This window comes from Haliotis rubra, unplaced genomic scaffold (genome assembly GCF_003918875.1).
Source record: "Haliotis rubra isolate DU_JTF1 unplaced genomic scaffold, ASM391887v1 Scf5, whole genome shotgun sequence".
Lineage (NCBI taxonomy): Eukaryota > Metazoa > Mollusca > Gastropoda > Lepetellida > Haliotidae > Haliotis > Haliotis rubra.
The window spans coordinates 2,786,934-2,931,112 of record NW_025767190.1 but is presented as its reverse complement, the minus strand read 5'-3'; the positions used below and the strand labels follow the sequence as shown (position 1 = coordinate 2,931,112).

Below are 144,179 nucleotides of genomic sequence, written 5' to 3'. Positions count from 1 at the left end.
CTCTCCTTCTTCCTGTCACTGTATTGTTGTCACTATTACTACTGTTGTTGTTGTTCCTCTCCTTCTTCCTGTCACTGTCGCTGTCACTACTACTGTTGTTGTTGTTCCTCTCCTTCTTCCTGTCACTATAGCTGTCACTATTACTACTGTTGTTGTTGTTCCTCTCCTTCTTCCTGTCACTATGGCTGTCACTATTACTACTGTTGTTGTTGTTCCTCCCTTCTTCCTGTCACTATGGCTGTCACTATTACTACTGTTGTTGTTGTTTTTCTCTCCTTCTTCCTGTCACTGTGGCTGTCACTATTACTACTGTTGTTGTTGTTCCCTCCTCCTTCTTCCTGTCACTATGGCTGTCACTATTACTACTGATGTTGTTGTTCCTCTCCTTCTTCCTGTCACTATTACTACTGTTGTTGTTGTCTCCTTCTTCCTGTCCACTATTACTACTAGTGTTGTTTCTTTCCCTGTCACTATGGCTGTCACTATTACTACTGTTGTTGTTGTTCCCTCCTTCTTCCTGTCACTATGGCTGTCACTATTACTACTGTTGTTGTTGTTCCTCCTCCTTCTTCCTGTCACTGTGGCTGTCACTATTACTACTGTTGTTGTTGTTCCTCTCCAATCTTCCTGTCACTGTGGCTGTCACTATTACTACTGTTGTTGTTGTTCCTCTCCTTCTTCCTGTCACTGTGGCTGTCACTATTACTACTGATGTTGTTGTTCCTCTACTTCTTCCTGTCACTATTACTACTGTTGTTGTTGTTCCTCCCCTTCTTCCTGTCACTGTGGCTGTCACTACTACTACTGTTGTTGTTACAGTCGGGGTTGATTGCTGGTAACACCATCCAGTACACCTTGATGGGCCTGCAGGAGGAGCAGGATTATGTCATCTATGTGACAGCTATTGGGCAGCATGGGTCCAGTCAGCCATCAGAAAGACTGGTGACCATGACCATCACTGGTGAGCTTTGAGTCAATACACTCAGGAAGGATGGAGTCCACTATTCTTCCAGTCTCTCCTATGTTAACTTTAAATGATACTGTCAAGGATCATATCTTTGTGTTGTATTTCTTTATTCCTGTTTTGACTTTAAGAATTATCACAGTGTGTGAAGCCCATTGATGCTTAGAGAATCTCACCCATTTGTCTTTCAATATCAAATATATCAACAGTGTTCACACCAGTTAAAGACTTCAAGCCTTGTGAATGATTTCAAAGTTTTAGTGTCAGGTGTTGATATTTTTTATATCAAGAGACACAAGGATGACATTCTGTTCATCATATATTATGCTAATATTTGTATAGCGCCAATATCCAGCTCAGCTGCTCGAAGACCCATTATTCCAACTTTTCCAGTTAGTAAACAGTAATAATCTTTGCCTGGAGAATAAAAGATAAATCTAACCAGCTTTAGTAACAGAGGGATGATGTCATTTGTTTTTGTCATCATAATGACCAGTCACATTACAATAGTCTTATTGAGGTGTATTTCTATTGTGACTTACCAGTGAGAGACAAATCATATGACACCAAATATGCTCAGCTCATCGGGAACTGATATCATTCGTTACATTCCCTGTTGACAGGTAGAAACAATGCCAACCAGTCTGCTGATATTGATGGTAAGTAAAGTGAAGTGATTTTTTAGTATTTCAGGCATTCAGCAATTATAGTCATTATACAAAGAGTACATGCCAAGGTTTATTGTATTCAAGGCATCCAGTCATTATACAAAGAGTACATGCCAAGGTTTATTGTATTCAAGGCATCCAGTCATTATACAAAGAGTACATGCCAAGGTTTATTGTATTCAAGGCATCCAGTCATTATACAAAGAATACATGCATCAGTCATTATACAAAGAGTTTATTTATTGTATTCAAGGCATCCCGTCATTATACAAAGAGTACATGCCAAGGTTTATTGTATTCAAGGCATCCAGTCATTATACAAAGAAGTACATGCCAAGGTTTATTGTATTTGTATTCAAGGCATCCAGTCATTATACAAAGAGTACATGCCAAGGTTTATTGTATTCAAGGCATCCAGTCATTATACAAAGAGTACATGCCAAGGTTTATTGTATTCAAGGCATCCAGCCATTATACAAAGAGTACATGCCAAGGTTTATTGTATTCAAGGCATATAGCCATTATACAAGAGTACATGCCAAGGTTTATTGTATTCAAGGCATATAGCGATTATACAAGAGTGCATGCCAAGGTTTATTGTATTCAAGGCATCCAGTCATTATACAAGAGTGCATGCCAAGGTTTATTGTATTCAAGGCATCCAGTCATTATACAAAGAGTACATGCCAAGGTTTATTGTATTCAAGGCATCCAGTCATTATACAAGAGTACATGCCAAGGTTTATTGTATTCAAGGCATATAGCCATTATACAAAGAGTACAGCCAAGGTTTATATTCAAGGCATCCAGATTATACAAAGAGTACATGCCAAGGTTTATTGTATTCAAGGCATCCATTCATTTATTGTATTCAAGGCATCCAGTCATTATACAAAGAGTACATGCCAAGGTTTATTGTATTCAAGGCATATAGCCATTATACAAAGAGTACATGCCAAGGTTTATTGTATTCAAGGCATCCAGTCATTATACAAGAGTTCATGCCAAGGTTTATTGTATTCAAGGCAGCTGGCCATGTACAAAAGTTACAGTTTCCCAGACCATATATATACCATGTATGGGTTACATACATGGGTTTATTAAGCAAGACATATAACATTATCTGTCTTGAAAACTTTGGGTCATTGCGGTGGCCTAGTGGTTAAAGCATTCGCTCATTATGCCAAAGATGCGGTGTTCAATTCACCTGATGAGTACAATATGTGAAGCCCATGTCTAGAGTCCCCTGCCATGATATAGTCGGAATATTGCTAAAAGTGGCATAACCATACTCTCACACTCTTGAAAATTCTACTCAGTAGGATGTACAAGCCATAATACCAGTTTATTGCATCAGACTGATCACTGGATGGCCACATCTGGACAAATGAATAAAAATGGCAGCCTTGTTACAGGGTAGTTATCAGCAGGCATATTCCATAATCTTGACAAGTTTAGGATTGCTATGGGTGACCTGACATGGAGAATTGTAATTGTAATAAAACCCAGTTCGTACTCACAGAAACACACCTAATTCTGTCTGTATCACTGACACAGTGAATTTACTGTTATAAATAACATTCCTACAGCAAAACTAATTCAGATAATGTGACCATTGGACCAGGTGGTTTGAAATCAGTTGACATCCGTGAAGTTGTTATTGATGGGGAAATGTTTGTTCCAGCTTGTTGCCAGAGACGTGGTGTCTCGCCATACTGTCAGGTCAAACTCTGTCAATCCTCCTCCTGGAGAAGACTGAATCCAGACTCAGTCTCCAGCTGTTACTCTCAGCTTGATGACATCTTCCAATGTCTGGCAGGTAGGTCTGATCACATAACACATGCTGATATCTCTGCTGGAATTGGCTGTTATATTTATCCAGTGGATGGAAGCTTTTTATAATAATGGATTTCTATGGTGCCTGGTATCCAACTTGAAACTGTTCAACGGCACATCACAAAGCTTTGTGCACAAGGTCAATGAAAATTAAAAACCATCCTTACCCTTTCTTAAATTTCACAAGACAAAATGAGTATTTCATTGTTACATTGTTTGTGTTTCAGGAGGGCGTAACCACACCCTATGCTGTATGAACAATAACGTCCCAGAAACATGTCTTGGACTCTGTAGTGGGTCAACCCCACCCCTCAGCTGGAATCACACCCAATGTGTCCTCTCTATGCCCATCATAAATGCCTGTGTACTTCAAGGATTCAGTAAGTACTCCCACCTTCGTATCCACCCCTCAACCCAACCTTCAGCCCCACCCCTCACCAGCACTCCTCTCCCCCACCACTCACATGGGTTCACACCCAGTGTGTCTTCTCTATGCACATGATAGGCTGTCTGTGTTCAGCAGGGATACAGTAAGTACCCCCACCCCTCTCCCCTATGCCTATCCCTCACCCCTACCCACCACCACCACCCCTAACCTGTTTTGTCCTCCATATGCACATAGATGCTAATGTTTGGCTAAACTGTAGTACAATCGACAACGACCGAAGGGATGGTGTAAAAGCAGCTAGGGTCCATGCAGGTAGCAAAAGCATGGTCCCATGGTCCCTAGTATGGTGATCTACCTTCAGTTGTTGGTGACCCATAGCCCATTTTTGTATTGTACTGTTAAAAATAGAAATAGTGTTTTATGGTTATATGCTAGTTATAAGTATATATGTGTAATAGACTAGTTATTTTACTGCCCTTTGCAGACAGGTAAGTATATAAGTTTGTTTTTAATTCATTTATACATGTACAAATTTACAACATTCATAGTGACAATATGGTTGAAATACTGCCGACGTGACTTTAAATTTTAACTCGCTCATTCACATCATAGTGCATGTGTACAGCAGAGATACAGTAAATTCTTTTCCCCACCCTCAACTGGAACCACACCCTTTGTGTCCTTCACATGCACATCTTAGACATCAGGGCTACATTGGGTTCGATTCCTGTCCTCTGTCATGTGACATTACTGATGAAGCCAAACTTTGTTCATATCAGTAAGGTGTGTCAACAAAATCAGATGTTTTGAGCAAAGACAGACTATTATTTTTATCCTCCATGAAAGGACAAGTACTATCCATGAGATGAGTTACTAACTGTCAGAAATATCGCATCTTAAATGTCAGGGCTGCCGATAAATATGTAAGTCTGACCCAGACAAACCACAGGTTGCTATTATGAACATCAATCCTTGCAAGGTAAGGCAAGCATGGAGAAATGACTTCAAAAGAAAGTATCAATCATTCCATGTGCCTCGCTGCAGGTAACTTACCTGGTGCTCCTCACACTGTGGCCTTGAAGTCTGTGACAACTTCAGACGCTGAACTGGAGTGGTCTGCCCCTACTGGGTCAGCTGCTGTTAAGGGTTACCTGGTCCAGACAAAAGAAATAGGAGTAGAAGCTGACTTTGGTCATACGGTAAGAAATCATCTATGTCATGGAGAGCAGTTATTTGTGTATAAAGTTCATAAGTTCTTGTACTTACCTCCAAATTCTTAAAGGAGCATACAAACGCCCACAAAATATTCCATATGAGTAAAAGCATTCTAATAGACACTTTTCAATAATATAAAATTGAACAAAAAGCTTGAAAAATCTCAATAAACACGTAAAATATGCACTCGTATTTCCGCTTATTATGGAAACACCCGAACAGTTAATGAGCAGTAGTGGGTATCATGTGACATGACGTCATATGTGCCTATTGCTGATGGCTTCCTCTTTGATTTTACCTGACAACTTGACTGTGAGTGCCCATGGATTCTGAAGCCATAGTAGATGTTCCTGATGTCATTTTTTTACATGGATTTTAGACCATATCAATACCAGCCGATTTTAGATCTTGCAAGAGAAACTTCCAGTGAAAATAAAGAAGAATCAAGCAAAACGGATACACCACTTGATGTCAAAACAATTTCTAAACTAGGCAATATAATTTGTCAGCAGTGTATTATACATTTGCAACCAGCACACCCACCCCTATAATAAATTGCCAATCCCTAAGAAAATATTTTCTTTTAAATGTGTTTGCAGTTCCTTTTGTGTTAAACGGGTTACTGCAGGGAATCTCGGATTTCTTTTTTAAAGAAGGTGCATATTGATTGTCCCAGAAAATGTGTTGAAAAATGATTATGCTTCAGACTTGAGAAAACAGAATTTGGATTAAAATAGATTATGGAATGCATAAGTGGATTAAAATTTAACTAAATATCAGATGGGTGTATACAGACTTTGCTTTTTCGATGCCCATTTCTTGTGTTCTGTGATATAATATTTCTTCAATATTGCAAAACTATTTAAGCCCATTTCTTCTGTTCTTTGATATAATGTTTCTTCAATATTGAAAAAAACAGCATAAAACCATACACATTAACTTTCAGATGGAGGTCTCACAAAGGGTAGTGCAATTAATCAACCTTAAAGCAAACACAGAATACGCAGCACGGGTCATTGCTGTCGGCGAAACTTACAGCAGCCTCCCATCAGAGACTGTAGTTTTCACCACTTACTCAGGTAAGATCAGGAAATAGACTCTTACATCAGTTTGTTGACATATTTTGATTGACAAATTTGTAATCTTTTTGTATTTATACTAATAGATTTTTAGAAATGTTTCAGGACACTGATAAAAACTTAAGTACTATTGTTCGAAAGAGATTGCTTGTGTGGTATTTTGTCTTAAAGTTATCCTAAGTACTTCATGTGCTCATTCACTTCATGTTTTTGTCTTTCAGTTGCCCCAACACCTGATACAAGCATTGCTACAATACACAATTTTTCTGGTAACAACATCTTCTGGTTCTTTAACTCGACCTAACTATCAAATCTAACATGCACAAAATTTAAACCAGTCATTGTAATTTTGCATGTTAAACAGTATGTTTTAGTCTAAACATATTGTCACTACTAACAGATAAAATCTGTCCTTCTGTAAATGATTAATACAGAATATGTAAACTGTTTGTTGTTACTATAGCAATATGAAACTTTTTCCACATGACACTAATGTTAAAATGTGTCCGCTAGATGTGTACATTCATGTATTTAGGAAATATGAAATAGGAGCTATCAAGCATCTTTTCAGAAAAACACTCCTCATTAAATCATATCTTTAAACAATGTGAATTCTCACCATATCAGCTTGCTGCATCGACAGCAACGTCCAGTCCACCTGCCAGCCTGCTTGCACCTATGACACCAGATCAGTCCTTGACTTCTATAGGCAAACTGACAAAGCTCTGGCTTGCATTGGGTCTCTGAAGACAATTCTCACCTGTGCCTCAGGTAGGTTAAATACTTACACTACAATGTTGTGAGAGATAGAAGTAGGAGAGGTTGCAATACTTAAACTGGAACATATATATTGTCATGTCACCTCATAGTCACCTGTGTGTGAGTGGCATATTAATGTTAAACATGGTGGTTTAATGATTGTTTAATCCTCGCGATAATTCTTTGCAGTAGTGCAATCTTGCAGTTAAAGAGTGAGCTCATTATGTCAAAGAGTTCTATTCTCAACAATTCTGCAGCCAATTCTTGGTGACCCAACTGTGAAACAGCTAGAATAAGACTCACTCACATGCATTTTCTGCTGCATGTCTCTAATTACACATTAGTTTGTGAACCTTTAACTTTTCATTCCCGATCCATGTAAAAGTGACATGAAAGTGTCTATTCTTTATCATTTCAAAGTTTAGTGAGCTATAGACCTGTAAGTATTTTTCTGCCTTGTATTTGTTTGAGGATTGTTCATAAAGATTGTGTTTGCTTGCTCCAGATGGTCGGGACCACCGGAGCTGTTGTAGACAGCGTTATGTGCCTGAGGGGTGTCAAATGTTCTGTAACTTCACCGACTCCTCACCGTCTTTGGATGTCAGCCACGTGACATGTCTGGCTGAGATGGAAGACATCATCCAGTGTTACACCGAGGGAGTGTGTGAGTCACTGTTTAAACTGAATGGAATGCTGGGATGCCAGTTTCTTGTTAACCATCCTTGTTGGCACCAGCCCGAACACAGCTTAAGCTATATGAAATCCCTGAAGAACTACTCAGGGCAAAACTGGAGTTTTAAGTAAAATGCTTTTAAAAGACTTAAAAACAGAAACCAACTAATGTAGCTGGAATATTGCTGCACTGATCAACTCAAATATACTTTGTTCAAAACAGGACAAGGATTACAGTAAGAATTTATTTACTTACCCAGAGTATCACAACCCTCACACCTGTCACAACAATCACACTCTGTGCACACACATGCATGCACGCACGCGCACACACACACAGACCTCTACATGATTGTCGTCAGCAACCCATGCTTGTCGTAAGAGGTGGCTAACAGGATCGGGTGATCAGGCTTACTGACTTGGTTGACACAATCTTATCATCGTATCCCAATTGCGTAGATCGATGCTCAGGATGTTGATCACTGGATTGTCTGGTCCAGACTCGATTCTTTACTGTCCACCGCCACACAGCTGGAATATTGCTGAGCATAGCATTAAACAACCAACCATCTGACTGACCACTGTACTACTTCAGTCCATCGACTAACCACCTCTTCAGTCCATCGACTAACCACCTCTTCAGTCCAGTGTTAGAATATCGCTCTTATCCTTATCATTTAGATGTAGTGGACCACATGACTATCTGATCTAAGACAACTGGCCTTGTTTTTTGTCGTGACTGTGTATCATCTGATGTTACAGTATACCTTCCCAAGCATCCTGTGAATGTGGAAGTTGTCAACAAGACTCAACATACGGTGATTGTGGCATGGGAGAGGGCTGCGACTGGACCCAGTGTTGACTACTACACTGTCGCCTACACACCTGACCTCCTCACGTGGACCAGGGTAAGTGCTGACTCACTCAAGTGTCTTCATGTTAGTGGTTGGGGTGTCCTCTGTTCATGGAGCTCTTTCCATGTAGCTCTATCCATGTTAATGTTCTGGTGTCGCTAGGTCCTTCTGCTCATGTTAAAGTACCAAATTCTGTTTTGTTAATCAGAGTCATACCATTCCAATAACCACCTCTTATTGGAATATCTTGTCTTATGGGGGAGGTAGGGTAGCCTAATGGTTAAAGTGTTCACATGTCATGCCGAAGACCTGGGATCAATTCCCCACATGGGTACAATGTGTGAAACCAATTTCTGGTGTCCCCTGCCATGATATTGCTGAAAGCGGCATAAAACCACACTCACACACTCACTCTTATGTTATGGCTTCGGGGCGGCGGAGTAGCCTAGTGGTTAAAGCGTTGGCTTGTCACGCCGAATCCCCGGGTTGGATTCCCCACATGGGCACAATGTGTGAAGCCCATTTCTGGTGTCCCCCGCCGTGATATTGCTGGAATATTGCTAAAAGCGGCGTAAAACTAAACTCAGTCAGTCAATCAGTCTTATGGCTTCATCACCACATCTCACATTGTCAATGTCAGTAAGCATTTTTTAAATGTTTTTATGTCTGATTACAGGCTTCAAATTCAGAGTTGTGATTACTTAAAGATTCAAAGTATATGACATTACATTTTGGACAGAAAAATGATAAAGATTGACAAAGAGTATGTATTTCAAATTCTGAGTTCAAAAGTGCTTGAAATTTGGCTGTTTTGTATATCTGACTGCAATGTTATTCTTTGGTGTCACAATGAGAAAAGTATCACCATTATCTGCAGATGGCTATCGTCTGGCTGGAATGTTGATGAGTGCACTGTTGTACAAAATACAAACATACTAGCTCATGGACCAAAGCCATAAGCTGCTAATCCCAATTAGGGTTCAGGGTCAATTTTGAGAGTATTCATGTCTCTCAAGCATATGTGTCATTCTTTCTGCATACGGTAAAAACATTCACTTTCAGGAAAATGTTACATCGACTTCATATATCCTGCAAAACCTTGACCCTGGCACCATGTACACAATAGAGATTATCTCCGTCAACAGCAATGGCACCAGCCCCCCCAGCAACAGGGTCAGCGTTTACACTGACACAGGAGGTAAAATATTATGGGTTGATCATTGTAAGTTCCAATGGTGACACTGTTCATTGTGGAAACATTTTTGGTTCAATTCTTCCTTCAGAGGCAGATCCACAGTTTTGTATGTGATGCGTAATTCCTGAGTATTTAACACACAATTTCTTGAAATCCTATAAAAAATGTTGTTGATCAGAGTCATAACTGATGCAGTTCAGTCAATGAATAAATTTAGGTTGGTCAAGAGTTGTATGAAATATAGTCACTGTTACATTGTTTATATACTGAAACAAATAAAGGATCACAGGAAAATTCAAGCGTTCCATTGATATTTGCCAGTTTTCATCACCAGCTTTAAATAGCTCTGGGGTGGTGGGGAAGCCTAATGGTTAAAGCATTGGCTCGTCACGCCGAAGACCCGGGTTCGAATCCCCACATGCGTACAATGTGTGAAGCCCATTTCTGGTGTCCCCTGCTGTGATGTTGCTGGAATATTGCTAAAAGCGGCATAAAACCAGACTCAGTCAGTCAGTTGAATAGCGCTGTGGTGCTGAAAACTGGAAAATAATAAAGGAACGCTTGAATTTTCCTGTGATCCTTTATTTATTTCTCTCAGTATAATATGACTACAATTTTTAAGTCATCCTTTAAATTTGAATCTGTAGGTACTCTAGGCTCATATGAACTAATCTGTAATTTCTGAAATGACGTTTTTCCAAATTTTGATTGTGTGTCACAGTGCCTTGATGATAGGGCCGTCGCTCATAATGTCAATCACTGGATGTTTCTGGTCTAAATAATTTACAGGGGCGGTGGGGTAGCCTAGTGGTTAAAGCGTTCACTCGTCACAACGAAGACACAGGTTCAATTCCCCACATGGGAACAATGTGTGAAGCCCATTTCTGGTGTCCCCAACCGGGATATTGCTGGAATATTGCTAAAAGCGGCATAAAACCAAACTCACTTACTCACTCAATAATTTACAGTCTGCCATCATATAACAGGAATATTGCTTAAGGGAGGTTTTAACAACAAACACACTGAAAGCTCTTGTGTATTGAAATAAGCAATTTAAGACTCTGTAAGACCTAGGGAGCAAAGTGAGTCAACCTTATGCTTGTGTTGAAGTAGATGGTTTGTAACTAGATTTGTGAGGATGCAGCAGTATTACTATGGATATGTCTGACCATTGATGTAACCTTAGCCTGTCTGTTTTGTAGCAGTCCTCCCTCCCCTGGTCATTAATGGCACGGTTGTTGATGGAAGAGTCATCTGGAAAGATAAAATAGGTAACGTGTATATTTCATCAAATATTCAAAATCTCTGTCAGCAAACTTACAAAGACATGTGGACCAACATATGTACCTAGCTATCCAACCTGGAGGTGATTCAGGGTGGAACTGGTCCCCAGTAACCCATGCTAATAAACTGAATCAATTGGGGTGTCACGTTCAGTGTCACATTATGTGGTGTCAGTGTGCCATGAATGTATGGTTCAGTGTTCAATCTGGGAATAATGTAGAGGCAAATATGTGTTGCAATCTGGGAATAATGCAGTGGCATGATTGTGTTGCAATCTAGGGAAAGTAAAGTGGCATGTATGTGTTACATTCTAGAAATAGTGAAGTGAGATATATGTGTTATCACTTTGGAATAATGTAGCGGCTTGTATGTGTTGCATTCTAGAAATAGTGAAGTGGAATATATGTGTTATCACCTAGGAATAATGTAGTGGCACGTGTTTCAGTCAAGGAATCATGAAATGGCATATGTGTTAACACCTATGAATAATGTAGTGGCATGTATGTGTTGCATTCTAGAAATAGGGAAGTGGGATATATGTGTGTTAACACCTATGAATAATGTAGTGGCATGTATGTGTTGCATTCTAGAAATAGTGAAGTGGGATATATGTGTTAACCCCTAGGAATAATGTAGTGGCATGTATGTGTTACATTCTAGAAATAGTGAAGTGAGATGTATGTGTTATCACCTAGGAATAATGTAGTGGCATGTATGTGTAACCGTCAAGGAATAGTGAAGTGGGATATATGTGTTAACACCAAGGAATAATGTAGTGGCACGTATGTGCTATGGTCAAGGAATTGTGAAGGAGCATCTGTGTGTTAACCCTTAGGAATAATGTAGTGTCAAATGTGTAACAGTCAAGGAATAGTGAAGTGGGATATATGTGTTAACACCTAGGAATAATGTAGTGGCACATGTGTTTCAGTCAAGGAATCATGAAATGGCATATGTGTTGACACCAAGGAAGAATGTAGTGGCATGTATGTTACCATAAAGCAATCCTCCTTTCATGTATGTTACCATAAAGCAATCCTCCTTTTATGTATGTTACCATAAAGCAATCCTCCTTGTATGTATGTTACCATAAAGCAATCCTCCTTTTATGTATGTTACCATAAAGCAATCCTCCTTTTATGCATGTTACCATAAAGCAATCCTCCTTTTATGCATGTTACCATAAAGCAATCCTCCTTTTATGCATGTTACCATAAAGCAATCCTCCTTTCATGTATGTTACCATAAAGCAATCCTCCTTTTATGCATGTTACCATAAAGCAATCCTCCTTTTATGCATGTTACCATAAAGCAATCCTCCTTTCATGTATGTTACCATAAAGCAATCCTCCTTTCATGTTGTTACATAAAGCAATCCTCCTTTCATGTATGTTACCATAAAGCAATCCTCCTTTATGCATGTTACCATAAAGCAATCCTCCTTTTATGCATGTTACCATAAAGCAATCCTCCTTTCATGTATGTTACCATAAAGCAATCCTCCTTTCATGTATGTTACCATAAAGCAATCCTCCTTTCATGTATGTTACCATAAAGCAATCCTCCTTTTATGCATGTTACCATAAAGCAATCCTCCTTTCATGTATGTTACCATAAAGCAATCCTCCTTTGTCTTTTCAGACTGTTGTTTGGGGAACAACATATCAGCGCCATGCCTGGGTCTCTGTACCGGCACAGCCCGTGACACACATGAAATGTGTTTAGACGATGTCGCTGTCATACTTGCATGTGCCTCAGGTATGTAGAGATTTCATATGCCACAGGTATGTAGAAATTGCATCAGGTATGTAGAGATTTCACATGCCACAGGTATGTAGAAATTGCATCAGGTATGTAGAGTGCCTCAGGTATGTAGGGATTTCATATGCCACAGGTATGAAGAAATTGCATGTGCATCTGATATTTTCTCTGTATAATTCAGACACTTGTCTCCTGTCACCGGTGGGTAGCCATGTTCCATTTGGGACCCATCCAACCTGTGTAGCCGACCTACCTGCCCCATCCCCTACTTGTTTCTTTTAATCAATGTATTCTGTACATATTTTATTTCATGTTCTGACTGTAAAACACTGATTAGTCACACTATGCATGATCGTCTACACTTACTCTGACTTGGTAGGGGAGTAATATTTTATGTTTGTTTCTTGTTTAACATCACACTGAGCAATATTCCAGCTATATGGTTGTGGTCTGAAAATAATCAAATCTGGACCAGTCAATCCAGGGATCAACATCATGAGCATCGATCTATAGCATTTGGGATATGATGACGTATCAACCAAGTCACCTGATCCTGTTTTCATTATCAGTATAAGTGTTCCAGATGGCAGGGATCATCGGCCATGTTGTCAACAGATTGGGGTTCCAGCTGCTTGTCTGTCCTTCTGTCAAGGTCATATAACCGGGAAGAACTTTGTGACTGCTGCATGCATTGCTTGGACCAGTCACATTACAGGCTGTACCTTGGATGGAGCAAGTAAGAAATATACCATATGGGCATGAAAGTTTTGTTTGTGCAAAATGTAGAATTGAAATTCTCCATAACATGTAATCAGAGGTTACAGGGGGCCCAGCGGTCTATGGTTTGTAAGGTTCAAATGGTTTCATCCCTCCCTGTATAGCATTCTGTCACTAATTCCATGGATGTATTTGTGGTCATACCCATAAAGTGGACTTTTTTACTCACCGTACTGATGGTTAAAAATATTCAAAGTGATCTTTCCATGGGCATGCCAGAAACCAGTGATTGTGAGTTGATTGTAGTTTTTTTAGCACCAGTATCTTGGGTTTCACCAAGGCAGTAGTAGTCTGAAACCTGAATCACCTTGAACTTTCCTGCTACATTAGGCTGACATGCCACGATGTACCTGCAGTATTCTTCACAGTGTACCCAGTTAAACCAAACTCACCCATTCAAAGTGATCTTAAATGCGAACTCCTTAAGTTAGATGTAAATTTATTTCCCCTGATTGTATTCAACTTTAACAAGTTTCATAAAAAGTTAAACCTGTCAGGGGTTTATTATTTTTCCTTATCCTGACTCATGCTAATTATGCTTGTCTCCTTCCTCTTGCGAATGATAGTGTAACACTTGAAATCCCTTGAAGTTCCCTTTAAAAAACGGACGTAAAATCACTCACCCAAGAGTAGCGTCCCTTTCCTCCCTTTGGCGCCCACATGGTCACATGATCGGCCATATTTGTCACTCTCTCCTTCTTCGCCCTTGAGGACGGTTGTGAGAGCACCTGGGTCCCTATACGGCACATATCCTTTTATGTTTTCGGACCTTACATCAAAATTATTGCTGTTTAGGTTTTTAGGATTATATTCTACATTACGGTTTGAAATTTGTTCTAAATTTTCCATTGTTTGACATGTGTTTTCTTCATGTTTACAATTGATGAAAACTTGTATTCGTTGTAGGTACCAAGTGTTTTCGGCTGACCCTCATTTATTATGTCCTAATTGCACTGTTTCATGTTCTTTCAGCTCTCACTGTAAGTATTGTGTAAAATTAAATTCGGTTGAATTTAATAATTACCTTTTTTCCATCCATAGACGTGCTAAGGACTGGGTACGTAGGTATTCACAAGTCATGTCTAAATCAAGTGATTGCGCTGATAACCATGTGTCAACCACTGCTGCAGATATTCATAATTCTAGTCAATTGCTGAACGTTTCTCAGGAGCAGGTCGATGTACCAGGGGTGAACGCCGGAGGCCATAAGAGATCATCATCTACTGAGCTGACCTCATCGCAGATGAAGAAGGCCAAATCTTCATCTTTGCAGAAGAAGAACGCTATTACCATGAAGACTTCAGCGAAGTCTAAGATCAGCTCTACACAGAAGACGAGGTCTTTCTCAGCCAAAAGGGTTTCTCCGGAAGAAGCAGATGTTTATGATGATCCACCCATCCTCATACCTGAAGTCACCATCGTCAGTCAGAAGACGAAGCCTGCTTCTACAGCTACATCGACATTGGTATCAGCGCAGACATTGACAGAAGACCTACTATCAACACAGACATCGGATACCAGAGATAGCAGCAGCATCAACTCTTCACAAGTGCAGCGAGCCTTAGATGAAGTCTCTTCAGTATCAGATGCATCATCCCTGCAGCAGTCTCTTCAGACAACGCAGAACTTCAACCTGGGACTGTTCATGCAACAGTTTACAGACCAGATGATGTCGATGATGGAACGTCGCTACGCTCAAGAGAAGCCTGCGATGAAGACCGCTACAACGTCTACTAGCCTGCGTGAAGGCTCTACAGTCTCCCCACCACATCTGGATGAAGATGGAAGCCTGCACGAATGCTCTTGGACACGACAATCTTCCCCAGAGAGTGCTGCTAAGAAGTCTCCACGCAGGAAGGAATCAAGGCATTCTCCCGAACCCTACAGATGTCGCAGATATGAATCGTCATTTTCATGGGACTCTGACGCCCATCAAGAGCCTGCCCGAAGGCACTCCTACAGAGGGGAAGCTACGTCTAGGAATCCACCTTTGCGAAGGTCTAGAGAATTATCTCAAGCCTCGAGGAAGGATTCAAGATCACATCGGGATCGATCGCCTGCATGAAGCTCATCTTATAGATCATCCTATAGAGACTCAAGTCGTCGTGCATCCTTAGAACGAGAGATGTCTAAATCAGAGGATGAAGGTGAAGGCGTCTTCTCCGATACGGAAATTAACTACTAGATCGCCAATGGCTTGGACTTATCATCACCTTCTAAGGACACAGATGAGGCGTTTACCTACAAGATGTCCAAAGATGATTTCGACACACACACCTTTCCACCAATCAACCCGATCTCTCAAGTACCAGACAACCTCAATGCAGCTTTTGATAAAGCCACCAAGTGGCAGAGTCAGCACATCCCGACATTCAACACCAGGAAACCCTTCCTGAAGGCTCCAGAGGTTGGTGATGACTATAAGATTATCACCGATTCCCATCCAAGAACTTACAAGATTGAGGATAAGAAGTTAGCGCAGCTGGATACAACCACCAGACGTACTTTCTTCGGATTAGCCAGATGAGGGCTATCAACGAAATACTCATCTCGAAGTTCAAGAATTTCTTGGCCGAAGAAGACCGGATGATATACTCCGCTCTACTTATGCAGAAGAGAGACCATCAATTTATGTCGGAGCACCTAGCATCCACCTCAACGGGCTTGACTCTCCTGAGAAGACATGGGTTATTGTCAGCATGCACTTGGAGTGAACGCTTCACCAAGTCTGTATACAGAGCCCCATGGTCAGCATCTTACATCTTCAGGGGAGGAATTGAAGAAGTCGCCAGAGAAGTCTCTCACGACTCTAGGGAAGTTATGATGATTAAATCCATCGACACTTTGGCTAACGTGATTCGTCTGACGTCCCAACGCTACTCCAACAAATCTAAGTTTGCAGGAGTCGAGAGAGCCAGAGAAAAGAAGTATTCCAGTATGAAAGGAGGAAGAGGCTCCTTTCATCGCCCAACCGGAGCTCCAAGAAGTAACCCCAGAAGAGGCCGAGCACCCAGGGGTGCAAGAGGAAGCAAGCATTGAAGGCCAGGTTCGGAACGACTGGAGTCTTCCACCCCCAGCCAATTATGGTACTGGGAGAATTGGGGGATACTACAGGACGACTACGTATCCCAGATACTGCACAGAGGGCACAAGATACAGTTGGAAGCCACTCCGCCACTCACAAGCAACCCGATGGCCTTCAACTACGCAGCCGACCAGATAGAAAAACTGGACAATGCTATCAAGACCCTACTCGACAAAGAGGCAGTAGAAGAGATAGATCAAGATCTCATCACGCCTGGGTTCTACTCCCCAATTTTCCTGGTACCGAAGAAGAATTCCGAGGAGAAATTTCGGCTCATCTACAACATGAGGAAGTTCAACCGGGAGTATCTACGCAGACCAGCAAAATTCAAGATGATACATCTTCCTCAGCTCCGACATCTCGTTCGTCCAGCAGACTGCCTCGCCAGCATAGATCTGCAAGATGCGTACCTCCACATCCCGATACATCCAGACTCAAGGAAATACCTACGTTTCCTTTACAACGGACAGCACTTCCACTGGAAGGTTCTACCGTTTGGAATATCGTCGGCCCCCTGGTTGTTTACTCAAGTGACCAAGCCCATCGTCACATACCTACATCGTCGAGGTCTACGCAGTGCTTTCTACCTGGACGACAGGATTCAAGCTCATCAAGATCCCAGTCAACTCAGACTGCAACTAGACTTCACCATCAGGCTGCTCACTCAACTAGGATGGCTAGTGAATCTCCTCAGGTCAGAACTGGAGCCGAAACAAGATCTGCAATTCCTAGGAATTCGACTCATCACACCAGTGAATCGTATAGCCGTTCCAGAGGATCGTTGGGTCAAAATACAACAGATGATATCTCAAGCATTGCTCTCTCCGTTGACACTACGTGCTTGGCAAAGCATGCTCAGTCTACTCACCTCAGCTCAAGACATGACTCGCAGAGGGAGATTACAGTTGCGCCCACTAAAAGTATTTGTGAACGCCCACCTATAGTCCGTCAACTGAACTTTTGGCACCCTGTTTTTCACAATTTACCTTTTAACATCAAAATGTTTTCGGCATACGCTCTATATATCTATATATATGACCTATCTAAGGTATAAATTTCATAATCTTATGTCAGTTATTAAAGCTTCTGCTTAAGAAGCCATCTTAAAAAAATATGAAAAATAGAAGTAGTTATACAAGGGAGTAAAATGATACGATGGAACAGCGAACAACATGGTGTGACACACGTGCATCTTGTTTACATTGTTACGCCTGCAAGCAAATCTACAGGGACTCTATAATCATCACAAATCCATTTTAAACAAGTAGATTTATTGAAGTCTTTAAATACTGTTTGCTCAATCTCCAAATTTGAGCAACAGCTTGCATATGGTATGCTTTGATACATTGATGTCATGGTCTTCTTTTGAACAATATTTTCTTCAGTTTGCTTGACGATATGGACTCACTGGATCGATTTAACCGATGCATGACGTTCCTCACAACCCTTCTATCGATTTCATCAAGCTATCTTTTCTTTGCATGTTTTGAGACGGTCCCTGATTTAACTGCCATGTCATCGTCATTCTCTGAAATAGTGTCATGGGAGATAACTCTTTGCTATGTTCTTTTGCAGATCTTGGTGGTTTTTTTGGAGAAACACTCAATTGAAAGGGGTTTTTTTCGCTTTGCCTTGCGCTTGAAAAAGTTGTAAACTCTTTTGATGGATGACAGCAAATAAGCTGAAACTGAACGAAGAAAAAACAGAGGTGATGCTGATTGGCACTAAGCAACAGTTGTCCAGAGTAGAAGAACAATCCATTCTGATAGCGGACACGGAAATAGTTCTCAGTGACCACCTTAAAGATCTGGGAGTATTTCTGGACTCACACCTCTCCATGGAGAAACAGGTTACCCACATCAGTAGAACCTGTTATTATCATCTCCGATCCATCAGCAACATTCGACACTTAATAACCGCAGAAGCTGCAAAGGTACTTGCCCATGGTCTAATAACATCAAGACTAGACTACTGCAACAGTTTGCTTCAGGGCATCAGTGGTAAACTGCTATCTAAGCTACAGGTGCTGCAAAATTCTGCTGCACGGGTCATCACAAGAACACCAAGACACGTGCACATGACACCAGTGCTCAGAGACCTCCACTGGTTGCCAGTAAAAGCTAGAATAGAGTTCAAGCTTCTCTGTATCACATATCGATGCCTCCATAACACCAGCCCTGACTATCTATCTGAACTCTTGACTCCACATACTCCAGCACGTAAACTCCGATCAAGTGACCAAAATCTCCTCCAAGTTCCTAAATATCGACTGAAGACATTTGGCTCCAGATCCTTCTCCAGCACTGCCCCTATCCTCTGGAACTCACTTCCATCAGAGTTGAAACTGTGTCCAACTTTTGAGAAATTCAAATCAAGACTAAAGACCCATATGTTCTCCAAGTATCATAGTGACATTTAACTCCACTCAACACTCCCTGACTTTTATCTTTATACATTCCCATTGTAGCACCTTGAGCAGGCATATCTGTCTGGATTGCGCGCATTATAAATGCACATTTATTATTATTATTGATGATTTACCGGTCATCTTTGTACAACATCGTTTTTACCACAACCTGTGTGTTGACAATCTTTGACATCACTTGAGCGTGCTAATGTAAATACCCGTGCATGTACATATCACGCTGACACACACTTTACAATGTTGTTGGCTTTTCCATCACGTGCGTTAACCCCTCGTAAAACTCTCCACAGTTTTACAATTATTATATGACAGGTTTAAAGGCAAAATCTTTAATAATCATTTTAGAATTACTAAAATCGATATCTTGTTAGGTCACAGTATACAATTACCATATGAACAGAGTAGCATTTTAAAATATTCAAGAGTTTTATGTAAATTGTGAAAAACAGGGTGCCAAAACTTAAGTTGACGGACTATAGACAGCCTAGATAAGTTAATACTACCATATGAAACCATATCACCTATTGTGGACTCGGAAGTCGAACGTTTGCGGAGGGAACTTTTTGTCAGAGCCGGTTTTGCAACACTCATCTCTACGTGGATGCCTACAAGGATGGATTGCGCACTTCAACAACAAAGTGGCCGCAGGGAAGTGGTCGAGTCAGGATCAGAATTCACACATCAATCTGTTGGAGTTGAATGCAGTAATCAATGCTTTACAACATTGGTCCAGCGTACTTAAGAACACACGACTCATGGTACACACGGACAACTCCACAGTGGCGTTTTACATCAACAAACAAGGGTCAACAAGATCAACAAGTCTGCTACAACTCAGCTTTCTCCTGTTCAGCATAGTTGACGACCTGAACATCTACATGAAGGCATGCCACATGCCCTATCTCGTCCACTACTACCATCCCCGACGGAATGGATGTTGCATCCAGAAGCATTCCAGTTCATCAGACAGACTTTAGGATCCCCACTAATAGACCTGTTTGCAACAAAGTTCAACAAACAGCTACCAACGTTCGTCTCACCGATTCCAGATCCTCAGGCATGGGCAACAGATGCTCTAAGCATCTCATGGGAAGGATTAAACGCTTACGCGTTTCCGCCTCCTGCACTACTACCACAAGTACTACAGAAAATCAAGCAGACGACTATGTTGCAACTGATTTTGGTCGCGAGGGTATGGTTTCCTGTCCTCATACAAGAACTCGGAAGTCCAACCCTGAAACTACCAGAGTGGTTGAACCTACTCGTCCATCTACACACCAAGCAAGCTCATGGGAACCCGACACTGTTCCAGCTACACGCGTGGAGCGTATTAATGCTTGCTTGAAGACTAGAGGGTACACTAGCTCTACGCAGATCAACTCGCAACTTGTATGACGACAAGTGGCAGAGATTTGAACAATATGCAAAGACGAAAGGCTTTACAGCGGTGAAAGCAACACATCCTCTAGTGGCGGAATACTTACCGGTATGTCATCTACGACAGATGAGACACTTAAAAGGTTCAACACTCTCAACGTACTTAGCTGCCCTCAGTACAGTTATCACCATGAAAACGGGTATCAATCTGACCAAAGTACCAGAGATTCTGGCACTACTATGCTCGTTCAAGTTGGAAGACCAACAAAAGAAATTTAAGGCTCCTGCCTGGGATCTCAACATAGTTTTACAACATCTCACCAGTGATGCCTACAAGCCTCTAGAACGGACATCCTTTGAACTACTAATTCAGAACACGCTGTTCCTGATCGCCCTAGCATCAGCGGCATGGATGGCAGAAATACATGCTCTGGACTTTGAACGATCACGATTTGAATCAAGACATCGTGACATCGTGACATCGTACATCTGGGACTGAGATGGGATTTTATCGCCAAGAACCAACTCCCTGGTCAGCCTGACAGACAGTTCCACATCCCAGCACTATCTACAGTCCTTGGGCCACAGGATACGCAGGATCTATCCTTATGCCCAGTCAGAGTACTTAAAGTCTACTTACAAAGAACTAAAACAAGGAGACGAAAATTCAAGTGCCTATTCATCTCCTTATCCACTGAGACACCCACGGAAGTCTCTAGGACAACGATATCGATATGGATGAGAGCCGTTATACTAAGGGCCTATAAAGCAGCAGGTCTTGAGACTCCACAAGCCTCCAATCCACATGAAGTCAGAGCCCTGGCGTCATATGCTCTGCATGGAAACTGCTCGATTACAACTATAGTGGAGGGCTGCTTTTGGAGATCGAACACAGTGTTTGCCAACCACTACCTCAGAGACATTGCCACTGAAGACGTCTCAGGCATTCTCCAGTTTGGGCCACTTGTTGTAGCACAACAACTAACGGTTCCACAAAGGCGCTGAGAAAATCTCGCCCTTTGTATCACGTGACTTGTGAAAACCAACCCTTAGGGAGAGCAAATGGTTAAAGTCCTTGCACACGTCCAGGACAGACTAGCATGAGTGATAGACCCTGTACTTGTATAGGACATACTCGTACATGAAGAAGGGTCGCATCTCCACTTGATGCGTGCATTAAGAGATGGAGTTACAATAGATAACTAATGGAATATTAGTATATCTAAAATCCACACGAAAATGTCAGGAGAAGTTTCGGAAGAAATCTGACAAGTTGTGGTCCCGCCAGACTCATCAGGGATAGGTTGAAAGAATCTTCAACAGTGCCGTCATAAGTTCCCAACGGGGGGTAATACAGGAGGTAAATCTACAACCAGGGAATCCAGAACGTGGCTTGACCCACCACCGTTTTCGACGGATTCTGCAAGCATAATTAGCATGAGTCAGGACAAGGAAAAATATGTAATTTTCTGATTATAATTGATATTTTATACTTATCCTGACTCATGAGGTTAGCCCTCCCAAACCTCTCTCTTATGGCACTCTGGATTTCCCTGTAAATCCGGGTGTCGGGCTTCCATACGGAGAGAGTGACAAATATGGCCGATCATGTGACCATGTGGGCGCCAAAGGGAGGAAAGGGACGCTACTCTTGGGTGAGTGATTTTACGTCCGCTTTTTTAAAGGGAACTTCAAGGGATTTCAAGTGTTCCACTATCATTCGCAAGAGGAAGGAGACAAGCATAATTAGCATGAGTCAGGATAAGTATAAAATATCAATTTTAGTCAGAAAATTACATAATTTTCCTTATCCTGACTCATACTATTTGAGTCTCTGTCTTTAAACACGAGACATCATGAAAACGTTCTGTCTTATGTTCCCCAAGACAGGAAAAAACCTCACCCAAATGCATCCCTCCACTATGCATGCACACCGGCTCCCCACGTGACCAGCCTTGGCCTTGTCTCTCTCCCAGATTGTTGCGCTACAACAAGAGGATTTCATTGATTAATGCTAGCAACATCTTCTGTAGAGAAATCTCTCAGATGATGGTTGGCAAAGGCAGTATCAGACTTCCAGAAACATCCTTCCCTAATGGATGTGATGGAGCAGTTGCCATTTAGAGTAAAATAATATCTTTACTCTAACAAATACAGTTTTAAGCATTGACACATAAATTAACAGATGTGGTGCCATCGGAACCCCGAAACATGACAGCTGAGCATGTTTCTAGTGGAGTGATAAAGATAACATGGAAACCTTCAGCAGAGAACTGTGACAACAACAGCTGCACCTACAGCGTCCACTACTGGGAAACGATAGCCTACATCAGGGGTGGACCTGAATCCCAAAGCGAAGAGGTTGGTATGATCATATGACACCACATCTCATTCCTCAACCTCCAACACATGTCTATCAACCCTCTTTCTAACCCACCTAGTTGCGAACATATTCACCCACCCATCTCCAAGTTCACTGATTCACCTGCCTGACCAAACCATTCACTCTCACTCACTCACTCACTCACTCACTCACTCACTCACTTGTCCATCTCCAAATTCACCTCACTCACTCAATTGTCCATCTCCAAATTCACCTCACTCACTCAATTGTCCATCTCCAATCTCACTCACACCCGTGAAGGTCCAGGTTAGAATATTGATCTTCAGTAACCCATGCTTGTCGTAAGAGATCGGGTGGTCAGGCTCACTGACTTGCTTGACACATGTCATCAGTTCCCAATTGCACAGATCAATGCTCATGTTGATCACTGGATTGTCTGGTCAAGACTCGATTATTTACAGACCGCCGCCATATATCTGGAATATTGCTGAGTGCGGCGTAAACCTAAACTCACTCACTCACTCAATCTCACTCACCTTCTTACTCACTCACATGTCCACATCCAAACTCACTCACTCACTCACCATCCCACATCTCTTTTACTCACCCATCTGGACTCACCTTGGACCGCCTCTTGTCTACTAGTGCTTCTTCCTCAAGGGCAGATTGGTGGTTTGTATGCTCAAATGGTGCTTATATTTCCCTGGCCATCACTCCACATTACAGGGATTTAAACACTAGTTGCCTCAAAGTGAGCATGCTTGAATAGGGTATACATGTATATATGTAGCAAGGTATCTCTGCTGGCTAGCAATAATTAAGACCTGTACAAACATGCATGCACGTACACATAAATGAATGAATGAACTGTTTATGTGCAATAATCCCCTTCTCAACGTATTGCACCTCACCTCACCTCACCCACAGTCTCACCTTGCCATACCTCATCTCACCTCACTTCACCCACATAGTCTTACCTCACCATACCTCACCTCATCTCACCTCACCCACATAGTCTCACCTCACCATACTTAACCACACCACACCCACATAGTCTCACCTCACCATACCCATCCACTTCACCCACAGTCTCACCTTGCCATACCTCAACTCACCTCATTTCACCCACATAGTCTTAGCTCACCATACCTCACCGCACCTCACCTACATGGTCTCACCTTACCATACCCACCTGACCTCACCCGTCCTCCTTATCACCTACCCAAATGAATATATATATATTTGAACAGGGTAAATGCTGTCCTTGTAACCTTGTGTGAAGTTATTTAGTTTATCACCATCTGATCTTGTCATTTAAGTGTTCATGCATGTATGAAATTGAAGTGTATTATGGCAGTTGATAAGAATTTGCGTCTACGATCTGATATCTTATCCATACATGATTAATGTAATTAGAAAAGTTAAACCCTTTTCTATTCAAAACCTTTTCAAGATGTGTGATTTCTCCATAGGAATCTGTAGTAAAGTTTGAATTTGAAATTATACTAAATAAAAAGCAATGCCTAGATATATGCCTAGACTCTTAATGCAAGAAAAACATCTGTCCAAAATGATATTCTCTATTCCAACCCAGAATGTCCAGAGCCCTTACAACCTGGCGGGCCTACAGAGTAACAAATACTACCGAGTGTCTGTATCAGCACGGAACCAGTATGGTGGCAGTCGGATGGCGCCTGCTCAGACCCTTTTTATGAATGACTTTGGTAATTGTTGCTTTTCTTACACTGATACATTGAGCACATGGCATCTGAACTCTGTAAGTAGCCGTGTATACTATGTTTGTATAACCGCAGAAGATCAATCAATAATTAGCAGTCGAGCTCTCAGTGGAGTTCCTCAGTTTCCTATGATTGTTGTAAATGGATTGGGCAGTGGGGTGGTCTTGTGGTTAAATCATGCTGAAGACCCATGTTCGATTCCCCACATGGGTTTGCTGTCTTAAGTCCATCTCTGCCGTCCCCTTCTGTGATATTGTCTTGGTTCACTGTCTTAAGCCCATCTCTGACGTCCCCTGCTGTGATATTGTCTTGGTTCACTGTCTTAAGCCCATCTCTGATGTCCCCTTCTGTGATATTGTCTTGGTTCACTGTCTTAAGCCCATCTCTGACGTCCCCTGCTGTGATATTGTCTTGGTTCACTGTCTTAAGCCCATGTTTGATTGCTGGGCCTAGATTTTCGAAGCTGTCTTAGCGCTAAGATAGTTGTAAGTTAATGTTAATGTATGGTACTTACGACTATCTTAGCACTAAGAGAGCTTCGAAAATCAAGGCCCTGGAATGTTACTAAGACCTCACTCAGTCATCCTGAAGGAATCAGGTCAGCTTGGTAATCAAGGATGAAATTGTTTCAACTGCAGGAGGCTCACTATTTTAACAGTAAAATGTGGAAGTATCTGATCAAAGCAGTTGATGTGTAATTCTCTGAAAGGTCAACAGCCATGATTTGTTATTACGTTTCAAAAATATCAAAGATGGAGCTGTAGGTTGAAGAAAAATATGTTCAAATTCTTTTCATTTTATTTTATGATCGAGCCTTTCATGATTAACATGACTGAAAGGTTTTCCCTACTCCCTTAACTTTTCAGGAATACAAGACGTGAGCATCAACTTCAGTCCTGAAGGAGTTATAGACCTTGGTAGTCCTGTGAAGATGTTCTGTGATGTCATCGCCAACCCTACGCCCAACATCACCTGGACAAAAGACAGAAAGGTGGTCGGAACTGGAAGGAGGCTGGCTATAATGTCCGTTAAGGAAGCCGACAGTGGCTCGTATACATGTACCGCATCAAATGGGGGTGATTCAAAATCAGTCACAGTTCACTTGCCTGTCAGATGTAAGTTGGAAACAATAAACAGCTTTCTAGTTTCATTTATGTAATTGTGAAAGTAGTTGAAAGATATTTTCCTTTTTAATGTCTATGTTGTTTCTTTCCAGTTAAGCCCAAGGTTGTTGAAAATCGAGATGATACTAAGAATCCAAAAGAGGGTCTAACTGGAGTGATAGCTTGTTGGTTTTCCGGCTTCCCTGATGTCGTCAGCATAAAATGGAAGAAAGACAACAAGACCTTCACAGCTTCTTTACCCAAGGTGAAGGCCTATAATGAAGTCAGAATTCACACAGGAATAACAGTTGCACAGTTACGGATCAACAATGTTGTCGGCGGTGACTATGCTGATTACATCTGCTCAGCAAGTAATAAGTATGGGACTGCCACTGGTGCTGTGAAACTCATCGGTATGTAAGCATCAACATGATCAATTATAAAATGTATTGCTACGCATTCACAGTAAGATCATTGTATGACCCCTTTGGCTTGTCTTCATCATTAACCATTAATAACAACAACAAAAAGCCCAAACAAATATACTTAAGTTATGACTGTATAACAGGAAGTTCTAATAAGGCATGTCATCTTCAGTCCGCTAGTAACAGAAAATGTAATCTGAGCCTGCTTACAACCGCCTCCGTGGTGTAGTGGTTAGAGCGTCAGCCCGGAGAGTGGAAGGTCGTGGGTTCGAACCCCGACCACGTCATACCAAAAGACGTTAAAATATGGTACTTGTTGGTCCCTGCCTGGTGCTTGGCATTAATGGGTACAACAAGGACTGGTCGGCTCGCAGTCAGTATAATGTGTCTGAGTGGGGTATTCAGGCTTCACTGCGGCGTGGTATCTCAGTGGGCTAGCACTATAAAAAGTTTGGGCTAGTACAAGCAGCCGCACATACACATACACATGCATGCACGTCGTCATATGAGCGAAATATTCTCAAGCACGACGTAAACCCAATTTCACCTCACCTCACCTGAGCCTGCTTAATGCCTAAAACTATACATTTTCAAGTTTGGGAAAGGTTTACAAAGATGAGATGGAAACCACCATTAATTAAATTGTTGATGGCATTTGTAAACCAAATTAGTTCTGTTTATACTAATTTCAGTGTCACAAAAGTAAGTCAACAAGAGTAATTAAAAGATGACAAGTTCCCCCAGACCCCAGACCCCACATCTGACAGTTACTCAAAGTCAAACTTCCATTTCTGTCCAATTTGTCCATCTGTATGCAAGAGTAGTTATTGAGCTATCAAAACAATAACATGGAATTGGGATTCATAACTTTGTACATCTGCCAGATACACACCAATATAAAAGTCAAAGAAAAAAATACACATTATAAAATTCCCTTGCAGCAAAAGGCAGCAGTTGACAACCTGGGTTTTGTGTGTGCAAAGTTTCAAGAAAGAATACCTAGTACTCTGTCGAGATATGGTCCTGACAAACTCAACACTATGAACAAAGTCAAACTTGTTGCTATGGAAACAGGAAACAAATTAATTTCTTTAAATTCCTAAATAACAAAAGTCACAACTTCAGCCCTTGGTTAACACATGTACCTGGTTTGGATAAAAAATATCTCATGGTTTTTGATTGGTGCTCTGGAAATGAAATCATTTTACCACCCCTTTTGATACCAAGTCCAAATTGTTTGTGGAAATCGAGAAAAATAAACAAACCAAAAATCCTCAAATAGCAAAAGGCACCACTTCGGGGTCTATTTGATATATATATGCCAAGTTTTGTTGAAAAATATTGAACAGCTGTTTAGTTATGCTCCGGACAGACAGACAAGGTGTTGACTGTGTCCCCCCACTTTACATGTGTATATGCAAGCAAGGTAATAATTGACAGCTGTGACAAAATAAACATTGCTACCAGCTTTGTAACCAAACCACAATGTAATGGCCACTTTGTTTTCAGATCCGTATGCTCAAATCCAGATTCACCCAGCCGCCAGAGTGACCAATGTCACAGGTCAGTACACAACCAACTACATTAGTTCTCATTTGTCCAACTACAATGAATTAGGGTCAATTATATGCTTGCATAAAGTTGATTATATTTTGTAAATAAATGTGTCCCATCAGATAGCTGACTCTTGTCAGTGCAGGGCTTGTCACGGTCATCAACAGGCCTGTTTCTAACGAAAGCTCATTAAGGCAGTTAAGTGTTGGTGTCTCCCAAAAATTAGCAATTAGTGCATTGACAGATGCCATCAGTTCAGCATGTTTTGGTACATGTCGCTTGTGTATGCCATGAAATAAGCGAGAAAATTGGTAAGTTGGCAGTGCAAATTCTGAGCAGAGATTTGAGCTTGGAATAAAACAATCATGAATTTTCAAGCTTCGAAAGACCCCATCTCCCACAGCACCACTTTGATTCTTTTTTCAGAAGAAGTCCTCCTTGGGGTACATATAAGCATTAAAATGTCCATTTTAAATCCTACGACAGTTGTAACTATATTTTTAATAAAATATTTACAAAACAAAAAACTCGTTTTGTCTTGTGAGACCACCCCTACAGGGCCCCACCGGACCAACACAGCCAAGAGCAGGTAACTCTCGCCGTCTACCTCGTACCTCACTTTTCATGCTGTCGTTCTGTTGAATAGACGTGCGTGGTGTTCGTTTCGAGTTTGCTCTCCTACCGATACGATGAGTGTAAAAGAGTCTCAATCTGTATGTATGGTTCCTTTCTCTATGCACGGGCGTTAGATGGACGTCATATGTGGATATTTTCATTCATCTTTTGTTGTAACTTTGCGTGGGTTCTCTGTTTTCCAGCCATGTGGCAGGCAAAATGGCGGACCGCGCGATCGTGGTTTCCTTGCTATATGTTATTGGTAGCTTGTAGTAGGGAGTTCATATATTATGTTTGCATATTATATGGTAGGCTTGCCTAAATTCTCTTTCTTTTCAGCGAATTTGTGGTAAGTCGTTGTTGAGTAATTTTGATAGTGTTCGTTTCAGTATCACTCAACTTTACTCTATCACTAGTACACGCAGGGGTGGCTAGCTTTTTTCTGCTTTGCATTGTATGTTTAGTATTTAAATGGCTGTAGCTTGTAGCATTTTATATATAGCCCGCGCGGATTATTCTTGCTATTACTTGTGTTTATGTGTTTGCTGCTTCACAGTTCCTGCTAGTAACACTGGCGTGGTTCTGTTTGTTGCAGTTTAAGCCCTGTGCGTTGTGCCATGCACACTACCGCCACAGGATGGTTATAAAGTGTGCCTCCGTTTGTTTAGCGAGGACGCCACGACGATCAAGGATGCTCATAATAAACGCCTTTGCGGCCAATATTCCTGTTACATTATGTTGTATTATGATACATATTTCATACGTTTACACACAACGTGGCTCATAGGCCGAGGTTGTGGTTTTTGTCTGGGTTTCTGCGCCTCACGCGCATTCTTTCCGACACGCAGATTTTATGTTTTTCACTAATCTGCTTCAGGCGGGGGATAATATTTGATAAAAGGTTTCTAAGGAAATCCCTTTATCGTTTCCCCCGCAAACAATGTTGCTAATTTAAATATGACTTCACTATTGCAGCAACATATTCTTCAACATAATGTCAATTCGATGATTGATAGCGCGATGTCCGGGCTCCGTAAGGAGCTCAGCTCGCAAAGTGTTGATCTCGAAGGTAAGTTCACCAGGTGTCGTCTGTGGTGAAATTCCCGGCCCGATTGACACGGTGCTGTCTGGGTTCCGCAAGGAGCTCAGCACGCCTGTCGTCGGGGGTGGATCGGACGCATCTGGGGGGGTTGGCTGCGGCCTGAGCTTTGGCTCGGAGAACGCACCTCCTCCCAGGCAGCTTGATCCTGGCTTCGGCTCAGGTGATGGTGTGCCTTCGGCACCTTGTGGCGACCCTAGCTCAGGTCGGGCTCAGGTTCGCGTCACGGGCGCCTGGCCCGGCGATGCAGGTTTCGGCCCTGCAGGTTTTGCCCTGGTGCCCTGACTGGCGGTCGCCATTAGGCGCCCGATGCAGGTTTCAGCTTCGGGACACCTCATCGCCATGCCAAGTGGTCAGTCGGGGTTGCCCGGGAAACCTGTATATCGGCAGGTTCCTCTCGGCGCCCCCGTCTGGGTTCCACTGAGCTGCCGATCACCTCGGCGCTCCTAGGTCTACCTGTGTCCACCAGGGGCAACCTGCATTGCCAGGCTACTCCCTTGTGTCTCGGGACTGCAGATCGGACTAGCACCGACCTGGGCTTCGCCCCGCACGGAGCAGATCCCCAGCTGTTAGCTCAGGTCTCGCCTGATGTCTATCGATGCCCTGGCCAAGAGGCCGTTGAGTGTGACGAGCTGCCGATCATCACCTCGACGCCGAGGTCTACCGTGTACACCAGGCGAGCCCTGCATTGTCAGGCCACTCCCATGTGTTTGGGGATCGGGTTCGAACTTGAACCGCCGACCGATATATATATATATATATACATGTGTATGTATGGGTATTTATATACAGCGCTATAGGCTATGTTTGACTATACGCTCAGTGCGCTTTTGGAGAGTACTTGGGGAAACCTGATTTATCAGGCTACTCCTACGTGTCTCCGGATCGGGGTTCGGTCTAGAACAGCTGAGCTTCGGCTCTGCGGATTCTCTGAACCCCGTGGGTAGCGCCGACCCAGGCTTCGGCACTGGTAGGGCGCAGATTCCCGACTCCGGTAGTTCAGGTCTCGGCGCCGGTAGTTCAGGTCCTAGACCTAGATGCCATCGAGTGTGCCGGGTGTGACTGTCACCTCGCCGCTCCGAGGTCTGTCTGAGTGCTTGTGAAACCTTGATTGTCAGGCTTCTCACATGTGCCTCGGAATCGGGGTTCAGGCTCGTACAGTGGACAAGTCGATTTGAGCTTCGGCCCATTTCGCTACTTTGAACTTACCACTAAGTAGGTTCGTCCCTGAGGGCAAGTGCGAGATAGAATCGCGGCTGTGTTGCCTCAGGTGTTGTCCATGTCGACTACCCGAACCGTTGGAGTTCGCCTCCCGGAGGGAAGCTTGCTTCCAGCACGGCATCCGGGACAAGGCCTCACACTCTCCCTTAAGTCTGCTCAACGCTGTATGCTCCACTCGGCGCATCTCTCAGCGCTGCTGAGGGAGCTGGTGGAAAGGGGAGAGAGCACCGGTGGAATTTTTTTTTTTCGTCGGCGACTCTGGGCAGCATCTGACGGGGGCAACTCTCATCTGGCTAGGGACTGCATTGTAGCTGTGCCAGTCAAATGATGAGGGCGGTTATGGGCATACACGCCCGGGACAGTTTCGAGGAATACGGAAGTCTGTTGAGCTTCTCGTTACTTCCTCAGGTGCCCAGGCATCAGCAAACGTTAAGTTGCTGACTGCTGGGGTTACTATATTCTGCCGCAAACACCGGCGGAGCGACACACTCCTGTGTCGGCTTCCCGGGAGACGGCGACAATACTCCGTGCCCAGATCCAGTCTTTGCTGGGCTAGGCAACCAGTGTGGTGGTTTCCAATGGTCAGGAATATGTGGGGTTTGACTCCACTTATTTCATAGTTGCCATTACGAACGGAATGTTCAGACCCATTCTCATCTGAGAGCAAGTTTATAGAGGTACTGTCCTTCAAGATGGAGACACCGCTCGGTGATCTCATCTGCCGAGACATAGGATTGGCGACGCCAATCGACCTCGAGGTCGCGTACCTCCTTGTTCCATTGCACCCTGATTTCAAGATTTACCTTCCGGTTTCTTGTTTGACGGGACGTGCTACCAGTTTCGTGTGCTCTCCTTAGGCTACATTACGGTGCCAAGGGTGTTCACCAAATTGAGGTTTATTACAGCTCAGATAGCCAGATCGCAGTGCCGGTGTTGTCACCCGTGCACATAGGCGACTGACTCATCGTGGTTTCAGATAACTGTTGAGTCTCGGGACCTCACGATCAGTTACTTAAGAACTGGGCGGAATTGTCAACCTCCACGCAGTCAGATGGACAGGACGCCAGGCGTCTCTCCGAGGGTCCCCACCCTGGAGACACCGCCGCTCTCAGTCCAGCCAGATACATCCCTACCGGGTTAGGCGATGTTCTGGGTGACCTGCAGCCTCTTGAGACGAAGTCACAACCTGCACATCAATGTGCTGGAATTGACAGCAGTCAGGTTGGTGTTGATCCGCGCACACCGGGATTGAATTACCTCTTCGCCAGACATTCTCACTTCATCGGGCGCCACACCGAATCCTCAGATTCACTGGGTGGCTTGGTCTCTGTCGGGTATAACACACGAATTCCTGCAACCGTTGCAGACACAATTCTGCCTGGGATTCGACACCCGCTCAGTGTGTTGATAGGTGGGCGCTGCTGTGCAGATAGGGGATTTCATAATCCCTATTCTGCGGACTTAGTTCGGATATTGGAGTTACTATAACCTCGCTTTTGGTTGAGAGCCTTATGACGTCCACCATTGCCGGGTACTCCATGGCTATTTCCACGCTTTCACACCTCGCTCGATGGTGCTCTGCCTAGGCAGCATCCTCTCTTACATCGCGCGTCGTGGCTGGCATGAACAGGGTTCGACCGCCAGTCGGCGACCCAGCCCACCTTAAAATTGCCACTTATTCACAATTGGCTGTCTGGCCCTAATTTTTCAAGTATATCGTCTCTCTCACTTCACTTGTTGACGTGGAAGACGACTTTACTTGTTGTGGTGAACTCTGGTAGAAGGGTCGGGTACATCCATGCGATTCCCACTGACCCGACACTGACAGTATTTTATACTGATCATGTCCCCAGATTCGACTCCCGGATACCTACCACTCTCAGTCGCGATATTGCTTTCCACGTGACTGCTCATATCGCACTTCCACCCTTACCCAGCCTTCCGCACCGGGGACCAATCTTCGATTGCTCACCCGTGCCTGTCACTTAACGAACGAACAAAAGGGATCCGTACGGGTACCCATGTGTGTGCTGTTTGGTGGCGGGAAGACTGGGAGTCTGCTAGCAAGCGCGACTTTATCTCGTTGGCTTGTTTCGTAATTGTATGGTTACAATGATACGGTTTACCTCCGAGAGGGGTTGAAGGCAGACTGGGTAGGGCAGATGCCGCTTTGTTGACAATACACAGTGGCACTGCTCAATGAAGAGATCGGTTCTGTCGCTCTTTGGAGCCAGCAGAACGCCTTCATTCGCCATTACCAACTTGACACGCATTCTAAGGATCGTGCTCGGTTCGGTCTTTCGGTTCTCTCCAGTGGAGAGTGACCTGCCACCCTGACCAAGTTAGTAACTGGTCATTGGTATCGGTTCTGTGTTCAATGTCGATATATTTCATATCACTACATCGATTAGCCTACCATCCTTTCGGGTTGGGTCGGGTTTGGGTGTACATATCGTCCCTTACGCCCCTTCAAGAGGGCGGGTCCGCTTTTGAACGCTTTAACCAGTCATATGCTATTAACCCGTCTTGCGACAGAATTGGGTGCGAACCCCACGGGGCACTGTTTGGTATGCCTCTCTTCGAGCCGCATGTCACGCGTGACCAGGTTAGTGTAATAGTGAGCCAACATATGTTCGGCTACGCCGCTATTCAGGGGATTTTATGCGCCACAGTTTTCCCTCTTCCGGAGCCTTCGGTATTTGGGAGCTTGTGTTAATCAGCTTTGTGGGATGGTGGCCTACACTTACCCTCCTCGCCGAGAGTGTTTGGTGTTTTCACCGCACAATGCATGGCGTTTGTACTTCGTTCGATTTCCTCAGAAAGTTTTAGCGAGGCTAATAATTTCTCTGGGTTTTATCGAGGTCCCGGCAAGCCCTCTTCCAAACAGGGGCTGCATTCGAGCATTAGTTTGCAGTACTTATTAGCTCGACTCCTGGGTTATTGGCTTTGTAGCGTTTACATTTTTTACGCTTTCCCTACCCTTATACCTCTCGCCACGATTGTCTGGCTGGGGCTATATTAGGGTTGGGAGTTGTTTCGGCATGTCCCCATACATTCCTTCCATTGTAATGGTTGGGGGCGGGGTTTTATGTCATTGATATTGAGCCAATTGACATATAAGCTTGGGCTCTCTAGTTCCCGCCCCCGTCTGATTGACATCAGCGGTCAGGTGGCTCGGTGTTTTCTATTTCCGTGTCGGTTGTAGATTTCACTCCACCACGGGTTTAGTTGTTGCCAGACAGAATGCCACTCCGTCTCAAATATCTTTGGGAGTCTGTCATATGCTTATATGTACCCCAAGGAGGACTTCTTCTGAAAAAGAATTATACAAACCTGTAGAGGTTATGAATTCTTTGAAGAAAGTCCTCCTTGGGGTACGGCCACCCGCCTCCCCTCATTCTGTCTGACACGTTCAGCATGAAAAGTGAGGTACGAGGTAGACGGCGAGAGTTACCTGCTCTTGGCTGTGTTGGTCCGGTGGGGCCCTGTAGGGGTGGTCTCACAAGACAAAACGAGTTTTTTGTTTTGTAAATATTTTATTAAAAATATAGTTACAACTGTCGTAGGATTTAAAATGGACATTTTAATGCTTATATGTACCCCAAGGAGGACTTTCTTCAAAGAATTCATAACCTCTACAGGTTTGTATAAATTTTTGTGATGTATGTTTCAACTTGTAGTGAAAACTGTTGGCTTGAAATGCATTTTAAGTTTTAAGGTGGTATATACAGTCAAAATTGTATTCGCTCTGAGTCGAACTTGATGTGTTGACCTTGTTACAACCCTTTCCTTTTACATATTGTTAAGGCCTTGTTAGTAACTTTTATGCCATTTTTTTAGGGGACACAGATGTGACATAAACCTTCTAGATATTTCATTTACACAACTTAGCTACGTCATTTGGCAAAGTTGTATCTGCTGAAGTTAGAACGCAACTCCAATCCCACCCTGTGTGTATTAGCTAATTGTTTTGACTCAAATGACATGCCAATATTGGTAGTAAGAATTAACATTGTGAGAATGATGTCAATGATTCCTGTGGTTACATTGTTATTATTTTTCCTTATCCTGACTCATGCTTATTGCTTGTCTCCTTCCTTTTGCGAACGTTAGTGGAACACTTGTATCTTCTATTGAAGCTCCCTTCAATAAAAACAGACGTAAAATCACTACTCACCAAGAGTTATCCCTCTGGCCGTTTTGGCGGGAAAAGTGGCGCCACCGCTCCGACATGCTTCACTCTCTCCTTCTTCGCCCTAGTGGACGGTTGGGAGAGCGCCTGTGTCTTCTATACGGCACTATATCCTTTTATTTATTAGTTATTACCCTATACATTACCTTTATAGGGGTTTAGGGAGTATCCTTCAACAATATGGTTTGAAATTTATTCGTATTTTTCACTGTTTATTCACGGGTTTGTCCGGGTTTGTTCAGTTGTTTACATTTCATGAAAACCTGTTTTCGTTGTAGGTTTAGGTTCTCTGCTGCAGACCCGCATTCATTGTGCCCTAGCTGCACAACACCTTGTACTTCCAGCTCTCGCTGCAACCAGACGACTTTTTCAAGTCATGGATAAGCCGGCTGAGTCCCTCTCGTGTCAACTGCTGTCAGACGACCCTCTTCTTTCCAGTGATCCGCCGGAGATGTCCTCGGAAGATGGGCGTGGGACGTTGTCCGCCACCTCGAAGAAGAGGGCTGCCCTTTCGGACATCCCTTCATCGCAGACGAAGAAGAAGAAGCTGTCCTCTACGCAGAGACGGCCACACACACCTAAGACGGCAAGCAGCTCTACGGGGACGTCTGTGCAGACAACTAGGACTTTCTCGGCCGAGATTGTCCCGATGGAAGAAAGAGGTCTCTATGATGAGCAGCCGCTCAGCATCCCGGAGATACATCGCCCCAAGAAGAAGCAGGCCTCAGCAACGGTAACTTCAGCTCAGTTATCTATGCAGTCCGAGGTATCTACACTGACGGCAGATGAGCGATCCCTGGACCATATCGCTACCAACGCAGAGAGGGGAGCTCATCTATCACCGCAAACATTCGACCCAGGGGCCTTCATGCAGCAGTTCTCACAGCTGATAATGGAGATGATGGAGAGGCGCTTCACGCAGGAAAGAGATCAACCAGCCCTGGACACCACCCGCAGAGAGATCCCGGACCTGCACAAAGGACCCATCGCCGATGACACATCGGAGAGGCCTTCCATTGACGACGCAGATGAACAGCCTTCGCGAAGGTCTTCGGAGACAACCTCAAGGACGTCATCAACATCACACAGATCGTCAAGGGATTCGCCGAGGCATTCACGAACCAAGAGGCGCTCGCCTCCACGCAGGTCTCCATGCAGATCGCCCTACAGACGCAGCTCTACAGGCTCATCTCCACGCAGATCGCCACGCAGGTCTCCGCGCAGGTCTCCACACAAGTCTCCACGCAGGTCTCCGCGCAGGTCTCCACACACATCCCCAGCGGAGGAGGATCAACGATCCCAGATCAGCGCCCCTGAAACAGAGGACGATGGCGGTATTATCTTCTCGGACGCAGAGATAAGATATTGGATGGCCAACGGACTGGAGTTAGCGTAACCCTCTAAGGAAGAGAATGCAGCACTCGCGTACCTGATGAAGGACGATGATGTCGACACGATCACTCTTCCGCCAATTGATCCCATCTCGGAAGTTCCAGAGAACTTGGACGAAGCCTTCCGGAAGGCAACGAGATCCCAAGCACTGAATATACCACAGTTCAACGGTAAGAAGTTCTCCCTACACAATATGGACCCCTTCATGAAGGCACAAGAGATCGATGACAACTACAAGGTCATCAACGCCGCCCGGACCAAGTCTTATAAGATTGACGACAAAAAGCTGGCGCAGATAGAGACGATGTCCAGAAGGATGTTCTTCAGCCTGAACAGATCCAGGGCAGTGAATGAGACGCTCATCGCCAAGTTCAGGGACTCTACCGCAGAGGAGGACCTGATGATCTACTCTGCTCTACTCATGCAGAAGAAGGACCAGCAGTTTATGACGGACCATCTGTCATCCATCTCAGCAGCGTTGACGTTGGCGAGACGACAAGGACTACTGGCATCGTGCACCTGGAGCGAACGTTCACGAAGTCGCTGTACAGAGCCCCATGGTCGACATCATCCACCTTCGCAGGGGAGATTGACAATGTCGCCAAAGAAGTTGCCAAAGACTCCAGAGAGGTCCTCATGATAAAGTCCATTGATACACTGGCCACTGTCATCAGGCAGACGTCCCAGCGCTACTCGGGCAAGTCGAAGTTCGCAGGCATCCAAGAGACAAGAAAATGAGCACCTTCAGAGGAGGGAAGGACTCTTTTTGTCGCCCAGCCGGCAACTATAGAGGACGACCCGGGTGAGGCAGGGCACCCAGAGGCGCCAAGAATCAGAGACGATGAAGGAGGGGTTTGGAACGACTGGAGTCTTCCACCCCCGGCCGTTCCTGTACAACCTTCACAAGTGGGTGGACGTCTACGAAACTACTGGGAGAACTGGGGAATTCTTCAAGATCCATTTGTATCCAGCATCCTAAGAGACGGATATCGCAACTACAAGCAACTCCGCCGTTGACAGACGAACCTCACAAGTTCAACTTCACGACCCATCAGACAGAGAGGCTACGAGAAGCGGTCACATCTCCACTAGAGAAGGAAGCCATAGAACTCGTGGACCAGGACGAGCTTTCACCAGGGTTCTACTCCCCAGTTTTCCTAGTGCCAAAGAAAAACTCCAAAGAAAAGTTTCCGACTCATCTACAACATTAGGGCCTTCAACAGAGATTATCTACGCAGACCACCAAAGTTCAGCATGATACATCTCCCACAACTCCTACACCTTGTCCGTCCGATGGACTACATGGCCAGCATAGATCTACAGGACGCCTACCTGCATATTCCTGTACATCCGGACTCAAGGAAGTACCTGAGGTTTATACTGGACGGACGACACTACCAATGGAAGGTCCTGCCATTTGGAATATCATCGGCCCCCTGGTTGTTTACAAGGGTGACGAAGCCCATAGTCACATACCTACATCATCGAGGTCTACGCAGTGCCTTCTACCTAGACGACGGGATTCAAGTACATCAAGATCCCAAGCATCTCAGACTACAACTGGACTTCACCATCAGACTGCTTACACAACTGGGGTGGCTAGTGAATCTCCTCAAGTCGGACCTAGAACCTACACAGGACCTGCGGTTCCTAGGAATCCAGTTCATCACAACACAGAACCGCATAGTGGTACCAGAGGACCGATGGCTCAAGATACAACAGACGATCTCGCAAGCTCTACTCTCTCCATGGCCACTACGACAATGGCAGAGTCTGTTGGGTCTCCTAACGTAGGCCTAACGCAAGACATGACAGCCAGAGGGAGACTACAACTACGCCCACTACAGGTCTTCGTCAATGTTCATCTAGACGACCCGGAACCTTTCGGACTCCCGGAAGCGCTACGCCCATATCTACTATGGTGGACCCAGAGATCGAATGTTTGAGGAGGCACCTACTCAGCAGAGCCGGAGTGCAAGACGCATCTTTACGTGGACGCATCGCTCCAAGGTTGGGGAGCACGTCTCGACAACGAAGTGTCAGCTGGGACGTGGACCAACGAGGAGAAAGATCTGCACATCAACATGCTGGAAATGAAAGCAGTACTAAACACCATACTCCACTGGACAAACATTCTGGAGAATGCTCATCTGATGGTGCATACGGACAACTCCACAGTGGCGTTCTACATAAACAGGCAAGGATCAACAAGGTCTGCGAACCTCCTGGACCTCTGCTTTCAACTGTTCAGCATAACAGACAACCTGAACATCCACATAAGAGCATGCCACATTCCAGGAGCCAAGAATGTGATAGCAGACACACTATCCCGTCCAACGCAGCCATCCCCAACAGAATGGATGCTACATCCAGAGATCTTCAAGCAGATCATACAAGAGATGGGAGCGCCACTAATAGACCTCTTCGCCACAAGATTCAACAATCAACTGATAACTCGTCTCACCAAAGCATGGGCAACGGATGCTCTAAGCATCTCCTGGGAAGGACTAAACGCTTACACGTTTCCACCACCAGCTCTAATACCGAGGGTGTTGCAGACAATCAGCCAGACGAAGGACCTACAACTGATTTTGGTCGCGCCTTACTGGCCAGCGAGAATATGGTTCCCCATTCTCATACAAGAATTAGGACAACCTCAACTGCAACTACCAGAGTGGACGAATCTACTAGTACATCCTCACACAAAGCAGGCGCACGGCAACCCAGAGGTGTTCCGGCTACGCGTGTGGACTGTATCAAGGCGTGCTTGAACAAGAGAGGATATTCCGCCAGGGCAGCGAAAGCAGTCACACTAGCTCTACGCAAGTCTACACGCACCTTGTATGACGACAAGTAGTGAAGCTTCGAGACATACGCTGCGAGGACCGGCTTTACAGCCATAAAGGCGACACACCCTCAAGTGGCGGGCTACCTTTGTCACCTACGACAAACGAAGCGGTTAAAAGGGTCAACCCTCTCAACATACCTAGCGGCATTGAGCTCAGTCATCACCATGAGGACAGGTGCAAAACTGACGAAAGTACCAGAGTTACTGGCCTTACTACACTCTTTTAAATTGGAGGACCAACAACAGAGATTTAAAGCTCCGGCGTGGGACCTCAAAGTAGTTCTACGACATCTCACCAGTGACGTCTACGAACCATTAGAGAGGACATCCTTCGAGTTCTTGATGCAGAAGACGCTGTTCCTGATCGCCTTAGCAACAGCAGCAAGGATGTCGGAAATACATGCTCTGGACTTCGAGAGAACACGATTTGATGAAAATCAAAACACCGTGCATATGGGACTGCGATGGGACTTGATCGCAAAGAATCAACTGCCAGGTCAACCGGACAGACAATTCCACGTCCCACCGCTATCATCAGTCCTTGGATCACAGGATACGCAGGACCTATCCTTGTGCCCAGTAAGAGCATTGAAAGTCTACCTACAAAGATCAAGGACCAGGAGACGGAAATTCAAGCGTCTTTTCGTCCCGATATCAACAGCGACACAGACGGAGGTCTCCCGCACTACGATATCAATCTGGATCAGAACTGTCATACTATGGGCCTACAAAGCAGCAGGACTGGATCCTCCACGAGCCAAACCACACGAAGTTAGAGCTCTGGCGTCAACACTCGCTCTACATGGGAATTGCTCTATCAGGACGATAATGGAGGGCTGCTTTTGGAAATCAGACATGGTGTTTGCCAACCATTACCTGAGGGACATCGCCACCGAGGACGTCTCCGGCATTCACCATTTCGGCCCCCTGGTTGTTGCACAACAGTTGACAGTCTCTGAAAGGCGCTGAGACGAAGTCTAGCCCTTTTATCACGTGACTTGAAAAAGCCTACACTCGGAAGAGTTCAGCTTTAGAGTCTATATGCACGTCTAAGGACAGACTAGCATAAGTGATATGACGCAGTACTTGTAAGGATACTCGTACAGAAAAGGGTCGCTTCTCCACTTGATGCTTGCATCAAGAAATGGAGTCGCAAAATCCACATAAGATGTTAACAGAAGCCAGGACCAAAAGTTAACAATTGTGGTCCCCCCGTCAGAGACAGCTGGAAATACCGGGTTACAGCAGCAGCAGAGACTAGCAGTAAAATAGCAGTGCCAACAAGAAGTTCCCATAGGGGGGTATATAAGACATAAATCACTAAATGAAATCCAGAAGTAGCTTGACCCACCACCAAATCCGACGGATTCTACAAGCAATAAGCATGAGTCAGGATAAGGAAAAATATGTAATTTTCTGAATAAAATTGATATTTTATACTTATCCTGACTCATGAGGTAAGCCCTCCCAACCTCCCCGCTAGACACTTTGGATTTCCCTGCAAATTAAAGTGTCGGGCTCATAATTTGGAGAGAGTGAAGCATGTGGGAGCGGTCAAGAGGGATAACTCTTGGTGAGTAGTTATTTTACGTCTGTTTTTATTGAAGGGAGCTTCAATAGAAGATACAAGTGTTCCACTAACGTTCGCAAAAGGAAGGAGACAAGCAATAAGCATGAGTCAGGATAAGTATAAAATATCAATTTTATTCAGAAAATTACATTTTTGTAAGGAACTAGCAGTTACTACCTTTGCAATATTCTTATAAATGCTTACCGTGGTTACAATGATATTTATTCCTCGCAGCTTGCTGTATACAAAAGAAAATTGACCCAGACTGCATGGTGGCCTGTTCCTTCGACATCGACATTGCAGCCATCATCAACAGACCAGATCTGTTTAAATGTGTGAACTTTCTCCCAACTTTTACCCAGTGTGCAGCAGGTAAGTCCACACGTGTCCCTTCCTCATGCTGGTAGGGGCTCTAGGGCGATGGGGTAGCCTGGTGGTTAAAGTGTCCGCTTGTCACACTGAAGACCCAGGTTTGATTCCCCACATGGGTACAATGTGTGAAGCCCATTTCTGATGTTCCCTGCCTCGATATTGCTGGAATATTGCTAAAAGTGCTGTTAAACGATACTCACTCACTGGTAGGAGCTCCTGTAAATCTGGAGAGTGATAGTACCCATATGATATCTGCTTGTAGGGGCAGTGGGGTAACTTAGTGGTTGAAGTATTCACTTGTCTCGCTGAAGACCCAGGTTCGATTTTCCACATGGGTACAAGTTGTGAAGCCCATTTCTGGTGTCCTCCGTCTATGATATTGCTGGAATAGTGATAAAAGCAGCATTAGACTAAATTCACTCACTCAATCACTCCACATGGGCACAATTTGTGAAGCCCATTTCTGTTGTCCCACGCCGTGATATTGCTGGAATATTGCTAAAAGCGGGGTAAAACCATACTCACTCACTCACTCAATCACTATGCTTGTAACAGCATCCAAATTTAGTGGGACGGAATTGTACTTTCAAAGCTGCTACTAAGCGCTAAGTGCAACCGTATAGGTCCGTACATCCGCTTTTCAGGTACCCATTTTGAACAGCGTGGTGGACTGAGTGCAATGTGGACGAATTGCCTTGCCCAGGGACACAACACAGTATGAGACCCAGGTCACAAGTTTTGGTGTCTCCACTGGGATTCGAACCCGGGCCTTTGGCGTGAGAGGCCAGCAAGCTAACCACTACACCACCGTGCTCCACCATAATTATTACATATCTACCACCAACATTACTGCGGACTCACTAATACAGTTGATACACTGTAATCCAAGTCAAATCCAAATCATTGCAGTGTTCAGCCTCTCTGTCACTATCTGAATCACTATCTTGACAGTGCCTATTTATTGTCTTGTGTTTCAGATGGAAGTGATCATAGTCAGTGCTGTAAGAATGAGGGCGTGGCACCATACTGTCTACCTTTTTGTTCTGGAAATACACCAGGGACTGGGAACGCTTTGACAGATCCTAAGATGCTGCAGTGTATTGACCACTCCGACAAGATAATTGGCTGTATGGAAGAAAACAAAAGTGAGTGGATAATGGGTTTCCTACAAATGAAAATAGGGTGAGAATTTCAAAACATGTGCTTTGGCTTTTATCCAGTCCATCCTGTTGGGTGTAAGGTAGCTTTCTGTGATTAATTGTATCTGGATATGGGGCAAATGGGTAACATAATTCTCTCCACTGAGCTTTCAGACAGGTTGGCGACTTTGTAGGTTACACTACACCCAATCAGAATCAGTAGTTTAACAAGCACTTTCATAATCCCTCAGTGAAGACTAAATCTTATGACATTTTGTATAAGATTTTTGTTTTGTTTTTCAAATATACATCCATCCAGTAATTAATATTTAGTTCAGTCTTTTTTTACATGATGACTTGTACTGTATGTGACTACAGGTATTTTCAAGCTTTAGACACTTTTTGCGAAACTGGGGTTGGTCTGGTTTAGGTGGTCTTATTTTATATTATTATTGCTTCTTTAAAGCCGGACAATGCACACATTTATATGTATTAGCTGCTGATAACTTTGCTTAATATATATATATATAAATGTTACTATAGACGTTAATTAGAAAATATTGGGTTTTGTGTAACCTGTAAAGTGGCTGGTGCAGCTAGGTTAGACAACTCTGTGTAGTGGCTGGTGCAGCTAGGTTAGACAACTCTGTAGTGACTGGGACAGCTAGGTTAGACAACTCTGTAGTGACTTGGGCAGCTAGGTTAGACAACTCTGTGTAGTGACTAGTACAGCTAGGTTAGACAACTCTGTAGTGACTAGGACAGCTAGAACAGACAACTCTGTAGTGACTATGACAGCTAGGTTAGACAACTCTGTAGTGACTGGGACAGCTAGGTTAGACAACTCTGTGTAGCGACTAGTACAGCTAGGTTAGACAACTCTGTAGTGACTAGGACAGCTAGGTCAGACAACTCTGTAGTGACTAGGACAGCTAGGTTAGACAACTCTGTAGTGACTGGGACAGCTAGATTAGACAACTCTGTAGTGACTGGGACAGCTAGGTTAGACAACTCTGTAGTGACTAGGACAGCTAGGTTAGACAACTCTGTAGTGACTTGGACAGCTAGGTTAGACAACTCTGTAGTGACTAGGGCAGCTAGGTTAGACAACTCTGTAGTGACTAGGACAGCTAGGTTTGACAACTCTGTAGTGACTAGGACAGCCACGTTAGACAACTCTGTAGTGACTTGTACAGCTAGGTTAGACAACTCTGTAGTGACTAGGACAGCTAGGTTTGACAACTCTGTTGTGACTAGAACAGCTAGGTTAGACAACTCTGTAGTGACTAGGACAGCTAGTTTAGACAACTCTGTAGCGACTAGGACAGCTAGTTTAGTCAACTCTGTAGTGACTCGGACAGCAAGATTAGACAACTCTGTAGTGACTGGGACAGCTAGGTTAGACAACTCTGTAGTGACTAGGACAGCTAGGTTAGACAACTCTATAGTGACTAGGACAGCTAGGTTAGACAACTCTGTAGTGACTAGGACAGCTAGGTTAGACAACTCTGTAGTGACTTGGACAGCTAGGTTAGACAACTCTGTAGTGACTAGGACAGCTAGTTTAGACAACTCTGTAGTGACTAGGACAGCTAGTTTAAACAACACTGTAGCGACTAGGACAGCTAGTTTAGACAACTCTGTAGTGACTAGGACAGCTAGTTTGGACACTCTGTAGCGACTAGGACAGCTAGTTTAGACAACTCTGTAGTGACTAGGACAGCTAGGTTTGACAACTCTGTAGTGACTAGGACAGCTAGTTTAGACAACTCTGTAGTGACTAGGACAGCTAGTTTAAACAACTCTGTAGCGACTAGGACAGCTAGGTTTGACAACTCTGTAGTGACTGGTGCAGCTAGGTTAGACAACTCTGTAGTGACTAGGACAGTTAGGTTTGACAACTCTGTAGTGACTGGTGGAGATAGGATAGACAACTCTGTAGTGACTAGGACAGTTAGGTTTGACAACTCTGTGAATTACTTGGACAGCTAGGTTAGACAACTCTGTAGCGACTAGGACAGCTAGTTTAGACAACTCTGTAGCGACTAGGACAGCTAGTTTAGACAACTCTGTAGTGACTAGGACAGCTAGGTTAGACAAATCTGTAGTGACTAGGACAGCTAGTTTAGACAACTCTGTGTAGTGACTGGTGCAGATAGGTTAAACAACTCTGCAGTGGTAACAATATATGGATAAACAAATTCTTGATTACAGTGAGAGCAACATTTCGGTGTAGTTTCTAACTGTGATCAAGTTTCTAACTACACCGAAATGTTGCTCTCACTGTCTCTCACTAGCCCTGTCACTGCTCCAACTTCTAAATGCCTCTCAAAGACATTAGATGTAATGGCTGGGGCAGACAAGTATAGGTGAGATAATTCTGTGTAGTGACAGGGCTAGTGTCCCAAAAGACACAGGATGTTTAGTTTTTAGAGGCCCATAAGTCTCTGTGAGGTAATAGACTTGATTGGTGTGTCAAATGTGTGATTGTGTGTTTAAATTTAGACAGCATTATCATGATCATATTAACTGCCCAGATATTCCTTAAATATTGCTGAAAGCAAACTAAAGCAATACTGACTCTCTCATTCACTCACTATTTGCTTTATTTACTCTTCATAAAAGTAATACAGTGTGGTAATATCATTGATATCAGAAGGATGGTATGTGCGAAACATGAAATCATTACATTAGAAATGGAGAATGACTAGTTACGTCTGATTACTGACTGAATATGCAGCAGGTAGTTCTGGAGTTTCCATTGTCCCCAGATAACATCCCAGACGCACCAGTGATGTTTGCTAAGATCAAGGACAAACAGATCCTCGTCACCTGGGACAGACCTAGCAAGAATGGCCAGAAAGTGAAGCAGTACCTGGTATATGTACAGGAAGGGAGAGCGTCAAGAAGGAGCATCACACCGTGGTGAGAAATCATTATACACCTGTCCCCACACACTCACCCCCCAACATATGCATGACATGTATGGAGTTCAGTGATTTCAAGATATAGATAGTCCTAGATTCAGTAGAAAGTGGCACTAGAAAACACAGTACTAGACTCGTGAAGGGGGGAGTGGAAAACACGGAGTTCAGTCTCCTAGATAGGTAGTACTGGACTTTTGTGGAAGTGGCACAAGAAGGGTTCTGTCAGCTTTTAGATAGAGGTTACTGATAGTACCAGTGGGGAAATAAATCTGTTAAATATAAAATGCCTTAACTGTCCTCAGAAACAAATTCTGTTTGGTGTAACGGGCAAAACAGCTCTAAAAAACTATGAATTGATCACAGAAAATCAGTGATGACACCAGGTGTCTAAGAAACTTGTGGATGTGTTTAACTCTGTGTGTTTTCTTCCAGTCCAAGAACTTCTTCTCTTACACTGTGGTGAACATCAAGGCCAACATCAACTACGCAGTATGGGTAGTAGCCTCCAACGACTTCGGTACAAGCCAACCATCGCAGATCAGAAACATACACGTGGGCGGTATGTTGTCACTGGGACCATACTCTTTTGGGTTTAAGTAGTTTAGTGGCCAAGTAGTTAAAGTGGTTGCTTGTCTTGCTAGTGGCAGGGGTTTGATTTCCCATGTGGGTACATATGTGCTTCCCACATCTAGTGTCAATCACTGTGATACAGCGGGAATATTGTTAAAAACGGATAAAACACTTCTCACTCACTCACTGACTAGTTTTATGGGTCAAGATGCAAGTTATTAAACATTTCAGTGATGAAGCAAAATAAATTCAATTTAACATTATAACAATATTATACAAATCAAAGTTGTTGTTTTTTTAAAGTTTGGAAGAATAGTAGGAAATATATTATACTAAAAGCATTCAAGAACATATAGATGACATTACAGAGCAAGTTCAGCAGCAAGACCAGAAAACTGCTGACATTGTCTTATGCTAAAAAAATGAAGCCAGTTTGTTTGTTTTTTCTGGTATCCATCTTACAAAATTAGTGCTACTGCTATGAGAGATGGTTCGTTACTAGTTCGATGTCTCCTTTATATTTGATGTATTGACATAGTTCCCTGTATGTCCAGGTTTTATCACCTTAATAATAATAATAATAATATGCCTTTTTATATAGCGCCAAACTCTACACTAGGTATGCTCATAGCGCTAACAGTCAAGTCACAGCACATTGGAAAGTTAAGAATGATAATTGTAAAGCATATGAATTCACTGGTTGGGGAACAAATAAGCCGCATCTGAGCAGATTCTAGCATCTGGATAAGTGCTGTAGATGATGATGATGATGATGATGATTTCTTTATAGCTCTGTCACCCAATCCTCCATATGATCTTGAAGCTGTCGACGTCTCTTCAGGCATCAGTCTGATGTGGAAGAGTGCAACTGATGGCCCACAACCGTCAGGATTTGTTATTTTCTACAAGAAAGTTCAAGATACGCGTTACATTCAGGTAAACAACACTCGTGTATGAGGGACAGATCATTTGATTATGGAGTGGTTGAAATTGGTCTCAGGACAGTATCTTGCTGACACTGCACCCATCTTACCCAGACACCCACATCCAAATTCTATGTAAGATCTGTTATTTGAAAAAGTAGAACTGTCATTTTTTTATGGCTTCACAAATTTTGGAGATTCCCTCTAAGCTAGGCCATTGACTCCTTCATGTCACAATAGAACAGTGCTTGTCCAACTCAGTAATCTTATCAGAGAGAGCATGCTGATTTCCTATGTCCCTCATCACACAGATGCCAGTGTCGGTTTCCTCCAGGAAATACAAGCATGTTGGTTGATGCATCATCCTTCCACAAGGGGCGGTGGGGTAGCCTAGTGGTTAAAGCTTTGGCTCGTCATGCCGAAGACCCGAGTTTAATTCCCCACATGGGCACAATGCGTGATATTGCAATATTACTAAAAGCAACATAAAACGATACCTACTCACATCAACATACTGTGCTGTGTTCAGTTTTCTAACCAATAAGATTTGAGCACCACAAACCATCTTCTCTTACATAGGGAATGGGCAACCAAGTGGTCCTCAATGCCACAAATTGTGGAACAATGTTGCATCCCTTGGCCATGATAGGATCCACTAAACCTTGGTTTGATTCCCAGATTATAGATGACAACAAGTGTTAATCATATCACTTTTCTTTCTTCTCTGTTGTGTTCACACTGTTTACAGACTGATTTCCAGTTGACTTAAAGTTCAACTGGGGAATCAACAAAGTATAATATGATATATAATCACTGATAATAGCAATAAAGACACAAGCCACGCTTTTAAAGTATAGACCAAGGCAGGGAATCCAGGTGGAAACTGATCTTCAGCCAACTGTTGATCTCAAGATGACTGAGGCAAGAGTGTGTTCCCTTTAATACATATTAAAGTGTCCACAAGTTTCTGTCCTTCAACTTTCTGTTAAAAGCTGGGTTAGGATATGGCCAATTGTTCTGGCTGCTCTAGAAACTCCTGACCAATCTTTACTAAATAGTCTTAATATTCTTTAATCTGACCTCTTCTGAATTGTAACAGAAACTTGTTAAAAAATTACAACACTTTTCTGCAATACTTTGTACTTGCTTATAACAGTACACTGTGAGAACCCGTGAAGATCTGGGATAGAATTGACCTTCAGTAACCCGTGCTTGTCATAAGAGGCGACTAACGGGACCGGATGATCAGGCCCGCCGGCTTGGTTGGCACATGTCATCGTATCCCAGTTATGCAGATCGATGTTCATGCTGTTGATCACTGGATTGTCTGGTCCAAACTTGATTATTTACAGACCGCCACCATTTGGCTGGAATATTGCTGAGTGTGGCATAAAGCTAAATTCACTCACTCACAGTGTGAGAAGTCATGTTTTAGTGTCAACTGCCTGATGGTGCTCGATGATACTCAATCAGTTTCTTTCCAACAGATACGTACGAAACTCCATAGTTTCCCTTTCAAGCAGCTAGAACCCAACACAGACTACGAAGCATACGTGCAAGCACGGAATCAAGCTGGTTTTAGTGATCAATCAAATGTTGTGCAGTTTAACATTGGAGGTAAGATAGAAGACACTCTCGATTAGATTTTATGTGAAGACTGACCTGCATAGATCTGAAGCTATCTGTCTGATATTCAGTATGCACAGAACAAGCAGACGTCAAGTGAAGAATGCAAGCAACATTGCAAACGCAGTTATGTATTCTGAAAGGCATCACATCTACTGTGATTACTAATGAAATCATAATTTCACATTTACCCACAAGTGCTTGTGAAAGTTGTTGGTTTTTTTTACATTTGAAGTTGGATCAACCTATAGAGGTTTTTGATTGCAATATACATGTATCTTCAGTTAGGACTATTGAACTTTGCCCTCCCTGAAAGTTGTAATTCCTTTAGCAATCACTAAAATATTTATGTTCAAAATGTAATGTAATTTAGTATGTGTGTAATCATTGGTATTATTTCTGACTTTGACCTTTTTTTATACTTTTTGCACTTTGCTGTCATATAGAAAAACCTGTTCATGACCATTATTCAGCCATTTTGTTTGTTAAATGGAGTGAAATGTGTGCAATCTGCAGTAGGTTGTGGGCCAACAAATATGATCAGTGTTTTGGAATGTTTAACAAATTTGACCTTGACTTGAACTTCGACTATATGCAAAACAACTTTTGAGGGTTCGGTCTTCGTGGACATTTTGAACTGTTGACTACATGTCCATGTAAACTACAGTACCCTTGCCGTTATTATCACATTCATAATGAATATTCATTTCAGATCCAGATCCATTCTATAACATAGGTAATTTGCTTCTCAGACCCAATTTCGTGTTTAGTTGTTATTTCAGTTACTTTAAGTTTCTTTTACATTCTTACTTTGGTGTGAGTTTTGAGAATCTGTCATCAGATTGGTACTTGTACTTAGCCACATCCTAGTTTTGTATGTGATTTAAAAAATTCATTGCATTTATTCAGAAATAATTTTGTAGAAAAAGGTTTTCAATTCAATAATTCTGGGTCCAAATGCTATGATTGTGCTGGGACTGTTCACATCCAGGTCCCAGAAACAACAAGTTGCCTTTCTTTATATGACAGGATGTGCTAATGTTGCCAACTAATGTCAGTTTCATTACCTGAATGCCATGCATGTGTTGGCATCTCAAACACAACTGGGGTGACCATTTGGTTGAAGTGTTTCCTTGTCACTCAAAATGCTAGGTTTGATTCCCAACAACAGTGGAATGTTCGAGGCCTCTTTCTGGGGCTGTAAAATCCAGCACCCTCTCTCACTAATGTAAAAACTTTTCAGCATGCAAATTCTTGTTCCTTTCATGTTTTAATATCTGAGTTTGCATGGTAAAATTATTAAAGTTTTGTCCCAAATGATTCTTTTAACTCCCTGTTTTATTGATCTTGGTTGGACAGAAGTAAAACTTCCGTTGTGTGTTTTGTTCTTTGTTTATTAAATGTAAGAACTAGTTGGTGGTCATTCGGGCAGTGGAATAGCATTTGTCACCTCTTTGGAAGGACTTCATATGTTCCCAGCCAATTATTCATTTACTCACTAGACTTATGCCACCAATTCAGAAGACATTTGGAACAACTGTATCCTGGCAGATAATCTCACATATCATTTTGTGAGTATGTGTACAGTCTCATAATTGTCAGTTTGGATATAAGACAGACAGGGAGTTAAAAGATTTCTCTTTATCATCCAAAACTGTGTTCCACAGGAGATATTGCTTGTGTGAGATCATACTGTTTTGACAGTAGATTTTGTACAATGCCCTGACAATTCTATGTATGACATCATGAACTTGATGATATCACAATACTATGACATCGCTGCACAGCAATTCTAATGGCAATACTGTGTTCAGAGATGCACATTTTTCATTGAAAACTAATTAAGAGTGATTTTTGATGATAAATAGAATCTCACCCTCGTGTCTACTGATATCAATTATATCAACACTCGTTGATAAAAGTAAAAATATCCTCGGCAAGCCTCGGATATTTGTATCTTTATCAACTCGTGTTGATATAATTCATATCAGTAGACACTTGGGTGAGATTCTCTATGTATACAGTAGGGGTATCTAACAAAGGTCATATTGGGCTACTGAGGAAAGAGTAGCCTTGTCTAAACATTCTAGGGAGAATCTAAGCCAGTGAAAACTATTTCCTTTGAACTTGTTACAAAACTAGTGACAGCTGTAGAGTCACTCACTCACTCATCGCACTGGACCATTGCAGTAGGTGGAGGAAGGTTTGATTTGTACATGCAGTATCTACTTTAGCTGGCACTGATAATAAACAGGTAGGGTGTGACGTAATGCTGACGATGTTTGTTTACAGGTAAGGCCTCTCCACTACCAAGTGTTTCTGGTCCTTCAGGGAAGCAAATTGGATTGGGTGTTGGCCTCACCATTCTCATCATCGCTATCATCATTGTTGTTCTACTCATCATTTATTTGAAGTGAGTAATTGATTAAGATAATTCATTCTTCTCACTTCGTTAAGTTCCTTACCACTGTTGTATTGGGACAAATCACACTGACATATAGATATTTGCAACAAGGGATTATGGAAACACTCTGACCACTAGAGATAGGGGACAGACCCCTAGAAATATAAGATAGGTTCTAACCATTGGAACTAAAGTACATGTATAGGTTCTGAATCAGAGAAACATTATTCATTCTGACCAACTAAAGTAAACTATAGAATGTGATTTGTAGAATATTTTTGTGCACCTTCATTTGCTTTTGGGGCTGCTCATTCTATAAGTTTTCATGATAGTGTCTTTGTCTTGGACTGTAAGCAGACAAAATGTCCTTTTATTTATGTTTCAGGTGGCGCCGCCGCAACAAGAACAATCAAGCAGGAGAGGCTGTGACGTTTGAGAATCCTTCGTATGGACGTAGTCAGATACAGGTGAGAATACCAGTCTCTCTTCAGTGACCCGTGAAGATCCTGGTTAGAATTTGTCTTCACCAACCCATGCTTGTTGCAAAGCAACTAACAGGATTGGGTGGTCAGGCTCGCTGATACATGACATCGCATCCCAATTGCGTAGATCGATGTTCATGCTGTTGATCACTGGATTGTCTGGTCCAGACTTGATTATTTACAGACCGCCACCATATAGCTGGAATATTGCTGACTGCAGCACTAAACAACCAACCAACTATTAACAGACATTCAAATATACCCAGAGGTTATGTAAAATGTTATTAACTCTTTCCAAAATATAACATAATAGGTGTTGGGGATACATTGTCAATTATTATTACGATTGACACATAAAGATGAAAACCAGTTCATAAAATACATAAAAAACCTCCCTTCTAAATAACAATTTACAAAACTTACGAGATAAAAGGTATACCCAGGGAGGTGGGTGGGTGTCCGTACGCACCGGCTGCAGACGTGGGACTGACTTGGTCCCAGAGATAGATGAGTGTGCATGCATGCTTGCGTGGTAGAGTGCTGTCTATAGGTAGAGCACCTGTGTGTCCATGGCCCGTAGGAGTTAAACTTATTAATTATTACTATAATTGTTAATATAAATTATTACCCCAAATACTTCTATTAGGAAACCTCAAGTATAAAGAAACCATGAAGTTTTGAGACTAAAAATATCTTCCTGGCATAATTTATGTTTTTCTCAAATATTTTTCCTTGTAGATATCTGGTCTGCCTGCTGAGGTGATGCAGCCATCCAACCAGTTTTCCTACGGCCGTCTGGACGAAGACTACACCAGACCAGAGAAAAATGTTCAATTGGAGAACCCGTATTCGAGTCTAAACCAAAATGTCCGCGCCCAGAGGTGAATGGCAACAATCCAGCCACCCTCCCTGTTACAACTGACGAAATACAAATACAGACACCAAGCAAAACAGAGTCAACATCATGAAGACATCGGACTTGCTCTGCATGAATGTTGATTGATAGTGTAGTGAGAACTGACATCTTCCAAACATTTGACTGAACTGGATTATGACAGTGGCAACAAAATGTTTTGAATGTCAGAGAAAACTTGTAAATTTCTATTGATATTTTTAGCACAAAATTATTTCTATCTATTGTTCATGAAGTTGAACATCTGTATGTAGAATGTTCAAATTTGCATTGATGAAATATTCTCCTCGTTGCAGAATAACAAATTGAACAAAGTGCTAATATATTTAAATGTAGGCATTAGTCAAATGGCATTATTGCTGTATATTTTGTATTATAAAGAAAACTTGTGTTTGTTTACAATCATATACTCATCTACATCCACATTTTTGTAGTTAGTTTTATATTTTCACCTAGATGATAACCCGACTAGATGACAATGTCTTGCATGACATAAGATGGTTATTGTGTGGTAGAGATGGTTTTTAAAATGGTATGTGCCCCTCTGCATGAATTAAAACATAAGTATTTAAGAGGGAACTATTTTAACATCAGTGTTTCATAGCATGTTAGGTTTGTGTATGATCATGGACTGATCTTCATCCATTGAGAGGGGTGTGGGTGGGGGTAGCCTAGTGATTAATACATGGGTGACCCCACTGTGATATTCAAAAAGCGGCATAAAACCATACATACCCGTACTTTGAGCTGATAAGTTTGACCAAAATAAGTTACTTACTACATTAAATTCAAGTTACCTCTACAGATATTTCACCTACTAAACACTGTGCCAAATGAAACAGAATAGAAAAGAATGCTACCTCTCGACCAAATTCTTTTGTCATGAGAAGCAGGAAAATCTTAACTTATCAACAACTTGCTGGATATTTTTAATGAATTTTTCTTATTGTAGATATGTCTCTGTCATGAGGAATTGTGTATGTTTTTTCCAGCTGACATGTCCTGGTCCATGGTGTACACACTGGCACGGTCCTGTAAGAACGACAGTGCCACAGGATGATGTCACCTTGCAGTATGGGTGTTGTGTTCATGCAGTAATTGTCTCACAAAACTCTGTAGCATTGCATAATCCAATCCTGTGAAACCTAGACAACCAAGGGCAATATCAGCTGACTGACAACTACAGCAACTTTAATACTAGCAATACTGAAATTATCTGAAGACTTGTTATGTTACAGCTGTTATTACTTAACATCCTGAATGAAATGAACTCAAATTTTGGACCATGTCCAAATTCAATCTGGGTCATGCCTCTCTGAATTTGATCCAGCTATTGTCTGAATCCGATCTAGATCAGCATGTCTGACCTCAAAGCTCATGTCCGAATTCAGTCCGGGTGATGTCTGAATTCAGTCGGGGTCATGTCAGTCTGGGTCATGTCTGAATTCAGTCGGGGTCATGTCTGAATTCAGTCTGGGTCATGTCTGAATTCAGTCCGGGTCATGTCTGAATTCAGTCTTGGTCATGTCTGAATTCAGTCCAGGACATGTCTGAAGGGAGGTGTCAAGATTGAACCATGTCAGCTTCAAAATAAATGATGAAAGCCACCCAGCAACAATCCAGATTGACCAAACAAGTGAAACAAAATCCTTGGAAACATACTCTTTGTACATTGATCAAGATGTAAAATTGTGACTATATAATATTTGATTTGATGTACCAAGCACAAATCATAGAAGTGGTTCGAGGTATTTGTTATATAGATTGTTTTAATAATGATCTGAGGTTTAAGTATTTATATACATTTTATCTTATTTTACGCAAATTTTAATTTCATGTACATGTATTGATAAGAATTATGACACTTGAAAACATTCTTTCAATTTGAACTATCGTTTTTACCTGTTGACTGAATTATCCCAATGTTCATTGTACATTTGTTAATTAATGATGCCAAGATTCTTGTTAATAATGGCAGTCTCCTGAAGTTCCTTCTCTCCACGCTTGACACCAGTCTGCCCAGATCTCAGCTAGACTCTCAGTATTTATATTCGGTCTGTGGCACAAATGTGTGTGTGTGTGTAAGCATCTACCTGTGTTGCCAGCTGTGCCTTCTTCTGCCTGGCCCGTTTGGGGGTTCTGGGTTAGAGGTCAGTAAGTGGGTCAGGTGGTCAAGCTTGGGGACTTGATTATTGCCTGTATCCCAATGGCCTGGATCACTGCTCACAATATCTCAATCACTGGATTGCTTGGTCCAGATCAGATAATGTTGTCACCATTACATAGCAGGAAAATTGCTGAGAGTTGTGTTAAATAATACACACACACACAGTGACACACATTTGTGCAGGAGTACCTTCACTCGTTACGACGAAGACCTGGGTTCCATTTCCCACATGGGTACAATGTGTGAAGTCCATTTCTGGTGTCGCTTGCCGTGATATTGCTGGAATATTGCTAAAATTGGCGTAAAACTTAACTCATTCTCATAGATTTAGAAGTGTGCACATATAATGTTTTTAGTTTTGTATTTCTATATTTTGTTCTCTTATGTTACAAAGCCGTAGACTGGTCTGGATTTTAAATTTATTTGGGAATTACTGGAAAGAAAGCTTGAGCTAAGTATATAAACTTACCTCCTGTATAAATTGTTGACATGTTATCATAGTTTCATCATCACCATGTTGTTTTGTTTCCTTCTTTTTTTTATTGGCATGTATGTTACACTGTGTAGACAGGGAATCTATGTTCGTAAACCACATGTCAGTGCCAACAATTGTCTGAACTTGGTGCACTTTGAGAGCTTATTCACACGCACTCTCTTTTTATGGAGCTTTTGCTCATTAAGCCGACTCAAGCTGAAGGATTGGATGGTCAAGGGGAGACAAACCATGCATTTCTTTACATAAGATTAGCCTTAGCCTATCCATTTTTTTCTTAAATCTTCCTAAACGTTTTTCATGACAGCCAGCAGTTTCCTGCAGTTAATCATAAAAAATACTTCATGAATATTCAGACAGTAATTTTAATCACAATCCTCCTAAGAACCTGACTTTACTGAGTCTGACGACCATGCAGTTCATACAATATCTCTTTTGCTTTTCAAACTAAACTTGGAGAATGCATCGTCAAAATACTCTACTGCATCTCTCAATAAAGCTCACAGTTTCCCTATTTTTTCACATTTCATGACATTATTTTTTTAGATGTTGTATAGTGATGGAGGTTTTTGTTGAATCTCATGTACTCTTTTGATATTTTCAAGTTTTCCAACAGCAATACATTAGTTACATGCTTTTATCAACTTTTTTACTCAGTTGACTACAATACAAATGTAATCGAAGCTTGGAGCTTACATTACCAAGTCCTCTCAAAGTCTAACTATCCTATACTACTATCTGTTGTGTTAATACTCAGTGCTTTACAATATGTTATGCAGAATCTCTAATAAGTTATGTTTATAGTGGTAACAGTAAAACTAATGCAATTTCGAGTTGTAATCTCATGAATAAATTTTGTGTGAATAATATAAGTGTGATATATTAACTGTACAGAAGCGATACATTGCCGTCTTTATTGTGAACAGGTGCAATGTATGAAAAGGTGAGTGAATTTGTAGAATAATTCAACATGGAATATTTTTCAATAAGATGTAGAGCTCTATTTTCCTGATTAATTTATCATTTCAGACGGGAATATATTATTTCTGATTATATGAGATTGTCGTTAATGTTTTATTTTATTGAACATGCAGTTATATGTTTTTATCAGATTTGTACATGAACTTACGGTTTGAAATTTATGTCAGCAACATTCTAATCTTTTGTACATTACTCTTCATGTTCTTGCAATATTACTTATGCAATATAATCAAAATAATGTTTTTTAAATTTCTATACCTTTATATTGTAACTTTGCAAAACTAGAAAGAAATACAAATACTGAACTCGACTGAAAACAGGTAGTGGTTTCAGATTTTGTGTTTTGATGGCAGACATAACATTCACTTGGTCATCATATGAGAAGAAGCAACATTTTTAAAATAGGCTACACTTACTTTGCAATATTATTGGTACGACACAATGTGCCTTGTTATTATCTTCCAATTCTAACATGTACATGATAAGGTAACTTGCTTTCCAAATTTGACTAAGTAAAATAAATTCACTATGGCATCTTAATTAGTCATTATCTTATGATATTGTAGAGTTCCGACATATACCGGGTACTCTGCTGTGAATATAAGATCCATGTGCAGTGCTTAATGCATCAATATCTCCTTTTGTGAATTTTACCTTCTATGTACATACTAATCCCAAAATCACATATTGAGTCCTTAAAATACATGACAAGTCCATATTGGGGAGGGGGCAGGTGAAAATGAAAGACAGCCCAATTCTTGAAGGCAGAAAGAATACCTCAACAATTTGGGGGAAATTATGAAAGCTCTGGCTGAGGAGATATTTCCATTGTAGTTTAACTCATGAATAACAAGCAGTATTAGGCCCCAGGACTAACCTGTTGTCACCACTGATATTCATTATGGTTACGGTATCCATTGGACCGGAAAGCTTAAACATACCGCAGCAAAATTAACAACCTAGCCCCCAAAATAGATTTCAAAACTTGTACACGTTGTATATCTTGAACTGTGAAGGATGAAATCTTAATCTTGACAACCCACTTTACAAATTACCAACAACTAGTTTGTATATACACAACTTGAATTCATAAGAATGAGCATTTTATGAAAAGCACAATTAATTTCTTGATGTAATATATTATCATTGGAGGGGAAACATAGTATGTTCAGAATCTCTGTTGACTGCTTGCTCAATTGATGCTTTACAAAACAGTCATTTAGACGAATATTGAAGAATAACTTGAAAGAAATACCCTTGTTATCTGTACATGTGTAACAGCGACCAAACATTCCATTTCAATGAATAAACTATTTTATCACAAAATCTTTTGTTTTCTTGTGTACATCATTCTCTTCAGTGAAAAAAGCTGTTGTCAACATATTAACACTGCTACAGTGGATCTGTCTAAACCTTACTTGCATGGGACTGAGTCTAAGTCTGGTTTAGACAGCAGACAGACGTTCAGTGAGTTACTTCCCTTGGTATTAGGCAAAATGAACATGGAAGGATCAGAGTTGAGTCCAGCTTGGAACGTTTCCACTGTGATGTGACGCAATCATCATGAAATAATCACCCCTACAGGAGAGTTGACATGTTGATAGTAACCTGGAACCAAGTCGGTCACAGTACAGTATCGGAGGGATAGTACCCTGGACATAGGGTAACTCGTGGAAGTTCACTCCAGTTCAAGACTGTTAACTGGCCCCTATTTATCAAAACAATTTACTAGTATTTTAAATATTTCGTATCAAACAACAAAACAGTAAGTCTATTTCTGAAAATATTTAGTTCATAAAAGAGTGTCCATCCTTTACATGCATTTGGGTAAAAGGTCACAGGAATAATGGTAGATGGGAGAACAATATCTAGTAGGCACTTGAACCAAAGATTAACCTTAGAAATACTCATGCATCTTGAAAGTAAGTTTGTTGTTTAACGCCGCCCTCAGCAATATTTTTGGGGAAAAAGCAGGATACAGGTTGGTAAAACATCTCTGCTCCATAACCAAATGGTGAAATAACACCAGTATTGCCATGACCTCTCACCTCCACAATCTATACATTCTAATGCCTCAGTATAATCATTTTCTCATAACTGCTTGGCGTGATGATCCCCCTTGTCCCCTTCCTGTATCCTTTAATACACTCTGTATTAGCTCCCATCTTCCAGGTGTTCATCTCTCATCCTTCGTCATACAGGTTTCGTGTTCCCCTTCCTCCTTCACGGCGGCCACATGTGACTGCTGTTCACCCATCTGGTCAGTCCCATCCGAATCCCCATCCTTTGTTTCAGCCCCATCCTTTGTTTCAGCACCATCCTCTGTTTCTGCCTCCAACTCAACTGTTCCCTCAGTGGATGCCACTTCTTCCTTGCCAGGTTTCTGGTCACTCTTGTCAGCCATGTCTTTCTGTTCATCACCTTTTGTTTCAGATCCATTCTTCTCTCCTGATATTTCCACTTTCTCCTCTGATTTAACATCCTTCTCTTGTTTAACGTCAGGCTCCTTAACAACCTCATGGAAATTACATTTTCTGAATTTGAAGAAATCTGTGGAGACTCCTAAACAACATACATTAGAGATGATCTCCACTAAAACAACAACATCGGGACTGTCACAGTTCACTCTGTTCAAAGGATTCAAACTTTTGACGACTTCGCCCAACAACGGCAACACACTGTCCCTGCCAATGCCATTATTATTCCTCACCTTAAACATCACAGCATATGATCTCTCTTGACCCATCTCTGATGGGAAGTATGGGGGCAGGATGGTGTCTGCTAGATTCTTTATGTCATTAAGCACTGCTTTACATGTTCCAGCGATGGGCAACATTCGCATAGCATACCTGGCCTTGGACACCTTTTTCTCATAGAGGTCGGAGAATATCTTGTGATGTAGTTCAATGGGGTTGTCTAGCGATGTCCTGATAAAGATGCAGTTTTTGGCATGCGTGTCTGTATTTTGAAACCGCCTCTGCGCACTTTGCTGAACTTCCTTGATGGCTTTCAGCTCTCTGGCCATGGCCTTCTCCACATCCTCCTCTTCCTCCGAGTCAGACTTGTCTGAGCCTGCATCTTTTCTCCGGTTAACTGCAACATGTCATACATCATCAGAACTGAGATAAACTTGAATTATGACCAAGCTATTTCCGTACATGTATGTGTATGCTTTCAATAAACAGGTGGGGAAAGAATGGAAATTGGGACAAGCTTGTTTGCCCAGACCAGTTTTGTTAATGTTAAGTATCCTAAAGGCTAGTAGAATTTCAAACATTTTGAGAGGTATTGTATGTTTTTACTATTTTGGATATTAGGCGTTCTTGGTTTGTTCTTGGGGCCTTGATGAACGTACCAGTAAGTTTGTTTTGAGTACAATGTCCACACACAATGCAGGTGCATGTATAGAGATATGGAACACCGCCGGTCTTGTCAGAAGGCTGAGGAGATCAGGTGCTAGGCTGCATCTCATCACCATACCTCTTGTACAACTACACTGCAGACAAAACTATTATATTCTCAGTACCTAAAGAAATGCAAACACCCAACATGTTGCTTAATACCAGAAGAATTACTCAGATTCAAGAGATATTAAATTGGTTTGATACAAATGAACACACAGGTATGTTGTGTGAGCCGACACTCAGGAACATAGCACATGTGATGTCATACAACATTGTTTGGAAATCATGTGCAACCACTCTATCAACTACACCATGGACAGGAATATGAAATTTTTAGAGTAAAATTAATATTTTATACTTATCCTGACTCATGCTTATTGCTTGTCTTCTTCTTCTGGCGAACCTAGTGGAACACTTGTATCTCCCAATTGAAGTTCCCTTCAATAAAAAATCACTCATTAGTACTGACCACGAGTTACCTCCCTTCCACAAGTGCGGGAACGAGGGCGCCACCTGAACCCATGTGCCTCACTCTCTCCTCATATACTGAGCCCAACACCTGAATTTCCAGGGAAATCCAAAGTGTTATGTGGGGAGGATGGGAGGGCTTACCTGATGAGTCAGGATAAGTATAAAATATTAATTTTACTCTAAAAATTTCATATTTTCCTTATCCTGACTCATGCTATTGTTTGTAGAATCCTCTACGGATAAGGAGGTGGGATTATATATACTTTGGATTTTACTAATTAGTGATTTGAACTGAGATGATTGCAATAACCCTATGGGAACTTCATAAAGGCACTGAACTGAAGAATTCCTGCTGTTAACTTATCAGCTGCCATATAAGGGTTATTACAATTGACTGAATATAATAAAAGTATATATAACATTAAGTAAGCTGAAGCCATTAATGTGATAGTATAAACTCTTGATAGTTTATAGTGAATACTTTTATAATGAACCAAAGTATTAAGCTTACAATATGCATATATATAAGCTATAATATAACTGTGCTTAAGATATAACTATAACTTAAGCTGTATAATAGTAACCAATTACTGAGAGTTTGTTAACTAATACATGTCATGAACTGAACATATGACTGAGCTTAAGGATTGAAACTTAAGCTGAACATATATATAATAGTAGAACTCCTAAGAGTTGTAGGCATATATATAGTATGATATAGAATCACAGTACCGTATAACAGCAAAAGACTCCCTAGAGTTTATTAGCTAATATACTTTATGATATGAGTATAGTACTGTGCTTAAGACTACCTAAATAGCCAAAACAACTCTGTAGAGTTTGTTAGCTAAAACATTTTATAATGTAACCATAATGCTTAAGATATGATGAAACTTAAGCAAAATATATAATAGCAAAAAACTCTTTAGAGTTTGTTAGCTAAGATACTTATATGATATAATACAGTATTGAGCTTAAGATATGAATAAACTTAAGCTACATATATAATAGCAAAAAACTCCGTAGAGTTTGTTAGCTAATACATTTTATAATGTAACCATAATGCTTAAGATATGAATAAACTTAAGCTAAATATATAATAGCAAAAAACTCTTTAGAGTTTGTTAGCTAATATACTTATGATATAAACATAGTACTGAGCTTAAGATATGAATTAACTTAAGCTACATATATAATAGCAAAAAACTCCGTAGAGTTTGTTAGCTAATACATTTTATAATGTACCCATAATGCTTAAGATATGATGAAACTTAAGCTAAATATATAATAGCAAAAAACTCTTTAGAGTTTGTTAGCTAATATACTTATATGATATAAACATAGTACTGAGCTTAAGATATGAATTAACTTAAGCTACATATATAATAGCCAAAAACTCCGTAGAGTTTGTTAGCTAATACATGTTATAATGTAACCATAATGCTTAAGATATGATGAAACTTAAGCTAAATATATAATAGCAAAAACTCTGTAGAGTTTGTTAGCTAATACATTATAATGTAACCATAGAATTGAGCTTAAGATATGATTAACTTAAGCTAAATATATAATAACAAACTCCGTAGAGTTGTTAGCTTATATATAGTATGATATAAACACCATAGTACTGAGCTTAAGATAATAAATTAAACTTAAGCAAAATATATAGATAGCATGTATCTATTAGTACTGTCATCCGATAAGTATAAAATCTGTAAGATAGACTTATCTTCTCCGTGGAACTGTCAACTGTTGAGCGAGGACCATGGGACCGAAACGGTGGATATCTGAGACTTCCTTGGTGGTGATATCTCTCAGATAGTGGTTGGCAAACACCATATCGGATCTCCAGAAACATCCCTCCATTATGGTATTCAGCGAACAATTCCCATGTAGGCGAGAGTTGTGGCTAGCTCTAATTTAAGTGAGGATTAGAAGCTCTTGGAGGGTCGCGTCCTACAGCCTTGTAGGCGCGTGAGTATGACAGTTCTGATCCAGATAGATATAGTAGTGCGTAAGACTTCCGTCTGCGTAGCTGTAGATATAGGGATAAATAATCTCTTGAATATCCCTGCTCTATTTGGATCGTTGGAGATATATTTTCAGTGTACGAACTGGGCATAGTGATAGATCCATCGTATCATGCGGTCCAAGTATGGATGAGAGAGCTGGGGCGTGGAATAATCTGTCTGGTTGACCTGGCAGTTGGTTTTCCTATAAAATCCCAGCGAAGTCCCAGATGAGCTATGTTATGAAAATCATCAAAGCGTGTTCTCTAAGTAATCCAGTGCGTGAATCTGACATCCTGGTGGCGTAGCTAGTGCTAACAGGATCAAGGTTTTGTGGGTCAGTGATTCAAAGCGATGTAGATAGCGATGGTTCAAAAAACCTCACTAGTGAGGTGTTGGAGCATTATATTAGATCCCAAGCTGGGCGTGAAACTTCCGTTTCTAATCCTCAATCGAGGCAGCTTGTAACAAACCGAGTAACTCTGGCGTTTTGTCAACTTGGCCTTCGCTCTCATAGTATGACAGAACTTATAGCTGCCAGATAAATGGACAAGGTTGAGCCTTTTAGATTCTTAGTTTAAGCGTAGATAACATAAGAAATCTGCCACTTGAGGATGTGTAGCATATCTGGCTGTAAATCCTTTCTTTAGCGTAATTGACAAAACTGTGCCATTTGTCATGTCGTATAAGTTACGAGTCGAGTTACGTCGTGCAAAGCGTGACCGCTGTAGCCGCTCTGGCAGAATAACCTCTTATTCAGACATGCCTTGATACAATGCATACGTGAAGTTGGAATGCTTCTGGTGTATCGTGCACTTGTTTGGTGTGCAGATGTATCGATAGATTGGAGCGTTGTGGGAGCTGAAGAATTAGTTTTCCGATTTCTTGTATGAGATCTGGAAACCAAGTTCTCGCTAGCCAGTAGGGCGTGACCAAATCAGATGGAGGCTCTGCATTTGACTGATTTTCTGTAAGACTTGCTTAGTGTGTCCGTTGCCCATGCTAGTGGGTCTGGCACTGGCGATACGAATGTTGTCAGTTGCTTGTTGAACCGAGGGGTGAATAGGTCTATCAGAGGAGATCCTATTTCCTGTGTGGAGCATCCATTCTGTCGGTGACGGTAGGTGTAGCCCAGAGGCGTCTGCTAATACATTCTATGCTCCTGGAATGTAGCAAGTACTGACATGTATGTTTAGATTGTCGATTCGATCGAACAGTCTGAAACATCGAGTCAGTAGGTTCTGTGACCTAGTTGAACCTTGTTTGTTCACATAAAAAAACGCCAGTGTTGAATTGTCTGTGTGAACCATTATCTGGCGTTCTGTAGTAGGTTGCTCCAGTGACTTATGGCGTTTATAACTGCTTGCATCTCTAGCAGATTATGTGACATTTGCTCTCTTGATTGCTCCATAGACCTGAGGCTGTCCTGCGGTAAGGTGGGCTCCCCAACCTTGTAGTGGCGCGTCATTACAGATGTGTTTTCGATTCCGGCTCTACTAAGGAGGCGGCTTGGCGCAAACATTCAATCTCTTGGTCTTGATGATGAAATTCAACTGTAGTCTGAGGCGCTGTGGATTTGGATCCACTTGTATACCGTCGTCAAGGAAAATTAAGCTCGCGAAGTCCTTGGCGATGCTCACTGAGATAATGTTGTCACTTGCAACCTAAGTCTTGAACTGAACTATGCTTTCGACCTCTGTGTAGGGCGTTGTCCATCAGCGGTCCAATCAGAACAAGGCATTTTGATTCTGTAAGAGTACCCGCGCTGTGATGTCACCCGGTGTAGCAGGAAAAGGAACCTTGTATAATATAGTGCCGTCGTTGATATTAGAACAATCGTCGGTCTTCACCGTAACTTCGAAGTTACCCGAGTAACCACGTGTTTGAGGGTTAATGGTAAGCGTCGCGAAACCTCCGGTAGCGAAATACCTCAGCTCTATAATATTAATGCTGGGTAGGTTATTTTCCTGGCTGTCGTGAAAGTAACTTCAGTCTTGAAGATAATTCGACTTCCTTATATAAAGGTTTAATAAAACTTGCAAGTTGTCAACTTGTAGACTGTATACATGAATGTATCGTCATAATTGTAGAATTAAAGCTGAACTTGTTGTACATATTTCTTCTCAGAAATCGTTGGCGATATGAGTTTTATTAAGCTGTAACAAGGTTGCTGTTCAATTCCGTAATAGAATTGTCTGCAGATCTGCATTGGGCTTCCGAAGATTTAGAGCAGGCTGTATCCAGATTAGTTGGTACCGCTGCAATCGGATCAATAGGAGGTAAGGTGAAATAGTCTACATCATCATTCTTCATGACGTAAGTCTGAGTTGAATTCTCGTTTTCGATGAAAAAAACACGTTGTAACTCATTCACCATCCAGTATCTAATCTCAGCATCTGAGAAAATGATACTTTCCTCCTCTTTTGACGTAGGGTCACATGTTGGAGTCCTAGATCTATAGGAAGATCTATGAGAGGACTGTGATGAACGGACTGACAAGTGGCTAGTGTAAGGAGACCTTGGAGGAGACACCCTCCGCGAACTCTTGGGGGCTTCGCGAACGCTGGGGGCTTCACGAAGCTCTTCTAGGCGATGTAGATCTTCTAGGCGATGAAGAACTGGAGCCACTTAGCCTTCGCGACCTTCGCGAATGTATCGAGTCAGTGTCCGTATCGACATATGAGCGCTTGCTTCGCGAACGCATGCCGTGCATGACAAGGTGCGTGCTCGGCGAAGCGCTCCTTCTCCGCGAAGCCTCTTGCAAAAGTGAGGCTCTAGCTCCTTCACGGAGGCGGCCTGGGATACCTTATGCAAAGAGCTCACTCCGGGCAGGGTTGCCCTTCGTGGAGGCGCGTCTATGGGCTCAGAGGCCCCACAGCGAAGCCCAAAAGCGGGCTCTGAGGCCCTGTATGACTTGATATGGGGTGGGCTCTGAGGCCCCGTGGCTCTGAGGCCTCTGTAAGCCGTAGAGCGGTCTTCCATCACCCTCATTATCTGGTTGATCAAGTCGTCTGAAGCGGTCTGCTTTGATGAGGATGTCTCTCTGCAGAGGTGACGGGACCCTCAGATAAAATTTCTGGTGATAGTGTCGACATCTCGGTTTGTGTGCTAATCTGCGCTGAGGTAACAGTCGCTTAGAAACAAGACGCTTCTTATGACGAGCATCTGGAATGATAATTGGAATGTCATCATCATATAAAGATAATTCTGTGATAGGTAAACTATCTGAGGCAAAATTATTAGATTTTGTAGATTTCCCTTTTGGCGTAGCTGTAGACCTAGGGTTCGAAACGTATGTGATGATATGGACGTTTTCCTAGTCTTAGACTGAGAAGACGACAGGTCTTGAGATGCAGGTCGCTGCTTGGACATAGCGGACTGCGTCCCACGCTATTCTCTGAGGGAACTCAGGCATGCCACCAGCCGGTGGCAGGTCGTCAGTCAACATTGACAGGGAATATTAGCTTCTGATCTAATAGCCATGACTGAAGATTGTTTGCAAGATTTATCTGCCTTCCGTCTAAAAACGGAACATAAATATTTATCAAAGGCAGAAATTGGTAAATTAATACATAATTTACAACGAGAAACAAAAGAACATGGAGTAATGCAACTAGGGCATTTTAAATGTGGATCAGTAGCGGAATAACGTAGTTTACAATCTGTGCAGATTCTCATTAGCGTAAACTACTGAACAATCACGGCGAACCGTGAATAAACAGCAGAAATGCCATTAATAATCAATGCAAGTTGAATAAGGATACTAGTTACACCTCTATACTAAGTATAAGAGGTACTAAACTAAAAGGATATAGTGTGTTGGGAGACACAGGCGCTCTCACGACCAGCTCACTGGGCGAAGAAGGAGAGAGTGAGGCACATGGGTTCAGGTGGCGCCCTCGTTCCCGCGCTTGTGGAAGGGAGGTAACTCGTGGTCAGTATTAATGAGTGATTTTTTATTGAAGGGAACTTCAATTGGGAGATACAAGTGTTCCACTAGGTTCGCCAGAAGAAGAAGACAAGCAATAAGCATGAGTCAGGATAAGGAAAAATAAACATTTACCTTTTCAGGGCCATATAGATCATCAGCATATTCATTGAGGATGTTATAGCACTCTCTGACTGCCTGCTTCTCGTTGTTGTTGCATGTGATCAGGAATCCCTTCATACCAGCAGCCAGGTTATTTAATCTCTGACGCTTCTGATGACATGACTTTCGGTAGTAGGACTTTGGACGTTTCTTTCCTCTCTTTTCACTCATTCTAAAGGATCCTACAAAAATAAAACAACAGGCTGTTGAAATTCAGAATTTTGAGGTGAATGGAAACCTTCAATTCTGTGAAGAAAATATAATACTGTTCAGTATCTCTTAATATCTCAGGTTATCAAAAGGCATCAGCATGCTGATCAAACACATCATCAAGATCTCCTTTGGGTTGGGCACCACTTACAAATCAGGCACCCCTTTATGATCAAATGGGTTAGTATGATGAAGTGTATAGGTTAGCTTCCTTTCTTAATGCACAAATCCAACAATAATACGCTAATGACTTGGTTACTTAATAGTGATAGCACCCATGGTAGTGTGTCTGCTAATTGGATTAGTCAATAACTCATTAGCATACCTTAGCTCGATCCTCATCCAGCACTTATTGAAATTCAAAAAGTGTACTCAACTTTATTTTGTTTAGTTTATTTTGAAATGTAGAACGTTACATGTCAAAATGATATATTGGGGGACTTCTGGATTAATCTCTCAGTCAATGATGATGACTGTAAACAGTCTTTTTCAGAATTTGAAACTTAACATACAATACCAGACTCATTTTCGCTATTATATCTTACAGCGAGTGAGTGAAAATGGTTTTACGCCGCTTTTAGCAATATTCCAGTAATATGACGGCAGGGGACACCAGAAATGGGCTTTACACATTGTACCTATATGGGGAATCGAACACAGGTTTTCGGCGTGACGTGCAGCGAACGCTTTACCACTAGGCTACCCTACCGTCCCTTATATCTTACAGGAATAGACAGTGTGTCTGGAAGTTGTTCATGTTACCAGGCACACTTTTTCAGATCCAGTTAACACTGTAAAGACTTGAAAACCCTGGCCTAGTTGAGCTGAAGGGGTTGTTTTCGCCACAGGTAATACAGAAACGTACACGGTACCCTAAACATCAGTGGAGTCCATATTCCGCAACCCAAAACCGAAACCATGTGTAGTTGTTCCCATTCAACTGATTGCCAGTGGTTTTGTGCATTGCGAAATATGTATGCTCGTTTTCTTATATAACGCAATCAAAAGCATCCAATACAACAGTATGACAGTTCCGATCAACAAAATGACACAGTGCGACATGGAATCATCAAAGGGTACGTTTCTGAATTCTGATTTTAGCTATGGTACATTTCTATCCACAGAAGCCTACCTGGGGTACACATCTGTAGTACTTAGCTGTACCGACAACAACCCGTTCAGCCTTAGTTTATTAGTTATGCCAATAGCAAACCCTCTACCACAGGACCAAGAGTGCTCTGATATACGGGTGATCACACCTGCCAGTTTCTATCTAACACGAACACCCAATTGAGCAGCTGGGAGTGTTCTAATTGGACATATAGGTCCGTCTCCTATTCTCGGGGGTTTCCTATTCTCGCGGTAAACACGTTTTCTGCCGAAATCGCCAATGCGTGACACTTAGCGGTTGATTACATCACCGACTGGTAACTAGGAAGTGGACCAAGTCTGTGAGTGATCAAAATCTTGCAGTGTCAGGAATATTGGGGAGTTTATACCAACTTGGAATATATCATTATTTTTTCCCGCCCTTTCCGGCAGGATTGCTCTTACATACACTCAATAACGTTAATTCCTGGTAATACCGCGAGAATGGGAGAAGCCTCGTTTTGTCAGTGTCGGATGGCATTGTTTATCACCGGGCTCACTAGTGGTATTTCACCTGATGGATCTGGCAGCTGATAGATGTAGATGTTAAAGGAGAAGGCCTTTCATTTAAAAACAACAAGCATTAATACGATAAGAATTATTTGTTATTTTTTCAGCCGATATCCGTAAGTACCGCGAGAATAGGAAATGCCTTCCTAATTATACTGGGACTCTCTATTATCGCGGCACGCGAAAACATCGGGAAAGCAGAAACACCACGCCCCGCATCAGCTGTTTACATATGCAAATTACGTAAAATATATTCATCACTCTTGAAAAAGTCATTTATTTCATTTGAATGTTATGTGTAATCGGAGAAATATTAAAGCATTCATCTTTTCAGTAAGTTCTAGAACATTTTGAAACTAGTATGACCCCTACTGCCATTACATCTAGCATGAATCAAAACTTACTTCATCAAGAGCAATCCTGCGACAACTATAAGGTCATTTGCATATTTTCCGTGCTAAAAATATAACAGGAAGTGACGTATTATGCAACTTCACTCTGCACACGGCAGCAACTTGTATGGTACGTTTTAAGCCGGAAAAACAATATTTTGTAACGTTATTGTTACCTTGTATCCGAATCAATAGAAGTTTCAGATGTTTGGGTTAAAAACTTGATAATATTACTAATGTGAATGAAATTCCTAAATATTTTTAATGATCAAATTACTTTACTTGTCTTAGTAAACGTTTCACAGTGTCATCTGCTTGTACCGCGTGCCATAGTAAGAAAATAGCAATACCGCGATAATAGAGAGTTGCTTCAATTTCCGGGTCAAACGAGACAATCGGAATTGCCGCAATGGTATTAAACGAGTTGCGACCATGTGTCACATTATTTGTGACAGAAATGGGCCTACCTTTAGAATACAGCACCACAAACTTTAAAAATACGTCATAATACCCTTTTACGTAATGTAATGTGATTTTGTTCGAAAGCACGATATCGAAACAATGCCCTATGACGCCTGCATGGCAACACGGTTGTCTGGCTCAGCGAGTGCGTATAAGCTCCGCTCACTGGTGTTTCATCTCTACGAGCTATGTCATTGCATAAGCTCAACGATGTTGAGAGTTTCCAGTAGTGGCATACCGGCGGATCCGCAATATTTTGCAAGCACCAGTTTGAAATATTTTTCTTTTTTCACTAATACGCTCATATTTATTTGTATTACGGGCTGCTGAGGTGTTATGTGTTGTGTATTTTGTATCTTGTAATTTTTTAAATTTACATATATATTTTTGTCATTCAGTAAGTTGCACCATTACATAGAAAAGTGTTTTATTAGTATTTTTTATTTCGAAGCGGTAATAATGCCTTACACTAGACACGTCAGTCGTGTTTGTGCCGGTTCTGTCAATGCATTCTATTTATTAGGATTAATTCAAGGGATTAGGGTTAGGGTTAGGGTTAGGGTTAGGGCTAGAGCTAGGGCTAGGGTTAGGATTAGGGCTAGAGCTAGGGCTAGGGTTAGGATTAGGATTAGGGCTAGAGCTGGGGCTAGGGTTAGGGTTAGGGTTAGGGTTAGGGTTGGGGTTGAGGACCTAATGCAATATAGTAGGTACATGTCCGGTGGTTCGGTCAATGCATTCTATTTATTAGGATTATTTCAAGGGGTTAGGGTTAGGGTTAGGGCTGAGGGTTTAGGGTTTAGGGTTAGGGACCTAATCCAATATAGTAGGTACATGTCCGGTGTAATACGTGAGTACCATTTGATGTTTTTCCTTTTTGCATTTTAATACTTTTTTTTCACACAAAAACGGGAAACCAAAAACGTCGAAAGTACATTATGAAATGGGTTAATGTAGAAATTTTGGGCTAATGGAAATTGGCCTGGAATTTGCACTGAAGCCTCTTTCACACGCATACAGAAATTTTGTAAAGTAATGATTCGAAGGCTAACTCACCCTCGTGCGTCACTACACATGCTCATGTCTCCCTCGTTCCTTAGTGCGATCCACATTATCCTTACAGTGTTCCCTACATCACTTTTCTGTCACAAAATCACCGATTTATATAAAAGCGTCATTCATGCATACACCGTGAAATCTCGTCTGGCCTGGCGTCAACAACCCTTTTCCGTTTGAGGCATATCGGCTCATTCCGCCACCGCGTTAATTTGTAGATTACGGAATGGGGCGAGTGTGCCAAATGGCATCGGATCCATTCGGCAATTGTCCGTGGAATAAAATCACATGACACCAAGTCTACCCGTAGCATTCGTAATTGTCCGTGACCTATTCGATTCTTTCCGTTCATTTCCGTGACGTCACAGGAATGACTCGATAAATTTGCACACTGTGCAACAGTGTGGACGTAGCTCAGTCGGTTAGCTGTCGAGCTAACAATCCGAAGGTCGCGGGTTCGCGTCCGACGGGTTCTCACAAACTGGTTGCTTGTCTTAATGACACGTGACCTACGGCAGAGATCGTCCTCACGAGAAGTTGTGGTGCTGTATTCTAAAGGTGCTCCCAGAAATGAAGATTAAACATCAGTCAACTGAAAATATACATAAAATGCTAAATGTCAGTAGCCGTTCATAATCCCGATGGCGACAACATTAACTACCGCGATAATAGAGGGTCTCTTGATATATTATTACTGTGAGACATGGTAAGATATGCAGGTTACCAACTCTTTCCCTACGGATCGTAAAACTGAGGTTGCTAGTAACAATGAGTCAGTTAATTTAGGATAGCACAGGCATGAAAGGGGTGTTTGCTACTCAGCTCCCCAAGACCCAAGAGGGAGCTAAAGCTGCTGGAGCGTGAGCAAAGCCGGCGATATAGCGAAACACCAGAAGCGCTATATCGCGGTAATTGCTTGGGGGAGAGCGGGTTTCGTCCACTCGGTCTACGCCCGGTGAACAGCTCTCCTGCGGTGAGTCGTAGTTCTAACAACTTACAACCAAATCTAGTCCACAGTAAACACGAAGAATTACAACACATCCGTCATCCCCTGACACACGTGTGTTTGTGTTTTCGGAACTTACCAGTGTGCGAAATGTTGGAATCCCAAACGAAACTATAGATTTACGTTTTTCAATAAACCATGAAACATTGTTAGAAAAAGGCATCATAGTTATCATCAAATATTTGGACATGTAGGTAGTTTATAATGAATAAGTTTTGATCAAATAAATTGTAATATTCGGTTATGTTACACTGCGTTTCCGTTTTAAATTTTTGTGTATTTGTTATTGCTTTGACTGCGGGCCTATCATCAAATAATACCCTGGTTTCTTTAACTAATATTAAGGGAAATATAAATTTTAAGCGAAGATTCCGAAAATTATTACGCATAAATATGTAAAGCGCTGTGATACACTAGCAAGAATTTGAGATACGACTCTATACCGCAGTGAGATCCAGTTGATTTTTCCAAAATGGCTGACGTCTCGTTAGACGATTACATTCAGAAGAAGAATTTCCGCGTTCAGATCCAGTAAATATACTCTTAATTTGAAATATTTCGTATGGTGTTAATGCAAAATTCCATTTTCTAGAGATAATAATATATAGTTGACAAAGTCTATATTCTAGCCTGCAACCGTTCTACTTTCACTTATGATTTAGATCACAAAGTAAATTTCTCATATGGACAACGTGACGTTGTTTAATATTGAAGAACATTTACGCTTGGAGATTAGTACAGTGTACGTTGTCGATCCCTATAACTGTCTCTTGTAGGAAATAATACGTTGTTTTTCCATTCATAATTCAAGAGCTGTGTATGTACACCCTTACAATGTTGGGGTTTTAAGAAAAAATTATGGATTGGCAAGACGTGTGATATACGTGATCCATATATCCGTATAACTAGTTCGTTTTGATTTGCACTTCACTTTCGGTGTCATTCTTACATATTTTTTGTGTTACGTATGTTGCCACAAAGGGAGTTGTGCATTTACTGGGATGGGTAGTTCAGCTAATTGGTTGCCTGTTACTTATACTTATACTATACTTATTGCCACACTGAGAAATATACCAGCTGTATGATATCAGTCTGCAAATCCTCAAGTCTTGACAAGCCACCTAGTGATTGACAGCATGAGTAGTATTGACCTACACAATTGGGATATCATGACATGTATCAACCAAGTCAGTTCATCACTGGACTGTCTGTCAAGAGTCCAGAATTTACTGACTGTCATATAGCTAAAATGTTGCGAACAAGAAACAACCATAAAAATCTCAACATATAAGTAATGAATATCCGACACAGCTTCAACATTTATCAAGGACTACCAGGCTTTCATTGTAATTGAAATAATCACTTGCATAGTGCTAATAACTTGCAAAATAAATGTTATCAGTCAATAGTCAATGTGTTTTCACAAAATGGGTGATTTTCAATACATTTTGACAATAGTATTAACTGTAGGATTTTAATTTTACAGTTTATGGGCATGAAAATTCAGATACCCCATTACACCTGCACATTTGTACGTAGGTATTTCTAATCAATTACTTTCTGTTGCAGTTTTCATTTGTTTGAATAACCTATAAATCGTTGATTATCAAAACTAGTAAAACTACACACAATGTTTTCATATCACATGTTATGTTAATCATGTTTGCGCAATGCATATCTTTGTAAGACAGTACCATGACCACAATAATAGTTATGATGGCTATTTCAGAAATGACTGGAACAAAGGAGGTAATGTAGGTCTGACAACTCGAGGAGGGAAGGCTGGCTTCACAACTAAGGGAGGGAAGACTGGCTTCACAACTCGGGGTGGCAAAACAGGCTTCACAAATCGAGGGGGGCAGACTGGCTTCACTACTCGTAAAAATCAGAACAATCCTGGAGGAATCAATAGGATTCAGTCCAATCAGAACAGAGGCCCCGCTGTGATGGTCACTGGACTTGGAAATGTTCAAAGTTTTGATGCCAGACAGAAAATTGGACCAAAGGTTCAATTCGATGCCAGAGAACGTCTTCAGACGAAAAAACCTCTGGATGCCAGGATGAAAATAAGTGGACCTCGAGGGCAAGTTGGGTCAAATACAGTAAATGTCCAAAGTGGGATAAGACAGAGAATAACTGGCCCGGGACAGGGGACTAGACAAACAGTGTCAGCCCCGGGATTAAGGCAGAAGGTTGTTGGACCAGGCAGTGGCATCAGGCAACAGGTGACCAGGCCAGCAAGTGGGAAAACGGAAGAACGTACTTTAACTGTGAAACTTGGGGAGCTGGGACATGATGCCAGGAAGAAGATAATTGCATTGAAAACAAATAAAGGACCATATGATGCCAGATCACGGATTGCTATCAAGCCACCCAATCAGCAGCCACAAGTGACTATCACTGGGATAGGGAATGTTTCCCAGGGTACAGAAGGAACATTTATCAGAACTGTAAGTAAACAGTCTACAATGGTTCAAGACTAATAAGGATATACTCACTGATAATTGTGTGATTTCAGGTTTGCCATTAATGTTGTATTATTATCATATTAGCATTTAAAAAGCTGGTGATAGTCATGATAATGTCTGAACACAGTCAATAGTTAATAGTTCTATAGCAGTGTCAGTAGTTGTATTACGTCAAACTGATGAAAGGGTGACATTATATACCTCTTCATTTTTACAGCCAGAAATATAAATAAAAGAATTTCCAGCTTAAACATGTTAACTCATGAGTCTTCTCAATGACAGTTCATTATATTAGTATGACTAGCAGCATGTTCGTGGTGTTTACCATTTCTTCTTTCTCTGATTTTTTAGATTGAGACTAGTATTATTAAAGTTATCTTAAATATGGTAAGACTGTGTCATCTTTACATGAAAGGCCTACCCATTTGTCATGTGTATGTGTATTTGGAAGGGAATTTACTCAGTGTAATGCACTTAAATTCTTTGGTCTGTAATTACCACTGGTAAATAATGCTTGATTATAATGATTATTGAAGTGATTTTATTTGTCAACACAGACCAGCAGTGCGGGAACCCATCAGGTTCAGAAGACAGGACTGATTACTCGAACTGTAAGTATTAGTTTCATTGAATTTTTTATGTACATAGTCATACTTTGTTGTCTAAAGCAGCCTAAATGGAACTGTGGAAGTAGGTGTATAAAATAACTACATGATATTGTTCCATGTGTTTTCAGCTGAACAACACACCTTCACAGTCCAGTGAAAGTGGGATAGCATCAAGGATTCAGTTGACCAATGGCGGACTAAAGGTGACACGAGCTGTCCCATCAGCCACTGTGTCATTTGAAGGCAGCATGTTGACTGTTACAAAGAGAACACAACAGTATCAGGTACATTCTTGTTTAAGTTCGCACAAAAATTGTCTGAGTTATCATGTACTTCATAATTGAGAGAAAACTTCTAGTTTAGGAAGTGTTGGTTACCAGCACTATTGTTCCTTACCTGACTAAGACAGTGTTATGGCATGTTGTTCGTCCATTTGCATTTTTTAAAATCACTTCCAAAGTGACAGGATAGGGCAGTGGGGTAGCCCAGTGGTTGATGTTTTCGCCCATCACTTCGAAGACCCGGATTTGATTCCCCACATTGGTACAATGTGTGAAGCCCATTTCTGGTGTCCCCCCATCTTGATATTGCTGGAATATTGCTAAAAGTGGCGTAAAACCATACTCACTCACTAAAGCTGTGGAGCTGAAACTGTCTGCTCACAATATTTCTGTCTGACTTTGAACTTGTTGGTGATTATTTGTTCATAATTCAGGTCAGACACAGAAGCTTGTGTCATAAGTGATAGTGCTATTATGAGCATAATACAGATGTGCACAAAGATTTTCAGAGAGTGAGTGATTGTTTTGAACATTTCTTTTGCTTGATGGTTATCACTGCACTCAGCAGTTCTTCAGTTGTATGATGGCTGTCTGTAAATAACTGAGCCTGGACCAGACTATCCAGTGATTGACAGCATGAGCATCAATCTTTGTAACTGGGATATATACATGCATCAACCAAGTCAGCAAGCCTGATCATCCGATCACGTTATTCACATCTTACCACAAGCATTGGTTGCTGAATACTATTTCTAACCCAGATTTTTACAGGTGTTATTTTGCAGGTACCTGGTCATATTGATTTGTCGGTCTTATGTGTGAGACCAAATTTTGACCATAGTAACGCCCCTTTGAATCATATACACCTCTACCCTATATTACATCTCTCCACAGCAAGAGGAAGACCCACCTCAGAGTGAGCCCCAGGACAATCAGTATTCACAATACAATGAAATGGACAGTTTTGATGACGAAAATGATTTAAATTTGGGAGGTTACTCAGAAGAAATTAAGCCAGAGCTCTTACGAATTAAAAAGACAATCAGAACTACTCCATTCCCTGTACAAAGTGCGCCAAAAAGTGTGCCAGCAACGACTGTATTAAAACGGAAGGCTCCCCAACCAGCACCAGTTCAGTCAAGTGGTCCTCTGAAGTTTGTGAAGCCACCAGGAGGCCCTCACATTCCTGTTATAGTTCCACCAAAGAAAGCCAAGATGACAGCTCCTGTAGCCAAACCTGTCATCAAACAGACCAAGATTCAGTTGAAAGAGCCTGTAGAAGAGGTAATGGTCAGCTCTGAGTCAAACACTGCAGTGAACAACACTGGTAGTATAATATTATGTGATAGTCATAGCTAGATTTTGTGATTCCTTTAGAGACATTTGGTTGTATTATGAAATATAATGTATCTGCATGTTGTACCGGTATATCAACTATCACAAGAATCATGATGTACTTTTTCTGTATCAATCTACACACCTACTATCAACATGATCCTAACATGTTTGTGTCTCCAAAGCTTGTTATTTATTGAATAATATCATTGAATGTCATTCTTGGAGATTTTTGGGTGGTGGGGTAGCCATGTGGTTAAAGTGTTCACATGTCACGCCAAAGCCCTGGGTCCGATTCCCCATGTGGGTACAATATGTGAAGCGCCCATTTATGGTGTCCCCTGCTGTGATATTGCTGGAATGTTGCTAAAAGTGGCCTAAAACCCAACTCAGTCAGCCTTGGAGATTTGAATTGGGTCAAGTATCTGGAGACATTCTCAGCTTTATCTCGAGTTGAAGTTTACTCTGTGTGGCTTCACTTTTACAAGGCTGTTTACAACCAAGCAGGGTTTTTTCCATCAAAAGATACGTAACTGAGGCTAGTGTCAGTGACAAATCTGCAATGGCCTGGCAGATAGGGTGTCGCCATCTCCTGATTATTGCACACATGACACCACTCATGTTTTGGCTCTTTAAGCTAAGATTACACATTGATTGGTGTTCCTCTTTTGAAAGGAGGAAGAGGAAACGACTCAAGACATCCTCAGTCCACTGCAAGGTTATCGAGTGTATGTCACTAACCTTCATCCGGTGGTCAACCAAGATGATATCATTGTAAGTACAAAAATATACACATATTTTGCCTTATCCTGATTTGTACTAATTGCTTATTGGTTAACAATGCTGTGCATCTGATTCTATTCATACTGTCTACAAGACATACACATTTCTCCATGTTTGGTAAATTATATCCAAGATCGGTTAATAAATGTTACCTGATTTATGTTATTTTAGTTTTATTTATATTTTTGTATTTCGTTTTTAGGAGTTGTTTGGTGCAATAGGTGCACTTCGAAAAGCCAAGCTGATAAAACAAGGGACTGCGGAGGTTGTGTATGTGAAGAAGGATGATTCCGTCAAGGCTGTACAGAAATATCACAACAGGGAGCTGGATGGTGAGTGGAGATGTTGGTGTCAAGCCCTGTTAGTCTTGCAGTAGAGAATACTAGAGAGCATAGGAATCAGTTTGACTGATATTCATTTTATTTTCAAACTGAAATTGAGAGATGATTTTGTTTCCACTAATAACAGCAATATGAGTTACTGAAACTAATTAAAATATTGGATATGGCAGCAAGTCTTTCATCTGGAGTCTTATGAGTCCCTGTACCCTGACTGAGTAACATTGTGTGGATTCAAAGGTACAATATGTCCTCTGTTTCACATTTATGGGTGAGTGCCCTATCGGATTCTGCCTGACTCTGGCTTGTTGTCCACTGACAGCATGGATCATTGATCTTGCTATCAACAACTGATTATTTACAGACCAAAGTGATTTAACAGGAATATAGCGGACTGTGATATAAAACAGCATTGACATAACACATAGCCCAGTAAGCATGTCCCATGTCAGGGCGACTGTCTCCCTCCAGTCAGTGGTCAGTGTGGTGTTGTGGAGATGGTACTGACCTTTTTCTTCTCACCCTAGGTCTGCCAATGCAGGTGAAGCTGCTGACATCTACCACAGCAACGGTGAAAGTTCCAGCTGTAGCACCAGCTGAGGCCGATGACAGTACAGATGCATCAAAACAGGGGCCTCTCAAGTAAGTTATGGTTTCTTATGTTGCAAGTATGAAATGTAACCTCTTTAAACAGACCAGTTTGTGGCTTTTCAAATGGCAAATAAATTCACATCACACACATTTAAATATTTCTTATAAACTTTATAATCATAATTGTGTAGGTGTACCTGAATTTGATTGTGCAGATATGTACTTTCATCATGAAACACTTTGAGAACAAGGAAAGTCAAATTGTCCAAGGTGCTGTATTTCTCTGAAAGGAGTTGCATCCCCTTTCACTGCAGGGATCAGGTGTAAAACCCTTTGTTTAACTCTCTCTCACTCAATGTTCAGCAAATACTCCTGATTTACTTTCAGGCTGTTGAAACAAGCATCATCAGCATCTTCCATCCTACGTGCCCAAGCTGAAGCAGAGTCTGCAGTAGAGCCATCTCTTGTGCACAAGGCTCTCTTTAAACTGGGTGCACAGGGCTCCAAGCCTGTTACCTTCACAGTCAAGATCTAGAACTGCATCAATTGTCTCCCTTGCTCACTGTTTTTGAAATGACACACATACAACTCATCTACCACACAGAGATGAACCTTGCACAGGTTTAATAATCATTCACGCATGACCATGAACACCTGACTCAAACGTGGACCTGTACAATGACACTGACACCATGCAACAGCCTACTGACGTGATTCTTCTGAACAACCTCCGAGTGATCATACCCATAGTGTACTGCCTAATTAGACTCATTAGAAATTTGGGGCGGTGGGGTAGCCTAATGGTTAAAGCGTTGGCTCGTCACGCCGAAGACCCGGGTTCGAATCCCCACATGGGCACAATGTGTTAAGCCCATTTCTGGTGTCCCCCGCCGTGATGTTGCTGGAATATTGCTAAAAGCGGCGTAAAACCAAACTCAGTCAGTCAGTCAGTCATTAGAAATTTATACTGAGAAGATTTCTCTTGTGAATGGACTTCACAAGGCAATCGGGCATTCAAATTTAATTCACAGACAGGTCAGTTTGAATTGTAAATTTTGTTTACGTTATTGTTAATAAGTAAATCTCATTACAATTCACTTTATTTGAGTAAATATGTCAGATGTAGATTTGTTTAGTTGTATATGATTGAAGACATCTTCTCAACCACTCAGCAATGTTTTGTGAAGTATTTGTCACCTCACATCATCATGTCAGATCAAATAAAATTGATGCTACTGCAAGGAGTGAGTGAGTGAGTTTAGTTTTACGCCGCACTCAGCAATATTCCAGCTATATGGCGGCGGTCTGTAAATAATCGAGTCTGGACCAGACAACCCAGTGATCAACAGCATGAGCATCGATCTGCGTAATTGGGAACCGATGACATTTGTCAACCAAGTCAGCGAAACTGACCACCCGATCCCGTGAGTCGCCTCTTACGACAAGATAGTCGCCTTGTTATGGCAAGCACATGGGTTGCTGAAGACCTATTCTACCCCGCTACTGCAAGGAACCTCCATGGAATGTCTGAAAGCTGAGGAGTTGTATATGGTTATGGGCATAGATTTGCAGGAAGATGGATATTAGCATGATCTTGTGTCCCTGGACTATGAAACATTGATATATGTGCATGTTTCACAGCTGTTAAAATACAAATGTAATACAGTGTGAGATGTATTTTACATTATCAAAGGTGGTTCAGTGCTGTTGGTGCTTTTTGTCAGGATTCTCACAAGGAATGTCTCATCATAAATTTCTCATATAAAAAAATATTTTCATATGTTTGAATTGTTCTCTTGCATGTGTTAATGCTGAAGGACATAATTCCCTTAGATTGATATCTTCATGAACCTTCATTTATGTATGTGAAATGATCATGACATGACATTTGTAATATAGTAGTCCCCTCAATTGTGTTTAATCAGTACAGTACAGTACAGAACAGAACAGTACAGTACAGTAGTGTTGAAAATAGAGCATATAGCCAAATGTTTGACATGTTGAATATGAAGCGGAGAAATTATTTCTGACATTGAAGAGAACGCACATATTTCCAACAAGCTTAAATGAATGCATGCTATCTGATTATGAAATGTTTCATGTGTTCAAGCAGGTTCTTGAGATCTGCTTGATGGGAGATCTCATCTCAATGGCTCACATTCATACTTGCCACTGAAGCAACAGAGATGTTCATTATCTTAGCTGATCTGAGCCGGGTGTTGATGGTATTGCAGTACTTAAATAACATGGTGCATGGTATCATTAAGGGTACTAGTAACATAAAGGGTAACCCTGGATTTTGAGACTACTTCCCCTACTACTACCTGTGTTTGAATGAGATTAGACTGAATGGTGTAATGTGTGATCCTATCCTCATGGAGACACCTACAACAATATCTCAAGATGTTACAAGTCTCCTTTCATGGAATCTTTGGAGGAAGTGCATGAGGACAGTTAATTGATGACATTGCCTATGGTGTGTGAGCTCTACTGCTAGTATTGGTAGGCAGTATTCCTGTGTATATAGATGAGGTCCAACTGATGGTCACACAGGTTGGAGGTTTGACTGTGCTTAGTTTGTGAAGGTATGTCTGGCATCGTCTTGTCATGTTCAACAACCAATGGCTATTGAATAAATTGTGTCAATACGATGTGAATTTGTGTTTTTGATCATCTGGATGAAGGTCAAATTTAGTTTACATTTTCACCTGCATAATTATCGAACCCCTTTCCAGTCTTAGTTCAATTTGATATGAAAAAATAACAGGAAGTTTTTTGTCTTCACCTCCAGAAGAAACAATAGTGATAACACGAAGTTGGGGACAAAACGCTGACAGGCTAGAATTTGCTGAAAGTTGTGTTTAAGAAACATAAGTCACTAACTGGGGACATTCAAAACATGCCAAACAAACTTTACACTCGGGAAAACCTTGGGACTTTTGAAAGTGAATATTCAGTAGATAATCCCTGCTCAGAGGTTACTCAACTGAACTAAGGGCCTGTAAAAAAACAGTTGTATGAGGTCACCAGATGTCTGTTAATAAGCCAAGTGTTTGGTTGTGGGGCCTATGCTGCCTTGGAATCCCCATGGGTGGGAGCAGAGACCATATAATATCTATTATATGGTCTCTGGTGGGAGGGACTGCTCATCCAAAACAAACTTGGATAGCCCATCCCCTTTTCTCTGGATATTTCTGGTACAGAGGAACAAACACGACAATAGAAATAAGCCGTTTTATTGGAAAAGTTGGAACAACTGTAAACAACTTGTCTAGAAAGCAATACTTCTGAATGGTAACAAACACCGACACAATAGTGAAATGAAATAGTTGAATGACTGATGATACAAAATGACTGATTGCAAAATGGATGTAAGATACAAACATCAAGGCTTTGGCAGACATTTTGTTTACTGAATCATAATTACTAGTACAGTTTTCCTTGAATAACATATTGATTATTAAAGACATACACAAATAAACTGTTCATCAAACAAACAAATCAACACAACCAACAAGGGAACAAAAGTCCATACCATTTTCTATATTGACTTCTATCAGGTATATTGTGTTTCACACAGTCCCAAGAAAAGGGTCCATCATTTTAAAACGTTCTATCACACTTTTTCTTTGTTTTATCTCTGAACATTTTTAGTCGGGCAGGAATAGTAAAACTTTTAATATATTTTGATTGTAGGTGTGTGGTATAAATCAGGATGTGTGAAAATATAATGCACCATTGTTGCTAAAACAGAATTATACAGAACAAAGTATCAAAATAGGTAGATTGGAAACAATAATGATTTTGCCATACACCTGTGAAGTGGTGTCCATTATGACAAGCAGAGTAATACAACAAAACTAAAACATGCCCCTGGAAGGGTCTGTTGTATTACAGAAAGGGACAGCAAGATCTAAACAATCTTAAGAATTAAACCGTGGTAATGTTTACTGTCTTAAAACCATACACACTTTCTCACACTTTTACCGATCTTCAGGGAGCCACATTAAATGAGACACCCTGCATGTTCTTGGAATCACCCATGATTTCTCAACATTATGATAACTTGGCTACCTCCACCACAGCTTAAACCGATACATTACTGAGTTGACATGGCAACCTGAAGTGGATTCAATGTCCAACAAATCCTGGGAAGAAATCTGAAACACCATACCATACAAAAAGACATCAAGCATGAGTACTCAAGACAGAACAGCCATAGCTGTTTCCTATATACATGAGACATGGTTTCATTTATCAGACGCTCACGAGTAACCATAGCAACTCAGATGTACCTATTCCATGATAATTTACACTATGATACACACACATTTGCATAGTCTACAGATACAGTCTAGGCTGAGAAATGAAAGAACAGTCCATATAATTATCACTAAAACATCAAACTTTTGAAGATAAAACGTGTTAAAGAACGACTGTGGTGACAATAGGGAGTTTATTTTGAAAATTGTGAAAATTTCACCCAACTGATTTTGTCAGTGACATAAAACACCATCTACACATAAAGACCAAGGTTTGAGATAAATTCTTATCTCAGTTCGTGTTGGAACTAACTTGTGTGTACTCAGAAGGATATAATGGGGAAAGGGTTATAGAGAAGTGATAGAAGAGGGGGTAAGAGAAGAAAACCTTAGTGGCTTAAAACATATAAATATCATTAATATGATCTTTCATAGTGCATTTGTCAAATACTATTTTACAATTTGTGATCTACATGTCAGAAAACCTACTTCTACTGTGTGACAACTGTTGGTGTTCTGTACACAAAAAAATATTGATTTTTGGCATTGATTGTTTATACAATAACCTTGGTGCAACTTTGACAGGTTATATGTTATTGTAAGAAAAAAACATTTCCGTGTTAACATATATACAGTTAAACTTTGGTCAATGGTCTGAAAAAATGCATGATATACACAGTAAAGCTTTTAAACCTTTTGACCATTGTGCTGTTATTTCAAATGTTTAAGTGATTTTACGAAAGTGCTAGAAATCGCAAATGTCTGGTTCCTTCAGTGACCTATGTCATGTAAGGACTTGCGTAATACGTTTTGAAGTTGGATGGAATAACAATGTTCAAGGTGTGTTGGAGTCCTACAAAAACATACTGATATATCAAAATATAAAAAAGATGTTCCCATATATTTTCAATCACGAACACCAACAACATGAAAGCAAGTATTTACCTTAGAATATCGGTGCTTTTAATTGCTGACAAGTTCAGATCACATATATAATGATCAAAAATCAGCTTCAGATCACTTAAAGACACACACAAAAAATAGACAAAACATCAGCATCTGTGCCCATGGAAATACAACATGATCCTACAGATCCTTCACTGTGATCAACCATCAGCACTGTAGTCAACTTCACACCATATATGGTAATGGAGATATGGTAAAATTCATTCAAATTGCTGAAACAGTAAGACATTTTCAATTAAAATTGGCTAACATATCCTGCATGAAATTTGATCTGTAACCAAGGTGACCAAACCATATGTGAAGAAAGTAAGAGCAAAATGTAGAATTGTACTCTGCTCTTACCTGTATTTCAGATATATCACAGTTTGTCACTATCATGAGGGAGGAAAGCCTGAAGTAATGCAGATACAAAGATATAACATTCCCCCAGAAACTTGGGTAAATTGCTGACAAAGAAAACATCATTACATTAGTGAACATGGAATTCGAAAAGACATATCAGCAGATCTTTGTGCTGCTAAGGGATGCAACTGTGTAAACCCAACCTGTTCTGTAGTTACCCTATTGAGTGTTGTTAAATTGAGAGAGATTATGCCCATAAATAACTGGTACAGTAAAATCTGGGATTCATATGAATGAATGTCATAAAAAGCATTCTAACAGTTAAGGAGTTTCCTCCCCTGACTGAAGGCCAAGCGGTGACCTGAGCAATGGAGAAGAGTGATTGCTTCAAACTAAGTAGGTATGTAATGGCCACAAGGTCCATAGACAAAAGGCTGTTTGAGCATTTAATTTGGCTGATTGTCAAATTATGATTGGTTCTCTGCTTAATATAATAATAAATGCATGAGGCCTAAGCTACAAAGAAAGTATTTTTCCATGGAAAAGATCTGTCAAGAACTGAAAAAATAAAATTAGTGACTGAGTATGTTTCTGTTAAAAACACATAATGGTATATCCGAATCATGTTCGTAGAAGCCAGAAGCAGATCCTAAGGTGTTAAAACCCTGGTGGAAACCATGGACATGTGTATAGTGCAGACAAATCAAGACCTAATCAGGGTGAATACCAGATTCAAACCAACATTTAAAGGTTTCTGGCAAGTCAAGTCTGCACAGTGAATAGCAGTTCATCAGATGACTGGAGTGATTCAGTCATACAGAATGCAATGACTTTCAATGAAGTCATTCCGTGATACAAGAACAAGATACAGTGGTTCAAGAACAAGATACAGTGGTACAAGTACTAGATACAGTGGTACAAGTACTAGATACAGTGGTACATGTATACATCAGCAGTGGAACACAATGCTAGAAACCATTCAGTGACAAGAACATTATATTATCAAGTACACTTAAATTTGAATACAATGACATAGTTGTACAGTAACATGATTCAAGGGTACATGCATAATACATTTAGTAGTGAGTAAGTTTGTTACAGAATACATGATTCTATATAGCAAGTGTACACTGAATATAAAACATAGATGCTGGCAGCGATTCATGTCACCTCATGTGCTAAAAAGACGTGAAAACATGTTGCAACAATTTGAAAGCATATGGCAGACAAACTGTATCAGTTGAATAATACCATCATTAAAATTTTCAGTGGCATTTAAAAATGATACAGTGTGGCAGGGTTTTATACAAACTTTGAAAAAAGAGAGTCATGGTGTATTGCCTGTATTTAATACACAGTATTTATTTTTGGCAGTCATTTTCAATATTTGGGAGTCGTGAAAATTTTAGCGTAATACTTGTGTGTGTATATAAAAAAGCAAGAGTTTTGCAAAGAGTTTATTGTTTTGTGTTGTATTGTCATTTATATGTTAGTTAATAAACAGTATATTTTTCACAGTTTAGGTTAGTCATAACAAACTCCAGTATACTGAACAAATAATCAGGCTTGTGATTTATTCACTGTATTTAGTAGCATGAATTGAAAGAAATATCTAAATTATTGAAGACCTCACAAAAACTATCATTGTTGCTATCAAATCGATTTTATTGACACTGAACTGAATTCTGAGGGTCACTTATAAAACTTGCGTCAAGCTTGACTCGTACGATAATATTTTGAGAGTCTTTAACAAAACTGTTGCGTCAAGTACGCAGGAATCCCGCGTCATGTAAAACCCTGGTGTGGGGGAACTTATGGATGTCTACATCTGTATGATAAGGAACACAGTGTTAAGGAATGACCTGATGAAGGAGTAAGGAAATACTCCAGAACATGCACCTGATATTACTCAAGATTACATCTACAAATTCATTCACCTGACGAAGGAGTAAGAATGTATTTTGAAATATTGTGTGCATCCATAATTCCGCCACCCCCTCCCCGCCACATTAACACCATAATTGTGAGAATAAGTTCCCGTCCGGCAGAGTAACCTGCACTTCTGTCTTAGTCTGTCCCTGAACCAGAATATTTTCTCTACTGCCCTCCCTGCAATGCTAATGCCCTAAATGAAGCCAGTCTAGATTTCCCCAGGTTCTGAATCTCTGGCCTCCCTGGGGCTCCTTTTCAAAATGGGTTTATTTGTTAAAATCAAAACTGACTATACATATATTCAAAGAATAAGCATTTGTCTTCCTATATCTGTGTGGAGGTTCAAAGTTACCAATTACTGGTACATTTATGATAAACACACATGATTCAGTGAATCTTGATTCTATGATTCAACAGTACACTGAAAGTGGGAACAAGGGGTGATTCAGTGTACAAGCACATGATTCAAAGGTACATGCATGCGCTTAGTGTGAGTACAAAGCTGCTAGGTATGATTCAGTGATACACATGATTCAGTGATACACATGATTCAGTGGTACGCATGATTCAGTGGTACAAGTGCATGGCGGAGAAAAGCCCCACTGCTATTTGAGCAAGGAATGTCTAACATGAGGAAGACTAGAGGGCTGAACACTACAGGAATATACAGTGTCGACCATAACACACATTACAAATATACAAAGTGTTGGGCATTATAAAGGATATACAATGTCGGCCATTACACATACACAAAATATACACTGTGTCGGCCATAATGTCAAAAACAGGGTCAACAACAAACTGAAGATACACAAAATGTTTCATTCATTCTTCGAATCTGTAGTTACCAATTACTGGTACATTTATGATAAACACACATGATTCAGTGAATCTTGATTCTATGATTCAACAGTACACTGAAAGTGGGAACAAGGGGTGATTCAGTGTACAAGCACATGATTCAAAGGTACATGCATGCGCTTAGTGTGAGTACAAAGCTGCTAGGTATGATTCAGTGATACACATGATTCAGTGATACACATGATTCAGTGGTACGCATGATTCAGTGGTACAAGTGCATGGCGGAGAAAAGCCCCACTGCTATTTGAGCAAGGAATGTCTAACATGAGGAAGACTAGAGGGCTGAACACTACAGGAATATACAGTGTCGACCATAACACACATTACAAATATACAAAGTGTTGGGCATTATAAAGGATATACAATGTCGGCCATTACACATACACAAAATATACACTGTGTCGGCCATAATGTCAAAAAACAGGGTCAACAACAAACTGAAGATACACAAAATGTTTCATTCATTCTTCCGAATCTGTGACATTTTTAGGCATCAAAATACCAAAGTCAGCATTATGACAAGAGATAAACGTCTGAATCTCCACAGAGTATGCTAGAATTCTCCTGCATGTGATCAGAGTATGCTAGAAGTAGCAAAAGAACTATAAGATGTTCTGCTACGTGGGATGTTAAACATGTTGTTGACCTGGATGTTCACAACCTTATGCTATATATCCTTGCTGCCGTGTCACACAACGTGGTGGAGAAATTATGTGTTACATTATAAACATGATCTGTTCCACTTCGGTAAGAAAACCACCCTATACCATTGGTCAGTTACGGTGAACCAACCAACCAATCAAACGAAAGTGTCCATTCCCACAAGAAATCTGGCATCAAAATTACAACATAATCAACCGTATCCACACTGATCAGTAAGACAGTATTTGTAGTTCTCTGATTATACGATTCCTCATCCAAGACTAAGTAATTATTCAAAAAAACTATCTGCACTACCTCAGCCAATAAAAATCCAAACATACACGTATCTTAAACCATCCACACAATTGCTTCATAGATATACACATCAAATACACTATTCTGAAACCTATTTTTCCAAAGAGTATACAGTTATCAAAGGGAATGAGATCAAACACATATACATGTATGTTATTTCTCAAAGTGGATTGATGGTAAATGGAGAGTTCGCACAAAGGGACATAACTCTTTTTGGTAAATTTGATACAGGATGCCAAATTTCAGAACAATACAACATCGTTTGTGACTACACCAGATATTATTTTGATAATTGTTTCCATAAATACAGCACCAAATTTAACAGCTACCTTAATATTCATGACAATTTTCATAAATCAACATTGTTTTGAATATACAAATGGCACATGACTTACCAAGCAGTATAAACAATCCCTTCCTTAGTGTACATTTCAACAATGCTCACACTTCTAGTCAATCTTGCTTACATGATACATCAACATTCAAACAGAAGTTACAAAGCGAGAATCTTATGACAAACTTGACAAAATGCTGACCATGTTTTGGTAACAGTCACCAAAAATGATTCAGTTTTCAAAAAGTAACAAAATATAAACATTTCAAAGCCAATACAACATTAATACAAATTTCTATAAAAAAGGAATAAACAATATAAAATACTCAAACAAAATGATCAAATGACACAAATGTATAAAATACATTTTTATGTTGCGATGATCGAACATATCTCCATGACAACATACTCATGTTTTCTTTGCTTTATTTGAAACAAAAACTCTGCCAAAATACTGACATCATTATGTAATGTTTTTTTTGGGATACACATGTATGTAGTCAGTAAACATACACTAGCCTTCTGCATATAATCTGCTTGTATCTACATAAGCTGACTATATTGTCTTAATCATATGACCACCGAGACTGTGACAATAACAAATAACCACAACACTCTGTGTATGTTATATAGTAAACTAGGGTCAGTTTGGATCTTGGACACATCAACCCATAGTAAAACAGTCTCAAACGGCAGCAGTCATTTTGAAAAACAGAAGAAAAGTATAGTCTAACATTCAGATGGCACTCTTTTTGAAACTTAAATCTGTTTGACAAACAATTTGTTTAAATGATATTGCATGAGAAACAATTGCTCTTACTTTTCAGTGCGAACTCAACTTTCACAGCACATAGAAATACAGGTACAAACAGCACAGAGGCAACTCTTGGTACTAACTCACCTTTCACAAAACAGTGGTACAAGCGGAAAATGGCAGCTCTTAAACTAACATAAAAATACTGTGCAAACAAATGGTATAAGCAAATCTGAGATCTGCAACAGTTCTTAATATTTCCCTTACAGCATTTGGCACTGCATGGACTCTGAAAGCAGAGAATTGTTGCTTTTTTAAATCTCTCGTCTAATACTTGAATCAGTCATGGACGCCACCTTCTACAGTGTCTATTATGACTTGAGCACTGAATGAACATCTGCCTACAACCTATATATAGGTCATGTAGCTACTGGCAACATGATGATGTGGATTGGTGTTAATATCACTAAATATAACCTTTGTAAAATGACTATAAATTACAATTACGTGTAAACTTGTGACACTAGAGTTTGATTATTAGTTCAGAATATTTTTTATTGTACATAAAACATTAAGCACCAGAATACCTGAATGAAATATGTACTTGAATCCCTTTGGTATTTCACTGTTAAATTTAACAGTTTAAAATGACATGTTTTGGCGACATCCTATCAGGTTTATCATTGACTATATTGAAGTATTTGAAATGCAATCAATGTGGATGAAATAACAAACAATACTTGTGATAGCAAAAGTGTGACAAAATATTAGGCAAAATTAGGCTTACAAAAATATTGTACACATCATCATAAATAGCAAATAACACAACCTTGAACACCAGACATCCTTATATTCAACAGGGCCATTCAAATCAGTTCAATATACATAACACAATGATTATGTAGTGTAACTACCTGCCCACATCAACAGTCTGTTCATTTTTGTATGTGAGTGTGTGAGTATGAGTTTATGCCGCTTTTAGCATATTCCAGCAATATCACAGCGGGGAACACCACAAATCGGCTTCACACATTGTACCTATGTGGGGAATCAAACCCGGGTCTTCAGCGTGACGAGCGCATGTTTTAACCACTAGGCTACCCCACCACCCTGTATGTTTCAACTATGCAAGGTGCTACACACAGGTAGTGGTAGGATTAAGGACCTACCAACTGCAATCATAGCAAATGTTAAAGACATGTAACAACAGACACTTCCTGCAATATTTGTACATGATTCAGTTGGAACTGTATTTTGTTTTAATGCATGATATTTTTACATAATTCCAAGTATAACATGAATTATTCAAAACAGAAACTTGCTTCAAAAGCTTGCAAAATCTAATCTGTTTTTACTGAACTTACAGTGCAAGCAACAAATCCCCCTCCACAGGTCTACTACTCTAATGAAGTTAAAAAAAACATACAATTTGTTCATACAATCCTGGGTACTCTTTCATACAATAACAGTTTTTTTGAAAATGTAGTGAGTTCTTATCATATTTTGAGTAGTATATGCAAGATCCTTTGAAACATAACAGAAAAATCCTCTTCTCATATATGACAATATCTGTCCCACACCAGTCAGACACAACCCTGTCAGCGAGGCAGCACAAACCTACGTATCCTTCACTGAGTTGACATAAACCTGATCACACAACAGGCACAAGGACTGAAACAGTAGAACCCTCTGACATAATGGCTTAATGCTACTGCTGCAGATAGAGTATATTTGTAATGCATTACATCTTAAATAAACAGAGCCAATTCCTGCTTAGCAATAAGTGGCGTAATCATACCAATACTAGCTGTTCACAACTACTAGCCATGTTTGCAGGTGCACAGCAGAATCAGGCTGGATAACAACTAATACTATAGACTCACCCAGAGCAACTGGGCTATTACACACTGTAGTAACTGGGCTATTATACACTGTAGTAACTGGGCTATAATACACTGTAGTAACTGGGCTATTATACACTGTAGCGGCATCTACCAGGAGATCTTCAGTGAGGGAGGTAGTTGGTCTGTGTGCTCACAGCATACTTTCAAACATGGGCAACAGATGATTCAAGATATATATACAAGTGCTGTGTTGTCATATATAGAAAAGCCTCAGTAATCCAGACTAATGTTTATAAAGAATTCATCTGGTTTATCAAACAATTGGTAAAGAATAATGTGTTTGCTTTTTCCATTTCTGATAGTATTCTGGGTGCGAATACAGGTCCCCAGCAGCTCATGAATGTCATAAGGAGGTAAGTAAATACATCAGGTGGTCAGCTAGTCAATCATTGAATTTCTAACTGTAATTGTCAACAAAACGAGGGTCCTTGTACAAAAGCGTTCAGACTACTGAGGTTTTACTGTATAAGGTGCCTACCAAGATGCTGGTCTACATGCGAAAGGAGTGGTATAATCACTGAATAACATGTAGTGATCCATGTAAAGTGTGTTGTAACAATTGTATACACTGGGGATATTTACTAGCCCTGGCTCAGTAACTCTGTCACCTTGTGTCTCTGACGACCAGATTGACTCTGATGTTTTCAACATACCCGGAAGTCATTTGGCACCGAGAGTAATGAACACTCTACTGTGTAGAACATTAAGAGACCAAACAATCTTAAATTCCCATGACAAGGACTCAGCATCAAGGTCATGAGACTCCCTACCCTTGAATGAATATAAACACTGGGAGAAAGATACTTCACATCCCTACCATGTTATGACAAGGCATCAAACTGGGGACAGTTTGACCCTGGGTATAATGTTGGGCCCAGAACCTAACGTCCTTAACATCACAAGATATCTGTTGGGCCCAGAACCTAACGTCCTTAACATCACAAGATATCTGTACTAAGAAAACAGACACACCTTTCATTATGTGAAACAGCAGGAGTTGTAGAAGGATTCCCATTACAAGGCATCTCTACAAGATGACTTGATACCTTCATTATGTGAAACAGCAGGTGGTCTACAAGGATTCCCATTACAAGGCACCTGTACCAAGAGAGACCAGATACCTTCATTATGTAAAACAGGTGTGTTCTAAAAGGCTTCATATTACAAGGCATCTGCATTAGGAGGCAGTCTGACCCCCATGCTGTGTAGAATGTTGGAAGCAGGGCCTGGAAGCCCCTGTTGGGCACTGTAGGACTCCAAAGTGTTCTTGACAACATTCAGATTGATGTTAACAGGCACAAAACCATCATCTTCGTCCTCAATGTCTCGCTGGTGCTTCCTGGGGCTGGATGTCGGGGTGTTGTTAGGCCTTGGTGGTGGGCGCTGGGGAGGTCGTTGTGATGGTCGCGGTGGGGGTGAAGGTCGAGCTGGAGGTGAAGGTCTAGCTGGGGGTGAAGGTCGGGAAGAATGTGAAAGTGAAGGGCGCGGTGGTGGTGGCTGTTTTGGACGCTGTGGTTTTGGTTTGGTATTCCCATTCTGAAAGTATACAGAATATAATATTTGATGGAATTAAGTTATCTAAAAAACAAAACAAATCAGAAATCCATCATTCTGGACATTTGATATCCTTCATACAGCATGTTTTATTGTAGGATAGAGCTGACTTGTGTTTACACAAGATAGTTAAATAATCTACTACCATCTTTATCCATCAATATGTGAAAAACTTGATTAAGTAACAGCTGTCTTATGCTACAGTATGTGATAATCTAGTTATCATCACATATAAATACCAATCAGCCAAGTGTAACAAAAGGCTGGGACACTAGGAAATCCCCTTGAGAAACAAGCATGGAATACTGGGGACCTATTCAGCATGGAAATCTCCACAGGAGAGACAAGATTTGAGTATTTGGGATCAGCCTGAAAGTCCCCATGGGGAGACAGGTGTTGAACATTGTGGACCTATTCTGTTCTGAAATCCCGATGGGGATTAGGGACCCATCCTGCTTAAGAATCCAATGGGATCTGTTTGCAAAAAAGAGTGCAGTCTGACCACACACACCTGTTTTACTGTTTCTCTCTCAAAGCTCTTCCCAACGTTGGTCTGTGCAAGCTCGCTATCCATCATTTCCATCACACTCTGTATCTTGGGATCTGGCCGCGGAGCAGTTTTCTTGGGGGACTTCTTCCTCTGGGGCCTCTTGGATGGAGAGTGCTTAGGCGGTGAATCGAGATCATCATCACTGTCATCCCAATCGTATTCACTCATATCAGAGCTGGATGCATCATCATCATCATTGAATTCTGGACAAAAATATAATCATAATCATTAACATGCCTGTGCCTTCAGGAGCATGTTGAGAGTGTAGATCAATTGAAAAAGGAGGTAAAATATGAAAGAGGATTTGTTGTTATTTGAAGAAAGAGAGACTTGGGCTCAACATCATTATGACTAATTGACTGACTGAGTTTGGTTTTACGCCGCTTTTAGCAATATTCCAGCAACATCACGGCGGGGGACACCAGAAATGGGCTTCACACATTGTACCCATGTGGGGATTCAAACCCGGGTCTTCGGCGTGACAAGCCAACACTTTGACCACTAGGCTACCCCACCGCCCCAACATCATTATGAACAGGATTTCACTTACTTCCTGGAGTGTCAACTTAAAATAGAAGAAAATCTGATGATCATAGATGTTAAACACATTGAGGAAAACCCGGACCCAGGACCAAAACTCATAAAAGGGCAAATATGGGACCTGAACCCAGATTTAGCACATCCTAGTACAGCAAGGGATGTTACTGTGTATTCCAATTCTAGATTTCACGTGACATTAAGAGAAATAATAACACCAGTTTGTGAAGATCTAATTAGATCTGACCTTGTTAAGTCATGACACAGAGTAATGTAACTGAACTACACCATTGTAAGACAAGCATGACAAGATGAAGCTGAGGGTTCTATTTCTGGGAACAGACACTCAATGCTACAGATCAAGATGTGTTTTACTGATGTAGGTGATCAAACTGTTATCATTTTATGCCACTTTTAACAATATTACAGCAATATCACAGCAGGGCAACCAGAAAATACATGGGCTTCACCAATTGTACCTTCGTAAAGAATACGGATTAAATGCCTTAACCACAAGCCTACTCCCACATTGTTTCATGTGAATCTTTCCAATGTATGACACGTGGTGTTTTACTCACCAAACATTTTCTGCATGGCATGGATGAAGCCTGTGCTCTCAAACTGTATCTCTCCCTCTTCCGACTCTCTGTAAACAATATAAATAAACACTGGAACACATGGAACTACTGAGAGCAGGAACAAAAAGGGAGTCCTACATGCAAATAATTCATAATACAATGAAGTATATAATCAACAATAGATAAATATCATTAATTTCCCAATTATACAATATAAAGCGTAGCTATCTTCACATCAGCTCAAAATAACAACCCAGAAGAGCTATGTAGATGTATGTGACGGAGTAATGGAATCAAACCCTGGGGTTCAGGGTGACAGGAGAATAATGTAAACACCAGCCCAACCAACTGCCAACATCACAAACAGTGTTAAAGCAGACTAACAGGAGAACTCTGTCTCACTTACTGTGGAAACTCTGCTCCATCTACGCCGGATACATGGCCTACAAATGTCTTCATGGAGTCTGCCACCTTGCTCATGTCGAAGGCGTCTGGGTCGGACCTCCCTGATGCTTTCTTCAGGATCTCATCCAGAGACTCTGGGGTCAGGTTCAACCAGCTGTCATCTGAATAAAAGAGAAGTAATAATTTGATGATGATGATGATGATGATGATGATGATGATGATGATGATGGTGGTGGTGGTGGTGGTGATGATGATGGTGGTGATGATGATGTTGGATGATACGTCCAGTGAGGCTAATTTATAACCTGTGTCCTTGTTGAAAAACTTCTACATGTAACTGATATGTTTTTTAGCTTACAAGAATAAATCTTGGTCAATGGACAATTATTTTGAAGCAAAAGAATTTAACCTAAAAACTGGTGCAATTCTCATTAACAGACTTCACAAACTGCATCGCTGACTATTCCCATTACCAGGGCATGACTCCTTACCATCAGGTGCGGGCAGCGTTTTCTCCTGTCTACGAAGACTATCCAGGTCATAGCTGGTACTGCCCACCAGGTCCAGCACCTCCTCCCCAGGGCTTGCCCTGAAGGAACCACTGACAACACACAACATGACTGGGTGAACAGGAGGAGCAGCTTAAGAAGGAATTGGGGAATGATTGTCTGTAACTGCATCAGTTATCTGGCACCTATCTATACCAGGGAGCAGTGTAAGTTTGAACATAAAACATATTCAACTTGGTGTATTAGTCAAACATAGCATTTGGGTACCAAGATATTGAATACAATTTGCCCAGTGATGAGCAAATTGATAACAGTTGTGTTCTAAGAAATGAAATTGAAACTGGAAAGGGTTGTTTAATAGAGTGACAGTGGACTTCAGTTCTGCAAAACAATTACCTCTTTCAAAAAGTACTAGTTTCATATTTCTTCTGGAACATTGAACTCAAATTTTACCAAACCATATGTGAATAATGATGATTTCTAATTGCTTCTATTCACCAGACATGCATACCCTATCTGTAAATGTTACTTTCCCTATATGCTATAATTTCCATGTTCTGCCACTTCAATACTGTTGTACTCCACACGTTCATCCATGCTATCTTCATCCTGTCTTACCTGTTGCTGATCTGCAGCTGTTCCATGTAGAACTTCCGAGCCTCCGCAAGCAACTCTGTATACAACTTGGACCCTGTCACCTCATCCTGGAGGGAAAGAGCTCAGTCAAAACAGCTACATAACTTACAACATATATATCTAGCAAGGACGTTCTACTGAACTAAGTTTTAAGATGATACATGGCAATTAGGACACAGAGGAGTACATAGACAGTACATTGCAATAAATAACCTAGATACTGACATATCTTATTAGGAAGTCTTTATTTCTCGGAAGTGTGAAGCAAGTCCTTATCTCAGGGTAAGTCTCACACAAGCCTTTGTTTCTGTGAAAGTATGAAGCAAGTCTATATGTCTGGGAAAGTGTGAAGCAGTGTCATCCCAAGGTAACAAATAGAGGATATGTACAATGCTGTCAAGGGTGAGTCCAACTTTCACCTACCCTGAAATACCCACTCATGTTGAGTGACTTGAGGTACCTCTGCCATCGTACATCCCGGTCAGATGGAGCTGAGTGACCATTGACACCCATACGAGGACCACTGGAACACTTGGTACACAGGATCTCAAAGCCATGAGCCTGGAACAAACAAGGGAGTTGTTGACTGACCAGATGATCAACTAAAACATTGCTGAACAAGTGAGGAATCAGGTTTAATGCAACTTTGAATGGTATTTCAGTCATGTCAGCAAGTCAGCTGATACATGGATGCAGGCTGCTGTTTGCTGAAGTAAACCTGCATGGTATGTGGTGTGACAAACACAGAACAAACTCAGGGTGAATTGATGATCATAGGTTGCTTCCACAGTTAAGGGAGGTAACTCTGCAGTCTTCCATCAAGAAGTGCAATACTTTAATCAGATCTTATGTACTGAGATTAATCATAGGTGAGAATTTATCTTTCAGGTTTTGATATTCCTGCAAAAAGACTTGAAGCTTAGTGCAAAAGGTGATAAATGGTTGTCATGGTAATTCAGTCAGTTAGGCCATGGCCATTTCAATATTGTAACAGATCACAAGCTAACTTGATCATGGTGAAGATCACAACTATGATCTTCATGCCAGTCCATACTGACCACACATTGCAGAATATCCCACTGGTTTAGTGAAATAATCTCCGACTCATTCAACAACATACAACAAAGAGAGACTGACCAGTTTCACGCCCAGGTCATGTGACTGGAATTTGGGATTGGATGTGGTGGGCAATGTGTATCCGCTCCTCTTGTCCGGGGTGAACTGCTGGTGCATTAGCTGGGCATACAGGCAGCGAGTCAACTTCACCTGCACACACAACACATGGTCTGTTACTAGTGGGTGGCATATGTAATAATGGAGTTATCCCCCTTACAACCAACTAATGTTAATGGCTGTTTTGGTTATTGCTAGAGTGCAGTGTTGGGTTTCATGAAATTTGAACAATATTTCTGTTACTGTTGATTTCTCTACAGAAAACATTGGAAGACAAAGGGAGATAATCGAGACAGGGTTATTTTGGTTAAAACTGAAGCTGGATATAAAAATGAAAAACCAAAATGGAAAAGCATGGAAGATTGTCAGTTAAAGGGTAATTCAGGAATAATCAAACTACACATGCAATGGGAACTTGTTGAGCATAGAGTTGAGTATAGATATAGAGTGAGTGGTTCCAGTATAGAGAAGAACAGATGAAGGAAATTAGACATTAAAGAGATGACAATTCCTTACCCGTGATAGAACTTGATCAGTCGGCGAAAATATCTGCATCGTTCTACAAGCCTGTATTAAAACAATTTCACAAAATTAAAGCAAATTTTTACATGAATGCACAGACTTTCCATATTTTACAATCAGTCAATATAATTGTTAATTACTTCAATGAGAGGAACTTCCGAATGGAACAATGAAACACCTACAAATGATATTTGGAACTGTCTGGCAAAAGTCTTCATAGAAATTAATTTATGCAAGAACACTTGCCTCCAAATGTGGCAATAGATCATTGTTAGTTTATTTGTAGCAACTACCAGTGGCAGCAATTGTTTGAAGCACCGATAAAATGTCAAGCGCTGTCAGTGGCAGAAAATGGAAATAAGAGTTATCCACCCCTGGTTGTTGAGATGAGACAGCTTCTACAAGGCGGTAGCTATATGAGAGTGTCAGCATAGGGATTTCCAGTTGAACTGTCTTATCATTATCAGTTTACTATTTTTTCACAGAAATTAACTGAAGACTATTAAGAGTCTTGCTGTGGCATGTTTACAACATTTCTACTGAGCTATATCAACTGACAACTACCTGTAGGTCTATAGGGTCTCGGTAGTAGAAGGCATGCACGGCAGGCGCAATCAGGGCAGGATTTCGCCGTAACACCGGTACCAGTTTCGCTGGGATGTAGCAGTTGGCGCGATGGACATTTTCTTTAATTTTTTCAGGGAAGCTGAAATGAAATGTTACCATGTGCAGAAAATATACACAACTTTGTACATCAACATGTTACATCACTGCAAAACACCTCTACAGGTAACAGAATATGAATCTACACACTGGATGCTCTAGACATTTAAAGGTATAAACAAGAGATGGGAGATAAAATTCTCTGGAGTGTTTTCAGTTCTTATGCTGCCTATAAGGGCACTCACACATCTAAAATGTTCTATTCACAGGTAACCAATTAACTGATTTCATACAGACATAAATATGAATATCGTCATACTGACCAGCTGAGCCGTGAGAAGATGTATCGCTGTATCTGCGGTGATGCCCGAGTGAGGCTGGTGTGTTCACGTATACACTTGACACCGTCCGGGATGTCTGGAGCAAACAGCGGGAGCTCCATCATCTCGGCTGGGGTTTGTGGGATAGGTATAATGTGTATATCTCCCTGATAGATGTACACCTGGAAGAAAGTACAATGTTGTGATGAAGAAATACACAATGAAGAATACAATAAACCGCAGCCTCTTTAAGGATGTAAACTTATGACCCTGGATACAATCTGACCTGGCCATTTTCAGACATGACTATTTTATAAACAGGAGGATTAAGTTTCATATTTTCCAGAATATTTTCACAATTCTCAATGCCAATCTGTATCTTTCCTTCTGCAATCGAGTGGACAAAACAATAAGGTGACTGTGTACTATCCTCTAAAACATCAGGTTATCCAGTTTATGTCATCAAACAGCTGGCATTTGTTCAAATCTCCAGAAATGATGTCATGATTAACAATGCCTCATTGTCCCTACTTGAAAAAGCTCTCTTATGTAAGAGCATACTCCACACATGGTACAATAAATATATATATATATGGCAGTGCTACATCTGGATAATGTCAAGATGAATGCAGTGAATACATTCTATTTCCATGAGAAGTCTGAAAACCTAATCAAGTGAGTGAGCAAGTTTAGTTTCATGCTTCTTGTAGCAATATTCCAGCCATGTCACGGTGGGGAGACTCCAGAAATGGGATTCATACATCGTACCCATGTGGGGAAATGAACTCTGGTCTTGAGGATGACGAGCAAATACTTTAACCACTAGGCTACCCCACCGCCCCAACTAATCAGACTCCTGTATGTAAAGCTACTAGTATCTACATTACCTCATTTATCAATAGAGACAGTATAATTTCTACAATACACTGACACATTCCCCTTGATTGAACAATAACAACTGTTATATGATACTCATCTTTTTTTTCATTCAAATCAAGAACTTATGCTCACAAATATGTCCATCAATTAAACATTAACTATATGTCCTTTATTTTCAACATGTACCATCACACAGCACACCTACCCTGTTGTCGGACGTCTCTGGTGTCAGCCATTTTGGCAGAGCTTCAGCAGCCTCTATTAGCAAGAACTCTCCGTCATTGTCTGACGCCCTGCAATACATTACCAGAACTAATCACATCACTGATAGTTACCAATTAAATTACCATGATTAACTAATCAATCACTGAATCCAATGACATTAAGCTCCTCAAATAGTCCTTAGAAAAACACACTGTCCGATGGTCATCAGGACCTGTCTAGTAAGAAATTCATCAGTTCAGACAGTCCTCACATGATGCAGAACTTTCTGTCTGACCCCGGCACAAAACACACAAGGTGCAGTTGACCATTTGTTTGAACATAGGGCACAGCTGACCATGGCTCAGAACACATGGTGTACATAATCACTGCAAAGAACTCAGGGTGCACTTGATCACTGCTCAGAACACAAGCTGTACTTCAGCATTCTTTACAAGGTGTACTAAATAGTTCTTTACCATTGATCAGAACCCAGAACCTACCCTTCAGAAGTCTAGGGGCACTTTACTCTTGCTCAAAATACATGATGCACTTGGCCACAGGGCGCAGTTGAACTTTTACAGAAAACATTATTTCAATGTCATCATGGTTAAAATTTCCAATTAAGGCATTTGATAAGATGGATGTCCTTTTCTTGGTTTATGCCCATGACAGCTGGTTGTCTTGCTTAATCATCATAATTCTGCCTTCATAGACATACAAGTTGACAGAAGTCATCAGGTAAATAATCACATATGTCCAGGCAATTCAGTGATTGATATTATGACCAACCATCCAAACCTTTAGGTCACTCAGCTAGACCACCTAATCCTCTAATCAACACTTACATAGTTACAAGGGATCTATTCTAACTTTGTGAAACATCTGAAAACATCAGATGAACCAATATACAACTGATATATAAATATCAGAACAGGGGTGGAAATAACTTTAAAATTGCTAGTGTACTCCGGTACAGTGGCACATATAAAATCACTTGACCTGATAATTTTCCCACTATACCGGCCGTTTTCTTGTTGATTTTTTAAAATAAACAACATAATTAACATTGGAAAGTCAACTGGACACCGGTACAGTGTGATATTCAAATTTGCTTGCCCGACAGTAAAAAACACTGGGCTCGGACGTCGGGCAATAGGTTATTTCCACCCCTGCAGAAGCATTGGCATTGGTTTGCTGCTGCAAGTCAGACCTGCCTACCACAGTACAGACGACCTTGAGGACAACTCGGAGACTTGACATGGAAGACAAGACCTGCGTGTCATGAGGATTTGTCTCTGACCTTATCAGAAGCAATGATGGAATAATAGCATGAGCAAACTAACATGGGCCAGTTTTGTTAACGTTAAAGGTATCCTAAAGGCTCATAGAAATTCAAACATTTTAAACTACATAGTATAGGTACTTGAGCTAGTTAATATCCCTTGCAGAAGGATGGGTCGTTTAAAGAAACCTCCATTACCAGTGCCTAATCATATGATCTCATGCCCCTCTCTGAGATATATCACGCCATGCATAAACTACTCACAAAAACAAGATTGAGGTCCCATAAATATATAGAATCAAATTTACGCCTTATCCTCTTACGACAAAGAACATGACCTTTTAAAAAAACATCCTCCCAGTGGCGGGATATAATTTTAAGCTTACTTCAAACTCCATTTGGTTCACTGATTAAAGAATTCCCAACACGTGAATAACTCTAGACAACCACAAGGCTACCCGTCCATTATCAATAAGTCCATCAATTCCTCATTACAACACCAGCAGTGACAGGATCCACAGCAAGGCCGTGTCAGACAGTAGAGATATGGGATATTTAGGAGGGTCCTTGTTAAACAATGCCCAGGAATGTGGTTTTTATGAATGGACTGTCTGGTTGAGGCAGCAAGGGGGTGATTTATCAACTTCTTGCCAGCTCTAAGGTCAGACTGACTTGAGAATAGGATCCATGTTGTGTCAGGGACATGGCTGTTCAAAGTTCTCCCCTATTGATTTGGTTATTTTCTCCCATTTAGCTAAAGTTTGAAGATGGTCATATTTCATCACAGTTATTAGTTTCCATTTTGCTGATGAATTTACTCTGATGGGTTATTTTCTCACTCTGATGGATGATTGGCTTTTATTGTAAATGTGCACTAAATGCTTCTCATAGGATATTAAAAGAATTTTAAATCTCTTATCAACAATTATTTTGATTAATCTACACCAGCCAAATTCAACAAATTTCATTTAAAGTTTTTGATTCCAGACTGCCTTCAGTGCTGTTCATGAAATACATAATATTTATTTATATCCATGAAAAAGACTCACAACAGTTTCACTTTTTGTTTAATACTCATTAATCATTCGTTTCCCATAAGAATTTCCCGAAAGCTTTTATTCGAAGTGCACTAAAGAATCACGTGGTATTGATTGTTAGTGTCCTTACACGCCTTATACCAACAGAGACCTGATGGCAGAATAGGTTTCCACTGCCTCAAGTTACTGTTCATAGAAAAACAAAGACATAATTTTATTGTCCAATATTTCATTTATGATCAACATTATTTATAATTCTTACATATCATATCTTTCACTGACAGATGAAAATTGTAACATGCAATAAATGCATATAATTGTGCCTCGGACAACTGAACCAACTAATTCACCTGTACCTCCCTCATAGACGGAGTTAGAATCAAAACACCCCTCCTTTGTTTCCGTTGAAGCCAAAAGTAAAGAGTGTTTTGAAATATGAAAAGGGTAAGTGCAAGAGAAAAACATCAGAATACTTTTTATAGTGAAACAAAGAGAAAGACCAAACTAACCACCCTTTCATCACCCGTGGAGATCAGGGTTAGAATTGTTCTTCAGTAACCAATGCTTGTCGTAAGGATCGGGTGGTCAGACTTGCTGACTTGGTTGTCACATGTCATCGTATCCCAATTGCGTAGATCAATGCTCTTGCTGTTCATCACTGGATTGTCTGGTCCAGACTTGATGATTTACAGACTGCCGCCATATAGCTGGAATACTGCTGAGTGTGGCATAAAACTCACTCACTCACTCACTCACTCACTCACTCACTCTCTCTCTCTCATCACCTGCCCCAAAGGTACAGTGAGAAAACAGCAGGTTACAATACAAACATGACACGTGAAGATGCTGGTTTGATTCACATCATGGACTTAAACCATGAAGAAATATAGTGACTTTTAACCAAAACTAAACAAAGCATAGATATTTAAAAATTGTTAATACAATTCCAATGTAAAAGCCCAAGCAGGTTTCATAATTAAAAAAACTCCTCAAAAACTAGTACTTCTTGCAATGTTGCTATGAGATCAACAACCCAACAGTTGACAAGCCTAAAACCTAACCCTCCAACATAACTCTGCAGCCAAGAACTGAATGTAATCATGTTAATAACTACACACATGGATCATGCCTCCCCATACATTACTGCTGAGACCAGTGATAACCACAGCCCTCACAGTTCCATGCATACTAAACCCATAGATAACAGGCCAACCTGTTGTAGCGGTTATGTCATTATCTGTCAGCTCACAAAGGGAATGTGAGCACTATATATAACTAATGATCAGACAGAAGTGACCTAGTTTCAAACCCCAAAGGCATAAAAAACACATCATCATTATGTAATCATCGCAACTGCATATACGTATTATTGTCATGAGAACAGTGTGCTTGAATTTACCATTATACAGGGCTGACATCTTTATAAAGTTTGTAACTATCTCGACATCACAAATGTACGTGATATATATTACACTTGGCATGTACATTTTGTCCTGTACATACAAAAGCTTTCCAAGAGTGAATGAGTGAGTGAGAGTGAAAGTATGAATGAGTGAAAGTATGAGTGAGTGAAAGAGTGAGTAGAAGAGTGAGAGAATGAGTGCCAAGCAAGCTTGCCTTTGACACCATTTTAGCAACATTCCAGCGATATCAGAGTTGGGAACACAAGGAAAGGGCTCCACACATTCTATCCACCTCACCTCACCTTTCATGACAAGCAAACACTTTAACCACTAAGCTATCCACCATGCTCTTTCAGGGAGAAAACCATAGGGTACGAAGTGAACGACCTGACCTACCATGAATGCCAGTTGACAAGCATAAGGCACTGGGGAAATACTCTGCCCCTGAATTCTCACAAGGAGACAAGCATGGTATTATAGGACCATAATTACCAGGGATTAGGACCATTGACTGATCTTTGTCAGATTTACATCTACAGCGACACAGACTCTGTGGACTGTAATTCCCTGGCCCTCAGTACAGAGGCTATAGTTATAGCTGACTTCATGCCTGCCTGCTTCTTACCACACACCTACACCATCCCCGCACCAAGCACCTGCAAGGTTCAACAAGGTCACTTCACATATGAAGATTATCTGAACATAATTGTTATCAAATACATGATCCCTTTATCACATCTCATCTTTTCAAATATCAAGGCAAAACATAAAACATATACTGAAACAGTATGAAAAAACCCAACTTGGTGAAATGAAAACTGACATTTTTTGGAACATTGAAAGAAGACAAATTCACACATTTAGCACTGTCATCATGATACTTAAGGCACAAATCTTCAATTCAATTTGTTTAAATATGCCAACAAAGACTGAACTGACATAATAGAATCCCAAATAAATATAATACAAAGAGTGACATTAACCCTTCCAGCATTCATACAATCTATATTTATACAGTAAATATGAGTGCATACAATCTCACACATAAAGAGTCATCATTCAGACCAGATGGTTGACAAAGAACTGCCTCAATCCTTTTCATGGAAACATGAAAAAGATTAGTGGCTCACGGTTCCCCAGTTCACTTAAGATATGCTTCATGAGCACTTTTACACATGTAAACAGTTGACCATGTCAGCTTGCCACAGTTACGTCCTTGGCGCCATAATGAGGCTTTCTTCCAACAGATCAAACAAGTGCTTTCCTTGAAATATTTGAATAAGCATGTGTGTTCTCTATTAAGCATGCTGAAATGCTCAGATAAATATAGAACTGAAATTAAAAGGGTTTTATATGAACAGAATGTTTTAGGAATCTGGGTTTGGTACACATGGACTGCACAGCTGTCAAAAGCTTATTCGCACTGCACATATTTAAACTTTCTATTAACTTCACTTGCATGGGCAATGGCGTTTAGAGAGTGGTCAAATGTGACATATGTTATATTTAGGTTTATACTTAGCTTCTGAAGGTGTTGTCTATTTATAATTTTGAACATGGGAGGTGTTCCAATTTACACTTGTCAGAGGGATACACAAATTATGTGATCTAGACTACCAGTTGTCAGATTTCCATTTTATGGAAGCTTCAGTGGCAATGGATTACATCACTGACTTTGTGTGCAGGGAAGTGTAAGGTGCAGTGGCTGAGTGAGTTTGGTCACTCTGAAAATGTGGGTTGGTATCCAAGATGGGACTCTTGAATTTGTACTTGAATTTGTACTTCACTAACAAAGTGTAATCCAAAATATAAAATATTTTACCATGCAAACAACTAATTAGTCATCGCTGCAAACCCATAGCAATGTCAGCATGCTCTGAGAATGGCATTACACCTGATTCACCATTACAAATTTGTATTTGTTCAAGACTAGTCCAGCTGCCTAGTGTAAACATTTTTTTCACTCATCCAGCAAAAAAGAAACATTGAATACTGGTTTGGAACTACAGCCCTCAAATTCCACTAGCTGATGATAACTACACCAATGATATTTCCTTGTCCTCTTGTCCCATTTTATTAGTCTCGAACTGTGTAACAGAATAACATGAACTTCAAGGGATGCTGAAGTAATGATCTGGTTTTATTTACTTCTGAATTTCTATGTTCAGGTGTGGACCTGACAACCAGGACATTTCTCAAAATGATGGAGGTGCTACAATTGTGTTCATGAGTTATGTCTAACATCTATTTGAACAGCATTCCAGTTATATCACGACATGTCAGCTTAATATGGGATGAAAACCTGAAGAGATGCTGGCCTCAGACATTTACCATTTTGGTGAACCACAAAACACAGGAATATGATCGTTATAACTCATGATCAAGCACTCTGACCATGTGGAAAATAGTCACACCATTTCCTATCATCGAGGAAACATTTATCTATTAACATGTCATAATTGAACGAGAATGACTTACTTGATGACAAGGTTTGGGTACGCCCTGGACAGCCTGAACAAGAGGTACACGATCAACCATTCGTCGTCGATATTCTCGCCGAAGCTGGTGCTGCCATACAGGTGAGGGGGAAGGTTACCTGGCAACAGAAACACTTGATATACCAGGACTGTAACCATTTCTTGAAGCATTGTGCACTGTGACATTAGGTGCCCCAAGTGTTGCATCATCAATACAATATGGTTGTGTGTTAGATCCCTGACTTTATCATATGATGCGCAAGTTTCTAGGCAGCATACTGCCAGTGGATTAAACCTGTATCCATGGTGGTAATACACTCAAAAGTCGCAAATATGAAGGTTAGGTAGGTACTACTTGCAGTGATTTTGTCCTTGTCAAAATTCACAAGTGGAAATCAGAAGAAACAAGAAGACAAAGTCATCAATATCCCCCGCAATGGCAAAATACTCTTCATGATTATGTCTACGAGTTATGATTATGTCAAATATTTAGGTGTGTATATAGAAAAGTGGGAGGAGAGCATTGAAAGGTTTTTAAAGTTCTGCTCCAGAAAGGAGCACTATCACCAATTTCAGTCTAAGTCAAACTTGTTGCCATGGAAATGCCAAAAATATTTTATTCAGAATTCCAAAACTACCAAAAGGCACCAGTACACCACCAGATCTATGTATGTGCCAAGTTTGGTGAAGAAATATTGAACGGTTTTAGAGTTCTGCTCGCGTTGAGGGGGATAAATTACTGGGATAACAAGAAGACAAAGTCATCAATATCCCCCTCAATGGCAAATACTCTTCATGATTATGTCTATGAGTTATGATTATGTCAAATATTTAGGTGTGTATACAGTGTACTCTGTCAATACCGGCATCAGTCGGGACCAAGTAAAAATGCCGGTTTTGACAGAGTGCCGGTTTAGCTAGGTTCGCTTATGACGCCTGCGCACACGGAAGTTCGCTGTCGTACTGTCACGTTAGCATTAACAAGATGTTTGAATAAGAAACAAGGCAGTGTCTGAATGCACATTCATGTTGTTTAAATCAAATAAAAATGTCTGAAATCTCTTATTAAATTTCAACTGATCATATATTATCGGCAGAATTAAAATTATAAACTATTTTTCGCAATGTTATTGCAAACAACGATTCTTGTTTATGCTTCGCAGCTGGTCTACAATAGCATTGTCAAAGAGCAAAGTAAAGATGTTTCAAACATCGAGGAAATCATTAAATAAATTGAAATCAACAATAACATTCATAAAAGTTGTCAAACGTACATATAAAATTACTATTTCCATTCTTTGAGCGATCATGCAATGTAAGTCAAGTCACTGACAAGTTACATCTCGGCTTTCACACAATGCTTAATGTGAAAATATATCGTGAAGCATTTTGTCATAGGCCATAACCTAGCACGATATGTCCAATACGTTCCATGATTTTACGATAGGTAGCTTATGTCTTTCTTAATATGTTCAGAATAGCGTTATTTACCCAAAACTTTTGTCTTAATCTAAAACTTTTCGTTTCACGAGGGACGGTATCCATTTCCATAATATGATTGGCTGCTTAGGTCACGCGGTCTGATTTTGACCAATCACGACCCTTATAAGCAGAGTGTAGTGAAAAAGCCGCCGTTAGAAACCAATCTTTATCCAATAAAATCGCTTCTTACAAATGTGAAAATACTCGGCAAGAGTACAGTGATATTGTTGATGTTCAGAGCTTTCGAACGATACACGCCATCAAACGATTCAGCCTCTATGTAAGTGACACGTGCCACTCACTAATTAACAAGAAACTGATTGACACTTCCCGTTTCTGAATAATCTCGGGAGTCAATACCAGCGAATCAACAAAATGTAAACACTTGCTTGTTTATACAGTCAAACTGCCCACTATATGTATTAATTACTCTGGGTAAGTGTTACGCACGTACCACTCACAGATTAACAAGATACTGATTAACACTTCCCGTTTCTGAATAATCTCGGGAGTCAGAGCGAATTGTGTTGTTACATCATTTGGACCTAATTGCATCAAAGGGTTACGTTGTCTTTCATGTGCCGGTTTTTACAGATTCGTTTTCATAACAACTTGTTCGTTGGGACTGAAAAACAATGCCGATATCCTGAATAGACAGATGCCGATGTTTACAGAAGTTTCTAAATGATAATAACGTGCATTTCTGCCGGGACTGAAACTTTGTGCCGATGTAGACAGAGTGCCGGTGTTAAGAGAGGCCAGTATTGACAGAGTCCACTGTATAGAAAAGTGGAAGGAGAGTATTGAAAGGTTTTTAAAGTTCTGCTCCAGAAAGGAGCACTATCACCAATTTCAGTCTAAGTCAAACTTGTTGCCATGGAAATGCCAAAAATATTTCATTCAGAATCCAAAACTACCAAAAGGCACCAGTACACCACCAGATCTATGTATGTGCCAAGTTTGGTGAAGAAACATTTAATGGTTTTAGAGTTCTGCTCCAGAAAAGAGCACTACCACTAATTTCAGTCTAAGTCAAACTTGTTGCCATGGAAATGCCAAAAAATATTTTATTCAGAAATTCAAAACTACCAAAAGGCACCAGTACACCACCAGATCTAAGAATGTGCCAAGTTTGGTGAAGAAATAGTGAACGGTTTTAGAGTTCTGCTCCGGAAAAGAGCACAACCACTAATTTCAGTCTAAGTCAAACTTGTTGCCATGAAAACGCCAAAAATATTTTATTCAGAATTCCAAAACTACCAAAAGGCACCAGTACACCACCAGATCTATGTACGTGCCAAGTTTGGTGAAGAAATATTGAACGGTTTTAGAGTTATGCTCTGGCAAAGAGCACTACCACTAATTTCAGTTTAAGTCAAACTTGTTGCCATGGAAACGCCAAAAATATTTCATTCAGAATTCCAAAACTACCAAAAGGCACCAGTACACCACCAGATCTATCCATGTGCCAAGTTTGGTGAAGAAATATTGAACGGCTTTAGAGTTCTGCTCCGGAAAAGACAAATGTGCACGGACGGAGCATTGAGTCCATTTTAATACCCCCGCAAAACGTGTTGCAGGGGATAACTATGTTATCATGATTAAAACAACAATACCAGTCACTTAAAATTAGTGCTAAATTGTGATGTAGCTGAGGCATTGTACAACAGGTTTTGTCACCATAAACTGCAAAACAGTTAAGCTAGTTACCGAGTGGATTTGTTTCCATATCTATGATTGAAGACTTCTGCATCTTAGGGTCTTTCAGCCAATGTCAAACAGTCAACTTGGCCAATAGTTACTTTGCATCATTTAGTTGCTGTTTACACATCGGATTCTGCATTTCATAATGTTCTGAGAGGACAAGCATACTCTAAACAAAAGTGACATCTCATAGAGTAGCTTCCCTTTAGTAAAGGGCAGTTACTCAAACGGGTTAAACAATATAAATAGAAACAATAGGCAGCTGTTTCTTAGTCTAACAACCCAATCAACTATGCTGCCTCATACAACAAGCTTATATTGCTGAGGACCAATTCTAATATGAAACCTAATCCACAGCGATCTTAGCGTTAAGGTGATCACAACTCCCCTACATTAACACTGACTTACAGTAACCATAGCGTTATAGTTGCCGTCCGGAACGAGATTTTGGAATCCCCACAGGGCTTATGTACATGAGGTTCACTGATTCATAAAATCATGATAATGTCACATGCTATTTCAGAGAATTGTTGAGACCATTTACAGTTTCTAAAAAGAGTCCTCAAGTTACTGTCGGTAATTTATTGATTCAAGCTCCATATTCTGTCAAGCCACAGAGACATTGGATGATGATTTATGGCACCTTAACATGATGAGAGCCAGGTTTTCATGCACCAAAAGCATGCATCACAATCCTACAGGCACTATACACAATGTATCCTAGCTTTACTCCAAGACTCGTCTGAATGATAAATCTAAGGATGTACAGTACTGTAATCGTAGTTATTGTTGCGTGGGATTAGTTTTCGCGCTTTTAGCACAAAAAGATTGTGCGTCAATATTCATGGTCAAGTCATGACAAATACTCAAGTAGGAATGTATTCTCTCAGATAACAACATCAAAACAATATATAAAGGAATAGAGGCATATATAATAGTAATAGATCGTTGTCAGTTGATCTTGCATATGGGACAGGTGTTGTCACGTTGACACAAGTATAATCCCACCTCTCTCGGTGAATGTTTTTGTAAACACGATTCAGTTATGGCGGCTAGCTTTGATCATTGCATGTCTATCGGTTGTGAAAACTTTGTGATGGATGCCATCACTCAGGTGTTTGAAATGCGCAAAAAAACAACTGCACTAACAGGTCTTTTGTGAACTTTTGGCAAAAATTGCATCCCGTGAAAATATATACGATTACAGTATTTCTAACCTCACACCAGGGAAGTCATAAGATGAGAAAACAGTCCACACAAAGATGTCAATCTTTTAATAAAGGGACAACTTGTTCTTATAACGTAATTATTATTCAGACTAATAATCATTTCCTTATAAGTGAAAGTGACTTCTAAGTGACTTGTGAAAATTTATATGTCTCGTTAAAGTCTGTCAGGTATACATTATACATGGAACACAGGATATAGTTACTTCCTCGTGTTCACATGTTGAAATATGTAAAATCAAGTTTATGTTTACACAATACTTTCTGGTAAGGCATTGTTGGCTTTGAACACACACATGTCTAATGGATTCTTCAAATCCAAACACTTTACATATAGGAGTGCTTTATTTGATTAAGATTTGAGATTTATGGAAAACATTTAAAAATGTTTCAGCCCAAACCCTTTCTGTGTATGTGAAATACTGTCACACCTATTTATGCAAAGTTATGTAGGGAAGTATAAATAGATTCAGTTTAAATATTTTTCCTGAAGAAACAGCTAACACCATCCAGTAGCATCAAAATCACTGAACCACATTATTTTCCCTTCTGCTCAGCCCTTTCTGTAATGCAAAAACTACAAATGAAGCAAGTATAGATTTCCTGAATTTCTTTTTCAGTATGAATAGAGTTATTGTTTCTATTCAAATCATATATATTTAGAGACTAAGAGTTAATGTTAAATAAAATTTACTAGACAATTACTGAAATGTGAAGATCGAGAAGACTCAGAGACAAATAGCGTATCTGAGACCAAACTTTCCCAAGACAATTCCCGAATTTAATCTGGCTGCTCACATGAGATACTGTTTGTACAACAGCAGAGTCACATCAACCCCCACTACCTGCAGCTTAGTAGGAATATCTGCCATTGCTCTCATTGTGATAATGTCACAGTTGACCTTTTAACAGAGAGTTACCAAGTCGTATTGCTGTCTGGTTCTGTTGGACATGGACTCCAACAGCTGGGCTGACCCAGAGTACAGCTGTCCCCAGCTGGTGACACACAGCGTTGTCACATACTTACATATGTTATATTGTATATCACTGATTGACCTTCACAAATGTATGGGACCCATCACTGTATAGCATAAACATTATGTTGGGGATTTGTCTAAGTCTAAGTCCATTGGACCAAATATTTCTTTCTTTTCTTTACATTTAGTTTCTATTTCTGACATTGCATCCATTTTTATTCAGATTTGTTTGTTTTTAGTAAAAAGTATATTCCTTAAACTTTTAAAAGAACTAATAAATGTGTGCAGCTTGGATCTCTGATCTACATGATGCCTTGGTTGTATACCGAAAAGCCAACTTAGTTTCCTTAGCTCAATTTGTTGTGCAAATTTTAACCTTTAAATACATTTTTCCTTCTAAAAGATGGAACTGTTATATAATATGTTGTACTAGATATGTTCCCTAAATGTATGGCATGTGGGCAACTAATTGTTTGTCCTGTAACACAATCTCAGAATGACATAATGCATCGATAAACATCCAGAACACTGTCAGTTAAACATTATGAAGGAAGATAATTTACAACAACGTACAAGGAAAGTATTTCATGGCACAAGTAGCTGTCATCAGGTACAATCTGTAGTTCCTGAATTTCAATTAACACACCTGTCTGTCACAGATGAAATATCATTATCTCAATTTCAATTGACTGCTTAAATGAGAATTTATCAGTCAGATGTAGAACAAACTAAAACCAAATTTGTGAGTGAGTCAGTGAGTTGGACTTCATGCCGCTTTGAACAACATTCCAGTTAGAATGTTCTGTAAGTTTAAACTCTGTGCACCATAATCATCATTGATTATTTTTTTTTACTTCACTTGTGGAACAACTCTTAAGATAAAATAACTTTTGAACTAAGAGGCCTGACAAGATCAACAGTCAATTAAGATCTGCAAGATCAGCAGTATTTATCCTGCCAATGCCGTCATTACACAACTGGCAGAGTGAGGGCTACAGGTCTGAAGGAAACAGTTCACTCCTGATTGAGCATTCTTTGGGGACCAATGGTTTATACAGGAACGCAATCAATAACACAGGGAAAGGTTAAATACATACCTCACCAAACTCAGTTCACATAAATACTTTACTTTACAAAGCCAAGAAAGAACACTTGCTGTGTGTATGTATGTCAGTGGAGTTTCTTAATTTCTAGGACCCATGAAGGTCCGGGTTAGAATTGATCTTCAGTAACCCATGTTTGTAGTAAGAGGCGACTAACGGGATCGGGTAGTCAGACTCGCAGACTTGGTTGACACATGTCATCGGTTCCCAATTGTGCAGATCGATGCTCACGATGATTACTGGATTGTCTGGCCCAGACTCAATTATTTACAGACTGCTGCCATATAGCTGGAATATTACTGAGTGTGGCGTTAAACTAAACTCACTTACTCACTCTTAATCTCTAAGACAGATGAAGATCCAGTATATCATTGGCCATAATGCGTATGAACAGGAGTATGCACCACTGAACCCTCTTCAGGATCTGACAAACAGGAGCCTTACAATTCTCAAGTATTTCAGGTCAAACTCAAACACCAGCAGTCGACTGATTAAAGCATCCATCAATTCCTGTGTTTAAATTTTACAACTGCTATTCACAAGATACGAAACATCTTAAAGGATCATGGCAGACATCTCATGATCATCCACATCACAACAAACATATCTTCATGTCACTTCTTCATTTCCATAAAGTGTCAACATGTGTTAAGATTGCATTCTGTGTTTGTTCTGTTTCTATTCTACAGTTTAAACATGTAATACCTGCACTTTTTACAACATAAACAAGCATTATAAGCATGTTAAGATGGTCGGTCGTGACTTTGATGACTAGGCAACCCATGCACCCTTATCAGGTGCAACATGCGAAGTTAAATATTGTCACTTGAGATAGTTCAGACATTAAAAGGACTGTTGAAACACACAGTGTGTAGGATGTGAAAGTCAACTACATAGTGTGCTGTTCCCGATGGACTTGTTGCAGTGAAGCATTGTGTGAAGAAACCAATCACACGCACAAAGCCCATCTGTTAAATTGGCATCTATCTCAAAACACAAAGATTCTATTTTGAACCATCTCAAACAGACAAGCAAACCCACAATGCACAGGTCATACAACCCTTCCGACTGATTTGAAAATCAATACTGATATTAAACATTCAAACATTGTTAAAAGGGGAGCTCTTCTCTGCTAATCAAGATGAGACTGCCAAAATCAATTTGATTATGCAAACTACAGTTTTGTTGTCTGCGGATTCATGTTCAGTCTTCATATTAAACCTGAATGTATCAGGATTCTAAAGATTAATGTTAATATGGGACTAGCCATTGATTGTTCATGTGATAGCCTTGGATTTTCATTCAATTGTTACATTAGTGTCGAACAAGACAGATCTTAAAATGCATATTGTGTTATCCACAATACAAACAGTTTACATTTAAGAATTCCCAAACTGGAACTAACACAAGATATGCTTGTGAAATCAAGCAGTTTCTCTTGGGAGATATTGCTAGGAGACATCAATGCAATGAAATTGCATCACAATGCTTTCCCAACCATTATGACATCATCTGTTACCATTACACAATCAAATCAAAATCTGATCTCTCTGCCACAGAAGATGGTTAGCTCTTTGTTTTACACTCTAGATGATGGTTATTACTGTTTACAAACAGAACAATATAGATGAATGATTTTGAATGACTCAAGAAAATATGTACACAGAATCACAGCAAGATGAGTTTGAAACTCTTTTAACTTGTGTTCATATAATTCATTACAAAACGAGGGTGAGATTGTCTATAATTCTATTTGTAACATGCCTGAGAGCCTGGCAACCAGCATCACACAGGATTTCAAAGAGCCTATTCTAAATTATTATCTTGCATTAAGTGAGTGAGCTGGACTTAATTAGGGGTGAAACGGTATACTGTGGTATTAATAGAACCATGGTATTTTGCCTTCAGTTTGGTATACTGTAAGTGTAATGCAATCCAAAAAATTGGTATTTTCAGTTTTCGTACCATCATTTCTATCTACTCCAGTCATAAAATGACAGTTTTGTTCATATAAAATAATAAAGATTATGGTTATTTTTTCCAATGTTATTAAACAATGGAAGGTTTGGCTCTTGTTGTCAATTTTCTGCTTTATGATCACATCTTATATACCAAACCTGAACGGACCGAACCGAACCGTACCGTGGTAAGAGCATTCGCTTCACCCTAGACATAATGCTAATTTGAACAGTATTTCAGTTCTCATTGTTATATCATGGTGTGTCAGCTTTAATAAGTAAGGAAGGCCTGATGTCAAAATCCTTCAGCAACCCACTGTTGTTGTAAGGGGAGACTACGGGAATCGAGAGGTTAGAACTGCTATACTTGTTTGATGTGTGTCTTTGTAACCCAACTGTGCAGATTAATATTTACGATGTCAATCAATGGATTGTCTGGTCCAGACTCAATTATTTGATCATATATCTGAAATGTAAAAAAAGAAAAGAAAAAAAAGTATGCATACACGTTAGGTCTAGTGTTGGGAATTGGTTAAAATCTCATAATTGATGATTGGTTCATCACAAACGATCAATCATCGAAAATAATTGGTTAGCATCATTTATGAAATTTTCCTGGTTATGTTTGTTAATGCACAAAAAATAAAGAAAAAACATGTACTTCTTTTGAGTTTTTTTGCAAATTGCAAAAAATGCATTTGCAAATTTTACATCTTAAAGCATGACTAGTATGTTAGAAACCTAAAGCTCCTGGATTCTTTAAGATAAATTCAATCCTGACTTGGAATGAGCTGGTAGTGCTTATGAAATGTAACAGAAAAAGCCAACCTTGTGAAAAATATTGTTAAAGCAAAATAAGTGTTCCAAAATTGTTTGTGTTCGATTATGAGAAACATGATCGATTGCTTGGTCGTTTAGTCATTGTGACCAATCTTTGATTATTTCAATTAATCGGACCACCACAAGTTAGGTCATCAAGCCTGGATAACATACATCATGACTTGAGAGTTTCAATCTTACCTGACAGTCTCTGTATATTTAACTTACAAAATACTAACAATAAATGGCTTAATGACCCTTTACAATGTTCCTGTTTCACGGGAATCGAGCATGAAGGGATACAAAGTCTGGTCAACATGAACTGCATCCGTAACAACCCTGCACTGAACATTAATTCTGCCATGCCCTTGCCAACAGCATTTGGCAGCCTACCGCTAGTCAAGTAAAACCTACTGGTACTCTTTAGCCAGTGCTATCTGGATGAGAGGTCAATTTCTTCTATCTGACAGACAAATTGCTGGACTATGTTTGCAATGGCTGTGATGCTCAATTACTCCTTGATAGGTTTAGGAGCAGGCGGAAATTAATGCTCCATGTGGAGTTGATGAATTGTCCATGTTATTTATGCAACACAACTTGATAACTGTAGCAACAATGCAAAGCTAGCGTGATGTTTTGGAAAAATTACAGCATTAGCATAAACCTGTAAGACTTTGGAGAATGTTATTTCAATTATTAATACTTCAGTAATCGATACATGTCACAGATACATGACCACTCTGTACAGGCAAACCGAAGAAGCTGAAGTGCTGAGTGGCTTAGACAGATAAATGACTGAAACACACAAATTTGGAAAAAAGACCTGTTGTATTGAATTACCGATCAATAGTAATTAATAAACGTTGTTTTAACCCTGAACACTCCAGACATCAACAATCAACTTATGTATGTACAATGTCCTTGCTTTAACAAACATAACTATTGTCCAACAGGATAGATTACCAAATAATTTCAGTATTATCATATACATTACTAACAATCTCATTAGAACATCATTTCAAGTTAGAACTGGTCAGTAGCAAAATATGTCTGCCTTAAAAACCAACATATCAGATCGGGTTGTCAAGCTCTGTGACCTGTTCGGGTCATCGTACCCGGACGATGGGGTTGTTCGTCATATCAATCACTGGTTTGTCTGGTCCGGAATTAGTCAATTGGAGGCAAACATTGTTTACTTGGAACACTGCAATGTTTGGTGTTACAGGGGTGGAAATAAGTTTAAAATTGCTAGTGTACTTCGGTACAGTGGCACATGTAAAGTCTGACTGACTGACTGACTGAGTTTAGTTTGACGCCGCTTTTAGCAATATACCAGCAATATCACGGCGGGGGACACCAGAAATGGGCTTCACACATTGTGCCCATGTGGGGAATCGAATTATTTTAACCACTAGGCTATCCACATGTAAAGTCACTTGCCCTGATTATTTTCCCACTATACCAACCGTTTTCTTGCTGGTTTTTTCAATAAACAACATAATAAACATTGGAAAGTCAACTGGACACCGGTACAGTGTGATATACAAATTTGCTTGCCCGACAGAAAAAAACACTGGACTCGGACGTCGGGCAGTGGGTTATTTCCACCCCTGTGTTACACAACAAACAAATGAACATGCACTGTTTCATCTAATGTTCCTTACAAAAGTAAATTTTGATTTGGTTTTCAATAAACTTGCCACCAACTGCCATTACCATATAAGCTGTCTTTTAAATATTCATACAAAAAGAACCCGCAACATTGCTTGGCCTGGGGGAAAATTACCATACCAGGTAATTGCTCTGTGATGGGCACTTGGAACGTGTTCATGTTGTCTGTGCTGCATTAAACTATGGGAGGGGGCCTCATGTCACCTTAAAGTCACCCAATCTCTCAAAATGTTCAAGTCATAAACTAAAAAGTTGTTTCAACTTTGGAATCAGGCATGCAATTTTAAAACTTAAGACAGGTTCTTGGGTCCACAAGGGTTATGGCTACAGGATTTCAATCCAGCCCCCCAAATTATTCCATTAAAAATAGGTTCGGGACAATGAACCCTTGACTTTCATGGTTAATTCCAAACACTATACATGTCAACACCATCACACACACAATGCCACATCCCTTCAGCACAGTTCAAATATCTACACTTGACGTGAGCAGCTAGCCTACACTATTTTCTAAACCTTGAACTTTGAACGTGTGTTCCACATGTGTGGCTACAACAATACCCAGACAGCTGGAAATGATCATAGGTGCAACAAAAATAACACCTCAAATAATACAGAAACATAGTCACAGGAAACATGGCAACACTGTGGCAAACTCAAAATCCATATCTGAATACATCAGAATAAGACCACATGGTATATTAATAAGTGGAATTGTTTAATCAGGCTAATGTGGAAATATTCCTTCAAAAATGCATGCTGAGTTATTCCAGGGGTGGCAATTCAAATATGTCATCTATGTACATAATTGAAATGCAGACCACTCGGGAAGATGTGTATGTGGGGAAATCAATAAGCTGCTACTATACAGTGGATACCATTGGGGATATAATAACACCCAATATTGACAGTCGTAGTCCCACTAACACTGTGGGTAATACTAGTACTGTAATACGTCATGAAGTCTGGAACAGTTAATTACCTACAGATAGTCAACATCAACACTGTTTACACACTTGGCAGTACCTACAACTGATTAAACAGTTATCAATGTTCTGTATTCAAGGGCTTCTGCATTCTGTATTTAAACTGCTCTAAGACTCTGTATTTGAGGCTCTATGGCTGTTTTTAAGAGGCTTCAGGTTTCTGTAAACAGGATGTTAATGGGTTCTACATGCAAAGAGCTCTAGGGTTCTGTATTGTAAAGGCTCTGGGGTTCTGTATTCAAGCATTACTCAAGGATACTTTATCCCAGAGGCTCTAGGGTTTTGTATCCCAGAGGCTCTTAGGTTCTGTATTCAAGCATTACTCTAGGATACTTTATCCCAGATGCTCTAGGGTTCTGTATCCCAGAGGCTCTTGGGTTCTGTATTCAAGCATTACTCTAGGATACTTTATTCCAGAGGCTCTAGGGTTCTGTATCCCAGATGCTCTAGGATTCTGTATTCATGAGACCCTGTGGTTCTGTATTCAAGAGACCTGTGAAGATCCAGGTTAGAATTGGCCTTCAGTAAACCATGCTTGTCTAAGAGGTGATTAATAGGATCGGGTGGTCAGGCTCGCTGACTTGGTTGACTCATGTCATCATATCCCAGTTGCCTAGATCAAAGCTCATGCTGCTGATCACTGGATTGTCTGATCCAGACACTTGACTATTTACACCACCAAACAGTTGGAATACTGCTGAGTCCGACAATAAACTACAAACAAAAACTGTATTCAAGAGACCCCAGGATGTTGTATTTAATAGGCTCAAGGGTTCTGCATTCAAGAGGCTCTAGGGTGCTGTTTCAAGATGTTCTGGTGATCGGTATTCTATAGGCCCTGGGGTTCTACATTCAAGAGGTTCTAGGTTTCTGCATTGAAAGGGCTTTGGGGTTTAATATTCAAGAGGTTGAGGTTCCCCATATTCAATCTCAAAGGACTCCCGGGATCTGTTTAACATGTTTAACGGAGCTACAGGGTTCTGTTTCTGTTACTCTGGACTTGAATTTAAATGATTCCAGGATTATATACTTTTCTAAACAGAGGGACAGAATTGATGTATAGGATGTAGTACTGCCTTAATCAAAATTTCAATTATATTTACAAGCTATAGATCAATCATATAAACTGATTATTTCTTATAGTATTATTAACTCAGCAACTATTATAACATATACATGTACTGACATATTGAATCAGGCATGAGATGTAATTCATCATTTCACATCAGTCAATGACAAAACCGACCATACAGTCAATGACAAAACAGACCATACAATCCTCATTTAAGATTCTTTTTTAACTGTTTTCTCCAACAATCAATGCATGCCTAAGCTAATGTCATTTGTTAAAATAATATCAAGCTTTGGATTCATCTTTTCGGACCCTAATCGTTATGTTTATTTGTCAGCTATAATATTGTGTAAACATAATAAAGGTCATATGAATATGGTGCATATATGTGAAACTGTCATTAAAATTAAATGGCAAATGTTGTAGGTTAAATGGTGAACAAGTATGTAATATTTTGTTTTACAGTTACTGAAAAGTAACAAATCCACTGACATTGACAGTCTATATGTACTTTATAGTACCATGTGCTTGAAAATTACTTAAACAATCACAGCATGAATGATAACATGGACAAATGTTTATTATTTCTAAAAACAAACTAACATGCAATATATTATAAGAACACAAATCCCGCAATTGAAAAGAAGCTAGAAGCTAGACAATAACTGATTTGACTTATACTTCAATGACAAAAGAATGATCACTTCGTAATTGAATTGGTAAATGACTTCTGAAAGTCATCTTTTAGAAGAAATAGAACGTAAGTGAAATTTTAAATTACAGGAGAACCCACTGATTCAGATTCTATCATAAATTTGCATGATTAAGAAGATATTTTCCCAAACATCAAACAAACCCAAGAAAAAAAACATGCGGGTGACAATGCCATTGTTATGAGATCAGAGACTGACAGCCCTGAGGGAATCTTCGTTGCTAGTGAATGCATGAGTTGGCTACTCTGTGACTAATCTGTTATACGTCAACCTTACCTTTCCCTACAACGGGGCACAGAGTAAATGGTTCGCATTGCCAAATATATTCGACCAGGAACGGGCTCAAATGAGCTAGGAAAATGTCAACTTGTTCCTCGAGGTATGTCTGAACTCCATCGTCTCCTATTCGGTTTGGAATGGACGGAAACAGATAATACTCCACGGTGTCTTCGCTAGAACGATGGCCCTTGCCAGCCATGCCGATGTCGTCCAATTTCGTTCTAAAAACGAAAACACGGAAGTGAAGTTATTCGGTAGGTCAGCCAATCACAAAGCGCGTAACATTTCGCGTCTGTGGATCATGTGACAGGTGTTTTCCTGTAACTCAAAGTGGATTTTTACGAAGGGAAAAGACGACATAATGTTAAAACCTAAAGCTTTGACACAAGTGTTAAGTCAAGCAAACACCGGAGGAGTGAGCAGTACCCTGTAGGTTGATTGATCTTAGTTTGTACTTTCAAGGGGCGTTCTTTTGCCCTACATTATGGAGTAAGACGTTACAACTGCGTCTATCTTCATGTGTTCAGCATCAATATAACCGATGCTGAACGTTCGTAAGGTTTCCAAAACACGTAACTGCTTGTATTACAAAGTAACGCTGTTTCCACCTGAGAGACTGGGATTGGTCGTTCTTATCCAGTGAACTGCACCCTTTGCCAGTGCGTGCCAACTTAAGTGTATTACATAACTCCTAACATCCTTACAGTGAAGTGAGTTCATTCCATTGTAGGATAATCCAATCCAGTGACCTCTGTGAACCACGTGCAGTAATTCTTTGTTGTGTTTATGATGAGTCCTGTGAAACTCAGTTACTGTCATTGATTAGCATATATGATTAGGGTGTAAATGTTTTGTCTGATTTAACTATCAGACTTGAGTTTGTAGAGGAGGAAAGTGCGTGTTTTATTAATGAAAGTTAGTCAGGAAGTGAAGCTAAAGGGGTTGCTGTCAGCACAGGTACTAGTAGGTAACATGGTAGGATGGGATGGTTCAGTGACTTGGTTGATGATAGTGAAGCACATTTCTCATATCTTCCATTATGACTTACTGATTTATTCAATATAGATGGGATACTGGTGACTCTGAAATTATACACTCACTCACTTAATTTATTATCCTGCTTAGAACCCGTGAATGTCCGGGTTAGAATATTGGCCTTCAGTAACCCATGCTTGTCGTAAGAGGCGACACCAATAAGCAATGGTACTAAAACAGTCGTAGTCTGTGATAAAGTGTGCAAGCTGCTATGGTAGTAGGGCAGTGACTGCATTGTGGAACAGCTCCCTGTTAGCAGTTCACAAATGAGGCGGACCGTCTCCGTGGTGTAGTGGTTAGAGCGTCCGCCCGGAGAGCGGAAGGTTGCGGGTTCGATCCCCGACCGCGTCATACCAAAAAGACGTTAAAATATGGTACTTGTTGGTCCCTGCCTGGCACTCGGCGTTAATGGGTACAACAAGGACTTGTCGGCTCGGAGTCAGTATAATGTGTCTGAGTGGGGTATTCATGCTTCACTGCGGCATGGTATCTCAGTGGGCTAGCACTATAAAACCAACTTAAGTCTGGGCTAGTATAAGCAGCCACACATACACATGCATGCATGTCGTCATATGAGCGAAATATTCTCAAGCATGACGTAAAACCCAATTTTTACCTCACCTCACCTCATAAATGAGCTGTGTAACTTTGCAGGAAAAGTGCTGCTCATGATTGTGTTTGCATTAGCACACAAATCTTGTGCTTGTTGAAGTTTTAAATGACTTTTTGGTCTTACCAAGATTGTCTACAGGTCCCAAGCCAAGGTGTTCTTTTAGCATTTCAGTACATTATCTCACATTTGAAACTTCTTGTCATTTCTATCCAGTCTGCTGAACAATGAAGGGTCCCTGCTGGCATATTCCGGTTATGGAGACAAGGATGCTGCAGTCACTGCTGCCATCGCAAGCAACATCTGGACATCATATGTTAGGAATGGAACTCAGGCCTTCAATGATGACAAGTTGCAACACGTCCTGGTAGAGTGCAAAGTAGGTGTATGGGGTTTCAAATACGATAGCAGTCAAACTTAAGATATTGTCTCAGTTTACATGAAAGATTGTTATTCCTATGGCTTTAGATGGTCACTCGGTAGAAATAAATATCTGTTTAAGAGAAAATTCTTTCTTCTGAGGTCATGTTGGATGACATTTTGCAAGACAGCTATTCCAACATAAGTGTCAGTTTTCAGTTTTCAAAAAGAACTATGTGCCCAACCAAACTTGAGGCATTACATTACTTACCAATTTTCACTCATTCACTCTGAGGAATAGTTATGCCAACAGTAAGCCAAGTGGTATGGTCAATATATTTTATGAGAGCTTCAATCAATTAAATACCCTCGTTATTTCAGGAGGGGAAAGTTGGTCTGACCAAGGTTGCCAACCTGCTCCTGTGTGTGTGCTGCAAGGACAGTGTAGGGTTTGGAATGTTGAAAGCAAAGGTATGTAGTGATGTAACTAGAAAGTGTTTTTACTCGAAAAAACAGATGTCTCCCCCTTCCCCCAATTCAGCGCTGAGACCTCAAACAATTCATTTGATTCCTTTAATTTCAAAATCTCTAAGTATGAAAATACATATTATGTATGTTTTATAGTAGTACATGTGTACGGTTGATGCTTCTAAGCTTACTAATAATCGGTATTGGTATTAAGTATACAAAATTCGTTGAAGATGGGTGAAGTGGTTTTAGAGTTAAGTTCCGAACACAAACCCTACCTTTTAAAAAGACAAAGTCCAAATTTGTTGCCATTGAAACAGAAAAAAAAAATTGAAAGAAAAGTTCAAACCCTAAAAAGGCACATCCTACATGATATGGAGAGGCAGTTTACCAAATTCCCGACCCATAATGAAGCCTATTGCAGTGAATTTTTGTGAACATTTCTTTGTTACTAAATTTCAAATGGGTTAATCTGTTTTGATGTAGTTAATTAATGTTTCAACTGTCATCACAATTTTTAAACACCATGTTATTATTACTGCCACTGTGAGGATTGAATTTGTCTACAGAAACACATGGCTGTGAGAAGCACTTGAAATGAATTGAGTGATAGTGTCAATGTATTTATACAGTTCATGACATCTTGCCCACATTTGTGTCCATGCTGCTGTCCTGAAGCTGGAATATTGTTAACTGCTGAATAAAGATAATAACAAGCAGTTGTCACTAGGGTGACATAATCCCCCATCGCCAATTGTCAAATCAAACTTAAAGAGTAATGAAAGTGAAGGTCGTAGTTTAAGATGAAGTTAAATGCCAACAAAAACAGGACCTGTCAACCTCTCTTGATATCTTGCTCTGCTCTGTAGCTGTTCAAACACACAAATATTTTCAAGACTCACTTTGACCTTGACATGAATGTCATGGTGTAGGAAATAAGCAATTTTCTATTACTAGTTTTTGCACATCAAAAAACATTCACGAAAAGTCTTGAGAGTCTATGAAGAAAATCCAGTGAACCGTTCTTGAGATATCTTGCTGACAATCTTAACATACTAAAATCTACAAAGTGTCTTTGTGACCTTGACAATTATGTGAAGATCACCAAACTCGACTGGACCCTGCACCTTCCCTATATGAAGCCTGGTGTGTAATATGATGAAAATCCAGTGAATGGTTCTTGAGGTATCTTGCTGACAAGCTTAACATGCAGGTTAGCATGCTGAAATCTTCAGTGTCATCATGACCTTGAAAATTATGGGAAGGTCACCAAAATCGACTGGGCCCTGCGCCTTCCCTATATAAAGCTTGGTGTCAAATATGAAGAATATCCAGTTAACGGTTCTTGAGATATCTCGCTGACAAGGGTAAAATGTTCAAGTCCCATTGTGACCTTGAAATGAAGGTCAAGGTCACCAAACCTGCCTGGGACCTCTCTTATACTGTGATGAACCTAGGTACTAAGTATGAAAAGAATCCAGTCAATGGTTCTTAAGATATTCCAATTCATATGTACGTACGGAAGTTCGGACGGACTGACGGAGCCTAATACTATATCCCCTGCTTTGCGCTAAACGCACTGCGGGGGATAATCAAGCTATCAGTATCACTGTTACTGCTAATGATCGTTTCTGCAACCACATGTGTTGTAATATGCAGATTTGGAGTAGACCAGATTATTTTTTAATTCAGCTGATTTTGACATGAGCAATACAGGTCTTGCAAGGATTATCTCCCCTATATTGTAAAGCTCTTTTGTATGTTTCTTGATGCATTCAGCAATATTCAATTTATATGATAGCAGCCTGTAAATAATGAAGCCTGGGTATTGCATCATGTTCCAGCTGGAAGCACTAGCCACATACTTGGAGGACCCCCTATCCCAAGTGGCAGCCTCCTGATAGTGGATAGCACACAAGATGTGTACGTGAAATGACAGTCAACAGCTCCTGTCACCATCTTGGCTGCTTCCTGCATCATTCCCGGTCCTGTTGCCAGGCAAACTCTTTGAACAAACAGGACTTTGTTCACCTCAGTATTTGGCATAACATGTTCAGATTACATAAAATATTGGTACACTTTTATTTTAATCTAGCAAAATATAGGTTGATTAATGTATAATGTTGAAGCTTTAACTGCATTAGAATGGGTCAGTTAGGTAATGAACCCAAGTGTTGGGGTATATATGCCATGACGCATCTCCAGTTGTGTGTATTTCAGTGTTTCTCGCACTTCACTGTTCGAAGGGTGTACTTGTAGATGAATGATTGAATACAGCTGTGAGAATATAAAAACTGTATCACAGCATTCATTGGAATGTCATACTTAAGACTTGTCCTAAAAAAAAAGCAAGGAAAACCGCAATTGTGATACAAATTCAGGGCCATCTGGAATGATGTTACAGTTACAAAAGAATATTAATGCTGTTAGTGTTTTGTCGATACTAATATTGACACTGCAGAATTCTGGTCCTGTGATATATGTTAATCACATGTCAGTGGTGCTATTATGTTGATACTCTAGGTGTTTAACACTCCACCAGCTGTCAAATACATCAGCTTGTCTTTGTGTTGGTTGTCTTGGCAGATTTCAGCTGACTCTTATCATTTACATTCAACAGTTGATGATATAGGATTCACTTAGCTAATTTAGAACTGTTTGACACTCAAGGTTAAAGGATTTCTTTGACCTAGAGGTAGCATTGTGGTTCAGCTGGTGGCTCCCACTGAAGGCCCAATTTCTGTTTTCAACAAGAGTATGTATGTGAAGTTTTTTCTTGGTATCCCTTGACATGATAGAACTGGAATATTGATAAGAGCAGATTGGTTTCTAACTGAAACACTTTTTCCTATAACATTTTTCAATGAGATCAGTATACTGGTTTAGATAAAATGTACATCTCCAGGTATATTCAGCATGCATTCTTTTGTCCCATTGTAAAAGAGCACATAAGGCAAAGCTTGTGAAATGTTTTATTGTCCACACTACTAAGAGTTTCTTGTATGCAACAGCCATGTACTTTATGTAAATAAAATGTTGATATGACAGAACTGCATGTCATTAATTTGTGTTTGTAAAACCTCTAGCACTTTTTTAAATAACATAATTAAGTTTAATTAAACATTTTCTTTTTTAGTTTTTGATAAATATTTGGAATAGGAAAGAAAATCTCTGTAATGATCTGTTTTACTGGTAAAAAGGTGAAAAAGCACTTGGAGACATTGTTCAATCAAACAAGCATCAGGCAGCACCTGGAGATCTTGTTCAAACAAGCATCAGACAGCACCTGGAGATCTTGTTCAAACAAGCATCAGACAGCACTTGGAGATCTTGTTCAAACAAGCATCAGGCAGCACCTGGAGATCTTGTTCAAACAAGCATCAGATCAAACAGCACCTGGAGATCTTGTTCAAACAAGCATCAGACAGCACCTGGAGATCTTGTTCAAACAAGCATCAGGCAGCACCTGGAGATCTTGTTCAAACAAGCATCAGACAGCACCTGGAGATCTTGTTCAAACAAGCATCAGGCAGCACCTGGAGATCTTGTTCAAACAAGCATCAGACAGCACCTGGAGATCTTGTTCAAACAAGCATCAGACAGCACCTGGAGATCTTGTTCAAACAAGCATCAGGCAGCACCTGGAGATCTTGTTCAAACAAGCATCAGACAGCACCTGGAGATCTTGTTCAAACAAGCATCAGGCAGCACCTGGAGATCTTGTTCAAACAAGCATCAGACAGCACTTGGAGATCTTGTTCAAACAAGCATCAGGCAGCACCTTGAGATCTTGTTCAAACAAGAATCAAACAGCACTTGGAGTCATTCAACTAGACATCACCCATGACAGAGCCCATGCAGGATTTGTATCTCCTTGTCATACCCCATACCATGGGGTGTTTCCAGAACCATGGGGATGTCATCAAAGTTGGGATCCCTCATCACTCTACGGAAACCGTCAAGGCCTATGTGCCCTTTACCTATGTTCTCGTGTCGGTCGAGACGGCAACCCTTCACACCTGGAGAAAACAAAAAGAAAATCTCCTCAATATTCCTGGTGGACTGATCCTGCTATGGAATGTGTTCGATTGGTATCAACAAGCAGAATGGCTCAATGCTTTTATCAAGTGATATTTTATCAAGGACAGTTGTACATGGATATAAAGGGTGAAAATGTATGGATATTGACTTCTGTAATCTGAGTTAAACAGTGTTCAAATTACAGACATTGACATCCATAAATTTTCATCTTTCTGTGTAGCAGTTCTCAATGCCATTCAAAGACTTGATAGTTGTATATGCATCAATGATTCATTCAAAGCTTTTTCACTCACAGCAACACTTGAAAAGTTTAAGCAGTTGTTAGATGTTTAAATCTAAACAATATGTCATGATGTGAAGAGTTTCAGTGGCTGAAAATAGTATTAATGCTGTTATTATGCTTTATTGCTTGGACTTGTGCTGAATATTATATCTTGTATGGGTTAGATTTATTACTACTGAGAAGACTTCAGAGTAACGAAATATGCATCTGTACCTAAAACATATGTCTCACCCTTGGAGTCGTTCAAGTGCAGAGCGTCAAGATATTTGAAACCAATAATCTTGTCAAAGTCAGATATGAACTTCTTGTAGCCTGAATCAGTCGTCAGGTCAAAGCCTAAAACAAATATTTCAGTGTTCAGCTGTATGGAATCAAAGCATGGAGAGATTGTACTCACAGGTGGTGGAGGAAGCAATGTATACAGACTTACAAAGTGCTGAGAAAATGGAACAAAGTGTGAAGCATAAGATTAGTGTTCCTTGATTATTAACGTGTTACCTCTTGACAAAACTAACAAGGACATTCTGGTTAAATAGTCCCCTAGAAACACATGCTGGTTGTGAAAGACAACTAAATCTGTGTCTCTCTGAGTGTGTGTGTGTGTGTGTGTGTGTGTGTGTGTGTGCGCGCGTGCGTGCGTGTGTGTGAGAGACAATACAAATCCCTGAAGTTTGTGGCTCTGATGTTCTACTGGATACTGTTCAACTGGAACATTGTAGAGTGAGGCATTAAACAATCAATTTTAGTGACCGTTCATATTGTATTTGTCATTGTTTCATGGAAAAAGGCCTTACTTCCTACCTGCAGCAAAAGCATGACATGTATCAAGGCAGACGCCTATTCGAGATTTGTCCTTGACCTTGTCAATAATGCCACGTAGTTCTTCAAACTTTCCTCCTATTGTATATCCTTGGCAACTCATATTTTCTATCACTGAAATGAAAGTAACAACAAAATTGCTTGATTTATGTCACCAGATATTTTGTGCTGCATTAATAAGACGATTCAGTTTAGTTCAACACACTACCACACACCTGTCCTGACGTACTTGGTCTTGGAATGAGCAATGTTAATACTCTCCGCAATGAGGGCGATGCATTCTTTCACAGAAATCTTCCCACAGGTAGAGCCTGAAACACATATGAACCAACTAGTATCTTCTACATTCACACATACAACATGGATTGTGCAGACAACACCGATAACGTAGCTGTTCCTGACATCAGAACCATGAGGGGAGGATCCCATGTACTCCCTTGAGACCTGAACCTGGTAAGTCAAACCAAACAGCTCAGATCATTGCCCATGCAATCAACCACAGTCTTGTCAGTCACAGACTTGATCATTAACCCTGTTATGTTGCTGAAATACATGTTGACTGCAGTATGATGACATGATTCAGATCACCAATCATTCTTAGTCATCTCACACAGAAGAATTCCTCATAAAGAACTGGGGAAATCCTATTCCTCCAGTAGGGAGCAGTGACAAGACATGTACAGTGGTTGATAACGTCACTGTTTGATATCATAACTCAATCCAGTGTCGTACTGGTCACAGCAGCATCGTTGTTTGAAGGAATCGACAATGTGACCTTTGATGTAAAGAAACTGCAGTCTTTGGTAAAATTCTCATCCCTGTTCTTAAAGTGACCCGGTTGTTAAGTCTCTTGGTTGCACGTCCGCTGTGATATTGCTGGAATATTGCTAAAAACGGCTCAAAAATAAACTTACTCACACTGGATGCATGTCTTCATGTCACAAATGCATGTGGCAATGCTCATATCAATCACTTGTTTGTCTGGTTCAGACTTATGTACAGGTTGCTGTCAACAAACTAGAATATTGCCAAAAGTGGCACAAACAAAACAAATATTTCCAGATCCAATATGCGTCAAGATCCTCATGTAAGTCACCTTTTAAACATTAATTCTTATTCAACCCTAGAGTTCCCCCCTCAGGATGATCACATCAAAGTCCCACATATATTTTAAAGAAAAAGTATGCATGTCATGTTTTAAAGCAAGATCTCACCAGGATGAAAGTTATACTGGGTAAGGCCGAGCTTCTCACATCGCTGTAACTCATCAACCAGGGCATCGCGACTTTTCCGCAGAGTATCTGGCTCTGGAGAACCACAGTTGATCAAATACGGCCCATGGGGAATTATCAGATCAGGAGTGAACCCATATTCCTAGAAGCAAAATATCAGCAGACACTCAACTTTGTTCCCGAGTGTGTGAGAGAGTTAATGTTTTGTTTCTACTCTAGTGAACAATATTACAAATATTTCTTGAATGGCAAGATGCAATGATCGGAATAGATGGTTACAATGAATATTAGCAGGGTATGGAACTCCCAAAAACTTTCAGCCAGACCACAGGCTGTAAGACTTGCCAGCTCTGACCAAAACTTACCTGCCCACAAAAAATACTAATTTACTTAGAATAATTAAATTAAAACTGTTGTAAAATATTAAACAAACTAATCATAAGTTCATATACATGTTCAAATTTTAACCCGACCGTCGGGCAGGTGAATTTGAGAATCTGGCAGTCTGTGTTAAAAATAACCCGTCCTGGACGGTCGGGCAGGCAGGTATTTCGAACGCTGATATTAGAGTTACAATATATGACCTGGCTGATGCTGAGGCTTCACACTCAAACAGGTGGTTTACAAGGTGGTTTTCAAAGCGTGATCACAGACCTTACATGCATCTTTGAACTTTGCAACAACATTCTCATCCAGCGGTTTGGCCTTCCATTGACGCTGTGACTTGAGGAACATGGCAAAGGACCTGGCGCCAATATCAACTGCATTGTAGACAGCATTACGTACACCACCTGGAGGTATACAGATGGTAAGCTTCTACCACATTCACAGTCATGTGTCCTTGGGAGCTTTCAAGAGCATCATGGCAAACCAGTATCATATACATTAATACAATATTCTGTCCCAAAAAATATAACATGAAAATGTTTCGTAAATATTTGCATGCGTGTCTTTCTGCCTGTCTACTTAAATCGTAACTTAGAGAATGCAGACGTTTCTATGATGACTATGCTCGCATTTGGTATAAGCAAATATGAATAGTGCTTTTCATGTGTTACTCAGCTCGTACAGTTTTCGCTTCAACATACGTTTGTAGTATTGATATACTAGTCAAAATACTCCTATGGTCTAAATGACATAAGGAAATTAATGTTCTGAGAAACAAAATGGGTTTAGAGTGTGTTTGTGTGTGTGTGTGTGTGTGTGTGTGTGTGTGTAAAAGCTGATTAAATTCATACACAAAGAGCTGACTTTGATTTCAGAGATGAAGCAGTAATGAATGAACTTGATTCAAATATTGTTGAAGTGCCCATTTCCATATAAAATGTGTTATATGCATCAGAAAATATGGACAGACAGGTAAATTTTCTGTCTCAGGCCAAATAAAAAATGTTATGGTTCCGATAACACCTCTTTGAAATTTATGGTAGGTAGGTAGGATTTTTTTTACATTTTTTTAGAAGTAAAGTACAAACTAATAACACATTTATCATGTATAATTGTTAATTCAATCAAGCTTGCGGCCATCATGTTGACTTTCTCTATCAGATTGACCGATGTCCGTCAGTGACGGGAAAAAACAATGGTATCTGAAAGCTTATTTTATTCATACCTCCTAAAAAGATAGGGTCGGCACCAGAATTCAAGGGTCGGTCGGGTAATCTGAACCACAACATTTCTGGAAAAGGGTGTCTACAATGCACTTCATTTCATAAACATAATCTTCCATTTAAGAATTTTTTTCGGAAACAGATAATTTTCTAAGAAGACCAGACAAATGCTTGTTTGATAACAACAACAAACTGCAACACCTGAATCTGCATACCTTGAGATGAGACATGTGCACCAACCAGCTTCCTACAAGAATGACGACCTTTCTTACTGGTCTTCTTACTTTTCACTTTCACATCTACATCAAGTTCATCTTCATCCTCTTCTTCCTTTTTTACCCTCGATGAAGAAGCTTTACCCTTTTTTGCAATGCCTTTCTCTTTTTTCACTGTTATATGTTTTTTACTATGAGAATTGTTCTGATCTTTGGAGAGGTCATCGTTTTTGTCCAAAGGATCAGTTTTCACTTTCTTATTACTGAGTTCACGAATCTCAACACTGGTGTCACTTTTTCTCTTGTCTGTTTTCTTTTTTATTGTTGTCTTTTGTTGCTTTAGCATCGTATCTTTAATGTCACCCTCATATGGTGATTTGAGTTGGGTTTCTTTCTTGCTCATCTTTTTATTTTCTTCTAAACCAAACTGTGTAATAATCCTTGGTTTCCTTTCCCGTACTGGGCGGCTTCTTTCACTGTCTGCCATTTTATTCTTTTTCAAAGGCAACAAAAAAAAAAGGATAAAAAAATGTTATTTATTGCCTCCTTATTTCCAAAACATCTGAAGATCTAACTGCAAGTGATCAAGGTGATCTTTTATTAAACTGATATAATTTGATAGATCCACAAACAGGCAAGGCTATAGTGAGTGATTTAATGAGTGAGTTGGGTTTTTAACCCGCTTTTAGCAATGTTCAGCAATATCACGGTCGGGGACACCAGAAATTGAAATCCAAATATGCCAAAGATTTATGGCTCAAGTTTTCGTTGTTTTTACTTGTTAGGGGCCGCTCCAAATTTACGGCTAGGAGGGGGGTTGATGATGATTTTATTTTTTTTATTTATTTATTTTGGGGTGTTTGGTTTATTATTTGTAAAATTAAGGAGGGGGTGTCATTGATTTTTGTACATGACATGCGCGATGCGGCAGACAGTCAAGACTTACTTGACTGTATAATCTTTAGGGGAGACTTACATAATCATTCACATTGTACTAGCTTCTCCATAAAAATCATCATCATCCGCCCTAGCCATAAATTAGGAACGGTCCCTTACTCAGTTACTTGCCTTTTAATATTCGTCAGAAAGTACTAGTATTCGAAGTTTTGACAAGCGTGTTTATACAGCACAATAATGTGTCAACCTGGCAAAATCATGTTTATAAATTGTCAAAATCTTTGCTTTCCGAACATGCGAAAGTCCTCTGTCAAAAACTTGGTAACTAGTCATTAATTTTCGGTGTTCCTACATTTATTCGATCTGTCTTTTATAACTTTTATACATTCTGTGGAACCGTTTTCTAGTGACACTGCTTCTGCTGAATGTGTGTCAATTTGCTTATCAACTTATTAACTAAAATTGCAGGGGTACCACTAATAATATTAAGTTGTCAACAATTAACGATTTAGTCACCTCCAGTTTCGATGACAGATGAGTCTCCTTTCGCAGTGACGAAGTTTCCCGCGGTCACGTCTGCTCAAGAAGGGCAGGTCACTCTCAATACACACCCTGAGAGTTTCCTGTCACGTGAAACACAACAGCTAGGTAACGCGTTCGAATCGTGTCGAGCATTCTATGGTCAACAAGTTTCCAATATTTTCAGTTCATTTAATCATGTTGATGATTTATCACCCAAAGCATGTATTATTTCACCCCATAAATATATTTCAAACAAATAACTATATTGGAATGCTGAATTTCAACATGAGTCTTTTGAAATTATATTTGACCAAGTGTTGTGCATAACACAAAGTGTGGAACTTTGGAAAAAATATTGATGGGTGTTCATGATCCATATAGGTTGTGTGTTATTTTCGACAGATTATTTATTTGCACGGGTAGTCAGAACACTGTTACACTGGTTACACTTGAACGCGAACTGATTTCACAAAGTGATGACATGACAACTAAACGGAAAAAGAAAAATGATTTGACGGCCCAACTTATCGCATATTTCATGATTCACATGATGTTAGTCAAACACTTATTGGCTTCAGTGTGTATGACAGGAAACCATAATATTGTAATCTATTATGTATTCACAGTGAACTGACACCAAGTTGCACCGATAATACCAATTTAACATGAAATTGACAGTATTTGCATCTTTCCATGTAATAATTTCCCTAACGAAAGTGTACATTAATCTGTTTGGGGAAAGTATTAATTGAATAAACAAATTATTAATACGACACTCATAACAAAAGTAGGTCACATCTTGTTGACCCTTCATATTCAAGCGCATTTGTATCTAAATTCTTCCGCATAGTTCCAATTATATGGACGGTTGGTGTTGGGTTTAATTCCTTACACAATTACACTTTAAAAAAAAATATTCCTTGGGGTGGAATGCTTCGATATTGCGGAAATAATAATAAAAGTAAGGTGAAACCCCCTCACTCCAATAATGGCACAACTGGCAAATATCTGATCCCAAAAGAGACAACCTCAATAAATTCATATGTCAGTGCTCTCTACCGCTACATGAGGAGTGAGATCATATTTTTAATGAGATTGCAAACAGAGATCAGCAATTGTAACCAATCAGATGACAGTGAATCAGTTGGTAGGAACTTGAACCAATCAGATGCAATTGATTGGGAGACCAGATCACATTGATAGGGAGAAACTAGAAATAACCAGATCACATTGATAGGGAGAAACTAGAAATAACCAGATGACATCGATAGGGAGAAACTAGAAATAACCAGATCACATCGATAGGGAGAAACTAGAACCAAGTAGAAAACATCGATAGCGAGAAACTAGAACACTATATGCACTCGTCTTACATTGTAAGTTACAAATCCTCCAAACTGAAAGGAAGTTGAAGGTATCAAGCCCTGAAAAAATAGAACCATAAATCCTAACTCATTACGTGGACAGGGAACTCCTACATCTGTATAGTTCCGTTGTCTGAAAGGATTATAATACATCGGCCTTCAATTCTCAGATTGATTAGTCTGGTGCCATAAAGCATATTCCGTGGTAATTTTGCAACGTATTTAATCTTTATAATATACTACAATGTATTGTATTGTATATCAAGAAAAAAAGGATCCAAAAAATGTGAAATCGTTTATTATTGCAATCTAATTTAAAGGAAGATCTTTCAGCATGGCCCAATATCTTTTGATGAAGCATGATATTGGATCGGACTAAAGATCCTATTTATCTAATTTTAATTTAATTTTTTTATGGTTAATTGAATAAATCGTTATCTGTTTCAGTTAGAATAGATGATTAAGAGTGTAATTCACAGGTTTTGGTTTGTTGTTTAATATTTTAATTCTTAATCAGTGTAACCGATTGTAAAATCAATCATTGATCGGATGGGACAATCCGATTGCAACCGATAATCGATTATGAAATTTCAACCGATTCCCACCACTAGTACACGTATATAATATTAGGTGTGACAGGTTACAACTCACTCCGTAATTTTTATGCCGCACTCAGCAAAAGTCTAGTTGTATGGCGGCGGTCTGTAAATAATCAAGTCTGGATTAGACAATCCAGGGATCAACAGCATGAGCAACGATCTGCGCAATTGGGAACCGATGACATGTGTCTACCAAGTCAGCGAGCCTGACCACCCCATCCCGTTAGTCGCCTTTTACGACAAACATGGGTTACTAAAGATCAATTCTAACCCGGAGCTTCACGGGTAGTGCAATATACAGATCCGTGTTTATGCAGCCAATGGAAGGAAAATGCAGGGGTTAGTAATTGTCCGTCTTCGAAGAAATATTGTTTCGATGCCACGTGTCGATAGAGTTACAAATAAATTAAACTCCGAATTCGTTAATAAATAATACAGCTGCTAAAGTGTTACATAAATAGTTTTTCAGGTACAGTTGGTGTTTGGTGTTTTCATTCACAAGGTGGCACGGATGGACCTGCCGGCATTCCTTGTACACGCAAAAAGACTATGAACTTGGTTTCGGAGCCAAGGTCCGCCCCAAATTATGTTGTTTGGTTTGTCAGCACCAACCCACTCTCGTCCCAACAAAGTGGTAAACCTCTGACATCAATGCATTACACCGGGCACTCCTCCCGCATTGAGCTGACACACGTAAGTAAAAACCGATAGCCTGGTGGTTAAAGCGTTCGCTAGTCACGCCGAAGACCCGGGTTTCGATTCCTCACGTGGGTACAATGTGTGAAGCACATTTCTGGTGTCCCCCGACGTGATATTGCTGGAATATTGCTAAAGGCGGCGTAAAACCATACTCACTCATTGTCACACACTCACTCACTTATATACTGTTCAAAGTCGAGATAAAAACAAACTCACTCACTCGTCTTTCAGTTCATAATTAATAGGACATTTACAGATGTTTTTAAATGTAATTTTGTTGGATTTAGATGAGATACGTATAATGCCCTTTGGCGTAGCAGAAGCCACAGTTAGCAGCGGAAATACACACAGAAGATAAAACTATTTAATCTGGTCTAAGTGCGTGCATTGACCCTATGTCGTACACCACCACAACTGTGTTATTCAGTCGTGCCTCGTCATATACATCTCAGTATCTTTATAAACATTAGTTGTCCCTAATTCCTATTAGTGTTCCATTGTGGTTCTCCGCTTGACCTTACACGACCCATTAAATTCGTTCTACATATCCCGCACCAGGCAGTGTTTGCATACCGCAATATGACCGTGTTTGGGTCATATTCAGGGGCAGATGGGAGAAATATCAACAGTGGAAAACTTCGTGTAGGTCGTGGTTGAAATAAACATAGGGGTATCTGTATTTGTCGATAACGTTTAGAATGTTGCGTAAGAGCAGCAGATCGAGTCTATTCTATGGAATATAAATGTTCCAATATTGCCATTATTCACTTAACATCACTATCGTTATTCCACACTGATGTGTTTGGTAAAGTTTATAGGATCGTTGATTCTCCTTCACTCCAAATGTGAGTGAGTATGGTTTTACTCCGCTTTTAGCAACATCCCAGCCTTATCACAGCAGAGTACACCAAGAATGTTCCAGCTATATGGAGTGAGTGAGTTTAGTTTTACGCCGCACTCAACAATATTCCAGCTATATGGTGGCGGTCTGTAAATAATCGAGTTTGGACCAGACAAGCCAGTGATCAACAACATGAGCATCGATCTGGGCAACTGGGAACCGATGACATGTGTCAACCAAGTCAGTGAGCCTGACCACCCGATCCCGTTAGTCGCCTCTTACGACAAGCATGGGTTACTGAATATCAATATTCTAACCCGGACCTTCACGGGTTCCAGCTATATGGAGGCGGCCTGTAAAGATATGAGTCTGGACCAGACAATCCAGTGATCAATATCATAAGCATCGATCTACGCAATCGGTATACGATGACATGTGACAACCAAGTCAGTTAGCCTGACCACTTTTCTATTATCTGTAATCGACCCTGTAAGGAAAACCGTCGGAGAATGGATCCATGTGACCTCCGCACGTCGTAACAGCCAACCAGTGGGGATCGGAAGGTTCCTTTGGGCGGCTTTTCCTATTGTGTGTCCGGGCTGCTCATGCTGTCAACCACTAGGAGATATCGAATTGGCGAAATCCAGGAGAGATCACTATACAACAGAAACATCAGAATTCTAAACTTTTACAACTCATGTTGGTTTTGATATTAAAAGACACTTTCTGAGAGCGGGATGTTCGATGCCCTGCCACGTCATACCAACAGACGTTAAAAGGGGGCACATGTTGTCACCCTGCCTGGCGCTCGGCGCTGTGGAAGAAAAAGAGGTACTCGACAGCTTGGAGTCAATATACTGTTTCATAATGGACTAGACATGTTACTGACATCATGTGGGTTATCTCTGTGGGCTAACTTGGATTGTATTGATTATATACTGAATCGCAAAAGAAACACCACACCGATAGAGGTTTCTTAAAGCACACACTTTAATTCGCTCTATTTAATAAACAAAACAGAGGATTGAGTTCAAACGTGACAATTATGGTTACCACATTTTCGGGAACACATTTAGAGTTCACACAAACAAAATCACCAAAAATGGTTCCATTAGGATGCCTCAAAGTCAGTATCGTGTGTGGCCTCCATGGGCATTGATGACGGCGTTGCATCGTCTGTACATGGAGTGAATTAGCCAGTTGATGAAGGCCATAGTCACTTGGGTCCATACTCTGCGAAATGGTCGAGTCCAGCCACAGTTGTCGGCCGTGGTTGGAGGTCATTCAGTCTTCTTTGAATCTCGTCCCAAAAGTGTTCTATTGGACTTGAATCTGGACTGAGTGCAGACCATTGTTGGGTTTGGATGCCGTGTTGTCTCAGGAAGTCCAATGTTGCTCAGGCAGTGTGGGCACGAGCATTGTCTTGCTGGAATATGTGATTTCTGTGACGTCCAAAATGTGGTACAATGTGGGGTCTTATGACTTGGTCAATTTTGCGAGCCGCTGTCACGCATTTCCTTGTCCTTGGCCGAGATTCTCGAACACCACGGGGTCAACTCTGGCTCAGATTGCACATCACACTATGATGCTTGGACCACCCCACGGGTCTCTTTCAACAATACACTCATTGGAAAACAGTTCTCCACGCCTTCGCCATACTCTCACTCTGCCATCGGCTGGGGAAACACAATATCGGCTTTCGTCAGAAAAAAAGCACAGTTCTTCATTGTCGATAACGCCAATTTAGATGCAGACTTGCCCATTGCAGTCGGTTTGGGCGATGACAAGCGGTGAGAACAGAACCACGATATGGTCTGTGACAGCAGAGGTTTCTTCGGCGCAAACGTCGACTCACTGTACCGGCCCTAATGGGTCTGTTGTGGGTCCCAATGGCCTGGCGTGCTGTTTCCGTCGCTCTGGTGAAGCGATCCTGCAGATGGTGCGCACAATCTGTCGGTCTTGACGTTGTCATGTTACAGGAGGTTGTCCACTGCGTGGACGGTTTTAGATGATATTAGTGGCCCGATACCGCTCCTGCAGTCGGTAGATTGTCCTAACATGAACATTAAAATGACTGGCTACCCTCCGTGCAGTCTGGCCAACTTGCAGTCGTCCCAAGGCCTGGTTCCTCTGATCTCCCGTAAATTTTGTCAAAACAACAAATGATTTCAGGCACGTTTGGGACTCGTTTTCATTGGTAGGGTTGTCACGATATACACGTGCATTTTCATTTTCATGAATGTCATACGGAATCTTTTACCACGTTTGCCTTTTTAGGCGCGTTTCGTCAATATGCATTTTCATCAGAAAACACACTGGTGTTGGTAGTAACTGTCAGTTTGGATTGAAAACCATGTTAACCAAACGGTACAATCATAATAAAAACACCAACTTGTAAGAACAAAATTGTCCTTTTGGTTTTGAAGGTGTCGTTTCTTTTGCGGTTCAGTATATATAACCACTCACGCAAGCATACGTGCACGTTACACAAACACACACGCACGTGCATACACGTCCTTAAACTGGTGCATTTACCTTAAACATGAAACGAAGCCCCATTTCACCGAGAAATATCTGTGATCGTTTGGTGAGAGTACGACATGAAAACAGTAGGCTAGCCCAAACCTCAGCTTGGTTTTAGGAGGCCCGCGGGAGTCAATACCTCAGGGAACTGGGGCCACTGAGCGACATGGGTGGACAGCGACTACGTATACCTACGTGATGCCTGTACTTTGTTCGAAAGGTCACGTGCACAGTAGCAGCAGCCTGTCGTTGACACAGGACATTGTTATTAGAGGATGACCTTAAACAATAGGATGCTTAAAACATAATAGTCAACATTGAATGATGTGTAAGTGCTGTAAGGGAATGTTGATGTGGAATTATTGCAGGTGCTTGTTCCATCACACAGATACATATTGCTATGACACCACCTGTCCTGTACAGATTATACACAAGCATGCTCACATTTAGTGTAGGAAGGTTATATATTTACCAACTGAACGTCGATCAGACATCTATACTCGATGTGCTTATTTCGAAACATTGTTTATGTGATATTTAGAGCCGCACTCAACAATTTCCAGGTATAGGTATTGGTAACTTACTGAGTCTGGATCAGACAAGTAAGTAACATCATAGCTTCGATCTACGCAGCTGAATTAAGATGACTGACTGAGTTTTCGTTTTACGCCGCTATTTAGCAATATTCCAGCAACATCACGGCGGGGGACACCAGAAATGGGCTTCACATATTGTACCCATGTGGGGATTCGAACCCGGGTCTTCGGCGTGACGAGCCAACGCTTTAACCACTAGGCTACCCCACCGCCCCCCTGAGTTAAGATGAAACGCTTCAGCCTAGTCAGCCTATCCCTTATGTTGGCCCTTTCAATACGCATGGGTTACTGGATATCAGTTCTAACCCGGATCGTCACAGAGATTAAAGGGGCGGTGGGGTAGCGTAATGGTTAAAGCGTTGGCTCGTCACGCCGAAGACCCGGGTTCGAATCCCCACATGGGCACAATGTGTGAAGCCCATTTCTGGTGTCCCCCGCCTTGATGTTGCTGGAATATTGCTAAAAGCGGCGTAAAAACATAACTCACTCACTCACTCACAGAGATTAAAACAGAAATTTGTATAGAGCGTTTTGTTTGGCATTACACCGGAATACTTCATAGAACTCCGCTGGTGTCCCCCACCGTGATATTGCTGGAATATTGCTAAAAGAGGCGTAAAACCATACTCACTCACTCACTCACTCATAGAACTCCTATTCCACCCCACCCCCCCACCACCCCCGATGTGCTACTGGTCTGTACGTCTAAGTGCGGATGAACTGTTTTCGAACTAGAATCTAACTGGATGTTGTTTAACGGCTGGGTCAGCATTATTGAATCTATATCACGGGTGTTTTATTGATAGAGCCAGAGGAGGACAAACAGTATAGTTCATTCTATAGACCCGCACCGGCAAGATAAGAATTTACACAATCAGCCTATTCACACACTTCCACTACCCAATCTGAGGTAGTCAACCCTTCCAATAGGCGTGGATATAGGGACCCATTCTCATGGAAGCCGAGTGGGGCTATAAACCATTGGAAAATACGTAGCAGTACGATGGAGCGAAATCAGGTACTGAACAGAACTAAGGGACACAACTCTGCATGCGCAGTGTCTTGAGAAAATGGAGGCACCATGGAGAAAATGGTATACACTGTGTCAAAGTTTGAATTTTTTTTGAAACAAAAGGTTCTCAATATAATAACTGTTGATCATATACATGTATAGGCCTATTACAAACACGTAACGCTCAATAAACAGTGGGTGCCTTTTTCACCAAAACTATTCTGAAATAAGCGACAAGAAAGGACAAGGGGTCACAAAAGTAACAGCTTATCAGAGCAGAATGTAAAAAATCAGATTGTATAATTTCAAATTGTTTTATAGTGAGAATATTGCAACCGTCTGGAAAGTTAAGACGAGTGAGTGAGTTGGGGCTGTCATCGAACGTGGTAGATATTCAACTCAAAGCAGGTAAAGAGCACCCGATTCTCTCATGTTACTATAGCCTATCTGTCAGATTATAACGTTAGCGAAAACTCGATTCTCTTATGTTACTATAGCCTATCTGTCAAATTATGACGTTAGCGAAAACTCGATTCTCTTATGTTACTATAGCCTATCACACTCCGGCACAGCGATGACTTAACATAACATCACTGCCACAGGCTAATTTGCATATCACGTGACCGGACTTTTCTCTTGTTTGTAATCAAACGCGCATATTCATAATAAGACTGACTGACTGACTGAGTTTGGTTTTACGCCGCTTTTAGCAATATTCCAGCAACATCACGGCGGGGGACACCAGAAATGGGCTTCACACATTGTGCCCATGTGGGGATTCGAACCCGGGTCTTCGGCGTGACGAGCCAACGCTTTTAACCATTAGGCTACCCCACCGCCCCCATAATAAGAAGAGACTGGACTCGCGAAAGCTTTTCGGCGCTCTCTTCATAATGTTTTACATTGTTACATATATATTCTTCCACAACTGCGACAGTTAGGTCTATGACAGTACATATTTAGATATCAAACTGGCTGCATCATTTGCTCTCCGTCGGCTTCGATGACAGCACGTGGAGCCGTACAACCTATGTAAACAAAGGATCGCTACGCAAATCGAAATAGTGTTACATGTTTTAGGATATTTTCTCAGTGAAACTAAGCCATTCTATCAAAGATGTTTAATTAGATGTTTAGGCTCGTCAAAAATAAAAGAGTTAAGGAATATGTACATTATATTGAATGGACGGTGCAAGATGTGACGAATCGTCACATTTTTCTGGCCTGTGGCAGAGGTACTATGCTGGCTTGCCGCATGGAACTCTGGGCAGGAGAGTGCTATCTGTCAAATATTGACGTAAAGAACCCCCGATATTACTATCTGTCGTCACATGAGTCATTTGATTCATTACTTTGACGACAATAATTTGGGTCACAACGGTCTGAAGAACACTTTTCTAAGACGAGTTTCTGAGTTAACAGAGAAAACAAACCAACAACTAAATATACGACCTAAAAAAACTTAAGGTTGCATAAAGTCGCAGTATATTTTAATAATGAATACCGTGACATATTCAATTATGAAGTATTATATTTATCTGAAAATATATTATATATAAATGCCAATAAATCCAAGTGAAATAATACTTTGTGTTGGAACTACTTTTCGATATGAATTATTTCTTCAGCCAAAGACGTGAATAAGATCAGCTGATACATATAGCTTGTTGTTTGGCGTGTGACGTATCCCTACATGGAAATCACAGGCAAAACGCACATGGTGATACCACTATTCATGGTCTGTCTCACAGTCCCTGAACCATATTACTTTCCCCTCCGTCAGCCCTACCTGCAATGGAAAAAAACGATTAATGCAAGTCTAGATTTCCCCGGGTTCTGATTCTCCCAACTCACCGGGGATCCTTTAACTGAATGGAGTTTAAAATAAACAAGCTACATGTATATGGATAACGAATTCTTTTATTTCCTGAGTGCGACGTTTCGATACAGATTCTTGTACCGTTGCCAAGCAGGGATGACATTCCTGCTTAACAACAGTTCCATATTGTACGTCCCAGCTTCTAAATGCCACTCAAAGGAGTTTAAAAACATTTATATCAAAATGATGTATTTTAGAGACAAAACGTTAATCTGCCACTCAATGTACCACCGAAAGTACACTAAGCGTAGCGTTACACATCAAAGGCATTTAATCCGACGCAGGTCAGTTGACGAATGTAATAAACAAGAAGATCAACGAGTGACTCAGCAAATATGAATGTCTTGTTTCCTTTATATAGCGGCATCAGCTCGGACTAATCCCCATTTTCACGACGTTTCTTTACATGTATACATCCGACTCGGTTGATGGCCATGACCGGGTTTGTATGACATGGTTGACAGTATAAGTAGTGTTTGGTGTATCCCTCTCTGTGTGACTTGTGAATATGGTTTTATGGTGTATTTAGTCATTTGGAGCTATACCTTTACGCCCACACAAGCGTTTAACACTTAACGATGCCCAAGAACTTATTAAAATATGATGGCAAGATCAGAAATGACTTTCAGAATTCATATTAACTCAGTTGTATTTATTGGAAGTGGCCTTGTGTGAAAAAACACGATTGGGAACATCGAGGTCGTTTGTTAAGCATGGACCAGATAGAATAGTGGTATATGCATATTATTACGCCGCGGTGTGGTGAGTGTTTACAGACGCGCTCAGCATTATCCCTGATCCATGCAATTATTATTATTATTTTTTAATTATCTTTTTATTTCAGAAACCCCTGTTACAAATTGTTACAAGCCCAGGGAAGCAGAAGCCCCATCATTCAAGGGGAAAGAGATTGAAGCATCAGGCTTCTGGTGATCCATGCAATTATTCCGTCTGGACGAGACAATCCGGTGATGAACATTGATCAACACAAATGGGACACGATAAGATTCATCAACCACGTCAGAGACGTGAATCTTTACGAGTGAACTATATAGTGAGTGATTTGCCCATATATGCATTTAATTCTTATTTAGCTGTTACTCATACCATCCAATCCCCATTTTAAATCGGGTTTTATGTCAAGCACGAATCGTTCTTCTTGAGAGCTACAGTCCGTTAGATTTCATTTGATACCGACGAATTGCTCACTAACACAAAATCTAATTATTGCAACAAAACCAAATTTTGCACCGCCACATGAAATCGTCAGACCAACTCTGATGATTTGTCTCATAATTTTGGATACCCGAATAAAAAAGTTGTTTAACAATGATCATTATTTTGTTGTCACTTTTCGCTATTTCTTACGATGGGGGACCACTTGCTGGTAGAACAGCCAGGTAATCAACAAGCGTGTGTTGTGAAATTTCAATTTCACACGTACAACTCGCACACCTGGCGAGACAAATCATCAGAGTTGGTCTGTCGATTTCATGTGACTGTGCAAAAGTTGGTTTTGTTGCAATTATTAGATTTTGTGTTAGTGAGCAATTCATCAGTCTCAAATGAAATCAAACGGACTATAGTCCGCCTCACAGCCCCTGAACCACATCATTTCCCATACAGCCTGGCTCTCCCTGCAATGCTAAAGTGCTAAATGAAGCAAGTCTAGATTTTCCCACGTTCTGAATCTCCCATCTCACTGGAGCTCCTTTTCAGTTTAATTGGGTTTATTTGTAACTATCAAAATTGTATATATTCAGAGACTAAGCGTTAGTCGTCCTCCTAGCCTGAAACAGTACCTATCGTTCACAATGGAAAGTACGAAGTATGCGGTTTTTATTGTTCCCACGTGTTGGAATTAACATGCAAAGCTTGACATTTCTAAAAAGGTGATTAGGAATGTGCGCCAGACCTATAATTACTGCAGATAAAGTGTTGAGAATATAATGTCGCTAATAACTGACCACCGACCTGGCATGTGGCGGTCTGGTCTGACCATCAGGGACGAATTACTGTTCATTATCACCGTTACAACCATCACTTATTGATGCGGGACGCTGGTCAAGACAATAAGCCCCTGTGGAGTACAAACTCGGCTGGACATTTCATACTAGCTGTAAAGACTTTTCTAATTATCCTGGTCTCGCATGCAAGTATAGCCATGTATAACATTGATGATCCATCCACCCTACCATCTATCCACCTATCAGCTTGTCGTTAAAGGCGACTAACGAGATCGGGTGATCAGAGTCGCTGACATAGTTGTCACGTGTCACGTGCTCATGATATCAATCACTGGAATGTCTGGTTCAGAATCGATTATTTACTAACAGCCGCCATATAGCTGGGGGTTGCTGAGTACGCCATTAAACAAAACTACCCCGGCAACATGTGCAATTGTTTTTTTATTCATTCATCTACATTATCGATTGTTCTGTCATCCAGTCGTTCTTTTCGTTTCCATTAATTTATATACGTACCATTTATCAGGGTCATTGTCCACAGTCATAATAACAGTATTGTTGGGCAATAACAGGCGAGCTATATTCGTTCGTTCTCAGTTTAGTTTGCCTCACAGTCAATGATCCACACTATTACCCCTACTGCCCATCCCTCCCTGAATCCCTAAATGAAGCAAGTCTAGATTTCCTCAGGTTTATTCTGAATTTCCCATCTCATTGGAGCTCATTTTCAATATAAATGTTGATATCAAAATTATATTAATATATATATTCAGAGACTAAGCGTTAGTCTAGTCCTCAGTGAACTATCTCACAGGTAACATTAATTATAAGAGGCACACCAACTCAACATTCCCAGGACCAAAACATGCAAATCAATACGAGAACGCTGTTTGTCAGTTTGTCTCAACGGTATACCATGAAACCCTTTGATCCTTCCATTATTAATCTTACTAAACAATCCCTTTCAAGACTCCGACACAAAGATGAACGTGCGTACAGCTTTTTCTGGCCCGTACACATGGATCCTTTGTCAGTTGACATAATTAGACAGATTGCCGTCCCAAGGATATAATTTAGCGTTCAATTCCGGGTATTGTCCCAGTCGCCCTGCTAACAGCGAACGCCACACACAGGGTATGGGCAGCGTCTCCCTGGGGTGCAGACTTGAAACATGCATGACTAACAGAGCTTTAAGGCCAGACAGACAGGCTGAAGAGCACAAGGGGGCTGGGAAACACTATTAATGGCATCCAGTAATGAAACACAAGCGTGTCCCAAATCGTCGAGCTAATCACAAAATCAATATTACTTTGTTTGACAGTTGGTTCTCGGTGTGTATATATTAAGGGACAATTTGATAATGTCTCTGTGACTCGAGTACTCGGGGTTCATAAATGCAGCTTTCCCCGGCGGCGTGGTTTAACTAGAGCTGGCTCCTCGGGACCTAGAAGGTTTGGCGAGACACGAGCAACGATCACCACACCACAGATATAATGTTTCCAACATCGTGGATGGCTTCGCTATACATATAAAGGTCTTCTTGGTTCGAATCCCAGTTTGTCGGCACCGACACCCAGGTCTACCTAAGTGGTAACCGTCTGAACCCTGCATCACTGCCAGCCTTCCTTCATCATGAAGCTAATGTTTTATATTAGCGCGATTCAATGTTCAGGCAGGCAATGCGCTTCTGTCATAAAAATTCAGAAGGTAATGATTCTAAAATTACATGAAGCTAACAGGCGGTGATTTAACTGGAATAACCTTCAAAGCGGTATTAAGCTCAAGTAAGGGTGTAGAATTAAATAACCACCACGTGTATACACGTCCCATTCTTAAATACGCATCTGAGGCTTGGCGGAGTTACTTTGAAGGTTTCAACTGATGGACTAGAAATGGTTGAAAGCAGCGAAAATGTCTTAAAAAATGTCATCCAAAGCTTCATACATAAATACTTACAGATACATACATACATACATACATACATACATACATACATACATACATACATACATATTAAGCCGACGCTATATTAACCACTCTAACAAGATCAGAGTTTACTTCGTGTTAACGTTTAAATGTAACTAGAACTAATATCTGATTTTAATGACATTGTGACACTGAAATGCATAGGTAGATGCGTTTGCAGTTACTTTGTAATATCCATTTTGCTGACCCTGACAAGCTTGATCATCATGTAGGGAAATATATGCTACATGTAGGGTTTTCTCCTGTTAGATGTATCAACGTATGCTGCGACAAGATGGATATAAATCTGGTGTAATGTTGTATACACGCCGCCTTATAGTATATACTCGAACATCCGACTGAGTACCTGCGTCATCTCGAGGAAGTTGATGAACGCCAAGCTCCTTTCCAGCTACATGTCTGTAATAATCGGGTCTGGACCAGACAATAAAGTGATTGAAATCATGAGCATCCATCTAAGCAATTGACCATGTGACGACTCATCTCAGACTATATATGTTAGAGAGAGAGAGAGAGAGAGAGAGAGAGAGTAGACTACCCTACCGCCCCGGAACACAGTGCGAAAGTATGCTATTTGAAACATGCTATTTGACTGGGTTGGTCAATAAATTAAATACGTATTAATATGTCATATAAGTATTATTCGACAGAAAGTGTTAATATCAATGATGTGCAGGGGCTTCGGGGTAGCCTAGTGGATGAAGTGTTAGCTCGTCACAGCCCCTGGTTCGCTTGCCCACATGGGTACTTTGAAAAAGCCTATTTCTATGATATTGCATGAATATTGCTTAAAATGCGGAGTAAAACAATATTCATTCATTGGTGGCCATGGCTTTATCCTGTGCTATCCTTACACCTCAATATACGCTTTTATTTTGTAACACTATGGACCATAAACAACTTAAAATTCCAACGGTAGACTGATATGGTGGTATGATAACAATGACGTGTCTCATAGACCGTCTAGACTAACCATATTTCCATTGAGTATT

General features: G+C 40.5%; 6 protein-coding genes across 9 annotated transcripts in view; 3 read left to right on the top strand and 3 right to left on the bottom strand.

Annotated features, from left to right (window-relative positions):
- The window catches only part of LOC124291712 (Ig-like and fibronectin type-III domain-containing protein 2), an 86,066-nt gene extending 39,696 nt beyond the window's left edge, over window positions 1-46,370 (top strand). Inside the window, exons 10-33 of the mRNA XM_046728779.1 lie at window positions 820-961; window positions 1,588-1,623; window positions 3,317-3,451; window positions 3,696-3,848; window positions 4,901-5,055; window positions 6,018-6,150; window positions 6,372-6,419; window positions 6,778-6,921; window positions 7,415-7,573; window positions 8,344-8,489; window positions 9,498-9,633; window positions 10,833-10,901; window positions 12,556-12,672; window positions 13,259-13,411; window positions 22,525-22,700; window positions 24,278-24,407; window positions 25,289-25,537; window positions 25,639-25,938; window positions 27,460-27,513; window positions 40,676-40,813; window positions 41,791-41,958; window positions 44,724-44,877; window positions 45,312-45,438; window positions 46,240-46,370. Of these exons, the coding sequence (XP_046584735.1) occupies window positions 820-961; window positions 1,588-1,623; window positions 3,317-3,451; window positions 3,696-3,848; window positions 4,901-5,055; window positions 6,018-6,150; window positions 6,372-6,419; window positions 6,778-6,921; window positions 7,415-7,573; window positions 8,344-8,489; window positions 9,498-9,633; window positions 10,833-10,901; window positions 12,556-12,672; window positions 13,259-13,411; window positions 22,525-22,700; window positions 24,278-24,407; window positions 25,289-25,537; window positions 25,639-25,938; window positions 27,460-27,513; window positions 40,676-40,813; window positions 41,791-41,958; window positions 44,724-44,877; window positions 45,312-45,342 (3,126 nt within the window). The 3' untranslated portion in view covers window positions 45,343-45,438; window positions 46,240-46,370. The remainder of the gene's footprint in view (window positions 1-819; window positions 962-1,587; window positions 1,624-3,316; window positions 3,452-3,695; window positions 3,849-4,900; window positions 5,056-6,017; window positions 6,151-6,371; window positions 6,420-6,777; window positions 6,922-7,414; window positions 7,574-8,343; window positions 8,490-9,497; window positions 9,634-10,832; window positions 10,902-12,555; window positions 12,673-13,258; window positions 13,412-22,524; window positions 22,701-24,277; window positions 24,408-25,288; window positions 25,538-25,638; window positions 25,939-27,459; window positions 27,514-40,675; window positions 40,814-41,790; window positions 41,959-44,723; window positions 44,878-45,311; window positions 45,439-46,239) is intronic.
- A 10,838-nt stretch (window positions 46,371-57,208) lies between these two features.
- LOC124291757 (THUMP domain-containing protein 1-like) lies at window positions 57,209-70,273 on the bottom strand. The gene is made up of 4 exons (XM_046728830.1): window positions 70,187-70,273; window positions 65,386-65,594; window positions 64,308-64,365; window positions 57,209-58,531 (listed from the first exon to the last, which is right to left on the bottom strand). Exons 2-4 carry the CDS (start codon window positions 65,581-65,583, stop codon window positions 57,615-57,617), a joined length of 1,173 nt encoding a protein of 390 aa, XP_046584786.1. The 5' UTR covers window positions 65,584-65,594; window positions 70,187-70,273; the 3' UTR covers window positions 57,209-57,614.
- A 372-nt stretch (window positions 70,274-70,645) lies between these two features.
- LOC124291713 lies at window positions 70,646-77,373 on the top strand. The gene is made up of 9 exons (XM_046728780.1): window positions 70,646-70,725; window positions 71,924-72,644; window positions 73,220-73,273; window positions 73,399-73,554; window positions 74,446-74,835; window positions 75,562-75,660; window positions 75,872-76,001; window positions 76,535-76,649; window positions 76,986-77,373. The coding sequence occupies exons 1-9, from the start codon at window positions 70,667-70,669 to the stop codon at window positions 77,131-77,133; spliced, it is 1,872 nt and encodes a 623-aa protein (XP_046584736.1). The 5' UTR covers window positions 70,646-70,666; the 3' UTR covers window positions 77,134-77,373.
- A 10,444-nt stretch (window positions 77,374-87,817) lies between these two features.
- LOC124291688 (protein ecdysoneless homolog) lies at window positions 87,818-117,868 on the bottom strand. Of its 2 annotated transcripts, XR_006902262.1 has the most exons (15): window positions 117,627-117,868; window positions 103,641-103,758; window positions 97,442-97,529; window positions 96,361-96,539; window positions 95,939-96,080; window positions 95,369-95,419; window positions 94,817-94,945; window positions 94,103-94,240; window positions 93,662-93,747; window positions 93,026-93,135; window positions 92,536-92,695; window positions 92,130-92,197; window positions 90,976-91,217; window positions 89,834-90,446; window positions 87,818-89,791 (listed from the first exon to the last, which is right to left on the bottom strand). XR_006902262.1 is itself a non-coding variant. In XM_046728738.1 (14 exons), the coding sequence occupies exons 1-14, from the start codon at window positions 117,826-117,828 to the stop codon at window positions 90,072-90,074; spliced, it is 2,088 nt and encodes a 695-aa protein (XP_046584694.1). In that variant the 5' UTR covers window positions 117,829-117,868; the 3' UTR covers window positions 87,818-90,071. The 2 variants fall into 2 exon arrangements, 1 of the variants encoding a protein (XP_046584694.1); XM_046728738.1 differs by having other exon boundaries at window positions 87,818-90,446.
- A 38-nt stretch (window positions 117,869-117,906) lies between these two features.
- On the top strand, window positions 117,907-123,152 carry LOC124291691 (ragulator complex protein LAMTOR2-like). The gene is made up of 4 exons (XM_046728742.1): window positions 117,907-118,058; window positions 119,491-119,653; window positions 120,016-120,105; window positions 121,947-123,152. The coding sequence occupies exons 1-4, from the start codon at window positions 117,991-117,993 to the stop codon at window positions 122,001-122,003; spliced, it is 378 nt and encodes a 125-aa protein (XP_046584698.1). The 5' UTR covers window positions 117,907-117,990; the 3' UTR covers window positions 122,004-123,152.
- Window positions 123,062-129,812, bottom strand: LOC124291689 (probable endonuclease 4). Of its 3 annotated transcripts, XM_046728740.1 has the most exons (10): window positions 129,716-129,812; window positions 128,303-128,795; window positions 127,132-127,268; window positions 126,460-126,619; window positions 125,461-125,556; window positions 125,228-125,359; window positions 124,658-124,762; window positions 123,884-124,121; window positions 123,499-123,813; window positions 123,062-123,458 (listed from the first exon to the last, which is right to left on the bottom strand). In XM_046728740.1, the coding sequence occupies exons 2-8, from the start codon at window positions 128,787-128,789 to the stop codon at window positions 123,940-123,942; spliced, it is 1,299 nt and encodes a 432-aa protein (XP_046584696.1). In that variant the 5' UTR covers window positions 128,790-128,795; window positions 129,716-129,812; the 3' UTR covers window positions 123,062-123,458; window positions 123,499-123,813; window positions 123,884-123,939. The 3 variants fall into 3 exon arrangements, with proteins under 3 accessions (XP_046584696.1, XP_046584695.1, XP_046584697.1); XM_046728739.1 differs by having other exon boundaries at window positions 123,499-124,121; XM_046728741.1 differs by lacking the exon at window positions 125,228-125,359 and having other exon boundaries at window positions 123,499-124,121.
- Window positions 129,813-144,179: the final 14,367 nt, after the last annotated feature.

Excerpts from the sequence above, each read along its gene's own strand:
- LOC124291757 (XM_046728830.1), bottom strand. The coding sequence starts at position 65,583 with ATGAGTGAAAAGAGAGGAAAGAAACGTCCAAAGTCCTACTACCGAAAG. Across the intron at positions 64,366-65,385 it reads ATCTATATGGCCCTGAAAAG|AGAGACATCCTCATCAAAGC; the intron begins GTAAATGTTTAT and ends TCACCTCTGCAG. Across the intron at positions 58,532-64,307 it reads TGATCAACCAGATAATGAGG|TTAACCGGAGAAAAGATGCA; the intron begins GTGATGGAAGAC and ends GACATGTTGCAG.
- LOC124291713 (XM_046728780.1), top strand. The coding sequence starts at position 70,667 with ATGGCTGACGTCTCGTTAGACGATTACATTCAGAAGAAGAATTTCCGC. Across the intron at positions 75,661-75,871 it reads TCAACCAAGATGATATCATT|GAGTTGTTTGGTGCAATAGG; the intron begins GTAAGTACAAAA and ends TTTCGTTTTTAG. Across the intron at positions 76,650-76,985 it reads TCAAAACAGGGGCCTCTCAA|GCTGTTGAAACAAGCATCAT; the intron begins GTAAGTTATGGT and ends ATTTACTTTCAG.
- LOC124291688 (XM_046728738.1), bottom strand. The coding sequence starts at position 117,828 with ATGGCTGGCAAGGGCCATCGTTCTAGCGAAGACACCGTGGAGTATTAT. Across the intron at positions 96,540-97,441 it reads CAGAGACGTCCGACAACAGG|GTGTACATCTATCAGGGAGA; the intron begins GTAGGTGTGCTG and ends ACTTTCTTCCAG. Across the intron at positions 93,748-94,102 it reads ACATGAGTGGGTATTTCAGG|GATGAGGTGACAGGGTCCAA; the intron begins GTAGGTGAAAGT and ends CTTTCCCTCCAG.
- LOC124291691 (XM_046728742.1), top strand. The coding sequence starts at position 117,991 with ATGTTAAAACCTAAAGCTTTGACACAAGTGTTAAGTCAAGCAAACACC. Across the intron at positions 118,059-119,490 it reads GGAGGAGTGAGCAGTACCCT|TCTGCTGAACAATGAAGGGT; the intron begins GTAGGTTGATTG and ends ATTTCTATCCAG. Across the intron at positions 119,654-120,015 it reads ACGTCCTGGTAGAGTGCAAA|GAGGGGAAAGTTGGTCTGAC; the intron begins GTAGGTGTATGG and ends TCGTTATTTCAG.
- LOC124291689 (XM_046728739.1), bottom strand. The coding sequence starts at position 128,789 with ATGGCAGACAGTGAAAGAAGCCGCCCAGTACGGGAAAGGAAACCAAGG. Across the intron at positions 125,557-126,459 it reads CCAGTATAACTTTCATCCTG|GCTCTACCTGTGGGAAGATT; the intron begins GTGAGATCTTGC and ends TATGTGTTTCAG. Across the intron at positions 124,763-125,227 it reads ATGTCATGCTTTTGCTGCAG|GCTTTGACCTGACGACTGAT; the intron begins GTAGGAAGTAAG and ends TATTTGTTTTAG.